The sequence below is a fragment of the Brassica napus genome, chromosome C3, assembly GCF_020379485.1.
Source record: "Brassica napus cultivar Da-Ae chromosome C3, Da-Ae, whole genome shotgun sequence".
NCBI lineage: Eukaryota > Viridiplantae > Streptophyta > Magnoliopsida > Brassicales > Brassicaceae > Brassica > Brassica napus.
Window position 1 is genome coordinate 72529540 of NC_063446.1, and position 143195 is coordinate 72672734.

General features: G+C 33.1%; 15 protein-coding genes, 2 long non-coding RNA genes, 3 other non-coding genes and 1 pseudogene across 35 annotated transcripts; 8 read left to right on the top strand and 13 right to left on the bottom strand.

Annotated features, from left to right (window-relative positions):
- The first annotated feature begins 7115 nt into the window (after positions 1-7115).
- Positions 7116-9662, top strand: LOC125583531. The gene is made up of 3 exons (XR_007320552.1): positions 7116-8155; positions 8545-8925; positions 9132-9662. It is a non-coding gene; the product is annotated as an uncharacterized LOC125583531 (long non-coding RNA).
- A 13674-nt stretch (positions 9663-23336) lies between these two features.
- On the bottom strand, positions 23337-23732 carry LOC125583378. The gene has a single exon (XM_048750227.1). It carries the CDS (start codon positions 23730-23732, stop codon positions 23337-23339), a length of 396 nt encoding a protein of 131 aa, XP_048606184.1.
- A 7361-nt stretch (positions 23733-31093) lies between these two features.
- LOC106377291 (TPR repeat-containing thioredoxin TTL1-like) lies at positions 31094-34539 on the top strand. 2 transcript variants are annotated; one of them, XM_048750596.1, is made up of 7 exons: positions 31094-31920; positions 31954-32203; positions 32418-32613; positions 32852-33036; positions 33126-33459; positions 33530-33841; positions 33917-34539. In XM_048750596.1, exons 1-7 carry the CDS (start codon positions 31380-31382, stop codon positions 34067-34069), a joined length of 1971 nt encoding a protein of 656 aa, XP_048606553.1. In that variant the 5' UTR covers positions 31094-31379; the 3' UTR covers positions 34070-34539. The 2 variants fall into 2 exon arrangements, with proteins under 2 accessions (XP_048606553.1, XP_013672944.2); XM_013817490.3 differs by having other exon boundaries at positions 31094-32203.
- Positions 34540-36142: 1603 nt separating this feature from the next.
- On the bottom strand, positions 36143-47663 carry LOC106360421 (phosphoenolpyruvate carboxylase 1). Of its 8 annotated transcripts, none has more exons than XM_048750595.1 (20): positions 47157-47663; positions 46987-47073; positions 46868-46914; positions 46606-46770; positions 46429-46505; positions 46161-46233; positions 45883-46011; positions 45730-45783; positions 45521-45620; positions 45312-45434; positions 40780-40799; positions 40485-40669; positions 39663-40057; positions 39506-39590; positions 39097-39423; positions 38928-39018; positions 38705-38859; positions 37627-38625; positions 36755-37141; positions 36143-36673 (listed from the first exon to the last, which is right to left on the bottom strand). In XM_048750595.1, exons 12-20 carry the CDS (start codon positions 40650-40652, stop codon positions 36386-36388), a joined length of 2895 nt encoding a protein of 964 aa, XP_048606552.1. In that variant the 5' UTR covers positions 40653-40669; positions 40780-40799; positions 45312-45434; positions 45521-45620; positions 45730-45783; positions 45883-46011; positions 46161-46233; positions 46429-46505; positions 46606-46770; positions 46868-46914; positions 46987-47073; positions 47157-47663; the 3' UTR covers positions 36143-36385. The 8 variants fall into 8 exon arrangements, with proteins under 8 accessions (XP_048606552.1, XP_048606545.1, XP_048606550.1 ...); XM_048750588.1 differs by having other exon boundaries at positions 46396-46505; XM_048750593.1 differs by having other exon boundaries at positions 45883-46081; positions 46396-46505.
- Positions 47664-52426: 4763 nt separating this feature from the next.
- LOC125584926 lies at positions 52427-52529 on the top strand. Its single transcript, XR_007321824.1, has one exon. It is a non-coding gene; the product is annotated as a U6 spliceosomal RNA (small nuclear RNA).
- A 333-nt stretch (positions 52530-52862) lies between these two features.
- On the bottom strand, positions 52863-55522 carry LOC106377297 (tubby-like F-box protein 7). The gene is made up of 4 exons (XM_013817500.2): positions 55097-55522; positions 54279-54366; positions 53714-53843; positions 52863-53622 (listed from the first exon to the last, which is right to left on the bottom strand). Exons 1-4 carry the CDS (start codon positions 55433-55435, stop codon positions 53019-53021), a joined length of 1161 nt encoding a protein of 386 aa, XP_013672954.2. The 5' UTR covers positions 55436-55522; the 3' UTR covers positions 52863-53018.
- A 1206-nt stretch (positions 55523-56728) lies between these two features.
- On the top strand, positions 56729-59961 carry LOC106377296 (putative pentatricopeptide repeat-containing protein At1g53330). Its single transcript, XM_048750597.1, has 2 exons — positions 56729-58530; positions 58805-59961. The coding sequence occupies exon 1, from the start codon at positions 57107-57109 to the stop codon at positions 58487-58489; it is 1383 nt and encodes a 460-aa protein (XP_048606554.1). The 5' UTR covers positions 56729-57106; the 3' UTR covers positions 58490-58530; positions 58805-59961.
- LOC106377299 lies at positions 58338-59961 on the top strand. Of its 2 annotated transcripts, none has more exons than XM_048750598.1 (2): positions 58338-58530; positions 58805-59961. In XM_048750598.1, exon 2 carries the CDS (start codon positions 58807-58809, stop codon positions 59824-59826), a length of 1020 nt encoding a protein of 339 aa, XP_048606555.1. In that variant the 5' UTR covers positions 58338-58530; positions 58805-58806; the 3' UTR covers positions 59827-59961. The 2 variants fall into 2 exon arrangements, with proteins under 2 accessions (XP_048606555.1, XP_013672956.2); XM_013817502.3 differs by lacking the exon at positions 58338-58530 and adding an exon at positions 58604-58646.
- Positions 59935-61253, bottom strand: LOC106377298 (putative F-box/kelch-repeat protein At3g17540). The gene has a single exon (XM_013817501.3). It carries the CDS (start codon positions 61217-61219, stop codon positions 60104-60106), a length of 1116 nt encoding a protein of 371 aa, XP_013672955.2. The 5' UTR covers positions 61220-61253; the 3' UTR covers positions 59935-60103.
- Positions 61254-62902: 1649 nt separating this feature from the next.
- LOC125583379 (F-box/kelch-repeat protein At3g17530-like) lies at positions 62903-63616 on the bottom strand. The gene is made up of 2 exons (XM_048750228.1): positions 63194-63616; positions 62903-63088 (listed from the first exon to the last, which is right to left on the bottom strand). Exons 1-2 carry the CDS (start codon positions 63614-63616, stop codon positions 62903-62905), a joined length of 609 nt encoding a protein of 202 aa, XP_048606185.1.
- A 2624-nt stretch (positions 63617-66240) lies between these two features.
- LOC106374045 lies at positions 66241-66834 on the bottom strand (annotated as a pseudogene).
- Positions 66835-77386: 10552 nt separating this feature from the next.
- Positions 77387-80768, bottom strand: LOC106377302 (protein GRAVITROPIC IN THE LIGHT 1). 2 transcript variants are annotated; one of them, XM_013817505.3, is made up of 3 exons: positions 80523-80768; positions 80079-80202; positions 77387-79028 (listed from the first exon to the last, which is right to left on the bottom strand). In XM_013817505.3, the coding sequence occupies exon 3, from the start codon at positions 79026-79028 to the stop codon at positions 77700-77702; it is 1329 nt and encodes a 442-aa protein (XP_013672959.2). In that variant the 5' UTR covers positions 80079-80202; positions 80523-80768; the 3' UTR covers positions 77387-77699. The 2 variants fall into 2 exon arrangements, with proteins under 2 accessions (XP_013672959.2, XP_013672960.2); XM_013817506.3 differs by having other exon boundaries at positions 80079-80195; positions 80523-80725.
- Positions 80769-89276: 8508 nt separating this feature from the next.
- On the bottom strand, positions 89277-90395 carry LOC106375192 (putative F-box protein At1g32420). The gene has a single exon (XM_013815057.2). It carries the CDS (start codon positions 90393-90395, stop codon positions 89277-89279), a length of 1119 nt encoding a protein of 372 aa, XP_013670511.2.
- A 4019-nt stretch (positions 90396-94414) lies between these two features.
- TRNAC-GCA lies at positions 94415-94486 on the bottom strand. Its single transcript has one exon. It is a non-coding gene; the product is annotated as a tRNA-Cys (tRNA).
- Positions 94487-94964: 478 nt separating this feature from the next.
- LOC125583532 lies at positions 94965-97469 on the bottom strand. The gene is made up of 4 exons (XM_048750599.1): positions 97291-97469; positions 96217-97203; positions 95434-95551; positions 94965-95345 (listed from the first exon to the last, which is right to left on the bottom strand). Exons 2-4 carry the CDS (start codon positions 96789-96791, stop codon positions 95115-95117), a joined length of 924 nt encoding a protein of 307 aa, XP_048606556.1. The 5' UTR covers positions 96792-97203; positions 97291-97469; the 3' UTR covers positions 94965-95114.
- Positions 97279-97381, bottom strand: LOC125584904. The gene has a single exon (XR_007321809.1). It is a non-coding gene; the product is annotated as a U6 spliceosomal RNA (small nuclear RNA).
- A 2561-nt stretch (positions 97470-100030) lies between the features above and the next one.
- LOC106377305 (mechanosensitive ion channel protein 4) lies at positions 100031-104120 on the top strand. The gene is made up of 5 exons (XM_013817508.3): positions 100031-102133; positions 102220-102343; positions 102680-102973; positions 103060-103262; positions 103655-104120. The coding sequence occupies exons 1-5, from the start codon at positions 100455-100457 to the stop codon at positions 103953-103955; spliced, it is 2601 nt and encodes an 866-aa protein (XP_013672962.2). The 5' UTR covers positions 100031-100454; the 3' UTR covers positions 103956-104120.
- A 150-nt stretch (positions 104121-104270) lies between these two features.
- On the top strand, positions 104271-107243 carry LOC106375003 (E3 ubiquitin-protein ligase CCNB1IP1 homolog). 6 transcript variants are annotated; one of them, XM_022698392.2, is made up of 11 exons: positions 104271-104386; positions 104563-104631; positions 104930-104973; positions 105217-105324; positions 105432-105504; positions 105586-105631; positions 105725-105755; positions 105945-106200; positions 106299-106468; positions 106609-106873; positions 106965-107243. In XM_022698392.2, the coding sequence occupies exons 4-11, from the start codon at positions 105255-105257 to the stop codon at positions 106969-106971; spliced, it is 918 nt and encodes a 305-aa protein (XP_022554113.1). In that variant the 5' UTR covers positions 104271-104386; positions 104563-104631; positions 104930-104973; positions 105217-105254; the 3' UTR covers positions 106972-107243. The 6 variants fall into 6 exon arrangements, with proteins under 6 accessions (XP_022554113.1, XP_013670356.1, XP_022554115.1 ...); XM_013814902.3 differs by lacking the exon at positions 104930-104973; XM_022698394.2 differs by lacking the exon at positions 104930-104973 and having other exon boundaries at positions 106639-106873.
- A 600-nt stretch (positions 107244-107843) lies between these two features.
- On the bottom strand, positions 107844-109544 carry LOC106376522. The gene is made up of 5 exons (XR_001275537.3): positions 109090-109544; positions 108951-109010; positions 108366-108551; positions 108105-108212; positions 107844-108018 (listed from the first exon to the last, which is right to left on the bottom strand). It is a non-coding gene; the product is annotated as an uncharacterized LOC106376522 (long non-coding RNA).
- A 14205-nt stretch (positions 109545-123749) lies between these two features.
- Positions 123750-125499, top strand: LOC125583533 (pentatricopeptide repeat-containing protein At1g63330-like). The gene has a single exon (XM_048750600.1). The coding sequence runs from the start codon at positions 123841-123843 to the stop codon at positions 124348-124350; it is 510 nt and encodes a 169-aa protein (XP_048606557.1). The 5' UTR covers positions 123750-123840; the 3' UTR covers positions 124351-125499.
- A 4370-nt stretch (positions 125500-129869) lies between these two features.
- LOC106377306 (primary amine oxidase) lies at positions 129870-133757 on the bottom strand. Its single transcript, XM_013817509.3, has 7 exons — positions 133146-133757; positions 131907-132378; positions 131270-131568; positions 131083-131196; positions 130539-130991; positions 130339-130436; positions 129870-130237 (listed from the first exon to the last, which is right to left on the bottom strand). Exons 1-7 carry the CDS (start codon positions 133635-133637, stop codon positions 130027-130029), a joined length of 2139 nt encoding a protein of 712 aa, XP_013672963.1. The 5' UTR covers positions 133638-133757; the 3' UTR covers positions 129870-130026.
- Positions 133758-143195: the final 9438 nt, after the last annotated feature.

The window sequence follows — 143195 nt, forward strand, 5'->3', positions numbered from 1 at the left end:
GTCCAATGAGTAAAGAACGATGTTAATAGCGATGAACACTTAATTACATAACGTAACAGAGGCCATGAATCGGGAACGATACGTCATGAAGGAGACCAATCTTTATTTGAGACGTACAATCTCGTACAACCTCCATTGGAGTTTGACCTAATCTTAGTTTTAGGGTACAAAGAATCCTAGATCAAGCGGAGAAGACAATGTTGAGAACGTCATATCTATTATTTTTGTTTTATGAGCCCACTTCCAAAGCTAAAGCCCGTATCAATTGCATATGCATTTAAATGAAACGGTAAGTTTCATCTTCATAGACACGTGTCACGATTATGGAACTCGAATTTGTGACATGGCATTCGAGCTGGACACTCTAGGAGGGATACAAAGCTTACTTTATATATATTATTATACTAGGGATTAACCCGGGCTACGCCCGGGATTTTTATTTTTTTCTAATTTAAGTTGTTAAATTATTTATATTTAGGTTATGATATATATTTATATAAATGTTAAGATGCATGTCATAATTAAAATTTATTTTTAAATTTTAACACGTTAAATTAACATATTTTTTATTATTTAAATATTTTTTTGTAATTTTGTTGGCTATTTAGTTATCATATTTAGCAAAACTATCTGTTGAGTGTTGGAATAAATGTTTTAGATATTTAATTAAACTACAGAGTATTTTCGGATCGACCACATGCTCAACAATCGATCGATCCGTAAAAAGATAATCAATCTCCTTGGCCAAGTAAGTACAATTTTAGCAAAAATATCTTTGATTTTCAAATATTAAGTATATAACTATTCTTTTGAATATTGTTTTTTTGAATTGTATTTTTTGATTAAATTATTGTATTATAGTGTTTATGTAATATTTTTTGTGATGTTTGAATTTGTGATGTTAGTATACTTAACCTAGATGATATTGATGTTTAACAATTTATTTTTTTCTGTAAATAGAAAATAATGATATATCAAAACGTATCAAATACTTGTTAAATGATAGTATAATGTAAATTACATCCATTATTTGAAAATAACCATTTGTTGTTTTTATTTTTTTAAATCAGAAATTATTTTTATTTAAAAACATTATTCATATATAATATAATAGTTTAAGTTTGGAAGATTAATCTATATATATAAATTATGTATATTTTTAAAAGAATAATTTAAGATATTATATATTGAGTAACTGAATAAAAGTTGAATTTCTTATCTTGAAAATGAAATATTTATATTTTTGTCTTCATGTTATACTCACCAGTCCAGCATTGATATTTATAACTCAGTATGTTTTTAAAAAAACTTAGTTTTAAGTAATAAACGAATTTAATAAATTAAATTCATCACCTATAATGTTCTGTAAACTATATTTGAAAACTCTCTAAAATTATATTTTAAGCATAATATTACTATTATTTAATTTAAGTTATTTTAAGCATAATATATGCTAAACCAACTTAAATTATATTTACAATAGGACCATCCTAAACCGGTTAATAAACCAAAAACAATACTAAACCAACATGAACCAATACATGATTCGGCGAGGAAAGAAGTGTTCGGGATAAACGCTTGAATGGTTATTAACTATAATGGTTTGATCATGAAAGAGTTATTATGAATATTAACAATAAAATTATGGATTAAATTAGTTTAAATTTGTAAGAATACCTTTGAGTCTATGAAAAGCAATTCAATTCCCATGAATAAGTTTGGCTTTTGAAAGTTGCGGGTTTCCCAACAATGAATCCACCTAACAAAAAGTTCGTTGTTATAAAAAATCTCCTTCAAGGTCATTAAAGGTTTTTGGGACGGCAAGAGTTGATGGTGGAACCATTTTTTTTGCTCGAGTGCTTTGAAGTTTTCCTTGATAGTGTGAGGTTGATGTTGATGGAATAATGAATTTTATAGGGACTTTCTTGATGTAAAACTATACATTTTTTTTAATGTGGTATTTCCATTTTTATATAATTTACTACCTTTTTAAGATAGATTTACATTTTAAGATAGATGTTCAAATCTTAATGTATTTTTTCCATTTTTAAAAATGTTTATTTCCATTTCTTATATTTTTTATTTACGTAATATCTATATTTTATATTTTAAAATAGATATTTAAATCTTAATGTACTTTTTCCATTTTTTTAAATTGTGTATTTACTTATATTATATATTTTACATTTTAAGATAGATGTTTAATGCTTAATGAACTTTTTCCATTTTTTAAAAAAAATTGTGAATTTACTTATTATTATGTATATAATTCATATATTATATATTTACATTATTTACTTATTATTTATTTTCCTCTATATGTATTTCCATTTCTTATACTTTTTATTTACTTAATATCTCTATTTTACATTTTAAGATAGATGTTTAAATCTTAATGTACATTTTCCATTTTCTTTAAATTGTATATTTCCATTTGTTATACTTTCTATTTACGTAATATCTATATTTTAAATTTTAGGATATATTTTTAAATATTAATGTAATTTTCCATTTTTAATTGCGTATTTACTTATATTATATATTTACTTATTATTTATTTTTCTTTATATTGTGTATTTCTATTTCTTAAACTTTTTATTTACTAATAATTTTATATTTTAAGATAGATTTACATTTTAAGATAGATGTTTAAATAATAATGTACTTTTTCCATTTTTTTAAATTGTGTATTTCCTTTTCTTATATTTTCTATTTGCGTAATATCTATATTTTACATTTTAAGATAGATGTTTAAATATTAATATACTTTTTCCATTGTTTTTAAGTTATGTATTTCTTTTTCTTATACTTTCTATTTACTTAATATCTATATTTTACATTTTTAGATAGATGTTTAATATTTAATGTACTCTTTCCATATTTTCAAAATTGTCCATTTACTTATTATTGTATATATAATTCATATATTTATATATTTATAATATTTACTTATTATTTATTTTTCTATATATTGAGTATTTCTCTTTCTTATACTTTATATTTAGTTAATATCTATATTTTATATTTTAAGATAGATGTTTAAATCTTAATGTTTTTTCTATTTTTAATGTAAAACAATGTTTAATAGAAGAAATTTGGACAAATAGTCAAATAGTTATATTTATGTTTTTTTTTATTTTTTTATAAAATGGTAATGTTACATTATGGAGATAAGCCTTTTTTTTAGTGAAAAATGGTAATCTTACATATGTTTAATGTAGTTTTTCCATTTTTTTTATGTTGTATGTTTACATATTATTGTTATTTTTAAATGTAAAATGGTAATCTTACATATGTTTAATGTAGTATTTCCATTTTTTATGTTGTATGTTTACATATTATTTATTATTTTCGAAATTATATATATATTTTTTTTTTTACAAAATAGTAATGTTACATTACGGAGATAAGTCCTTTTTTTATTGAAAAACAGTAATCTTACATATGTTTAACGTTGTTTTCCCATTTTTGTTGTTGTGTGTTTACATATTATTTTTAAAAATAAAAATGTAAAATGATAATCTTACATATGTTTAATGTAGTATTTCCATTTTTTATGTTGTATGTTTACGTATATATATTTTTTTTTCGAAATTATATATAATATTTTTTTTTATAAAACGGTAATGTTACATTATGGAAATACGGTAATTTTACATATGTTTAATGTAGTTTTTTCATTTTTTATGCTGTATGTTTACATATTATTTATAATTTTCGAAAATTAGTAATATTAAAATGTAAAACTATATTTTATGCCACGTGTCATCTTTCGGGAGAAGTTTTTTTCGCTGATGTGGACGCTCTATGGAGCCTCAAAAGGTTCATTTTATTAGTATATATGTTTAATGTAGTTTTCCATTTTTTTTTGTTGTATGTTTACATATTATTGTTATTTTTAAATGTAAAATGGTAATATTACAAATGTTTAATGTAGTATTTCCATTTTTTATTTTGTATGTTTACATATTATTTATTATTTTTGAAATTATATATAATCTTTTTTTTATAAAATAGTAATGTTACATTATGGAGATAAGCCCTTTTTTTTAGTGAAAAACGGTAATCTTACATATGTTTAATGTTGTTTTTCCATTTTTTTTGTGTGTTTACATATTATTTTTAAAAATAAAAATGTAAAATGGTAATCTTACATATGTTTAATGTAGTATTTTCATTTTTATGTTGTATGTTTACGTATATATATTATTTTTGAAATTATATATAATATTTTGTTTTTTTTTATAAAACGGTAATGTTACATTATGGAGATAAACCGTCATTTTTTTTAAGTGAAAAATGGTAATTTTACTTATGTTTAATGTAGTTTTTTCATTTTTTATGCTGTATGTTTACATATTATTTATCATTTTCGAAAATTAGTAATATTAAAATGTAAAACTATATTTTACGCCACGTGTCATCTTTCGAGAGAAGTTTTTTTCGCTGATGTGGAAGCTCTATGGAGCCTCAAAAGGTTGAAAAATGGTAGTTTTACATATGTTTAATGTAGTTTTTCCATTTTTTATGTTGTATGTTTACATATTATTTATAATTTTCGAAAATTAGTAATATTAAAATGTAAAAGTATATTTTATGCCACGTGTCATCTTTCGGGAGAAGTTTTTTTCGCTGATGTGGACGCTCTATGGAGCCTCAAAAGGTTCATTTTATTAGTATAGATGTTTAATGTAGTTTTTCCATTTTTGTTATGTTGTATGTTTACATATTATTGTTATTTTTAAATGTAAAATGGTAATATTACATATGTTTAATGTAGTATTTCTATTTTTTATGTTGTATGTTTACATATTATTTATTATTTTTGAAATTATATATAATGTTTTTTTACAAAATAGTAATGTTACATTATGGAGATAAGCCCTTTTTTTTTAGTGAAAAACGGTAATCTTACATATGTTTAATGTTGTTTTTCCATTTTTTTTTTGTGTGTTTACATATTATTTTTAAAAATAAAAATGTAAAATGGTAATATTACATATGTTTAATGTAGTATTTCCATTTTTTATATTGTGTATTTCTATTTCTTATACTTTCTATTTACTAATAATTTTATATTTTAAGATAGATTTACATTTTAAGATAGATGTTTAAATAATAATGTACTTTTTCCATTTTTTTAAATTGTGTATTTCCTTTTCTTATACTTTATATTTGCATGATATCTATATTTAACATTTTAAGATAGATGTTTAAATATTAATATACTTTTTCCATTGTTTTTAAGTTGTGTATTTCTTTTCCTTATACTTTCTATTTACTTAATATCTATATTTTACATTTTAAGATAGATGTTTAATATTTAATGTACTCGTTCCATATTTTAAAAATTGTGCATTTACTTATTATTGTATATATAATTCATATATTTATATATTTATAGTATTTACTTATTATTTATTTTTCTAGATATTGAGTATTTCTCTTTCTTATACTTTATATTTAGTTAATATCTATATTTTATATTTTAAGATAGATGTTTAAATCCTAATGTTTTTTTCCATTTTTAATGTAAAACGGCAATGTTTAATAGAAAAACTTGGACAAATAGTCAAATAGTTATATTTATGTTTTTTTTCTTTTTTTTATAAAATGGTAATGTTACATTATGGAGATAAGCCGTTTTTTTTAGTGAAAAATGGTAATTTTACATATGTTTAATGTAGTTTTTCCATATTTTTTTATGTTGTATGTTTACATATTATTGTTATTTTTAAATGTAAAATGGTAATCTTACATATGTTTAATGTAGTATTTCCATTTTTTATGTTGTATGTTTACATATTATTTAATATTTTCGAAATTATATATAATTTTGTTTTTACAAAATAGTAATGTTACCTTATGGAGATAAACCGTCTTTTTTTTAGTGAAAAATTGTAATCTTACATATGTTTAATGTAGTTTTTCTATTTTTATGTTGTATGTTTACATATTATTTTTTAAAAATAAAAATGTAAAATGGTAATCTTACATATGTTTAATGTAGTGTTTCCATTTTTATGTTGTATGTTTACATATATTTATTATTTTCGAAATTATATATAATGTTTTTGTTTTTTTTATAAAACGGTAATGTTACATTATGGAGATAAACCGTCTTTTTTTTTAAAGTAAAAATGGTAATTTTACATATGTTTAATGTAGTTTTTTTTCATTTTATGTTGTATGTTTACATATTATTTATAATTTTCAAAAATTAGTAATATTAAAATGAAAAACTATATTTTATGCCACGTGTCATATTTCGGGAGAAGTTTTGTTTTGCTGATGTGGACGCTCTATACGGCAATGTTTAATAGAAGAACTTGGACAAATAGTCAAATAGTTATATTTATGTTTTTTTCTTTTTTTATAAAATGGTAATGTTACATTATGGAGATAAGCCGTTTTTTTGGTGAAAAATGGTAATCTTACATATGTTTAATGTAGTTTTCCATTTTTTTATGTTGTATGTTTACATATTATTGTTATTTTTAAATGTAAAATGGTAATCTTACATATGTTTAATGTAGTATTTCCATTTTTTATGTTGTATGTTTACACATTATTTATTATTTTCGAAATTATATATAATGTTTTTTTTATAAAATAATAATGTTACATTATGGAGATAAACCGTCTTTTTTTAGTGAAAAATGGTAATCTTACGTATGTTTAATGTAGTTTTTCCATTTTTTATGTTGTATGTTTACATATTATTTTTTAAAAATAAAAATGTAAAATGGTAATCTTACATATGTTTAATGTAGTGTTTCTATTTTTTATGTTGTATGTTTACATATATTTATTATTTTCGAAATTATATATAATGTTTTTTTTTTATAAAACGGTAATGTTACATTATGGAGATAAGCCGTCTTTTTTTTAAGTGAAAAATGGTAATTTTACATATGTTTAATGTATTTTTTCCATTTTTTATACTGTATGTTTACATATTATTTATAATTTTCAAAAATTAGTAATATTAAAATGAAAAACTATATTTTATGCCACGTGTCATCTTTCGGGAGAATTTTTTTTTGCTGATGTGGACGCTCTACGGAGCCTCTAAAGGTCCCTTTTATTAGTATAGATAGATTATATATAATTTATCCTATACTAAAAGGGATATATGAGGAGTAGGGAGGCTGTCCACGTCCTCAATTAAATCAACCAATGAGGAGTTTCTGTTTTGCCACGTCAGACACGCTATCTCCTGAAGCGGGTCTCTGCTTTTTCTCTTCGTCTTCTCCGTCGTCTTTGTTTCCTTCGATCGCCGTTCTGGTTTACTAACAATCAATCCCCTCCCCTGCAATCAATCCCCTCACCATTTCTATACACTATTTGATCTCATTAATGGATCCTTTTGGCTTTCCCAATCTGAGATTCTATATAGATCTCGCACTCCACCTCTTATCTTCACCAAAACGTATTCCCTCCTCAAGATTATACTATACCAAAACCTATCACGAGTTCATACTTCATCAGAGTCTCCACGTCAGCCAGTTGCCTTTTTTCTTACTCTCACGCGCCTCCTCTAGCGAACGAGCGAGGTAATCTCCAGTCACCGGAGAAGGAATCCGAGGCGAACGCCGCTATTTGGAGAAGGATAAAGGACAGAGCTCGATTGAGAGGATCGTTCTCCGTCTATGGAACTTAGGATTAGCAGCTTCTGACGACGACGAGGAGGACGATGCGGAGGATAACGACGAGGAGGATGTGAAGAAGCCGGTGACTGGAGAAGAGAGGTTAGGCGATTTGCTGAAGAGAGAGTGGGTGAGGCCTGATGTGATACTCGCTGAGGGAGAAGAGAGTGATGATGAGGAGGACGATGATGTGTTGTTGCCGTAGGAGAAGAACGAGGAAGAACAGGTGGCGGAGAGGAATGAAGGAGATGGAGGATTGTCGGCGGTGAAGAAGAGGAGAGCTAGAGCTCCGTCGTTGGCGGAGCTTACGATTGAGGATTCTGAGCTATGGAGGCTGAGGAGAGACGGGATGTATCTGAGGGTGAGGATTAATATACCTAAAGCTGGCCTCACGCAGGCGGTGATGGAGAAGATTCATGATACTTGGAGGAAAGAGGAGCTTGTGAGGCTTAAGTTCCATGAGGTGCTTGCTCGTGATATGAAGACCGGCTCATGAGATTGTTGAGGTCTGTTTCAATTGATTCCTGGTAGAAAAAAGATCTCTTTATTGCGTGCACGTCGTTAGTTGAATTTGAGGTGTGGAATTTGAAATTAGATAGCTAATATATAGGGACAATAACCACTTAATCTCAAGTTAGTTCTGCAATAGAATGGTCTTAGTAATGATCATTCAAGTTAGTTCTCTCTTAGTTCTTGAATGATCTTGAACAATAATTACCTAATCTCATTACCTAATCTCAACTTAGTTCTGAAACTTAGCAGTTCTCTTTCTTAGTAACAATAATGCAGTTTTGTATAGGAGATGGAGCTGAGCATGGCTGTTAAGTAGTAACAAGTTGATGCAAAAAAAAAATTGTTTTGTTGGGAACTGATTGGGTTTACTCTTGATGGGCAGCGTCGAACTGGTGGAATGGTGATATGGAGAGCAGGAAGTGTAATGGTGGTTTACCGTGGACGTGACTATCAAGGACCTTCTGCAGTCTTTAATCAAATGGCCAGACCTGAAGAAACACTATCAAGGACCTTCAGCGGGAAGTGTGCTGGTGTATTCTTATGTAACAGTAGATGATTTGATGCGTTTCTTTAGTGTCATTTCATGATATCTTTAGATATGAAGATAGGTTGGTTGATGTTCTTGAAAACATGGCGTTTTAAGGTGTATTGGTTTGAGTTTTTGCAGCTGATGAGAGAAGATGAGGCAACCCTTGGTAAAATAACTAAGCCTAGGCGTCCCAGGACTGTTGTTCTGTGTCCCACCAGAGAACTCTCTAAGCAGGTTCTTCTACTTCTACTGCTTTTGTTTTCTCTCTTTACCAAGATTAGTTGCTGCTCTAGGACATTGTAAATTTGGATTCCATGTTTGAGTTGAAACAAATTTGAACTTGTGAAAAAAAAATAAAAAAATATGAACTTGTGGTTGCTGGGTAAAATGTAAAAGTTGGAATATTTATTTTCTAGAAAGTTTTGGTTGCCTTCTTATAGGATGACCATATATAACACTAGAGATCATGAGGCATATGCCTGAGCATCCCAACGTTGTTACCTTGAAGGAGACTTATGAGGATGAGCATGCTGTGCATTTGGGTATGGAGCTTTGTGAAGGTGTTGAGTTGTTTGATAGGATTGTGGCGAGAGGGCATTACACTGAGAGAGCTGCTGCTGTTGTCACTAAGACCATCATGGCAGTTGTTCAGGTTCGTCACGGTTTTGCTCTTTGTTTATCTCCAGATTGGTCTATAGATGTTCTATGTCTTAGTTTAAGCTCGTGTGCTGCTCCTTCTTCCTCTTCCCTTGCCGTAAAATCCTTCAAAGGTTTCCATTTGGACCTGTTTTTGATTGTCCTTAATGCTATGCTACACTAGGATTAGGCCACTTAATCTCTTTGCTGCAGTCAGAAAATGGAAATTGTGGGTTCATGCCATGTATATACAGAGTTTGGGTGATGTTCGCATTTGATGATTCTGATTCTGATTTGATTTGTGTTTTAATTGATAAAGACAGTTGCTTGCTCTTTTATGAATCTGTCCGTAATTGTCTTATTTACTATGCTACACTAGGGCTAGGCTACTAAATCTCTATGCTGCACTCACAAAATGGAAACCGTGGGTTCTTGCCATGAATATTGAGATTTTGGTGGTGTTTGCTCTGATTTCATTTGTATTAAGCAGTCATTTTGCATGTGATGCATAATAGACTTGCTTCTTAGAGGATTTTTTTTTAAAGTTCTTAGAGGATTTTTTTTTAAATTTCACATACGAGTTCTTGGAGCTTTGTTTTCAAAATTTTAACATGTGTGTTATATGTTTCTACGCCGTTACTTTTCTGATTTTATGATAAACAAGTTTAAGACAGACTTTTTACATAAACTTTGGTTATGATCTGGTATCTATATCTATTTATTTCAAGTGTTTATGCACCTCCCTACGGGGAATCACCAACTGTTCCAAAACAAGCAAACAAAAATTAACTATATGATTTCCCTACTTATTTCTACCCAGAACAAAACTAATATCTTAAAACATGAACGGTTGTTATTGCAAAAATCAAATAGATTTATTAGTTTGATGGGATTTATTGTTTTCAAAGTCTAGCATATCTTAATATAGAATAAATACTTTAAAAATACACTAGATCAAGATGAGATGGTCAACATTTTAAGAAAAACAAGTGAAGAAAGATGACCGAAAAGAATAAGAGAAATTCTTGGGTTGACCCCTTAGGTGAATCTATAGGTTCACCGACCAATGAAAATTGGTTATTTTATATACAGATTTTTTCAAAAAAGAAAACAAAATATTTAAAATTATTTTTTAAATAAAAGGATATAAAATAAATAAAAAAAGTATAATAACAATAAAAATAATTTTTTAATATTGTTAAAGCTGTTCATACTAAACACTAAACCCTAAACACTAAACATGAAACCTTAAACCCTTAGATAAACACTAAACCCCAACTCCTTGGGTAAATCCTAAACCCATGGATAGACTCATAACTGTTGGAATGTCTCTTTACCCAAGGGCAACTGAGAAATACTAAAAGTGTTTTTTACTAAAAATTTAAATTATTTAATATTTATAGAATGTATATATTTAATAATTATATATATATTTTAGTTTTCATCTAAATACTGAATATATTAGTTTATAATAACAAATTCAATAACTTAAGAAAAAGATGTAAAATATATGTAACAAATTAACTATAAATTGACTGTTGAATATATAGAAAAATAGATATACATTTTTATCAGGAATATCGGGTTGAGACGATAAGAAATGAATTAATAACAATCCTAATTTTTTTTTGTTCTCTTTAACTGAAATGCTTCATCTATTCCTTTTCCTCATGCGAAAGTTTTTGTTTTTTGGTATCATACATTTTAACTTACAAAATTGCTTCCTTTTTGTCTTTTAGTAGGCTTAGAAGAAGCACAAGTATGATGGTGTAAAACTGTTAATAAAAAGTGCAAGTTCACTGATTTCAAGCAAAAAATATAAATTTTTGAATATCTACTATGTTAGAATAGTGATGTAGTATGTTCTCAGATTTTACACATATAATATATGGTTCATTTTTATCGCAACCAGATGACTTTACCTATGATTAATAAAAAAAAATCATGATAATCCAATATATAAAATAAGAAATGTTTGGATCATAATTTAGATTTAACTATTCTTTATTCATTTCACATTTACTCATTTTTCTCTATATTTTTAGATAGTAAAAATGATAAATTGTTAGTTTACTCATTTCTAATTCAATATATGGTTTATACTTTATAATGTACATTATATATATTAAATATATTTTTATTACGACAAAAAAATATATTTATATTTATCTAATCCCGGGCGTAGCCCGGGAAAAATCTCTAGTATATATAACTAGTATATCTCCCCTGCTGTGCATGGCTATTATTTATTTATTTTTTGTGGGTCTACCACCAAATATAGTAAAATTAAGTTTAACAATAAATATGTTACTTTGCATTTTGATTTTTTTTTAAAGTTGATATTTATATCTTAGAATTGCATAATATAAAGAGCCCTAATATAAATCCTAGATGTAAAATATTGATCTCCTTTCAAAACCAAAGAAAAATTTATTACATATGAAAAAACAAATTGAAGAAAAACATATCTTTTGCATAAATACTACTCCATCCGTTTCAAATTATATGATATTTTAAAAAGTTTATGTTGTTTCAAAATATTTGAGGTTTTAAAGTTAATTTTAACTTTGTTTAAAACCGTTCAATCAATTAGATTTTACAGTTTTATTTATAACTGGTTGAATAATTTTAAAGTGTTTTTTTAGAAGAACGTAATTTTTTTAATCTTTGTGCACTGAGCCAAAACATTATATAGAATATTAAAATTAAATACCAACCTTACTTTGTAGAGAATTGCCGCTGGTATCTTTTGTCGTGTTTATCTTCTTCTTTTTTTCCTATGGGTGCTTTTGTTTTCTTTCACTGTAATTTTTACAGTTCTTTATTTTCAATGCTATACATGCTTTAACATTTTGTTTCCAACAAAATCGACAAATTTGGTTACAATTTAGAAGAAAAATAAAAGTAAAATTGTATATATAGATCAAAAGTAAACAAAATAAACGCAAATAATTAAATAAGGAAGACCAACCTTATCACTGATCAGATTAGGTGATATATGAGCTTTTCGTTTCTCCTATTTTGAAATGTTGTTGACTTGTTTTGTTTACATTCATCCCTTTTACCCAATATATAGCAAAAGGTTTATAAAAAGCTATCTGTAGATTATAATAGAAAAAGGTTCGTGAAAAAGAAATTTCAACATGAGGCAGTTTAGGAATTAAGCAGGAAGAGTTTGAGTGTTTTTAGAGTTACTAACCTGAAAATTAACGTTCATCAGCCAACTTTGGAGTACGATCAGCTCACCCGTTTGAAGTCTATTGTTGTGCCACCGTGGGTTTGCCAGCGATTATGTTGATATGGATCCAGCATTCGATACTATGGATACTGTCGATAGAACTTTTCAATCTATCTGCTTAATTGAAGTTTCACACTTTAGAAAGAGAGTTAGAAAAGCAAGTAGAGTGAGTTAAACCGTTGTGAGTTAAATTTTATCTAGAAAAAAAAGTTTACTGTTTCCAAAGATTGTGAGATGATGGGTGTAGTAGGCATGGGCATAAAATCCATAATCCAAAATCCGAACCGAACCCGAACCGAAAAACCCGATCCGTATCCGGTCCGAAATGTAAAAAATATTCGAATGGGTCTTGTAAGATGATACAAAACATATCCGAACTCGAAGTGTTATTAACTGAACCCGAACGGGTAACCCGAAAACCGAAAAAAATCGAAAAATCCGAAAAGATATCCGAAGAAACCGATTCGAATGTCAAAAATAATATACAATATAATTATATAAAACATGAATAATATTCCATTTCATATTTATTTTGATATAGTATCTAACAATAAGTATTTAAAATTTAAATAACTACCTTAAATACTTAATTATATATAAATAAGTATATATTTCTTATGTTTTGCTTTTAAATTTAAAATTTATTTCGGGTATATCCGAACCGATCCGATATAACCCGAATCCGAATGATATATGATTATTTTATGGGTTCTATGATGTGATACAAAACCGACCCGAACCCGAGGTGTTATATCCGAACCCGACCCATACTTGCAAATTTACTAGAATGGCACCTAGGAGGTCTTATAAAACCGACCTGAAATCCGAAAAACCCGACCCGAACGCCAACGGGTATCCGAACGCCCAAGCCTAGTGATGTGCCCCAGTCCATGGACCAGACCGATCAGAACGCTCCAGACGTCCCAATTGAGGTTCATCCTTCCGATCAGATCAAACAGACCAATTGGGCCGTGTACCGGCTCGACCCGCTAACGTCCGGATTGGAGCTTCGTCCAAATTCCCGACCAGATGATCGAACTGACCGAACTGAAGCTCGTCTTTCCCGGCCAAGTCGACAAGCCAAGACTGATGATCAAGCCAGAATCAACTTAGCTCGAACCAACTCCGATTTAGACCATGGCTTCTCTCTTTTGGCTCGTTTGGCTTGTACCGCATGTACCGGCGACCGTGCTGATGATCTCTCTACCTTGTTCGGTCCGATCATGGACTTTTCCTTTGGATATTTTTCTAAGGCAAGGATCCTTAAGCTATCAGAAGACTTGGGCTTTGTTGGAACGCAACTTGTCCGATCAGAACGTCCCGCGGCCCTTGCTGATCGTCCAGCCTATGTGCTGTTCCTTACCGTTTTGGACTTAGCCGGTTCGGATGCATCTGGACAGAAGTCGAACGGTCACTTTGACTAGTCTTCTCTCTTTATTTCCTTGTATTGACTAGATCTAGATCTAGATCTACTTTTCTATTTAATGCCTAGATCTACAAAACTCTATAAGTATGTAAACTCTTCATTTGGAAGAATTAATCGATTTTTGCATAAACCTTTTGAGTTAAACTCTTTGTTCTTTGTTTAGAACTTGTCTTGTTTCTTGGTGAGTCATATCCAAGCAAACATCTCTCAAACTCGTTGGTCTTGTGAGTCATATCAAGCAACGGTTCGAGATTTCTTCTTTTGGTGGACTTGTGAGTCATATCAAGCACCATATGAAGTCGGGAATATCGAAGGCCATTCCGCAACCTTCGTGCGACCCTTCAATCCATCTAGTTCTCCATTCGGAGTTCATATCCAGATCTGATCCATTAGAGTGAGCTGATCTTTGGGTCCTTCACCTAGGGTGTAATGTGAGAAACAATAGGAACAGTTATCATATACATGTGTTAAAGATGTCTTTGTTATGTTTCCCCAGTATCTGTGATTCCATTAGTTTTCTGACTGCAAGAAATACATTCTTGGGACAGTTAAGTACCAACTGATCGAAGTCTTTACTATAGTCACTATACTTGTGTTTTCTGCAGATTTCATCTGTTATTTGTTTTCTAGCTCATATATGGTCTCAAATATATTCCAAAATAACATTAAAGAGTATGCCTTTCATACTCACATTGGAACTGGCTTTTACCTATAGTAATGTGTAAAGGTTCCATCCGAAAATACTCAACAAAAAAAAACAATTTGAAAATCCAATATATATCACATAATTCAGTTACTATATTGAATAATCTATATTATAATGAGAGAGTTTTGTTCACTCCTTGTTGTCCACGTGGGCAGATTGTGGGTCCCATCTATAAATAAAAACTAACGGTAAAGAAAATGCATTATCATTTTGTTTTTTCACCACTAATCACTATTTAATGCTTTGAAATGTTTTTTGGGTCAATGAAAACAAAACGTTAAGATACACAAAAAAACAAACAAATCGAAGCATCTGTTAGCCTATCTCTGACCACTCTTTTTCATATGCAAAAAACCTCTAATTTTCTCAGTCTGTTTCATTCATATTTTAAAACCAATCCTCTAATTTTATATTTTTTTGTGTATTTGATGTTATATCTCAGGGAGAGTTCAGCGAACATCTAAAGTGAGGAGGAACACAAGTTATGAGATCAATGGAGAATGTTCACTCCTCTGCAAGCGATTCTTGAATGGTGGGTTTCAGTAATAGTTATCGTCATGAGCAAATAAATCTTCCACGTAATATAAATCTCAACATTCAACAAATGATCTTTCGTATATTAAATTCCTTCTTTTGATGTGGGGATTTTTTTACTGTAAATTTTAGGTTTTCGTGCTGTTTTTAATTGAGATTTAGGTCTAAAATTCTAAATTATATGTTGGATATTGCTGATATGCCAAAAACTTATAACATGGAGCTTCTAAAGAAAAGCCAGTCAATATTGAAATAATTAAACAAAAATGTAACGCTAGCTGAAAACACAATTAGGATGAAAAAGTAAGGAAACTAAATGGGAATCTGAAAAATAACCAATCCAACTTACCATTCTTCATATTCAACTTAAGACAAACTATCATCACATTATAAATCAATCCACAATTCATATGCAGTTCTTTATGATTTTAAAATAACTTAAAATCAAACGTATCTCATGTTAGTTGATGTGGCCGACTCCACGGATATAACGGACGCCATAAACATTGTCGAGGCTCCCACCGTCACCTCCACCACCACCAAGTCCGCCAACATTCCACTTCTTGTTAGCCGGCAAAACATTTCCTGTGGAGCCTTTCCAAAATTCTTGTAGCACGTAACAGATAAAAAATCAAAATCAACCTAAGGAAGGGTAAAGGATGGCCTAGCAATCAAAATTGTGATGAACAAAAATGTAATTAATTTTCATAGATTCTTAGGAAATTAACGATTAAAAATGATGCCCTTTCTCGAAAAAAAAAAAATCAATGATTAAAACGTAATTTTCAGAAACTGCAAATATCAGAGAGATCTGAAGCTTTATTACCTTATACACCACATGCCATTGCAGAAAAATTCTTGGTTTGTCTTGGTCAACAATATCCAACATATAATTTAGAATTTTAGACCTAAATCTCAATTAAAAACAGCACGAAAACCTAAAATTTACAGTAAAAAAATCCCCACATCAAAAGAAGGAATTTAACATACGAAAAATCATTTGTTGAATGTTGAGATTTATATTACGTGGAAGATTTATTTGTTCATGACGATAACTATTACTGAAACCCACCATTCAAGAATCGCTTGCAGAGGAGTGAACATTCTCCATTGATCTCACATCTTGTGTTCTTCCTCACTTTGGATGTTCGCTGAAATCTCCCTGGGCTATAACATCGAATACAAAAAAATATAAAATTAGAGGATTGGTTTTAAAATATGAATGAAACAAACTGAGAAAATTAGAGGTTTTTTGCGTATGAAAAAGAGTGATCAGAGATAGGCTAACAGATGCTTCGATTTGTTTGTTTTTTTGTGTATCTTAACGTTTTGTTTTCATTGACCCAAAAAACATTTCAAAGCATTAAATAGTGATTAGTGGTGAAAAAACAAAATGATAATGCATTTTCTTTACCGTTTCAAGTTTTTATTTGTAGATGGGACCCGCAATCTGTCCACGTGGACAACCTGAAGAGTGAGCAAAACTCTCTCATTATAATATAGATAGATAGATAGATTGTTCTATCAAAGCTATCAAATAAGAATATTAAGAAGTCGATAAGTTGATGGGTTGGTTTTATTTAATTATTTAATTTAACCAAACCTTTAATAAACCGAGCTATATATATGCATGTGCATCATATGGAAACTGCAGCCGCCTTCGACTTCCCACTCTTGTCCTCTACTTGCAGTTGCCTCAGTCTCAAGAGAAGAAGCGCAGATTCGCCGCCGCCGTTCATCATCGCAACCACCAACAACGAGTACTCGTATACAATGGATAAGAAGCCTTGCGACTAGAGATACCATTGTTATCCTTGTACTTATTGTATGCCAAATCTGAGATGTGAAGAAGAAGAGTCAACGTATCCATCGCCTTTACACCTCACATGTTGTTGATGTGAGCAAAGTCAAGAGGAAAGGAAGCCATGACTCCACATGTCGTCACCACCGATCGTTGTCAACATGATTACATGGCCCTTGCAATCATAAGTTACCATTGATGCTTTTGTTGGAGTTATACACCGGAGGCGAGAAGATAAGACGTGGAGAAGATACGAGCCACAACGGATCTATGGCGTTTGTCACCACTAACCACTGAAGACCACCGATCTGTGCCACCATGAATTGCTGGTCACTGGAGAGCGGCACCATGTCACCGGAGATCTAAGCCTTCGAACCGTAGCTATTTCCGAGAAGGTTATTTGTATCACTAGTTGTTTCTTACAAGAAACAAATTTAACGTACACTTTATCATGGCATGCGTAGGAACCAAGTATGGATGTTATGGTTGACTTGTTTGCCAAGGCATCCTCTTTAAAGCCTGAATGTTTGACGAGCCATATCAGTTCCCGAGCATTACCCTATCAAATCTCTGGTCTTGACCAAGGTGAGGGCTATTCTCGTAATTTCTCGTACACGGCTTAGGACTTCGAATAAATATAGTTTAGTTCTAATATGTTCGGTTTTGTGAATTGAGTCGGTTTGGAGTCTGTTTGCTATAGTGTTAAGTTCATTGGCTAAACCTGATTAGGGTGTTAGATGGTTCATCAGTGCTTTTTCATTTATAACTTATAATATATACGTATATAGTTTATTGAGGTAATTAGGATGTTAGCCGACCATGGAGACGTAATTTTGTGTGTCGGCCGGAGACCAGTAGATTTGGTGTGAAGATGTTGGGCACAGCTTAGTCGACATGTTGTGCACCTGGCTAGGACTTTTGTTTGTTCTGTGGGTACTTTAGATACCGTGTTTGTCACTTGTTAGGATTAAATTATATTTTCTCAGAGTGTTATGTCCGGGTCCATGGACTTCGGAGTAGCATCTCATACCTCAATGAGTGATTCCCCTGTTACTCACCCCTCTTTCTTTCCTATTTCAGGTGAGACTAATGAGTAAATGATATTTGGACGGATTGGTGCTACTACGCGTTTTTATTCGGATTTTATTTGGGTTTAGGGTGAGTGGAGATATAGTTATGAGATGTGGTGATGAGATGTTGTTGGTGGAACTCCGATCTCGAGAAAAAAGGAGACGGGTGTTACAGCCATAGTCACAGATACAAAGAAGGATCGAGAAGTTCGTCACGAAGTTGAGAAATGGAGTTTAGTTTTGGAGAAATGAGTGACACTGATTGGGTTAAAAAAGCAATGACACTCCGAGGAAGACACCATTGACAACTCCTTTTTTTTTATAACGACTACTTTATTAACTTATTTAGAAGTTACAAAGTCATAGTGAAGATCTGATGTTATAGATCTTGGAACATAATAATGAAACCAAAACAAATTATTAAAGGGAATATCTTGTTTGGCAAGCTTGTCCGCAACTTTGTTTCCTTCTCTTCCAATCCAAGTAAATTTAATTTCTTCAAATCTTTGTTTCCACCACAAAGCCTCCCTGATCCAGTTATAAGCATGAAAGTGAAGACCTCTTATGTTTAGTAAATCAATCGCCTTCTGACAATCTCCTTCTATAATCACTATCTTATATCCTCTTCCCCAACAGTGTTGCATAGCCATAATAATTGCTTGAAACTCGCTTTCCAAAGGGTTGCTGACTATTCCTCCTTTACCTTGACCTGCTCCCTGATAAACTCCATTCTCATCACGTATAATCCATCCCGCCTTACTCGGTACCTCATTATTCACAAAGGACCCGTCAACATTGCATTTAACCCATCCAGTAGGAGGTCTTTGCCAATGTTAATTCTGATGTGTAGAGCGTACTCTCGCATTCCCATGAGCCATGTGATCACTTTGTGTACTACCATGTTCTGACCATTCATTAGCATCCTTCCGAGCCTGTTGCAAAATATTTCTCCAATTGATTTGTTTCTGCTGGAAAACCAGTATATTTCTACTCTTCCACAACCTCCACAATATCCAAAAGGGATAATTCGCCAGATGTTGTAACTGAGACGATAAAGAGCATTGAAGAACAGCTTCTATCTGATCTTCAAAAGTGGCCTGAGGATTGGTTATTATAGAATTTGTGATACCTGAAGCTCTCCAGACTTGTTGTGCATACATACAATCAAACAGAATATGCTTCTCAGTCTCTTCACCTTGACAGCATCTACGGCATTGATCTGCATTAGTAATATGTCTGCGCTTCAGATTACTTCCTGTGGCCAAACTTCTTGAAAGAGCCCTCCAAAGAAAATGATGTAGCTTTGAAGGCATTTTTGTTTTCCATATTTTCTTCTTCAGAGAAACAGAGCCATAAGTCGGTTCGATGATCATTACCTCAGACATATGAGTGCTTAACCAGTATCCTGATTTAACGGAATAAATTCCATCTTCATTGTAATGCCAACCCAACAAATCTTGCTTTGCAGACGCAAAAATCTTGACAGATAAACTTTCTGAACATCCTCAGGAACTACAGCATCCCTAACCTTTTGCTCATCCCATCCTTGTCCATCTGCTCGAAACCATTGATTTACTTTGACCTGAGTTGCTTCCATCATACGTGATCTAGGTGCTCTTGGAGTATGTTCATCTAACCATGGGTATGTCCATGCGTTAACCAGAGAGCCATCACCATTAATGAATCTCATTCCTTGTTTTACAAAATCTCTACCATATAAAATAGATTTCCAAGCATAGGAAGCCTTCTTACATTGTACTGCTCCCAATATATCACCATCTTTGAAGTATCTTGCTTTCAAAACACGGGCCATTAAGCAATTTGGATTCTGCATGATTCGCCAAACTTGATTTCCTAGTAGTGCTTGATTGAATCTTTCTAGATCTCGAAATCCAAGTCCTCCTTCAGCTTTAGGCAAACTCACTCTCTTCCAAGCATACCAGTGCATTCATGTTTTGTCACCCGAGCCCCACCAGAATTGAGCTAGCACTCGATTAATCTCTTCACATACTTCTTTAGGCAATCGAAACACATTCATGGAGACGATAGGCATAACCAATGCAACAGCTTTAAGTAACACCTCTTTACCTCCATATGATAAGTATTTCCGGCTTCATCCTTGTGTTACTGCCTTAACTTTATCAATAATGTAGGCAAACATATCACTCTTACGGCTTGTAATTGTTCTGGCATACCCAAGTATTTACCTATGCCTCCTTCATTATGAATTCCCAAGATGTTCATCATTCGTGTCTTAACAGAATTAGGAACTTTATGTCCAAAAGTTATTGAGGATTTCCTTAGATTGACCGCCAGACCTAAAACAGAGTCATAATCTGTTAATATCTTATTCAGTTTGTTGCCAGCTCGAGGATTTGCCAATGAGAAAACCAAGGAGTCATCAGCGAAGAGAAGATGGTTCACAGAGGGAGCTTCATTTGAAATTTTTACTCCGAGAATAGTACGATTTGCCATGGCTTGATTCATCATGTGAGACAACACTTCAGCACATAAAATGAATAGGTACGGAGATAAAGGATCTCTCTGTCTAATCCCACGTCATGGTTCAATAAATCCTTCTTGAGATCCATTTATCAACACCGAAAAAGAAACAGTACTAACGCAAGCCATGATTCGTTTAATCCAGGTGCTACAGAATCCCATTCTCTTCATTGTTTCTTGAAGAAAACTCAATTCCAGTCTATCATATGCCTTGGTGATATCTATCTTGAGAGCCATGTAAGAAGTAGCTTGCCTCTTCCTGACTTTGAGGCTGTGGAAAACCTCATGTGCAACAATAATATTATCAGTAATAACCTTCTTGGAATAAAAGCTTGTTGGTTTTCTGTAATGAGACTATCCAAGTGTCCCTTAAGTCGATTCACCAGAATTTTTGATATTACTTTGTAAGCAACGTTACAGAGAGAAATCGGTCGAAAATCTGCCATTCCTGATGGTGGGTATATCTTAGGAATCAAGCATATGTTGGTGTGATTAAGCTTCTTATCCAACTCACCAGTGGCAAAAACTGGTTGAACCTCTTCAACAATTTCTGATTTGAGATCACTCCATCTGGTCCCGGAGTTCGGTGAGATCCAATATCAAACATAGCCTCTCTGATTTCTTCATATGTTACTCCTCTAGTAATATCTGCATTCACTTCATCTGATACTTTACTCTGAAACCCCATAAATACTATGTCATACATACCAATATCAGTCGTGGAGGAAGTAAACAGATTGTCAAAATAGTCTTGTGCCACATTCCCTATGTTAGCTTGTCCTTGCTGAACAACTCCATTAGCATCTTGAATTGAGGAAATATTATTCTGGCATCGTTTACCCTTTGTAACAGCATGGAAGTATGCAGTGTTCCTATCATCCGATCGGAGCCATGTTACTCGACTCTTTTGTTGCCAAAATACTTCCTCTTCCTTATAAGCATGATCCAAATCCTCCTTTAGTTGGAGTTTTTCTTGTTTTGTAACATTATTGTTGGTAATAGCTTGATCCAATCTTCCCCGCAAAATCTCAATATTTTCTCTTGCATTACATCTGTTACTTCTTTTCCAACGAGAGATTTGTTGACTGCAGCGTACCAATCTTTAAGCAAGAGGTAATTGAATTAGCTGAGCCTGACCCATACCCTTCCACCCTCTGCACACAGTGTCGTGAAAACCATCCTTCATACTCATTCTAGCATCAAAGCGAAACATACGTCTTGGAGCTTCCTTCTGAGAACCTATATAGGTAACAAGCGGTCTATGGTCTGTTCTCCAATCTCTAGAAACTCTGTCTCAGAAGCAGGGAAGGCTGTTAACAACTCCGAGTTGGCCATAGTTCTATCCAAACAGCACTGAACTTGGTGTTGACCCCTCTGACCAATCCAGGAAAACCGACTTCCAACAGAACTAAGATCATTAAGATCATTATTCTGAACCAAGGTCCTAAAATCTTGAAACGAAGCCTCAGGGCGAACTCTTCCTCCTATTTTCTCATGGTTACCCAAAATTTCATTAAAGTCTCCTAATAAGAGCCATGGTTGATTCCTTCTTCCTATTCCATTCCGATCAATTCTTTTCCATAATGATTGACGATATCCAGGGTTGGGGTGACCATACACAAAGGAAAAATAAAAAGAACCTTCATTGCAGTTGACAGTACAATCTACTAGATTAGGAGAATAACTTAAAATAGACAACTGAACATCTTGCTTCCAAAAGATAACCAAACCACCACTAGCACCTATCGGTGGAACATAAACATAATTTAAACAATTTATCTGTGCGCCCACATCTCTAATGTAATCATCATCTTGCTTTTTCTCTGAAAGGCACATTATGTCTGGGAGATACAACTTGTTGATCTCCTTAAGGCGTTGAACCGTCGAGTCAATGCCTAGCCCTCGACAGTTCCAACAGGTTGTCCTCATGGTGGTTGTGGTGTTTCAGGGCCCACCGCGCCTCTCAAAGTTGCAGTCGTCTCCTCTTCAGTTGTCACTGGTGTCGAGACTTCAACAAAAGCAGTACTGCTCTCTTTCTTCCTCTTAGAGCTTCTCCCTCCACTTGATTCCCCACATTCCATCCTAGAGAAGCATAGCTTGTTCTCTTCCACCTTATCCAGCCAAGCCTTCCTCTTAATAAGCTCACGACCATCATATCTTGTGCCAAAAGGATTGATTGGGTTGTACATCTCCTCAATATTGATCTCATCAGAGTACATTGTGGGCATCGCATCTGAACTCCAAAGATCATCTTCAACATCAGCCTCCTCCATCTGTTTATCATCCTCTCAAATCTGAACTTCATCATTGGCGTCTGGCGCTTCACCATTACCCCCTTCTTGCTCCTCTTCATTGATTTCTTCAATGAACACACCATGATTGATACCACCATCATTCGGTAAAGCATGATCTCCACCATCATCATTATCGCTATCATCATCAGCACCATCTGGATTGAGACCACCATTTTGAATGAGACAGGCCCCTGCATCATGAGTAAGTCTGCCACAAACATCAAAGAACCCCTGAAGCCTCTCAAAAGTAAGACGCAGTAGTGTATTGACGCCCGCCGTGAACTGGAACTGTCTCTGAAAACGAAGTGGCTCATCTACGTTCCAGTTGACTCTAACTCTTGCATAGTCACATCTTCCTGCTACATCAGCCGAGTAATCAACATCCAGATACATACCCAATGCCCTCCCAATATGCATTACAATATCTTGGCTCATGAATTAGAATGGGATTCCACGGATCTGAATCCAGAAAAGAATGAAGTTGAGCATCAGTGGATTGAAAGACGCGGTCCATCTCTCAATGATCAGCATACGATCAGCAAAAGCCCAAGGACCACGACGTAACACCATCTCCATGGACTCCTCTGAAGGAAAGACAAACTGGAACTGTCTACCCTCAATCATTCTCCCGTAAACGCCTTTATGTCCCCAGTTTCTGGGAAGAATTGCAATGATTGATCGAATGTTCTGTCTGTGAGGCATCACCGGTCTTCCAATTAGCACGAATCGATTCTCAGCCGCTGCTTCATTGACTACTTGCACCGGTAATTGAATTGGCGGATCCTCAGCCCCCAAATTGAGATTTTGCATGTCTATCTGTATATTATCCCCCATTTGGTGATTGACAAAGAGAATGAGATGATGAAAGTAGAGGAAGATGTTATGTAACCACAGGAGAACTCCAAGTTCCTTTAAATAGAGATCTTGTTGTGTCAGTTGCGCCAGATCGCCATCACGATTGAAAAGAAAAATCGTGGAGATAACCGTCAGATAATGGCTTCGTAGGGTCGCCCATGATCTACCATTAACGAGAGAATAGAAAGCCGTCGCCGGGAACGCGAGGGTTAATCGGAAAAGTCCGACTCTTTTTTTTTTTCTAAAAGAGTTTGATGAAAGAGTTTGATCAGAAAAAAAAAAAGAGAAGCAGTGAAACGAACATTATCCTGACATGTCTAATGTTCATTGGTCCAGTGTGACAATGAGGCCATTGGTTTGTTACACGTCATCCTACCGATAGGAAAAGAAAAAAAAATATTTTGGAGAAATCATTAACGGCGCGTAGTTGGTTGGCTAAATCGAGAACAATGTCCCATTTTGTAGTTTCATTGATGCGCTTTCTGTCGTTTTGATGCATATATAAAAACAGTGAAAATGGATGGATTCTTTTTGTACGTGGGTGCCTTGGCTTGACCATGTGCTGAATCTAAATAGCATTCATTATTAGTCTCTCAACTCTGAATAGATACATTTTCCATTCCAAATATAAAATTCTGTAAGTATTTAATAGTATTCGTGAAAATTATAAAAATAAATGTTCGTACGAATCAATACTTGAGGGAAGAAGATATGATGGAACAATTCTAATAGAGTGAGTGAAACCGTTTGGGATTTCTGAATTTACTTCGTGTTTTTGCATCTATATAGCTTCCTCTTTTGGATGATGTCTTAGTTTGGAACTTGCATTTTCTATTTTTGTTTTTGTTTTTGTTTTCTTTTTGCATTTCCTACTTTCGTTTTTTTATTACATTATTGTGTGGATATGTATAAATGATAATAGAAAATAATAAGAAATTTTTACAGACACATTATATCTTTGGAATAACACATTCAGACACTTGTGGCGGGAGGCACACATTATCTATGTGGAATGTCTTATCTACCCCTCAAATACACTCTTTTCTAATTACTTTATGTGTCATTAAATAATAAAAATTTATAATTTGTAAATTCATTTCTTTTTCTCTCTCTCACTATCAATTTTCAGATCTACTTTTTCTCGTCCATCTTCTATCGGTTCTCTCTTTCCTAATCTTTTTATCTCTGCAAGTTTCCAATTTTCTTTAATTTTTGTCATCCTCTGTCACCATGACGAAATCGAAGAACTCAAAAAAAAAACGAAGATTACTCTGAAGATCTTGTTGTTGTTCTTTAAGTGCTTTCTGTTATAGCTTATGGAATCAATTCTAGAATAAATAGTTTCTCATCTTACTGAACATGACGAAAGTCTCGCAAGCGAGCTGAGGATACACCTTTAAATTTTGACTATTTTCAATTTGACCCCAACAAAACTTTGGAAGATTTTGAACTTTAAATTAGATCTCCCTCTATCTTACGTTCACACAAACATGTTCAAGGTGTATTTTTAGGATTGAATATCCAAATTTATATGCCCACACAAAACTGTACATATGAATTTATCCATATAATTCACTATTCTATGTTCGGGTACTACTATCTTTTCACATTTTTCATATTTGTTTTGTCCATGTCCATATTTTTTAACGACCAAACTTTTATTATCCATGTCCACACCTATTTGTTCACCAAAGTGGCTTACACAAAATACATGTACATAAAAACTACACGGTATGCATAAAGTACTTGTCCACAGATACTAAGAAATTATGTAAGATGATTAGGAATATAAGAACTTGTCCAAGAAAACACGTCCATGAAACTTAGTTCATGAAACCACATCCACGAAAATTTTAAAGAGATTTTCTATATTTTTTATCCATCCATATCCACATCTTTTTATGTTTACGTATTTTTCTTACATGTTCACAATTTTGCATCCACACTTCTTATGTCCATACATTTTTTTATATAATTGTTGAAATATATAAAATATATATATGAAAATGGATGTTAAAATATAGAGAAAAACAAATTACAATTTATTGTAATAATTATACTTTCTTCAAATGTCTTAAACTCTGAGAAAAAAAACAAATAAAAACATAAGAACTTTGCAAAAAGAACAAAGAAAAAGTTGAGAAAAAATAAATAAAATAAAAAAATGTAGTCATCCTCTAGTTTCTCTTAACCAAGCGTGAGGGATACTGCTGTAAAACCACAAGGGGTGGAAGAAGACAATGTGTCCCTCAAATGAGAAGTGTTTTATCTTGTCAAAAAAAAGAACAATGTGTCTGATGATGTAAGGCACTATATGGTTTTCGATTTTTTATTTTTTAAGTTAATAGAATATTTTTAAAAATAATAATGAAAAAGGAGACTACAAAAACAATCATTTAATTATAAAAACTGTACGTGTTAATATTGGATTCTGGGTGGTCAATGCCAGTGTGCAGAAGCGTAATCGCATCTATCTAACCGAAATAATCCCAGTGATAATGTGGACTCTGAGTCTCTGACGCCACTTTTGAAGGACAAGCGTCATCGTTGACCAAATCTACATTTGCTTTTACTATTATATTTTTATTTTAACCGGTACAAAAACACCAACTCTCTTCTTTCTTTCTCTTTTGAGAACAAAAACATTTACAAAATGTTGAAAAAAAAACATTTACAAAATTTACTTCTCCTAGTTTTCTAGTATCATACTTGATTTTTCTTTTGAAGTTGACTATTGTTGACCAAAAAAAAAAGAAATTGACTATTGAAAAAATTAACTCAATCTAAAAATAAAACATATTAAAAAGCAAATTTAATTACAAATGAGAGCAAATGAAATTTTGAAGCATAACAGAAATGTAAAGTGATCAAAGCTTCAATAACTATCATAAAGATTACACAAGTCTAATTGCTGGGTAAGTATATCAGGGTTAAAATAATTTATCAGGATTCTCATATGCTTAAAAAACATAGTGAGAGGGTTCAGTTTTTGATTAATTTTATCAATTCTGTGGGCAAGGGAAAGAGACGAGTAACATGGCTTGTTGTGACATGTGTTATTGCGTTCACTCCATAGAAATTTAATTACAAATGAGAGCAAATGAAATTTTGAAGCATAACAGAAATGTAAAGTGATCAAAGCTTCAATAACTATCATAAAGATTACACAAGTCTAATTGCTGGGTAAGTATATCAGGGTTAAAATAATTTATCAGGATTCTCATATGCTTAAAAAACATAGTGAGAGGGTTCAGTTTTTGATTAATTTTATCAATTCTGTGGGCAAGGGAAAGAGACGAGTAACATGGCTTGTTGTGACATGTGTTATTGCGTTCACTCCATAGATAGATCACGATCTAGAAATGCAATCGGACCAGAGTAAAGTCAAATCTTGTTTCACCGAGGATGTAGCAGCGAATGGAATGTAATACTTAACATTTAGATTAAAAAAAGAATGGAATGTAATACAGTCCAGTCCAGATCAATTATGATGATATTTTGAAAATGTAAACACTCCACGTTTTATCGAAAGACAAAAAAAGAACACACCATAGGGTTTTGAATTAAGCCATATAAAACCAACAAGATGTTTATAATTTGAAATCATGGCGAATTAATATGGTTTTTTTACATGGTTGTATTAATCAAAATAAATTTACCCATATTATTTTGCTTTTCAAATTCCCTTTTTAACAATTAAAAAGAGTGTAGATTGCATATTACCACTTTTTTAGTTGTCATCAGTCATAGCCATAACAGCTATAGACAATGAACAATTCAAGATTTATAGGACAATTGCATTTAAATGAAATCTCGAAGCTGGATTCAAGATTCATAGAACACTTGCCCTGAGTACAACCAATAAAGATATATAGAAACACATTTTTCTCTATCCCTATAAAGTCGTTACTCAATAAATTCACCACCATTCCTTCAATTTTGACGACAGATTACTGTATAATACTCTATGTTAAATTAAGCCGTATGTACAGTACTAACCAAGTATGCAGCAGCAAATGAATTATTCATAATACTATAAAATTTAGTTTGACGTGTTACGCAAATGCCTCCTTTTAGTGAAAAGATGACATCAAGATTCATGTTTATCACTATTGAGGACTTTTGAGCCGGGCGAGACTAAATAACAACTATAAAAGAGAGGCTTTTGAATTAAGTTTTATTAGCTTTTCTTTCATTTTCTTTAAACAACCTAACTTGTTCCAAAAGAAACCACCATCTATTGTATACATGATGGCATATTTTCAAAGTATACGCACATAAAAACGTGTGTTTGGAAGCATATGAAGTATAACGCAAGATTTTGGTAAATTGGGCCAATATTCTCTATTATATGCTTAAACAAAATTTTAAGTAAGAAAACCCTTGTGTAAAAAAACACAAAATGTTATGTAGAAATACATAACATTGGGAATTATATGATTAAAGCATAGTTAAAAAAAAATTGTTAGTCTATGTCGAAGACATTTTTCTGGGAGAGAGGAAGATGATGACATAATATTTATACGTTTGATAATTTCTTGTTGTAAAACAATTTTTGGATAAAAACATATAAAATTATGCAAATGTCGGCATACCAAACCCCACTTTACCACGCTCATATAAAATTATAACTTGTAAGAACATTTTTTATGGAACGTTCTCAAAAAGTATCTCAAGATTAAAAGGAAAAAGAATATGAATAGAATCAAAATATATTATCATTTGACTGTTTCATGAAAAATATGAAAACATTTTGTTATTTTCTAATTGGTTCAAATTTCCTTTTAATATTATAGTTTAACTATATGACTATGTTCTACTAAAATATTATATTAACTTGTGTGTTCCAAAAATTATAATTTAATTTGTAATAAAGTATGTAACTGGCTTAAGAACAGTAGTTCAGTATATCGCTTAAAACCCTATTTTAAAAATATTATACCAAAGAAAATACTCTAACCGCTCCATTATCAACTAAGATATACTTTGGCATACATATAGTTGCTTTTGTTTATTGACATATACATATATGTTATATACACACTACACACTTTTAATGGTTCGATCTTCAATTACTTTGACATAAATGGTCGAATATAAAAAGCGGAAGCTCATATTTTTATAACAGAATCTGTTTCCAGCTGTTGAAAATTTGCAATGACTACATAGATATATATATATATATATATATATATATATATATATCTTTGTCACAACGCAATGCTATTATTTTCTGATTTTTTATCAGTGTATATATGTTATTGTTGGGCAAATCACATCTAATATTGCTGTCGTTTGGATAGTATAACTTCTAAAACTTAGTTAACTGATTTAATCTTTTAAAACTAGTTTTACTTCTTTCTCTCTTTTTTGTGCACCTAAACACTAGTTGTACAAACTGAAGCTATTAAGTTTACTTCAAATTCTGGTATACTAACATTCGGATCGACATTTGATCGTATTAATTAGATATAATGTTTACATTTGGGTGTATATGTAAACATGTAAATGTAAGCGTATAGTTGGGTATACGAAAGTGTGTTAAAAATATACTAATAAAGAATCAGAAATTACACTCTATAACCAATAGAGATGCCTTGCAAACTACGAGGTAACTTATTACACCGATGTGATTATTGATTGCTATCATACCCAAACCTATAATGCTTGTTAACTTTTTGCGGCAATATTTTTGTTAACACTATTTACAAAATAAATTGAATTAAAGAGTAAGTATAGTCTATACTTATTATATACTCCATCGTTTTATAAAATTACATATTATAGAGAAAAATTTTGTTTCAAAAAATCTATTTTTTTATTTTCAATAAATGTTTTATTAACTAATTGCAAACTTAAAAAAACTTAATTGTACTTATTGAATTTTTTATTGACTTAAAATTATGGAAAAAAAGATAATCACAAAAATTATGTAAATTTAATGTGTTTTATTAAAATACGTGAAAAATCTAAAATATGTAACATTTTGAAATGGAGAGAGCATGCGTGTGTGATTATCAGTGGCCAACATTTTGTTCAGAGTTGGTTAATTTTCTTTTTATAATGTGAGAATTCTAAACACTTTTTCTGTATCCGTCGGTAATGAGCGTTAATGTATTGGATGTATCAACTTCATATAAGCTTTCATTTTCGTGCTCTTATTCACCACTTTAATGTACTGGGAGGTTTTTTTGCCAGCAAGTAATAATCTTAAGTGGATTTTTCTGTGCGAAAGACTGGTATGATATGGAAGGCTCTGTTTTTTTATTTAATTTAATTGCTAATACAATGAACTTATGTAAACTAGTCAATAAAAACTTGTTTAAGTTGACTGACTTTCAACATTAAAACATGTTATCGGATTTTGTGTTAGTAGTATTAACTTCTTACAAGTAACCTTAAAGTGTCTTTATGTGCGTGTGACTGGTATGACATACTCTATTTTCATTTAGTTGCCATTGCTAATACATTGAACTTATTCATCCAATATACAAATGTACAAAAAGTGTTTTTATTGTAAAGAAAACAAGAAGCAGTTAAGAAGCTTAACTACGAGAAAATACGCAGTAGTATATAACACATATTTTTCTACTTCTATAATCAACTTCAAATTCACTTTACAAGAAGTAAACAAAAGCGTTTACGCGAAAATATATAAAACAATACTGTATCACATGCCTGCTCTCTACAATTGTCTTTTTAGGACAGAACACAATAGGTTGATCAAAAAAAAAAAAGGACACAACGCAATAGATTGTCTAAGAGCGTAGGCGTCACTTCCTATAAGCCGCGAGTTGGCTTTCTGGAATGTAAGCGTCAAAGTACAAAGAAAAATGAACAGTATCGAAGTAAGCAGATTTTGTAAGTATACTCATCTACAATATACATAGTTATATACTTAACTATCTTATAAAAATATTTTTTCTGATTAAACGATAAGGCGAAAAATTGGAAAGACTAAAGCAAAAATAAACACGTCTCGTGAAGCAGCAGGTGAAGAAGAAGTGTTATTTTGTACATTTAATATATAGTTATTTCCGAAATTTCTTATTCATCTTAATATCTTAAATAAAAAAAGCTAGCAGAGGAAGTTACTTTACTCAAACAAATATTAAAAAGGTTATAAAATTTAGATTATTATTAATTAAAGATGATTTAATATATATATATATATATATGCTATTTCTGCTTATCCATAATTTAAAGGGTTCGTTAATTCAAGGTCCTGCCAAATTTAAATTTAGTAATACCTTTGCTTTCCGATTTTTAGTACAAAAATTAATTTCTTTTCCTTGTCAAATGAAATAAATTAATATATAATATTCGGTCTGCATCTCCATCTTCACTCTTCTTCTTCTGTGAAGCTTCTCTCTTCTCTCTCTCTAGACACTCACATTCATTCTTTGCTTCACCCTTTTAAATCACGAGATCCCCATCTCTTTCACTTTCCCTTCCATGCCTTTGTTCATAGTATCTAATCCTCCTCCCTTCGTCTCCTTCTCCACTCTTCGCCGTCTCCATTAACGGCCATTTGAAACCTTACCGAGAAACGTCCGTTAGAGTTTCCTTCCATCATTCACTGATCTCGTTTTGATTTTTTTCTTAACCGGAAAATAAAATAAAAAAATGTCACCGTCAGGTAAACCGGTCCCTCCCCGTGATTCATTAACCTCCGAGATTAATAAACCGGATTTTCGCGAGCTAGATCTCGGTTCACCGGTTTCTCCGCTCCGTTCTCAGCCACGTGGACTCACCACAACCACAACAACAACAAGCAGCAGCAGCTCTAGCTCCTCCGGATCTGTAACTAGACATCCCCCGGTTATCGGAAGATCCGGTTCGGTTCGCGTTAGTCAATCCGGTTCGAGTAGTGGCAACCTGAGAACGAGTCAAGCCAGATCCGACTCGGTTACTTCCAACTCACAACCACTCGTCTCCTCTTCCACTCAAAGCTCCGCCACTTCTCCAGCTACGGCGGCGAATGTGCTTCCCACCGGAAACATCTGCCCCTCCGGGAAGATCCAACTCACCGGAATGACGCAGAGCCGCTCGAGAAGCGACGTTCTCGGATCCGGCACGGGAACGTACGGACACGGCAGCATAATGCGAGGCGGAGGAGGAAGCGGCGTATCTCCGGCGAAGCCTGTTGCTCCGGTGACCGTCGGTGGTTCCATCAGAAGCAGTCCCGCCGCGATGTTAGGTTCGGACGCAGAGGAAGTGAAGAGAGTAGGAAACGAGATGTATAGGAAAGGTTTGTTCGGCGAGGCTTTGAGGTTGTACGATAGGGCGATAGCTTTGTCGCCGGCCAACGCGGCTTACCGGAGCAACCGAGCCGCTGCGTTGACGGGTTTGGGTCGAGTCGGTGAAGCTGTGAAGGAGTGTGAAGAGGCTTTGAGATTGGATCCCAACTATGGAAGAGCTCATCAACGTTTGGCTTCATTGCTTATTAGGTAGTTTCTCGATGCTGTGAGGAGACAAATCTTTTACTTTTTTTATATGTTGTCTGAATATTGGTCTAGGCGGCGACTAAGCGAGTTTTATTAAATGATTTTCTAAAAAAAATTGGTCTAGACATTGAAAAAATCAGTCTAGGCTTCAATGTTTGTTAGACAAAAGCTCTTGCCTTTCTGAAAAACTTCATGTGTCTTGTTTGATTGGTTGCAGATTAGGACAGGCTGATAGTGCAAGGAAGCATCTTTGTTTTCTTGGGAAACCATCTGATCCTATGGAACTGCAGAAGCTTGAAGCTGTTGAGAAACATATGAGCAAGTGCGCAGATGCGAGAAGGCTTGGTGATTGGAAAGCTGCTTTGATGGAAGTAGATGCAGCTATTGTCTCTGGAGCAGACTTTTCTCCACAGGTAATTACTCAACTTATCTCGGATAATAGTCAGAACCGGAATCAAATGTTGTGTCTTAAACAGTGTTTTAAAAATCGGTCTAGATGGTGCGGCTATTCGGCTAATTGGATCTAAAACAAAATGATTTTTTAGATGATTTTCTTAGATTAATCGATCTAAGCACTAAAAAAGTTGGTCTAAACGTCCACCTAATCAATAACCTCATATAAAGCGCAAACATTGTGTCTTAAAAATGCAGCTAGTTATGTGTAAAGTAGAAGCACTCTTGAAACTTCACCGGCTTGATGCTGCCCATTCAAAGCTATTAGAAGTTCCCAAAGTAGAGCCGTTTCCAGCATCTTGTTCTCAGTCTCGGTTCTCTGGTATGGCCTGTGAAGCTTATACGCATTTCGTCAAAGCTCAAGTCGAGATGGCTTTAGGAAGGTAAGATTCAAGAAAACCAATGTTAAATAAAACTATTAATATCAGTTTTTTTAGAAAAAGGTTAAAGAGCAGATGATGACTTCTTGCAGGTTTGAAAATGCAGTGATGGCTGCTGAGAAAGCTAGCAAATTAGATCCACGAAGCAACGAAGTTGCCATGTTACACAATACCGTTACATTGGTCGCTAGGGCTCGTGTTCGCGGTAACGATCTCTACAAATCAGAAAGATACACCGAAGCAAGCTCAGCTTACGCAGAAGGCCTTAGGCTTGACCCTTGCAACGCTATTCTATATTGTAACCGAGCAGCTTGTTGGTTCAAACTTGGAATGTGGGAACGCTCTATCGAAGATTGTAACCACGCACTGCGGTTCCAGCCACGTTACACAAAGCCTCTTCTCCGTAGAGCTGCCTCAAATAGCAAGGTACACTAATCAAACTTTTAAATTTTGTTGTAAGCTTAAGGGATTGAGATTTTCTCTGTTTGAACTGTAGATGGAGAGATGGGCGGCTGCAGTGAGTGATTACGAAGCGTTGAGAAAGGAACTGCCTCATGATAAGGAAGTTGCTGAATCTTTGTTTCATGCTCAAGTCGCGTTGAAGAAGTCTCGTGGAGAGGAAGTTTTGAATATGGAGTTCGGTGGTGAAGTTGAGGAAGTTTACAGCCGTGAACAGTTTAAAGCTGCCATGAATCTACCAGGAGTTTCGGTTATCCACTTCTCGACGGCCTCTGATCATCAATGCAAGCAGTTATCTCCGTTTGTGGACTCGTTATGTACTCGCTATCCTTCTATACACTTCCTCAAGGTAAAGTTACATGAACAAGTCATAATAACATAGGAAGACATTGACTCTAATGTCTTACCTTGTTTTATTGGTTAGGTGGACATAGATAAATGTCAGTCTATAGGTAATGCAGAGAACGTGAGGGTTGTGCCGACAGTGAAGATATACAAGAACGGTACTCGTGTAAAGGAGATTGTCTGTCCAAACAAAGAAGTATTGGAGTACTCAGTGAGACACTATAGCAGTTAGTTAATACACTTTTAAATCCACTCTTTTTCACTCATTACCCTCAATAATCCCACTTAACATCATTACCAGGGAACCTCATTAGTGTAGAGTTTTCAGCTCTTTATGATTTGTTCATTCATTCCCCCCCCCCCCCCCCCCCCCCCCCCCCCCCCCCCTCTTCATTGCCCTGTGATATGTTCTTCTTCCATTCATTTTTCTCAGATTGAGATTTGCATTCGCTCCTCTTCGTCAGCCTTCACTTGTTTAGGTATTGACAAGTGTTTACTGGTTGGAGATTACTCTTGTGTACATAAGAGAAGTTTGTATGTGAGTGAAGCAGGGGGGGCTTTACTAAAATGGGCAAAAGAGGAAGATTTGGATTCTTCATTTTTTTTTCTCTTTGTTATTCTTTAGAGCGTAGTGAACCATCTTGTCATTCCATTTCTCCTCTTTGTCACAACATTTTCATCAATAAAAAGATACTATTCTCATTTTCCTACAAAGTTGATGTTTTTTTTATGTTTTGTACATTCTATACAAATTCATGTACAACTAACTAAATCTAAAAATATTCTAGGAAAATATGAGTTTACTGAAATATGTATACCTTTATGATATAAAAAATGAATTTAGATATAGTTTTATATTTATCATTAATTACTATTTCTTCTGTTTAAGTGTCGTTTTGGGTTTCTGCACACAGACTAAAAAACAATTAATTTTGTACATTTTCTATATAAAAACACAATTACCTATACATTTAACTATATTTCAACCCATATAAAAATAAATTGTTGAATATTTTGGATTGAAAATCGAAATTTCTCTACAACATAAAACAGAATGAATATTTGACTGTTATTATAAACTTTCAACCAAAGAAAAAGGGAGATAGGTGACTGATTTAAAAGTTCATTTTTAAAAATACTTTAGTCGTTACCAACTACAAAAAGGAGATACGGATTTATTAGAGAATGATTTAGTTTGTTAATGCAAGCAACTTTAGCTAATGCTTTTGTTCTTAATGTGTTAGTTGCCCTCTCTCCAAGGGATTGAAAAAAAAAAGAGAATACAATATGCGCCATACAAATTTACAAAGCTCCTTTTAACTAATTTTTAACTGATAAGTTGTTGTAAAGGGAAGATAATTATGAACATAACGCCCAACAATAAAGATAACTAGAAACCCAAAATTATTTTAAAAATAAAAAAAAGTAGTAAGGTTATGGACTTTACGGTTGTTGGCCGGTGCTATACTGCGCTGGCTATAGTCGGTGCCTTGTATTCGTCGTCCACTGACACTATTTATCCTCTTTTGTTTTTTGTTTTCTTTAGTGGATAATATTTTTGGTCGTCTTTGTAAAATATCAGAAAAGCCTATTCATAAAATTTTTCATTTTCTTAGAGGATGATTATTGGAAGGTTCTTAGGATGAGTTTCTTAGCGTAATACAAGAACTCGTCTCTTAATTTTTAACTAAAAAAAGTAAGAACCTCTCTTAAAACTCTTATTTAAGAACCGATTTTTAGTTTTATTAGTTAAAAATTTAGAGACGGGTTGTTATATTGCGATAATAACTCCATTTTAGAAATTCTCCCATAATCATGCTATTATTTTTCCACCTTCAAAACCAGTGGAGGCGCGTGGGTTTACGTACACCGACTTTTCGAGTGTGGACTTTTTTACATTTGAGAGTAAAATCAAAAACGTACTTAATTACTTAACAGTTAATTACGCATAAAGTACGCTTTACTAAAAAACAGACACGTACAGTGTACACTATAATAAATTCCCCACAATAAATACAACCGTTGAGGCGTAACAGAATCAATAAAATGCAAGGCGTGTCTATAGAAAAGACCCAAACACCATGTCGTTTTCTTGCACCACTATTCTCCTTCTTCAACGGCTTCTTTTCTCAAACATGTCTGTCGTTTCTCGGGACCACATACACATACTCAGCCGACATGTATGTTATTGAGTCGAGACAAACGAAAGCATACGAGGCAAAAAAAAACTAAACCAAAATCTATTTATTATTATCCGGTTTAGAACAAACCAAACCGAAATCAAATACTAAAGAGGAAGGTTAAGTAAAAGACAAACAAACAAGAATGAGATTCCCTTGCTCTGTTTTGTTACATTCGATGAAAAAAAAAAACAGAGCATGTGTTCATAATCTCGAAAGAGTAATTCGTACTCAAAGATCAACACTTTGACGGTGGATTCACATAAACAAACCAATAAACCCAACCGCATAATTTATTATTTTTGAATCCGTAGATAAAAAAAGCAGAGTGTGGAGAAACAGAGAGACTCATCTCTGTTTTTTTTTACTCAACCAGTGTTCTGTAGACCAGCAGCGACACCCTTCATGGTCAAGATGAGTGTATCTTCAAGTCCAGGCGCGTACTCGCTCGTCGGGTTAAGCTCGATGAGTTCTTTGCTCGATTCAGCGATCTCCTTAGAGATGTGAGGCCGTAGAGTCACATTGTAGCTCGGGTCACGGATCCTCTTCAGTGTGTAAGCTTGACAGACATTGAGTGTGGTGATGTAAGAGTTACGAAGTCTCAGTCTCTGCTTCAAGTAAGGATCGCCTTCAAGCAGATCCTTGTGCCCAGCAGTCTGCAAAACAAACAAAAGCGATTAGTTCTGAGTTTTATCACCAATCAAGAAAATCAAGAAAGCTCTGTTTTTGGTATTAACCTGGAGGACGAGTTTCTTGGTCTCTTCGAAGTTAGCTCTGAGTTTGTCACCAAAAGGCCAAAGCTCCTCTGAAACAAGAAGCTTATCGTACAAGGCAGCGATACCTGGATCTCCTTTAGCGAACACCATTTCGATTAGATCAATGGTGACTCTAAAGAAAGGCCAGTGTTGGTACATGTCCTGAAGCATGTGTAGGTTCTTGACGTCTTTCTCAACCACGTGCCTGATCGCTGCTCCGAATCCAAGCCACACAGGGAGATGGAATCTCGTTTGAGTCCAAGCAAAGATCCATGGAATGGCGCGGAGAGACTCGATGCCGCCGCTTGGCTTCCTCTTCGAAGGCCTGCTTCCTATGTTCATACGACCATACTCTAGCTCCGGTGTAGCCTGCGTAGAGACAAGATTATGAGTGAGGTGAAAGTGAACATGAAATATAGCCCTGCTGAACTGAACTGAACCAAAATCGAAACTTTCGGTTTTGTTCCGGTTTAGTTTCAAAAGCTTTTGAAAATACTTTTGTTTTTGGTTAGCTTGGTTTTCAAAATTAATTTCTTTTAAAAATATAAAATAAGCTAGTAATCCGAAACAATAATAAATAACTAAAATAATCAAGCCCTTTTACAAAAAGAAAAAAAAAACTAAAATAATCGAACCAAATTTAACCGAAAATTTCCAAGTTTTTTTAAATTTTTTGTAAATCCCAAAATCTAACCGTAACAAAAGAAAAATTACTTTCTGTAAATTGTAAAATTAACCGATAACCAAACCAAACTTTCGGTGGGATTGTGGCCGAACCGAACTAACCGAAACCAAAAATAACCGACCCAAATAAACCGAATAAACCGAAACCACATGGCTAATGGAATACTTACAAGGCGGAAGTACTCGACAAAGCGAGGCTCTTGGAACACAACAGACCGGTACTCTTCGGTCGCAACAACCGCCATTTCATCTAGCAACGCACGCCATTCCGGTTTAGGCGAAACCGGAGGACGCATCCCATGCTCAAGCGTTGCAGCAGTAAAACGCTGAAGCGTTCTAAAGCACAGATGCTCCTCTCCAAAAGACTGCTCAATGACTTCACCTTGAACCGTGACACGGAGCGAGCCGTTGATAGTATCCGGCGGCTGAGACAATATAGCAAGATGAGTCGGTCCGCCTCCTCTTCCGACAGTCCCACCACGACCGTGAAACATCGTCAGCTTCACACCGTACTCTTTAGCAACCTTCACAAGCTCCTCTTGAGCTTTGTACAGCTGCCAAGCAGCAGAGAGACGACCAGCGTCTTTACCTGAGTCTGAATAACCGATCATGACCTCTTGCTTACCGTTGATCCGGTTCTTGTACCAATCAACGGAGAAGAGCCTCGCAACCGCCGCAGGAGCCGCTTCCAGATCAGCTAGCTTCTCAAAGAGGGGGACAACTCTCAAAGGCCGTTTCACGTGGCACTCGCGCTGCAAAAGCTCAACGGCTAACACATCAGAAGGAGCCGTCGCCATGGAGATGATGTAGGCGCCGAAGCTGTCTGAAGGAAGCTCGGCTATGACATGGAAAGTGTCGAGAACGTCAGCGATCTCTTCGGTTTTAGGAAGGTCAGAACCGAAGAGAGGACGTTTGCCACTTAGCTCAGACAAAAGCCATTCCTGGCGGCGCTCTTCGGACCAATCTCTGTACGATCCGATCTCTAGATGCGTTGTGATAGCGTCCAGTACATCGGTGTGGCGGTCTGATTCTTGCCTTATGTCAAGGCGCACAAGAGAGAGTCCAAAGGTTGAGACTTGTCTCAAGAAATCAAGAAGGCTTCCGTCAGCTATTGGACGGTCACCACATGAGCATAGTGATCGGTAACAAAGCTCAAGCGGTTCCAAGAACTACACAACAACAAAAAAAAATCGGTTTAGATACTAAACCGGGAATTGAAGGATTCTAAATTGCAATTAATTAGATTACCTCTTCCAAGTTGTTGAAGGTAGCTTCCTCGGGGACATCAGAGGTTCCATTGCTGAGCAGTTGACGAGCTCGTTCACGTGTGTGGTAAAGCTTGTCCCTTACGTCACCAAGAACCACACGGTATGGTTCGGTTGGTGGAATTGACTTCCAGAACTCTGCAAGACATGAATGATCAGTTCCATAAGACATAAACAGCTTCTCTAAGACAGGTTCCTTCTCGTACCTATGTAATGTTTTGCAGCGTCTTTCCTCCTGTTTACATGAAGTTCATCAGCACGCACGCGCAGCTCATCATTGCAACGCCACATAGACAACTACAAAAGAAGCAGGACAGAATGAATCAATGGGATACATACTGGACTAAACCGGAAAAGAAAGAACCGAAAGCAAACCTCAAACATAAGATCTTCGATTTGGTTAAAGTACATAGTAGCAGCCATCATTCTAGCCAGCAAACACACATCTCTAGTGACTTCAGGTGTAACCCTTGGGTTACCATCACGGTCACCACCCATCCAAGAAGAGAACTGAATCAGTGGAGCGTTGTATGGGACACGCTCTTCGATACCGATGTTTTTGAGAGCAGTGTCTACACGGCGAAGAAACTTAGGAACACCTTTCCATATAGTTTCATGGAAGTAACTCATCCCAGCTCTCATCTCATCCTGAGGCGTTGGTGGTGTTCTTTTGATTTCATCTGTTCTGAATGCAGCTTGAATCTGACCAAAGAACCCAAATCAATACATTACATTTTGAGGATTGAATTAAAAAACAAAGTCATTATATGACAAAGCTTTTTACCTCTCTCTGTAGAGCCTCATCAAGCTCTTGCTTGTCATCAGGAGTGATATCCTTAGCATAAAGCTGAGCCAGACAGTCTCTTATCCTGAAATAACACACAAAGAAGATTAGTTTAACAGCAAAAGATCGATAGTTCAGTAAAAAAATCATTACTAACCTCCCATGTTTCTGAAGCAAAGATCTTCTCACGGACTGAGTAGGATGCGCAGTCAAAACCAAATCAACAGTCTGATTCTTGAGAGCATCAAAGATCTCTTCAGGAGACTTGTTGAGATCACCAACAAGCTTCTTGAAAGTCTCCTCGAGATCAGACTCGGTAGTAGCAGAGCTCTCATCAACGAAGTCACCTTTCTTCAGCTTCTTGATCCTACGACGGTAGGCAATCTGCACTTCCTCAGCCAGATTAGCCAAGTTGAGCATGTGGGAGAAGGCTTTAGCGATAACAATGGAGTCTCCTGGATCTAAGCTCGTGAGAACATTGCCTAGCTCCTCTAGCTTCTTTGGCTCATGCTTCCCTTCGTACTCTGCAGAGTGCTCGTACAGCTCTTGAACCTATACAAACAATAAAAATATCACATCTTTAGCTAACCCATGATCGAGAAAATTGAAAAGTCAAAACCTTTATTCATAAAATCATCATAGATGTAACTTTCATGATCTTTAGCCAAATGGGTTTAATTCAAACCCCAAAAGTTCAAACCTTTCTTCGTTTAAAACACTAATCTAACCCATGATCGAGATAATTGAAAAGTCAAACCTTTATTCATAAAATCAACATAGATGTAACTTTAATGATCTTTAGCCAAATGGGTTTATACTTTATAGTAACTCAACCCCCAAAAGTTTAAATCTTTGATCGTTTAAAACCCTAATCTAACCCATGACCGAGAGAAAATAAAGTCAAAACCTTTATTCATAAAAATCATCATAGATTTAACTTATATGATCTTTAGCCAAATGGGTTATACATAAAACGTACAGTTTCACGAAGATCCTCGCCGTGCAACTCCTGGAGGATATCGAGGAACCGATCTAGAAGCAGAGCATCGTACTCGACAAGTTTGTCGTCTTCACTAACTTTGCCAGGAACCAACTGACGGAGATGAACATCCATCGATGCCATCTTCTCTAACTTCCCATGAGGCATGTTCGCTGTACTTCTCTCTGATTGAAACAACAAACAAAAAGCAAAATCAAATCGGGAATTTGATGGGACACAAGAGCAAAAGGAAGAGACTGCAAGAGTAGATCTAGGGAGGGAATTAGACACTAACCAGTTTGGAACAAAAGACAGCTGTTGAGATCAGATCAGATTCCGTGAGATGAGTATGAGTAAACGAGATAGTACAAGGCTTACGTATATATAGAGGGAGATTCTCTGTGATGATGGCTTTAATATTTTTTTATATTTTAACTATTATTTCACTGAATAGTTTCTACAGAATATTCTAATCACAACCAGTGAAAGAAGTCAAAAACTGATTTACTTACCAAAACATTCGTATGGAAACAATTGACTCTGGAAATTACAGATTTTCTCGCTTTGTTTTTCTTTTTATGTCGGATTCGCGAATTTTTCTGTTTTGACTTTTGGCTAAAGAAAAATGAGATTTTAGGAGTGACTAAAATAAAGTAGTTGAGATGAAAAATAAAAAAAAAGATAGAGGGAAAAGGAAAAAGTATTTATAATATTATTTTTTATCGTCCAAATTTGATTATGAATCGTTATCAAAATTTACAAGCAAGAGAGGCTTTTTTTACCTTTACTTTCTTCTATCTACAATCATATAAATTACCAATCATGATTTAACGAGTTTTTAAAGTTAAAACCAAAAAAAAATAAACATAAAAAATCTTATTTTCTAAAACATTAAATATATTGTTGCATAAATTTATTTATTTATTCATTTAGTTCCTACAGTTACAGTGTTACATTATTAGATACAACTAAATCAAATTATTCTACAAACTAAATTCTATAGCAAATTTTTATAATTACATCCTAATCAATCACTCTTAGTTATGTGTTACTTTCAATTCTTCTACAAAGGATACGAGGTTAAAATATTATTGTCGAGGAAAAAAAATTATTCATGTTTTTCGGTTTAAAAAAAACATTATTCACAGTGATTTCTTACTCAATTATATATCTCCAGCTAATTGACAAAAAATAACTAAAACTGTAGTAACTATGATTTCTTACTCAAAAAATGCCGACCAAGAACAAAACTTAGGTGAACTTTTAGGATGATCCTTTAAATTCATATTCCTTCTTAATACTAATCAAAATCTCACTTAGATTAATAATAAAATCGATTAAATTTTATTAAAAAATCTAAAATAATTGAACAAAAATAATGACGCCAATATTAATGACGCTAACACCACTACCTAAACTTTAAATCTTAAATTCTAAACTATATTTCTAAACCCAAAACCCAAACTCTATATTTTAAACCCAAATCCTAAACCCTAAACCCAAACCGTAAACCCTAAATCTAAAACCTAGACCCTAAACTCAAACCTTAGATCTTAAACCCAAACATAGACTTTAAACACAAATCTTAAACCCTAAAAGAACATCAACAATAAGCCAAACTTTTAGGGTATAGAATTTGGGCTTAGGGTCTAGAGTTCATGATTTGAATTTAGGGTCTAGAGATAGAGTTTGGATAAATGGTTTGAGTTTAGAGACTAGGGTTTGGGTTAAGGATTTAGAGTCTAGGATTTGGGTTTAGGATTTGGATTTAGAGTTTACGGTTTGGGTTTAGGGTCTAGAATTTGGGTTAGAATATAGGGTTTAGGTTTAGGGTTTACGGTTTAGGTTTAGGGTTTAGGGTTTAGTATTTAGGATTGGGGTTTAAGGTATAGGGTTTGCGTTTAGGATCTAGAGTTTGAGTTTAAAATTTAGGATTTAGGGTTTAGATTTAGGGTTTAGTTGGTGACGTTAACATCATTAAAATTACCGTTATTTTTTTTCCAATTATTTCAGTTTTTTTTTTAAAAAAAAATATTTTATTATTATTTTATGTAGTATTTTGATTGATAATAAGCGATGGTTTCCCCTACGGTGAACCTAATTTTTGTTCAAGCAAATAACGGGTAAATAGCATGCGTGCGCGAAGATTGATGATGAATCTCCAAAGTGTGAACCTAACTTCAACTTTAAGCGATTAGGTTGATAATTTTTTTATTTTATCTTATATTACCAGGATTTAATATTTAACCGACCGTCGACAACTTTTGGTTTTATTTAACAGTCTAATTTTCCACTATACTTAAATTAGCACTAATATGAACAGTAATAACAATGTAGACAATATTAGATACTAATTTCCCACAAGAAAATATCTGAGATAACTTACAAAAGATATAGAAACATATACTGATTTTGAATTTAAAATTGTTCCAGCTTAATATGATTTTATATTTTGATCTATAGTGTCAAAATCACTTTATAGTTAACCTAACTCAAATATTGATCAACTGATGTTTGTCCAAATGTACCAATGTCAACTTTTTTTTGTTTTTTGGTAAAATGTTAAATGTACCAATGTCAACTATTAAAGAATCATCACTTTGAAAGCCTATTAAAATTCTAAATATTGTATAAAAACATGGACAAATGCGTTTAGTATCAGTTAGTTTTATTTTAATTTTTTTCTAATTTAATTCAAAATTTTAATATAATATATAAATATATTAAATAGTATTTAAACTAAAAACTATTTTAGTTAATGATTTTAGTTTAAATCGATTTATGTAAACTACAAACTAGTTTTAAACAATATATCTGTTTAAACCAAAATACTTAATCAGATATGTTTTTATATACAAAAAATTCAAACTCAAAACATATTGAAACATAAATAATTTATCTGATATCAATATTCATTTTGACTAAATAATGTATTTAACTAAAATTTGAAATAAAAAATCATATTAAACTATAGTAAATTATATTTGCATATTATCATTATTAATTCATTAAAATTCATCTTCTCTATTAAAAGAGAAGTGCAATTTTTATTTACCATAAAATGTCATACTAGATCCATTTCATCAGTTATATATACTTGATTATTTAATTTAATTGGTTAAGTATATAAAGTTATAAAAAATGTTAAGCTTTTATATCAAAAACTAAATATTATCTATTTATTTATTTTAAAATCACAATAATATATTATTTAAAATGATTATATATAAAATAAAAAAGTATATAAATTAATTTTAGTTTAATTGTTATTTACAAAATATGCTATTTGAAAACTTTGAAATTTTAATAATTCATTAAAGATACTAATAATAATTAATCTTCTACTTGATTATTTTATATTATGAATTTATTATACTAAACTTGAAAATATATTAGTATATAATAACAAATAATAATAAATCAAAATGTATAAAAATTACTCTATCTGTTTCAATATAGATGATGTTTTAGGTGATTGTTTCGTTTCACAATAGATGATGTTTTCATATATCTAGGTAACTTTAACTTTATCAAAAACTGTGTAGTCAATTGTGCATTTATTATTTTTGTTTATAATTAAATAAATTAGTTTTAAATTATATTTTAATGATTTTTGTTTACAAAATATAATTTTCTTAATATGTGTGCAAAGAACCAAAACTTCATCTATTATGAAAGGGAGAGAGTATTATATATTAATAATGTAGAATAAAAAATCTAACTAATAAGATTATAGATTACATAATATATGCCAATAAATTGTAAATGATATATTTAAAAAAAAATTGATAATATCAAAATTATATATTTATAAAATGAAAAATTACTCGAATTGGAATACTCGACTAGTGTTCATCAACGAATGATTTTGAATTTATTGTATAAATCGAAAATTTAATATTAAATAAGAATACTTTACTATATATATTTGCATACATTCGTGTCATCTAATGAGGCAAGTGTACAACCTATATATAGTCTACGATAAATTGATAATTTAAACATATTACTTCGTGCTGAACGAAAAATGGCATACATAAAATACAGTAGAGCATTTATATGACGCTAAGCAGATCATGTCATGCTATTATTCTTATTATACTATTCTTTGGTAAAGTAGCAAAGTCATACATACATCTGTTGTGATGTCACATTACGAATATTTTAGGCTGGTATGCTCCAATTATTAGAAAATTTTAGGTATTTCTTCGCTATGCATCACCTATGTATCTATGGAATATTCGGATAATGTGGAATGTCCTTATCTACCGAAAAAATTAGTGGTTGTCTCTCAGTAAGTTACTTGGAAAAAACAAACTTACTTGGAATATTCAACGGTGTTTTTTTCTTTGTAATCTTTTGCAAAACCTATTAGTTTCATCAAATTATTTCTTAGCTCATACTGTGCGCTTGACATGTTTTAGGAATGAATACATTTTTACGGAAGTTAAGAAATCAAATAAGATGGAAAAATGGAATATGAATTTCGTTTACAGTTAGAGATGCATATTCTCAACAATTTCTATTTTCATATAATTTTCTTAGGGTTTATAAGTTTAGATTATTTAAAATATATCAACCACAAGGACATATATAAGTTTATAACAACTTTTTACAACAACAGAAGATTAATTACATAAAAGTTCATATATTCTGTAGCAATTTCCCTAGGATATATACTTTCTTCTTTAGGAAATTCAGAATTCTGATTAGACAGAAATTAAGTAATCTCTTGAAGTTATGAAACTGACATGTTCTGTTTGTCGTGTTTGTATTTAACTACATGTCCTGAAATACTATTATGAAAGAAAGTTTTTAGAAATGTACCTTAGGGTTTTATGCGGTTAGAGCTTTCTCGTCTACCGTTGTATAAGCGCTGTACGTATCAAACCGCCTACCACTGCTGAGATCATGCCACAATACATAAACTTCGTTGGTGTATGCATCTGCCTGCAAATTCAGACACAAATCTATAGTTAGCTGAAATTTAAAGATTCAGAAACCAAACTTGTTACTAAACGAAAACGAGAGAAGACCCGATCATCTTGCTGAGGGACTGTCAGAACTGTTACAGCATAAGATGAGACGGCAAGTGTGCTTCTCGTGAGAGCTTCTCAGCTTCATTTAGTACCAACACTGACAGAACCAGAAAGAAACAAACACACAGCATTACCTTGAGGACTGAAGAACAACAGTATCAGTACACGAATATGAGTCAATGAAAAGAGTGAAATGTTAACATTACCTTGAGAAAAGTCTTACTAGAGAATCACTTCAGTATCTTCTCCAGGTGCTCGTCCTGTACTCGAACCATCATAAGAAATGGGATAAAAAACATAGGCCACACCACTCATTGACAAATCACGTCTATGAAAAAATTACGGGTTATATACCATACCAGATGTACTCAGCAGTGATCCGGTCAGTAAAAGGTTTGGTGTCTTTTGAGAAGACTCTCAACTCTATTGATTGTGATGTTATCAGATTGGAGAGCCATCACTTTGAAGTTTCTGACTTTGCTGCTGCTCTGAAAGTAGTCCTTAACATGTTCAATTAACATAAACTCTTGATTTAATCATTGAAAGACAGAGACATACCTGCAAACAGAAATGTACAAGGCACAGTCAGTAATAAAATCATTTTACACAAACCAAGGAGCAAAAGACAGTAGAAAACCATAGAATAAAAGGTACTTCCTCGCCAACTTCTTCACTCGCCATTCCACCAGCAGCGCATGCATTCTTACTTCCTAACATATGAGAGAACACAGTCAACACTAAGCTCAGAATCTAGCCCTTGAACACGAGGACTTAGTGAAATAATTTTTGCCGAAAAATATTCTCTAAATCATAAAATACGAGTCCTATAACATATTGGTTTGTGTGGACAAGAGCAGGAAGTAAGCAAGGACCTGGTGAAGAAGAGATGAGATGTCAGAATGTACAATGTAGAGTAGAATCAGTTCAACATCATCTCCATGTTTGTCTTCTTCTTCTTCTACGTTATGTTTCACTTCTTTAACTGCAAAAAAAAATCAAACACTACTAAACCGCAAACAAGAAGGCAAGAAGATTATTGAAGATTAATATATGCAAAGAAGAATGAGATGACCACTACTTACTAGAGAAGAAGAAGATGGTAGTTAGTAACAGAGAACCAACAGCAGCATAAAGCTGATTCTTTAAAGCAATTGAACGAACAGGTCTTGAGAAATCAACAAAGATTCCTTATAAGAATCAAGATCTTGTGTATATTCATAACTTCTCGCAGACACACGCCTCTAGATCTTAAGACAAAAGACAGTGAATCAATGAACAAGATATCGAACTTGTTAAGTTTTACAAAAAGGAAGAGTTTTTGTTCAAGACAGACTCTCTAAGTACCTGAGTTCCTCGCCTACAGCCACTCTGTCATTCTCATCTTCTTCTTCCTGAAAAAATGGAGAAACCCTTATAATCCTAGTGACAATGGTATACGATTATATAAGAAGATCGAGATATACCTTGCTCTTGTGTTTTCTCTCGTTTTGAATCTGAAACCCCACCTCTGTTTTCTCCGGCTCTTCTTCTTCTCCCCGTCTCCATCTCCTCTGTATCTTGCAAACACATACCACAAATCCGCCGTCAAGCTCACTTCTCTATATCAAGAACACGAGAGTGGAGACAAACGTACCTTAGATTGCCAACTCGAGTGGCAGGGTGTCTCTTCCCTTGTCTCCATCTTCTGCCTTCTCTTATCGCTTGACTCAAACTCTTCTCTCGAGACAAGTGCTGAAAAAGGTACAAGCAGCGGCGGAACTTGAACACGGCGGATCTATGAAGCTGAGGCAAAAACGGCGGAGACAAAGCAAGACCCCACCCAACCCAAGCTCTGGTTATCGGAGACGAAGCAAGACACGTCCGGAGCCCTCTCTCTCCTCTCTATCTCCATTTCGTCTCGTCTCTCTTTTCTTTTGTCTCTCGTGTTTTAGACCCTAGGAAAGAAAGGGAATTAGAAACCCTAGATTTATTGAAACACAGAGAGAACACAATACCCCAAAACGATTTTTGAAAGAAGAGGAGAAATGAGAATCATTTAAGAAGAGAAGTAAGATCTGGAGAAAGTGAGAGGGAGATATACATCGGAGAAGATAAGAAGTGAGATTTTTCGAGAGAGAGAAGTTTTTTTTTTGGTGACTCTATTTTTTTTTGTCAAAACTAAATTTTGCATCTTTAAGTAGAGAATTTATTATAGTAAAGAGGGAAAAGTTTGGTATTTCGCAGTTTTGTCTCAATTTCATGTAAGTATGGGCGGTATGCGTCATTTTTTATTCCCGCTTACTAATTTTTCACGATAACTTTACTTAACTGATATTAATGTATACCAAAATCGAAAAATTTATCTTTGATAGCAGTTTGAAAAACAAAGCTATCACAATGTGCTATCAATACGCATTTTTCTTGTAGTGGCTCGAGAGGCATGCATGAAACTGATCTATGCATCTGACTTCCTTCGATACATTTCATGTGTGATGTATTGTGGCGTCTTTAGTTTTTCTTAGAAATATATACGGCTAGGTGCTGAATTATAGTAAATATATATATTATATATACACACAATGTTGCATAAACTAGAGAAGGGATGCATTAATATTTTGTTGTTACTTGTAAGTCACCAAAAATAATATATATATCGAGAAGTGGTTAGCTGATAACTTGGTTGACGTATAAGAGATGATAACTAAAGTCCATTATCAATAAGAGTTTTGGAAAAAAAGAAAAGCTAGGCGTGAAACATCTTTTGCTCCTTTAAACACCTTTTTCCTTTTTATACGGCATCGATCCTTTTGAAAACCTTTTCTTCGTGGGATGCTGCATGTTAAGCAATACGGTCGTGGTTCCAAGTCACCAAAAGATGTAGAGCAGAGTCGTGTGATTAATGCCGTTAAAAACGGCCAAATACACAGTTGAACACAAGATATACCTTTAACTACAAAGCATCTTGCACGGAATGATCCGTGAAGCGGGGAACCCTGGATTATCAAAAAACTACAAAGCATCTAACAAAATTTGACAGAATGAGTCAGCTCTACTGGTTAGAGCCTTGGGGACCAATTGTCATGCTTCCGGGTTCAACGCCAGCCGGAGGCGAACTGCTCTTCCATGTCACCAAAAGCGGGTACTAGGCCTTCGGGCCCAGGACATACCCTCCCGGATGAAGCCGGCCCGTTGCCTGATCGGACCCAGGGAATGACCCGCGAAGCGGGGAACCCTGGATTATCAAAAAAAAAAAAACTACAAAGCATCTAACAAATTTTGAAATGTTAAAGTTGTATAGTTTGTTTAATCGCTTTTTAGCTATAATTACAGTTAAATCTTACTAAAAAGCTATATATCTCAGTATATATCATACAAAAATCAAAACAGTCTCAAATTATTTGAAACCCTGGTGGATTTTTATGTATCAAGTGTAGATTTGATCGATGTATTAACATGTTTGATGTCCAAGTGACCTATTAGCAGATTACACAATTATTTGAATTGATGGTGCCAGTTTTCATATCAACATCATGGCTTACGTATCGGCACCTCTACTTTCATTTATCATTGAAATGTTACTTAAGGTGACTTCACTGTGATTCCACTACAAGAAAACAGCGGCATACTGAGGGAAAAAATCGTCGGTATGTCGTCAGAATAACGCTATTCCGACGACATACCGACGAAAAAAGTCCTCGGAAATAACTCCTCGGAAATAACTCCTCGGAAATTCATCTTTCCTCGGAAATCCCTCGGAAATTTCCGACGGAATTCCGAGGAAATGAATTTCCTCGGAATATTCCGAGGACTTTTTTCGTCGGAAATTCCTCGGAATATTCTGAGGAATATGTCGTCGGAATATTCCGAGGGATACACTTCCTCGGAATATTTCCAAAATTCAAAAAAAAAATTAAAAATTTATTTTCTTAAATTGAAATTCAAAAATATAAAATTAAAATTGAAATAGAAAACATATTTAAAATACAAAAAATAATAAAATAGTTTTTATAAATAAAAAAATGTTTTATAAATACAAAATTAGTTTTAATAAATATAAATATTTTTATAAATATGAAATCATCTTTTTATAAATACAAAATAGTTTTTATAAATACAAAAAATAATAAAATAGTGTTTATAAATAAAAAAAATGTTTTATAAATACAAAATTAGTTTTAATAAATATAAATATTTTTATAGATGTGAAATCATCTTTTTATAAATACAAAATAGTATTTATAAATACAAAAAATAATAAAATAGTGTTTATAAATCAAAAAATGTTTTATAAATACAAAATTAATTTTAAAATATGAAATCATCTTTTACAAATCCAAAAAACGAATTTATATACAAAAAACGTTTTGTATATTTAAAAATAGTTTTTATAAATACAAAAATAAAAAAATAGTGTTTATAAATCAAAAAATGTTTTATAAATACAAAATTAGTTTTAATAAATATAAATATTTTTATAAATATGAAATCATCTTTTATAAATCCAAAAATCGAATTTATATACAAAAACGTTTTGTAAAATCGAATTTATATAAACGTTTTGTAAATACAAAAATAATAAACAATTTATAAAAAAATCTCTAAATCAATTCAACACAACCAAATCACAATTCTAAACCTATTACACAACAAATCACAATCCTACCCAATCAACCTAACAAAAATCTATCAAAAAACTTCTAAAATCATCAAATCTACTTAAAAACCTAACAAATAGGACCTAAGAGAGTGGGATAAGGTCCTTACATGATTTGTAAAGGAATGGAAAGGATTCGCCGGAGAGATCGTCGCGAGAGAAGGTGGAGAACGCCGGAAGGAGAGAGAGATCGCCGGAGAGGAAGAAGAGAGAAATGGGGAAGAAGAGAGAAATGGGGAAGAAGATGCGGTTCGAGTTTATAAAACCTTGGGTCTGACGGATATTTTCCGTCGGAATTCTCTCAGTATTTTCAATTTCAATTTTCGCGAAATATTTGGCGGCTTGTTTGCCCGGTTAAATGAAAATATTCCGAGGAAATTCCGACGGCCACTTAAATATCCGTCGGAATTTCCTCGGAATATTTTCATTAATTCGAGGAAAAAGAATATCATGTGCATGTATTTCTATTAATTTATATTGTTCCTCGGAATTTCCTCGGAATATTCTGAGGAAATACCGAGGAACTAGTGTTTGGGGTTTCAAAACATCAATTTTTTTTGCCGTATTTCATTTCTTATACAATTGTAATGCATACCATTGAAGATTCTTTGTATAGATGAGCATAAACCATGAAATAACAAATTTCAAAACAAATTGTAAGTATTCCCTTTACCGTTCATTAAAGTGTATAAGTGTTTCTCTTATGTTGTGGGGATTTCGTTCATACAATCGGAAAAGTGTTTATTATAGGGTAATGAACAAATTTTTGACTTCATAATGAACGTAAGACACTTAATAAGGGTTATATAGGTGTTATTCAAACCGCAAAATGTTGTTTTCGGTTTAAAAACCCTATTTCCTCGGAATTTCCTCGGAATATTCCGAGGGAATTCCGAGGAAACCCTTTTCTTCCTCAGAATTTCCTCGGAATATTCCGAGGGAATTCCGAGGAAACCCTTTTCTTCCTCAGAATTCCGTCGAAATATTCCGAGGAACTAGTGTTTGGGGTTTCAAAACGTCAATTTTTTTTTAAACGGATCGATCGATGTATTTTTGTCCAAAAACGCATCGATCGATCACTAAGATGGACCAAAGCGTAACAATGTGATCGATCGATGAGATTATCCCATCGATCGATCAAGGATATCAAGTGTTCCTCGGAATTTCCTCGGAATATTCCGAGGAAATTCTGAGGAACTAGTGTTTGGGGTTTCAAAATCTCGAGTGTTTTTTTTATAAACGGATCGATCGATGTATTTATGTCCAAAAACGCATCGATCGATCACTATAATGGACCAAAGCGTAACAATGTGATCGATCGATGGGTATATGTCCAAAAACGCATCGATCGATCACTAGTTCGTCGGAATTTCCTCGGAATATTCCGACGGATTGATGTTTCCTCGGAATTCCGTCGGTATATTCCGAGGAAATTCCGAGGATTTCATTTTCCGTCGGAATGTCCGTCAGAATACCGATGTATATCAATGATCAAACAATTGGTATGAATTTCGACCATGTATAAATATTTGAAGTTTTTGGAATATATATTGCATAATATAAAATTGAATGTGAAATAAGGTGGAACCTTAAACCTATGTTGCATAAGAATTTGATGGAATAAAAAAAACCGTTCATTATAATAGATCCAATAATAAAGAATCAGAAAGAGAGGCATTGTTATAAGATGCCTTTTATACTGCAACAACATCATAATTCATAACCGTTCATGTAAAGCTGCGTTTATATATTAACTAGAATCTTGTTCCATGGTCGGAAAGAAGCCATAAAAATCTATAAAATTTCGCTTACGTTTAAACAAGTGGAGGCAGAGAGTTTAATATAATCATAATAACAAGCAACTGTTTGAAACAATCTCTCTAGAGTTTTGTAAAAGACAACTACATGATACAAGTTTGCATTTCCACAAAATTCAATGTTAAATCGCAGAATGGTTTTGATGGCTCCAAAATAAAATTGGTATAAATCAAACTGAACCGGATTGTATTTGATGAAGAAGTATTCTGGTTTGGAAAATCATTTTCAATCGAAGAAGGACAAGACAGTGATAAATTTTGGGCCTAGTAAAACCGAAGAAAGATTTAGATCTTTTAATATCTAACCGGGCCGGGCCTAGCTAAGTTATTCTATGGGTTTAATCATTTATCATACAGGCCCAACATTTAGTCATCATCTTCGCTTGCCTCCCACATCGTTTATCGGAGAAGCATAAACTCTGTTTATATATCATCGGAGTCACGAAGATGATTGTCCCTTCGGGGACATCCGATAAAATTGGAACGATACAGAGAAGATTAGCATGGCCCCTGCGCAAGGATGACGCACACAAATCGAGAAATGGTCCAAATTTTTTTTTCTCTTTTTTTCTTTCAAATCGATCCCTTGTTCTTCATCATCTGCTCAACCGTTTTTCGTTTTCTCGAGTCACAGTTCAAGTCTTACATGAATTTCCGTGTGAAATATATTCCGTAAAAGGTCAAAGCCCTAATCTCTGCAGTTTTCTTTAATTTTGACGGTGTTCATTGTTGGAACTCCGATGATCGGAAACCTAATTCCCAGTTCTTGGTTCGGCTAATTTGATTTTGTTCCGGTACAAATTCAAGTAAACCGGATACTCATTTGGTTTACATTTGTTCGAGGCTATTCAGTAAACCATAATTCATCAACTGTCAGTACAGAAGCTGAGATTAAAAAGAATTTAAATAAAATACACTCAAATACATATTTGACTTTGGGTCATTAAAATTACAATTTTGTTTTCATACTTAGATATTATTATGTGCTTCTCCTTCCACAAACCTTTGAACACATGATTTTACATCAAAACATTACACTTTTCTTTCACTCGCAGGCAAGTTTAGTGCCGAAACTCGTGAGACAGATAGCAAACGCCTGAAAAGCAGACAGAGGCTGTCTATAATCCATGGTGAACGTGTCATCTCCAACTTTACCAAACTGAAGCAGCACCGTCTCTTCATCCCCTTTACCGCCCGGTTGACTCTGGTCAACGGTCGCAGCCAGCTGGAAGTTCTTGACCGAAGCAACGGTCACTCTCCCATGGAAGTTCAGACACCAGCATTGTAAGTGCTCGTGCCATCTCGGAGCTTTGTTCTTTAGTATCGTCATCCCTGAACTGTCTTTGTTCGGTTTCTTCATGATCTTGGTGACAACATCACACGGGTTTTGGTGGTCAGTGGATGATGATGATGGTGGTGGCGGTGATGAGGATGGACAACGGAGTGTGCTTATCATTCTTCTTGGACCTCTTGATTTCAATAGGTTGAATTTATAAGAGACGTGGCCCACTTCGAAGTTGCCTGCTGGAACTTGTGGGCTTATCTGCTTTGATGCGAATCTGCGGCTGGCTTTGCCGTTTGAAGGCTTTGCTCCGTTGTGTGGTGGTTGGCTATCGTATACTGTAAAGTTGGTCCCAAGAAAATCCGATCTGCAGAGGTTTCAAATAAAAAAAAAAAGATGAGTCTCAGTTTTAAAGACACTCATCTCTAAGAGACTAAATGTCTGCATAAGAACAATACCTTAGTTTACCAACGTAGGCATTACTTCCTTGTGAGAAGTCATCAGCGTCGAGTGATATAATGTACTCAGTGTAAGCTCCGGTCCTGAACCTTCGTGCCGCCAGAAGAAACTTGCCCTTATCAGTGAATGCTGGTGAATGACAAATACAAAATTAATAAGCATATAAAGATGAATTTAACCGGATATAAATAACCATATGATTAATGAAAAGTTTGCGTTCAACTTTGGCAATACACAAGTTGATTGTTTCCTATATTATTAGGAGGACTAGAGAGCAGAAGCTTCTTTGTTATTACCCAAGTCAACAACATAGTCAACTCACTTATTAATGACAATGGGTGGGTGAGTGTCCCTTTCAGTGACCCACTCAAGGCATCATTTTGGTGACAAATTAAATTACACGCCTAGAAAGTCACTAACTCAACTCAATCGTTTTCACACCAACGTAGACAGACTTTTAAATAAAGTCATATCTTTCCCCCACCAAGATTGACAGAATCAAACCCAACTCTGGTTTCAAAGGCAGCCAAATAAGACAAAAAAAATCATTTGGAATTTGCTTACATGGTGTGAGGGCGAGGTACAAGTAAAAGGTTGATGTCTTCTTGTTCCTCTTTATCAGGCACTGATTTGAAAACTCTCTTGGACCTGGCTGCATCCATCTCATCGAAAACTCACAACTTTCAGTAACCCATTTTCAATTGAAAGCGAGAAACCACGGTAAATACACTCAAACAGCACCCTTGTAACAAGGCAACGAGTAAAAATCATTAATGCCTTAATTGTAAACTCAAGAATAGCATCCTTGTTGAGATTATTGGCTTAGAAAGGAATAAAGTTCGACCACTCACCACCCCAACTTTCAATTACAGTAACAAATATTCTATCAAACATGTATCAGATAAATCAAAATCTACAGAAGACTATATCATCTTATGAAAAAGTCTGCACTTTTCAGAAACCAAGAAAGTGTAAGAACAACATCCTTGTTGCCAAAGCAAAGAACAATATTCACCACCACTAACGACCACAACTTTCAATTACAGTAACAACTATTCATTCAAACATGATCAAAAATCAATCAAAAAATCTAGAGAAAATCAAAAAGTCTTGCACTTTTCAGAAATCAAGAAAGTGTAATCCAAATACAAAGCAAAGAATAAAGTTCAGCACTCACCACTACAAAAAAAGTCTACACCTTTTCTATTAAAAGTAGCAAGTAAACATGATCCTCACAATCAAAATCAACATAATACCAATCAAAGAACTTGCATTTGATCAATGACCTAATTGAAAACTCAATTCAATTGCCCAAGATTGAAAACTCAATTCAATTGCCCAAGATTGATTCTTTCAATCGAAATCGAAGGAAACAGCCATACCAATTTGAGGCAAGAAGGGAAAGTGATTTTGCCGGAGTTAACCGGAGATCTAACCATCTCCTGCGCGATCTCCCTCCACTTCTTCGACACGCAGGCGCAACTCACCACGTCGCGGCGATGGGGCCATTGGTCCTCGCTGCCCTCCACGCGGCGTATGATTTCCCCCAGCAGCTCAGGGAGCATCGCCGACCACGACGACCCCGCGGCCGGCGGAGGAAGCATCATCTTCGTCGTCGGTGGCGGTGGTTGGTGAGAATCGGCTTCGGGGGCCGTCTTCCCTCCTTGGTCTCTGAAGGAAATCGAGAACCTCCGCGAAAGGAGGGAACGTGACAAAGGCATTTGTGGGGAGAGGCGAGTTCGATCTGGAAATAGAGATGAGGGTAGAGAGAGAAAGTGGAGAGATGTGTTTATTTTTGGGGGAATCTGATTAAATTAAATATATATACCAACGTGCGAAATCTAGAAAGAGGTGTGGTATTTTAGGGTAAATGTGACAGCGCTGTGAGATGTTGAATAGGTTACAGGTCTGTCAAGTTGAAGTCTAATTGGGATGGGGCACGTCTGTCTCTCTCTACCTATGAGTTGGTGTAAAGTGATTTTTATATGACAGACTGCTAATTTTCCCTTTTTAATTAGATCAAAGGAAAAAGATAAACTGACATTCATCCGCAATTTAAACATTCTTGTCCGGTTACGAAGTCTCGAGGTTGTTGGACGTTATCCTTTTGGCGGGCGTGTGCAGCAACGATAGGTTTTGGTGTATTGGGTTCTAGAGGTGGATGTTGTCGGGTGGCAATCTTTGATATGCGGCGATAATTTCCGGTCATTGGCTTCCTTGATTTTTAAAATCTGCCGAGTCGATTGCTTAATATTCTAGTGTAGTTGTTAATCGCTTTCTTTTGCTTAGTTGTGGGATCGAGTTCTCATGTCTTATGTCTGTTAGTCGTCCTTGTGTGGGGCTCTAGCTGTCGTCTCCTGTGGGTTCTTGTGTTTTGGGAATGTTTGATTTTCCGTCAGTTATTGACTTCTTGTACTACAACTAGTATATTCTCGTGTAATGAATTTCAATTTTAGAAAGAAAAAAACTATTTAGATGTTCAAAAAAACTAAAAAAATCTATTAAGCTGTAAATGATAGACAAAAAAATAGAATTAACTTAATAAAATTGGATGGAATAACATGAATTGAAGACATGAAAAATGTAAGAAATTTGTTCCTTATCAAAATTGTAGATGAATGTATATGAATATTTTTCTTTGTATTTTTGTGAACATGATTTAGAATGTATAGAATGATATTTCTTTCTTATTTTTTTTTAAGTTGTGAAATTAGTGGAATAGTCCATTTCAAAATAATTTATTCCATAAACTTGTGATCCAGTTGGAGCCTCGGCCAATAACTACAATGATATGATCTCAGGTTTTAAAAATCTCCAATGATAGGTAAGATTTAAAGGTTTTTGAAGATATGTATAATATTAAAGGGAAATGAATTCTTTTTCTTTTTGATCAAAAGGGAAATGAAAATTCATACTATAAAGCTGAAGTATTATAGTCCTGTGTAATATTTAATTTGAAAAGATAATTCCATTGATTGGAGATGGAAAATGTATAATTGCGAGTATTTTAGGAACATGTCAAAAAAATTGTAAACTATAAAACTAATGCAATAGTTTGAGCAAAATTTGAATTGTCTTTTTTTTTTTTTGGTTTCTGCACGTAGTCGTTGTTTCTTGGTTCTATAAGAAAACAAGAGTGACGACCCAAAAAAACATTGTTTAATTTTCTGAACAATCATAGGAATAGAAGAAATAGGTTCAGACCTTAGTGATATTTTGGGATTAATTATGATGATTTTTAACCATTAAAGTCTAATTTTTGAATTAATACAAAGTAGATATACATCTTCTAATTAATTAAGACTTGAACAGAATGAGGTAACAACAAATGTTTGTTCTTCAGTTGTAAACTAACGATACAAGAGCAAGGACATTCATCACCAGCCAAAACCATGTCCACCGTAAAAAAAGTAACCTCCTTCAAGCTCGCCTCTCTCCTCCGCCGCGAGAACGATCCCTCCGCCGCCATCAAGCTTTTCCGAAACCCTGATCCAGAATCAACAAACCCACAAAAACCCTTCAGATACTCGCTTCTCTGCTACGATCTCATCATCACGAAACTCGGCAGTTCCAAAATGTTCGACGAGCTAGACCAGATCCTCCTCCAGCTCAAGTCCGATACTCGCATCGTCCCAACCGAGATCATATTCTGCAACGTGGTCAAATACTTTGCCCGCGGAAGATTACCAACACGTGCCCTCCATGTGTTCGACGAAATGCCTCAGTACCGATGCCAAAGAACTATAAAATCCTTCAACTCTCTGTTGAACGCGCTCTTAAAGTGCGGAGCTTTCGATGAAATGAAGAAAGTCCTCACGAGGGTTGATGAGTACGGTGAGCCAGACGCTTGTACTTACAATATACTGATCAATGGATTCTCTCAGAGCGGGCGTTTCGATGAGGCCCTGAAGCTATTCGATGAAATGGTCAAGAAGAAGGTGAAACCCACCGGTGTAACCTTTGGAACGATCATTCGTATGTTGTGTAATGATTTGAAAGTGAATGAAGCGTTGAAGATGAAGCACGATATGCTAAAAGTGTATGGAGTGTTTCCCACGGTACACATCTATGCATCGTTGATCAAAGCGTTGTGTCAAGTTGGTGAATTGGGTTTGGCGTTTAAGCTAAAGGATGAGGTTAAAGCAGACTCAGCTATCTACTCTACGTTGATCAGCTCGCTTATAAAAGCTGGAAGGTCAGACGAGGTGTCAGGGATCCTGGAAGAGATGAGAGAAAAGGGATGCGAACCGGATACAGTTACTTACAATGTACTGATTAATGGGTTTTGTCTTGAGAATGATTTCGAATCAGCTTATAAAGTTTTGGATGATATGGTTGAGAAGGGTTTGAAACCGGATGTTATAAGCTACAACATGATACTTGGTGCCTTGTTTAGAATCCAAAACTGGAAAGAAGGAGCTTACTTGTTTGAAGATATGCCCAGAAGAGGATGCGTCCCTGATGTCTTATCTTACAGGATAGTTTTCGATGGGCTTTGTGAAGGTTTAAAGTTCGAAGAAGCAGCGGTTATCTTGGATGAAATGATGTTCAAAGGCTACAAGCCGAGGAGGGATAGGCTAGAGAGGTTTCTGCAAAGGCTATGTGAGAGTGAAAAGATGGAGATTCTTGGTGATGTTATCAGTAGCTTGAATAAAGGGAATGCTTATGATGCTGACTTTTGGTCGGTTACTGTGCCTGAAGTGTGCAAAGAACCTGTTCTATCAGATTCTATTGATTTGTTGTTGTTGAACAAATTGAAGGAAGAGTGTCCTTAAAGGTGTTGGAAGACTGGATTTTCCAGCAAAACAAGCTTGAGGTACGTAAGGTTACTTTGGTCATTTACACTTAAAAAAAACCTACTTAGGTTTCTGGTAGTTTTCTTTGATTAGTTCGTTTTTTTTTGGTCTGAGAGGTCTCTTCCTCAACCACTCGGTACTTTTCTCTAGTCCTGGTGAAATCTTTTTTTCTTCATGTAACTGTTTGGCGATTGCTTCTGCATATATGGATCTGTTCCAAACTCATCTCAGATCAGCTCTTTGACATGAGCGTCGCTTTCTGTGTATATGATTCTGTTTTATTTGGTTTTTCAGGAATGAATCTCGGAGTGAAGATGGTGCAGAAGAAGGTGGCGGTTCTCTACCATTACCCTTGCCACGACGGTGTCTTCGCCGCCTTGGCAGCTCATCTCTACTTCTCAGCGAACTCAATCCCTTCCCTCTTCTTCCCAAACACAGTCTACTCTCCAATCACAATCAGCAAGCTTCCTCTCCAAGACATCAGCCATCTCTATCTTCTCGATTTCACAGGACCTCCCGGTTTTGTCCAACAAGTCTCTCCCAAAGTCAACAACGTAGTCATCCTCGACCACCACAAAACCGCTATTGAGAGCTTGGGCGATGTCTCTTCCACTTGCAAGAACGTTACCAAAGTTTTGGATATAGGGAGAAGCGGAGCCACCATTGCGTTTGACTATTTTACTCAGAAGCTGAAGGAAGAGTCTCGAGGAAACTGCAGAGAGATGGATGAGTTCAAGAGAATGAGACGTGTTTTCGAGTACATTGAAGATGCGGATATCTGGAAGTGGAACTTACCGGAGAGCAAAGCGTTCAACAGTGGGATCATAGACTTAGGGATCGAATACAATTTCAATCAGAACAGTTCGCTGTTTCAGCAGCTGCTCTCGCTGGATCATGACACTGTGATCAACAGAGGGAGAGAGAGTTTGTCTAGGAAACATAAACTGATTCAAGAGGCGCTGGAACAGTCTTATGAGATTGTTCTTGGAGGTGGTGCTGAAGAGTTTGGTCGGTGTTTGGCTGTAAATGGAGACGAGATTGCCGAGCTTAGAAGCGAGCTAGGGAATCAACTGGCGGATAAGAGCAAGAATCTGAAACTCAGAGGTGTTGGAGCTGTTGTTTACAGAGTTCCAGAGCTTGGGGATGAGACAAAACTGAAAATAAGCCTGAGGAGTGTGGAAGAAGAAGACACAACGGTGGTTTCTCAGAGATTCGGAGGTGGTGGTCATAAAAAAGCAAGCTCCTTCCTGTTAAGCTCAACAGAGTTCGAGCAATGGAAAGTGAAAAGAAACTCTTGTTCTTATACATTAAACTAGAGATGTTTTTTTCATTTTAACTCTACATGGAATGCTAACTTGAACCGGTTTGGTTTACGCATTGACATTGATAATACATCTGGTTTTGTATTGTTTCTTTACTCTCAGTTCATGAATCAGATTCTTCTTATGTGATGATAATCTCTCCAAGATCAAACACTGGCTACAAGCAGAACAATGTAAATGAACAAACGATCCAATACACAAAAGCACAAGAAAACCATAACCAAGTAGCAACACCTAAACCGAAACACACCAGAAGAACATCTGTCTCTTCTTAGTGAATGTGAACCAAGCTTGGAACATAGGTGAGAACAAGTGGACAGTTGAGAAGATATGCATTTACAATATCATCGTCATAAACCTGTTTATACATATCCTCACCAACAATGTAGATTCTGTTCTTCTCTTCCCCCTTCATCTCTTCGTCACAAACGTCACAACACACTGCCACTTTCTTCTCCTCGTCCAACAAGAAGCTCGCCACATTCACCACACACGGGAGCTGAAACTTATCGAAATCCACAGTCAAAACAAAGTCTTTCCTCCAAGACAACACTTTCCCCTCTTCCTCAACCTTATTGCTCACCCAAATCCTCATCACATTGGACCAAGCAAGAATCTCCTGATGACACACAGAGAGCTTCTCATCCCTAACAACAGAGAGAACCGCGGTGTCCTCAGGATCAAAGCTCTGAAACGGGAGAGGGAGACGCACGAACCTCTCCTCCGTGAAATCAAACTTCATCAAGAAGAAACCCATTTCTTTACCTCCAGCAGCAAAGTAAGTATCTCCTCTCAAAGACACGCCACTGCAGTACATTCCGTAGTCATGAGTGAAGGAATCAACAACCCTCCAAGAATCAGAGCTAAGCTCATACATCTCACACTCAACAAACCACACTTTCCCCTCGTTTTGATAATAGCGACACCTCAAGATCTTGTAGCCACGGCGAGAATCATTATATCCTAAGGCGAATCTATCTCTAATCTGGTAACGAGTCCTTGGTTTGATCATCTTCGTTTCACCAGTACACGGATTCCAAACCACAACGCTAGAGTTATTCTTCGCTTGGCATAGCATCAAACCGTCGCAGTGAGACATCGTATACAAGTCCAAATCTTTCGAGAGTTTACCGGTGAACTCGAGAGGCTGTGCGATGTCGCCGCTGCTGTGGAGATCTCCGGCGATTGAGTAAACCTCGTGATTGCTCAGTAAAATCGACTCTCTTGCAGGCTTGCTCATCTCCTTGTTCTTCTCCACGAACTTGGGATCTTTGAATAGAGCGTACCATCGTTTGCAGGTCGTTTTCAGTTCCGAAAGAGACTTGGCCGGAACCCTAGCGAGTATCTCCGATTCCAAATCGTTCGGAAGATCGCTTATCATCATCATCTTCGTTTCTCGTCTCTCGATGATGATGAAAGTTGCTGCGTATATAAATGAGGTTTCTTTTTATTTAAAGCCCATTAACGTTGTTTAAAGCCCATTCGTTTTATTAACGAGAGCCCATTAGTTATGGAAGAACCACAAAGTTAGTCTACGTATTGAAACTTAATACTCCACAAAATTACTAAACTATAATAATTAAATAATATTTTGTTTTTACTTATTTATAAATTTATAATTGATACATATAATAAAAATATTGTATGATTTAATATTTTTTTTTAACTGTACATGTAATTTTATCTATGATATCATGTTTTTTTTTATTGCGCTTATTCTCCTAAGTTAAAATACAACAATTTTATTAAAATACAACTATTTTAAATTTTAAATAAGTAAATAAAAATATTTTTGTTAATTAAATTTTGTTCAGTTTGTCTTTTTAGTTTTGTAAATGTGTAATCTGTTATATCTTGTTTGAACATAAGAAAATTTAGGGGGGCAATAGGGGTTCCAATCGTGTTTCAAATCGAGTTCATTCAAGTTTCGGGTTCATGAATTTCACCCCTATTGAGATATTATAAAATTTTGGGCCGGACTCGGTTCGGGTTTAGTCGAATTCGGTTCGGGTTTAGTTACATATCCAAGATCCAATTGAACCGGAATAGTTTCAGTTTCGAATATTAATCGGGTTATTGGTTCCAAAATATTGATATGTACTTGATTAAATTCAATATATTTCTAATAATTTCAATAAATTTGTTTACGTAGCTTCCTCAAACCATACTGTTTTTCTTAAAAATAAGTTTAAGAAACTTGTCTATCAACCATACCAGACTCTACTTTAAACTATACGTAACAACATTAGATATATCATGAAAAATCAAAGCCTTGTACGAAGTATTTCGGTATGAAATGTAAACAAATTAACTTTATAAACCTAAAAACACTATTTAAACCTGAGAAGCAAAACTTATTCATAACTGAATTTCCAATGCAATTGTCAAATATAAAATATTAATATTAACCAAATATCAAAATATATATTAAACTAAGTGTTTGAGTTAATTATTCATGTAATAGATAATTATTTTAGATGTTCAAAAAACTTTAGTGTATTTTGAATACATATTAGGAATTTAGATCATGTTTCTACAAGTTCTTTTTTGGGATTTTAAATTTTACGGATTCTATCGGATATCCATTTAGGTTCGGGTTTGGTTCGGATAATACTCATAACTCAAAATATCATAAAACAAGATTTCTTCGGTATTAATGACGGGTTCAGATCGGTTTAGATTCAATTTTACCGGATCGGGATCGGTTTATTTGATCGGCCCTATGAAAATTTAAGAAAATGATACCAATTTAGCTAAGTTTATCTTTGATCAATTTGAGTTTTAATGCTTGATTATTTATTATAGAGTCATAACTTCAAAAAAATATGATTGAAATGAGATAGTTATCCCTTTTGTTTTTTTTAACACAAAATATCAATCAGAACAGTTCATTGTTTCAGCAACTGCTCTCGTTGGATCATGACACTGTGATCAACAGAGGGAAAGAGATTTTGTCTAGGAAACGTAAACTGATTCAGCAGGCGCTGGAACAGTCCTATAAGATTGTTCTTAGAGGGTGATAAAGAGTTTGGTCGGTGTTTGGCTGTAAATGGAGACGAGATTGCAGAGCTTAGAAGCGAGCTAGGGAATCAATTGGCGGAGAAGAGCAACAGGTGTTGGAGCTGTTGTTTACAGAGTCCCCGAGCTTGGGGATGAGACTAAACTGAAGATAAGCTTGAGGAGTGTTGCAGAAGAAGACACAGCAATGGTTTCTCAGAGATTCGGAGGTGGTGGTCATAAAAACGCAAGCTCGTTCCTGTTAAGCTCAATGGAGTTAGAGCAATGTAAGGTGAAAAGAAACTCTGCTTCTGATACATTAAACTAGAGATGTTTTTTTCTGATTTTAACTCTTTAAAAGAACCCTCCAAGAATCAGAGCAAAGATCATACATCTCACACTCAACAGCCAATACTTTCACCTCGTTTAGATAATAGTGACACCTCAAGATCTTGTAGCTACGGCTGATGCTGTATCCTAAAGCGAATCTATCGCTTTGACGGTAACAAGTTCTAGGTTCGATCATCTTCCTTTCACCAGTACATGGATTCCAAACCACAACGCTAGAGTTTTTCTTCCCTTGGCATACGATTAAACCGTCGCTGTGAGAGATCGTATACAAGTCCTTTGAAAGTTTACCGGTGAACTCGAGCGATGGTTTGATGTCGCCGCCGCTGTGGAGATCTCCGGCGATTGAGTAAACCTCCTGATTGCTCAGTAGATTCGTCTCTCTTGCAGCTTCACTACTCATCATCTTCTTGTTCTTCTTCACGAACTTAAAGCCCATTAGCGTTATTTAAAAGCCCATTCGTTTTATTTACAAGAGCCCATTAGTTTTTGGAAGAAACACAAAGTTAGTTTTTACGTATTGAATGTCATTATAGTTAGGCCTGGGTAAAATAAATCACCTAAACGGATAAAATAATCCGGAACTTTGATTACGTATTGTTCGAGTTTATCTAGTTTACATTTCTCAACCGTATAACCTTCGGCCCAAGATTAAACAAAACCATAATGGGGATATCAACAAAAAAAATTTAAAGAATCATATCCGATAGAATTATATAACTTTTATTAAATTTTGGTAAAACTACCAAAATTCGTATAGAATAAAATCGTAGTCATATCTATTTAGAAGCTATATATATATATTAAGAATGGTTTGATGGATTTTAGATACAGTGGGAGTGGGATTTAAGGAGAGTTTAAGTAAATATAGGAGATTCAGGTAAGATTTTTAAAAAGTACGAGAAACTAGCGATGATTTGGTAAGATAATATTATGTACAAATAAACAAATTATTATCAAACATCTATATTATAAAATAATATGTTTTACTCTATATGTAAATACATGAGAGTATATGTAAATACTCTATATTATAAAATTATTACAAAACATAAAAAATATACATGAGAGTTTTTTATAAAACCAGCGATTTATGAATTTAAGTTGAATACAATTTAAGTTCTAGTTTAGATTAAAGTCGTCACTTTTCAAAGTCTAACTTCTTCTTCTTTTCTTTTGGTCTAATCAAAGTCCAACTTCTTGTTTACGATGTTGTAAGAGTTGTTGACAATTAGGTCTGGGCAGGGATTGGATATCCGGATTTTTAAAGGTATTTGTGATTTGCTTCGTATATCACGGATATTTAATTTTTCGATTTTCTTTGCTTCAAAAAAATACGGATATTCGGAAAACAGATATCCGGAAAATAAATAGATATTTGCAGATTTTTGCGAATACTTACGGATATCTCATATGTTTTGATTAATACAAATAATCTTAAAAATTTGATACAAATTTGATTTGTAAAATATTTTTTTGCATGATATATATGATAAAAAATTAAAAGAAGTAGGGAGAACGAGGTCATAACCTTACCTTCTATACCGGACAGATGGTGTTTTGTTGATGGCTCATGGAAGGATAAGGATATACATTCAGGACAAAGTTGGTATAACACCTTATGAGGTTTTGATGGTTTATTGGGGGCAGGAAATACTCAACCTAGTCTTTCACCCCTACACTCGGAAATAGAGGCGTTCATTTGGGCAATGAAATGTATGAAGAATTTACGTTAGTTTCAAGTCACATTTGCAACAGATTGTCTTCAATTGGTGAAGATGGTTTCAAAACTAGAAGAATAGCCAACTTTTGCAAGTTATTTAGAAGATATCGAGATCATGAAAATAAGTTTTAACTCCTTCGAGATCCTCCATATACCAAGAACGATGAATTCAAGGCGGATAGCCCCGTACGCAGTGCTAGGAAACAACTGTCTTTTTCGTCCATATGAATGCAGAGTTACCAGCTTGTTTGCAGAGTCTTCGTGAGTCTGTGTGGTTGATGATAAATAAAAAAAAACTTTTTACTTGAAAAATTACTAGGGAGAAATTCGCTAATTGATATGTATAATAAAAAAATATTTGGAGGTGGTGATGAAGAGTTTGGTTGGTGTTTGGCTGTAAATGGAGACGAGATTGCCGAGGTTAGAAGCGAGCTAGGAATCAATTTGCGGAGAAGAGCAATGGTATGAGACTCAGAGGTGTTGGAGCTGTTGTTTACAGAGTCCCCGAGCTTGAGGATTAGACTAAACTGAAAATAAGTTTGAGGAGTGTTGCAGAAGAAGGCACAACAGCTGTTTCACAGAGATTCAGAGGTGGTAGTCATAAAAACGCAAGCTCCTTCCTGTTAAGCTCCATGGAGTTCAAGCAATGGAAAGTGAAAAGGAACTCTTCTTCTGTTACAGTAAATTAGAGATGGTTTCTCAGTCCACCATTTTAGCTCAGCTCAATGGAACAAGTTTGGTTTAAGCATTGACAAAATTTTAGTCCAACATTAAGATACGAACTGAATCTCGTTTTGTATTTGTCCTCTTTACTCTTACGTGATGATGTTCTCTCCTAGATCAAATATTTGAAGTGAAAAGTGGCTACAAGCAATAACAATGTATTTGAACAAAAGGATCCAATATACACAACAAGCAAAAGAAGAAGCACAAGAAAATCATAATCAAGTACAGCTTAAACCGAAACAAACCAGAAGAAGATCACCAAGACCCAAAGAAAAAAGAGAGTAGTTCACTTAAGGGCTACCCTCCGTTTCTTTTGCCTGGGAATGCGAACCAAGCTTGGAACCTAGGTGATGAGAGAGGCCAGTTATGAAGATTAGAACATAATTCATAAACTTGCTTATACATATCCTCTCCAACAATGTAGATCATGGTCACGTATCCATTCTTGTGGTACTTGCCACAACACACTGCCACTTTGTTCTCCTCGTCCAACAAGAAATTTTCCATACTCACGTTATATTTAGCACAATCCACTTGCAAGACGAAGTCCGTCCTCCATGACAAGTCTTTGGCTTCCTTGTCATCATCAATCTTATTGGTTATCCATATCCTCATCACATCTGACCCGGCAACAGTGCATGACACGGCGAGCTTCTCATCCAAGAATCAGAGCTAATCTCATATATCTCAGACTCAACAACCTTGACTCTCTTGTCGTTTCGATAAGAACAACACCTCAAGATTTTGTAGCTACGGCGAGAAGATGTGCTGCTGTATCCTAGAGCACATCTATCATAATTAGAGTAAAAAGTTCTGGGTTCGATCAACCTCGTTTGACCAGTACATGGGTTCCAAACCACAAGTCTAGGGTTATCTTCTGTTTGGCATAACATTAAACCGTCACAGTGATATATAGCATACATGTATAAATCTACCCAAAGTTTACCGGTGAACTCGATATCTGGTTCTACTACGCCGCTGTTGTAAAGTTCATGGAGATCTCCGGGGATTGAATAAACCTCGTAGTTGCTCAGTAGCATCGACTCTCTTGCAGCTTTACTCATCTTATTGTTCTTCTCCACGAAGTTGGGATCTCTGAATAGAGAGTACCATCGTTTGCAAGTCGTTTTCAGTTCCTGTAGAGACTTGACCGGAACCCTAGCGAGTATCTCTCACTCCAAATCGTTCGGAAGATTAGCTATCGTCATCAGCGTTTCTCGTCTCTCTCGATGAAAAAAGAAAGCTGCTTCGTATATAAATTAGGTTTAAAATTCCAATCACTTGTCATAAAGCGTTTTTTTTTGTCAACTTAGTTGTTGATTGATAGGCCATTAGCATTAGCAGCAGCAGTATATTACTGGAGCTGTATGCTTTTGGTAAAATGTTTAATATGATGATTGGTAGAGCAGTATGAATACGCTATTTAAAATTATTATAAAAATTAGAATATAATATATATTATATAATATATTTATTTTTAATGAATGTATTTCTAATATATATATATATATTGACATATAAACTAAAAAGATATATAATTAATTTATTTTATTTAATAATTTATAAAATATGTTTTTATCTAAAAATATTACTTAAAAATAAATTTTATAATTAAAAAATCTATTTTTAAAAATAATTTTTCAAATTTAAATTATAGAAATTAAATTATATTTTAAATGTGAAATACTATTTAAAAAAAATATTTTTATTGTAAATTAATTTTAGAAATCAATATTTTATTTTCTGGATATAAAAATAATTTTATGATATTATTAAATTAAAAAAAACGAATAAATTATATATTTTCTTTAATTTTATAAATTATAAATGCAAATGCTCTTCTAAAAACTTCATACAAGAGCATTGGCCAGAGAGCATTTGGAGAGCATTAACATTTAGTAAATACTTCTCTAAATGCTTTTCTAACAATTGTTGATTGGATAATATACAACATAATGATAATGTTAATGCTCTACCAACTAAAGTTACTCGAAAGCAAAGTTTATGGGAATTTTAGCTCATTGGTTTTATTTACAAAAATCCCTTTAGTTTTAACAATTCAGTCTTGGGAGAGCAAAGTTTATGGAGTTTATCCCGTTTACGTTCCTCAACCAGTCAACCGTATCAAGACCGCAATGGGAAATACCATACAAAAAACTATAGCATCATCTCCCGTACTCTATAAGGACATCTCCAATCCTATTTCATTTTTAACTCTATACTCAATTTTAAAGTAAAATCTTTTCAAACCCTACTTCATATTCAACGCCAAAATAGAGTAATGACTAGAGTTACTCTATTTATGGAGTAATCTTACTCATTACTCCATTTTGGAGTAGAACTTTTTATATTTATGAAATAATTTTTTTAATCTTTAATCTTTTTATTTCATACATAAAATAATATAATAACATGAAAAAATATAATACTCCGCAAAAGATTATTTAATTTAATCAGACGTTAAAAAAAGATTATTTAATAGTTTACATAAAATATGCATAAACTCATAAAAGTCAAAACTAAGAATAAATAATATAAAATAAATATAATATAATATAAATAAGTAATTTAATAAATTGGTAAATTGTTTTCGAAACTACCAAAATCGGTGAAGTATTATTCAAACGGAATAAATGAGTTTTTTAATCTTGTGGGTCAAAATTTTGAATGATAATATTTGTACTTGTTTAACTTGATATATGCACAAATAAAGGGACCCAATGCATAATTCAAATTACAAAACAAAACTTGTTTTTTTCTTTATGTTCTTTTAATGCATATACATATTTTTGAATTAGAAAAAATTGCATATGGTAAAAACTGCACGAATTGAAATTGGAAGATAATATCTAGTTGTATTTTTAATGATAAATATTTAATTTAAATAAAATATATTATTATGGAAATTTTGTAAACATAAAATAGTTGGGTTAATTGTTATATTTTTATAAGTCGAAGGTACTAGTAACAATTATTAACTAAATAAAAAAGGAATATCTTTTTTTGAGTAAAACCCAACCCCATTTTGGAGTTACACCATTTTGGAGTTAAATTTAGAGTAATACTGTTGCTCAGTTTCTTGTCCTGTCATTTTGTGCAAGGGCGTAAGCCCGTAACTAACCCTGGATTCTAAATTGTAACCAAGCATCCCCGATCGGTTCTATACCTGATTCATAACTAGAAAGTTTCTCCGGCCCCTTCATAATTGGAGATAAAACCCCGGAAACGAAAATTGGAGACTGACGGAAGGAAATGGGTTCCTCCTCTGAGAGAAGAGAAGTTGGGTTCCTCCTTCTCCAAAACGGCTCCAACCGCGTAGTCACTTGTATCGCACATGACCTCAAATGGTAAATTCCAATCCGGTGGTTGAAGTTGAGGTATTGATGAATGAAAATCTAATGTCTTATTAAACCTTTAGGAGCGATCCGTTCATCCAACTCGAAATATCGTAAGAGGAGCTATCTGCCTCGTCGAGTGGCAAAGTGATTCATTTATTCTGTAAGTGGAAACTGAGGACTGGGCTGAGTCTTTCCGGTGAAATTCAAGAGAGCTAGCTTCGGTGCTCACCAAAGGACGGAGCTGTCGAGTAAGGATTATTGGAGATGGACTAAGTCGCTCCAAATTTGGAGAAACTTTTCGAGTTTTTTTATTTTTCAGAAAACTTATGCTTAAATAAAATTGATTATATCAAAAATTAAAATGCAACAATAATTTATATTAAAATATAGAGAAATGGCCTCAGATAGCCGTAATCCAACTTTATCTTCTCAATTTAGACTTCAGGCTCAAATATCACAAAATGTTTCATTTAAGATGACATTTGACTATATTACCCTCATTGTTATATGACCTAAATTTAATATTAAGAAAATTTAAAAACATTTCGAAAATTTTCCTAGTCGTCGTCTCCACCATCGTCCGTCGTCTTCTCCACCATCGTCCGTCGTCATCTCCACCATCGTCGTCGTCGACACCATTCTCCACCATCGTCGTCGTTGTCTCTGTCATCGTCGTCGTCTCCGATTCGTCACAGCATCTCATCGTCCTTCAGTTTCGTTTCTCAGCATCTCTGCATCTTCAAGGTATCATCATTTCTTATCGATGATTAGTTAGTTCTGATTCAGTGTATAATTGGATGATTTATCGGATCTCTGTGATTTTGTGTATCAATTTGATCTGACATGTTGTTGTGAATGGATTTTTCGAGTTGTTCTGTGATTTGTGGATCACTGATATGTTGTAGTTATTGTATTTTCGATTTGTTCTTTGATTTTGTGGATCACTGATATGTTGTTGTTATTGGACTCGCAATTTTTATGAGTTTTTTGGAATTTTTAGTTCAAATGTCTCCGATATACAGTTGGTTGATCTTTTTAACAGGTTTTCGTAATATGGTTGAAGTGCTTTGTGCTTATAGAGAATGGAGTTCAAAAGAAACTTTCAAGTGGGAGTTTGTTGTGGATAAGAACAAAATTGCATCGTTTATTAACTTCGAAGGAAATCTTCAATATGAAGATTTGCTGAAGATTGTTTCTGAAAATTTCCTTATTCAAGTGGAAGACATAACCTTGAGTTATAGGGTTTCTTTGGAGTTGAAAAGCACAGTTGAAGATGCTCCTCCAATCTCCATTGGAAACACTTGCCAACTAAGAAGTTTCATCGGTAAAATTAGAGTATTTGAAGGAATTTGTCGGTTGTATATAATAGTTTATTGCTCTATATCAACAAATATCAACATAGTACTATTATGGATAGCTTTCCTAATTATGTACTATATCTTCTAAAACATTTGAATCCTGCAGGTTCTTCCTGATTCAGCTAGCTCTAACAAACAAACTAGAGATACATGTGCTTCTCCAGTTCCTTTGAATTCTATTCCAAATTTTGGTTCTACTGTGCAGATAGAACATATACAGGGTTTCAAATCTCTTTTTGTGTTTGTATGATTTTCTTCTTCCTTAGACTATTCATGATGGGCTTCCTGATCATGTACTAAACATTCCAAACAAATTGAATTATGCAGGTTATTACTGATTCATCTAGCTGTAACAAGCAAACTACTGATACATTTGCTTTACCTACTCCTTTAGATGCTATTTCAGTTTTTGGTTTTATTGTGTAGAGAGAAAAACATGTATATCATTTCTAATTTTTTTTTTTTGTGTTTTTATGATTTTGTTCTTTCTTAGACTATTCTGGATAGACTTCCTTATCTTGTACTGAACCTTTCAAACAAATTGAATCATGCAGGTATTAGTGATTCAACTAGAAGTAACAAGCAAACTACTGATATATTTTCTTCTCCTACAATATGATGAAGTTTCCTATTTTTCTGTGTTCTATTCCTTTTCATTTTAATGGTTTGTTGATGATTTACATTTTTATTGATTATTTTCTGTATGTTGTTTATTTAATGGTTACGTGATATGCACTGGCCGCATATATATTTAATGGTTATGCTTTCCAACTTATGTAATATACAATTTAGGTTTAAATGCATTTTTCTTCCAAAATTTCAAATCAAAATTTGAAATTTTCCAGATATGCATGTATCAATCTTTAGTTTTTAATCAGATTTTATTTTGTTTTTAGTTTAAACTTCTTTGTTAAAAAGAAACACACTAATATTCAACTATTCTGGAAACCCATCCAGAAATTCCAAAGTTCTTTCCAACGTTTATAATATAAAATTTACGGTTAAATACATTTATGTTTTAGCTTCTACCAGATGATTCTCCTCAGCCTAGCGGCTAAACCCCCTCTCTTATGAAACTGAAACACTTGCCTCATCCCGCGTACGATTCCCTTTGGAATAAGATCGCTTTTTAATTTTTAATTGAATAAAAATCAATGAATTATATTCATTTACTTACATGAACAAAAAACTGAAACACACTTAGCCTAGTGGCAACACTTTACTCCCCCTTTCCCCCAAGATCTCGTGTTCAAATCCTGGTAGATGTAAATTTTCTCTTTTTTTCTCCAAAATTCAAAATTACAATTTGAAATTTTCCAAAAATGAAGATATCAATCCTTAGTTTTTGTTCTCATTTCATTTTTTTTTAGGTTAAACTTTTTTGCTAGCAAGAAACACATTTATATTATAGTATTCTGGAAACTTATCCAGAAATTCCAAAGTTCTTTCCAACGTTTATAATATAAAATTTATGGTTAACAAAGAGAAAAAGGAAACCGATGAGCATTACAGGTCAATTCTCCGCTTGGTCAAGGAACAAACGCAATCTGAATCTGAATGGAATGAGACTTCGAGCAAAGTAAAATCTATTTCTTCGCAAATTGATTTGCTTGATGTCATTATCTAGGCTGAAAACTTTGACTTCGTTCCTGAGTTGGAAAAAACTAACAGCATAGCACATTGAAGCCGAATGTAACTTGGCTAATGTCAAGGTTACAGTAATTGACTGGCCAAAGCTTGGGGAAAGTTGGATGGATGATTAATCTGATGTTATCAACTTCGCTCTTATGTTTTAAGACTAATATTTATGTATTATGAAACTCACATCACGTTTTATGGTCACTTTTTCCTTAATGGAATCAGAACATTTTTTAATTTTTGCATGAATCAGCAAGAAAAGTGCTTATATCTATTCTATTAAAACAGCAGTATGACCAATTAATAAAAGTAGGGTCCAACTAATTTTAAGAAACTGATTATTTTATAACTGCATCAATAATATTCATTTTTATTTAAAACAACTTACCGTAACTCCCTATATAACTCACAAGAATCAAACGAAAATAATGGGTCCACTTCTCTCAACTACATTGATTAACCGACGTGTAAGATGAGAATAATTATACCATTTTTGTTGTCTCCAAATGTGGTTATGCCTATTTATATTACCTCAAATATAACCATCTTATATATTATGCATAATGTAATACCCTTTATAATCCCTAATATAAACGTTTAATATTTGACCTAACATCAGTTAATATAATATGTTCAAAAATATATAAATATTTAAATGTTTTTAAAATCTATTCTATTAAATTATGAACATGACCTATTAATAAAGGTTAATCCAATTATTATTTTCTCCATATAACCTACTTAAAAAATAAATTAAATATTTTATAACTGCATTTTAAATAAAGCAAAATAAACAAATTATACAACACATAATTTGTAACTTCCATCCCAAAATTCTCGGTACCCACATATATATCACCGACAATTTTGTTTTTTGAAAAAATATATCAGTGACAGTCTGACAGTTATATATATATATTAACAAATATTCTTTCTTTTTTGGTTTATATCAAACGTTAATTGTATATTACTTACAGTTATATATATATATATAATAACAAATATCCTTCTTTTTTGGATTTATATCAAATGTGAATTGTTAACCTATATTAGATTAAAATTAACTTTGATATATTTTAAAAAATCATTTTTACACCACAATAACATAATTTACATCTCAACCCAAGAAGTTATGATTTATTCATCGAGACATTAATTTATTCAAATTCTGGATGTTTTACAAAATAGGTTTTAACGGGTTTAAACCTATATAATCTTAGATTAAAATGATGTTAAAATAGGTTTTAACGGGCTTTAAATGAACTTTTAATAGAAATAAATATTCATTTAAACTCATTTATTTTAACAGATTGTAAATAGGTTATTCTGTTAAAAATCATTTATTAAATGTGAATTTACTAAAAATTAGTGAAGACTATAGTAACCATTTACGTAAATATATTTATCTGAATATATTAAATTCGTGATTTTTGGTGCGGGTTGGGTTTGATATTAGTTTTCGGATATAACATTTTAAGAATCTTTCGAGTATATATGCCATGTCTAATAGAACATGAGACTTTAATTTTCAGGTCGATTTCAAATCGATTTTTTTTGTACGATTATTCTTGACTAATTATGTTAGGTAACTACGAAAAAATATAATATGTCACAAATTTTAGGAATAAAATTAAAAAATAATTTCCGAAATGCATAAATCACAAGTGTATAGTTATGCAACTTGACATACTTAGTATAGTTACCAACAATTAAATTAAATTAAATTAATATTAATTAAAAAAAACAAAAAACATAGAAATTAAAAATTTTAAAATTTTTTTTAAAAAATTAAACAAAAATATACCTGCCCTTTTAAGGGCGGGTCAATATCTAGTTGCTTTTAAAGCTTACTCCTTTTGAGATAAAAACACCTTGGCTTAGTGGTCTTGTATCTTGGTAATCTCATTTTCATATTCGATTTTTGGAAACACATCCTGAATATCACAAATGGTATCCTAGATAAGATACATTTATCTTTGTGAATAAATAAGTCCACATTTCTTTACAAAACGAATATCCACCGTAGCCTAGCGGCTAGCCCTCTACTCTTACACAACTTGTATCGCACATTAAACGTGACTTCGATTCCCTTTGGAAAAAAAAGCTTTGTTCTGTTTTTTATTAATATAAATATATTGTTTATATTGATTTAATTATAACACTTGACATGTATAACACCCTTGGCATAACGGCTGCACACTAGGATTCCCTTTACGAGAGTTCTCGGATTCAATCATGGTACTTTCACAATTAATTCTTTTTTGAAATAAAGATAACTTACTCATTTTATTTTCTGGAAAACCATTCTAAAAGTACCATAAGCTATCCTAGATAAGATATCTGCTTTACAATGATAACAAATTTTAACACTTTCTTGATAGAATTACTGAAAATGCTTCAAAACATCCTAAAATTTCTTTAATAACAACCTCAGTAAAAAAAAACGTCGCCATCATTCATTTCAAACTTCTTACTTGTCCAAGAAAACATCAAAGTTCAAAAACATAGTCTTAGCATAACATGTATTGAATCTCCCATCGCGTTGCTGTCCTACGTAACGAAGCCAAAAAAAAAATTCAAACTTTCTAGTATCCTGAAAATTTGAAACACCTTCCTAGAATTAAAAAAAAAACTCCAACAAATTTTCACAAAAAAACTCATCTCAGTCACACTCGGGAACACTGAGATTTTTTGGAAAGCTTTGCTGAAACTACACAAATCATTCCTGAAATTCTAAAAACCACACATTTTCACAAACACAAGAAAGAAAGTAGCAATGAGCCTACCAAACATATCAACATGTGTAAGTCAAACAAGACACCAAGCAAAAAAAAAATCAAATTTGTTAATATTGGATTTTCTGGAAAGTTTTTCTGAAACTACCCAAATCCTTCCTGAAATTTAAAAAACTACAAAGTTTCACAAGCACAAAAGAGACTAACAATGTCATAAGAAAATTCACGAGCCTACCAAACATATCAACATGCGTAAGCCAAACGAGACACCAAGCAAAAAGTTTTTCAAATATGTGAACATCAAATATTCTGGAAAGCTTTCCTAAAACTACACAACTCCTTCCTGAAATTTAAAAAACTACAAAGATTCACAAGCACGAGAAAGAGACTAACAATGTCATAAAAAAATTCACGAGCCTACCAAACATATCAACATGCGTTAGTCAAACACGACACCAAGAAAAAAGTTTTTCAAATTTGTTAACATCGAATTTTCTGGAAAGCTTTCCTGAATCTACCCAAATTCTTCCTGAAATTTAAAAAAACTACACAGCTTCACAAGCACAAGAAATAAACTAACAGTGCCATAAGAAAATTCACGAGCCTGGTAAACATATCAACATGCGTAAGCCAAACAAGTAAAATAAAAACATTCTTACCAAAATTTATATGTGTCATTGGATGTTCAAAATTTCTTACCGAATTTTGTAGATGGTCATGAGATTTTTGTAGGTGGTTTAAACTCTGATACTTGTTTTTAGGTCCTTCTTGAAATCAAACAAGTAAAATAAAAAACAATTTTATCAGAGAAATGAATAAACACTTATCTCAAAGAGATTAGTAGGATCTTGCCTTGTTAGATAGACCTTTCACCATAAGGTTGCAGCTACTATGACAAGGGTGCAATTTTCAAATGCCAAAAGTTAACATCAAATTGTATCAAATGCTTAGGCGTGAGACCAAGCAGGATTAAGACCTTGCAGATAAGCTGCTATCATTGGTACTAAACTAGCCTTTCATAGACATATCCCACAAACAAGCTTAGCCTAAAACTACTAGACAAGATCAAATACAATACATAAACACACAAAAAGGAAAATCCTTTGTGAGACTGGGAAGAAAGCAAGTACCTTGGAGAGAAATGAAAGCTTAGGCTTGGCGGAGAGACGGAAAAAAACTCTTCGAGTGAGATGAGAGTTGCTTAGTTACTAATCTATTTGAGATATGTGTTTATCTGTTCGAAAATTCAAAGTAAACAAGTTAATATTAAACATCCATTTGTGAAACATCTAATTTTTCAATTAAGAACTCTAATTTTGATTTTGAATTGGAAATGTTTAATACTTACATGGCTTAGTTTGATTTTCGACAGATAGAGTGTCGAGGGCTGTAGATTCGGCGTGATTTATCTCCGTCGTCATCGAGAGAAGAAGGCGATGATGGTGGAGACGTCGAAGACGTTGAATCTCTTCGTCGTCCTAGTCCTTCGTGACTAGCTTTGTTTCTATTTTTTAAGATTTATTAGTGAAAGGTAGTTTAGACTTTTGATCTATTAACAAAGGTTACTAATCTGATTTTTAGTTTGAGATTCTATTTTTGAAACATAAACTTAAATATGTCTATTTAGGAGAATTGCCCTAAAATTTATATAATGACAATAATTTTAATTCAGTGTTAAACTAGTTTTAATATTTTCGGTGGTTTTTGCTTTCACAAAACAAATGGATAAATTTTGTATATTTTATAATAAAAGTTTTCTAAGAACAATAAAATATAATATATTTGTTTTTTAAGTAAAAATAAAAATGACTATGGGACAAACATATTCTCTATTTTTTTTTCAATTTCAATTAAAAAAAAATCCTCTATTTCAAAAAAATCAAGAGCAAATCATGGGATATAAGATTAGAAACAAATTCAACATGCATTTTCGAATTTGTAAAAAAATATAATTACTAAATAAGCATATATAAACATTTATCCCCACCAAAATGTTTTCAAGAAAAGTAGATGAGGACTTTCCGACAAACATTAAAACCATTTTTAATATTTATGTACAGTCATTTGGCTAGATACGAACCCTACCATAATATTTGGTCAATTCATCTTTTAGATTTCGTGTCATAGGGGAAGCATCGTTCTCATTAAATATAATATAGACTGAATTTGAAAATAAACTATACATGATAAATGCACACCAATATACATATAAATCATGAGATAACAAAAATTTAATTCTTTCAATGAACTTTTCATCGTAGCACCGTCTTTGTGGTATCCCACAATATTTTGACGTCTTTGTCCAAATTATTATTCTGGTCAACAATTATTTACTAATAGCATAAACTTATCTAAACTTTAAAATGAACAAAAGACCCCCCAAAACAATCTTCAAACAACGCGTCAATTTTTCTTCGTGTATACTTAATTTTGTAATAATGATTTAGTAGAAATATTTTTAAAAAATCAAACCTAAAAATGAACAAGGTCTCAAAAATCTTAGCAGATAAGAATTTTAATGTGCATGTGAGTGGTGACAACACAAGACAGGGAGACACAATGCTGGATGGTTCATAAAGCAGCAATATATTTAGAAACGGATCCAATGCTTTTGTAAATGTGATTATGTACTATAAATAACAAATATGCATCAGACAAATCAAATAGTAACGCATTTTCAGTCTTTTCATCATCCCAATATTACGCTCCTTGGCATTTATTTATAATATTTTTCACTACCTATATTATTAGTACATATCGCAAATCATAAAATATTTACATATTATATAGAAAAAAGGAGATAAATATTCAATGGACAACAGCTAGAGATGCCTCTGATTTTCTCTGCACCAATATCGACAAAACTCAAAAGCCAGAGAAAAACATTAGCAAAACACCACACTACTTCCCATTCTCCAAGAATCAACCCCACAACTTCGTAAATTACCAAAACGTCCTTAAGGACTCACCACCGTCCATTTTCAGATCTTTGATCGGACGGCTATCACGAACCCGAGAGATAAACCTCGCACTGTATCAAACTGTTCCCGACCCTAAACCCCGGAACCACCGTGAACGCGACACGTGGCTGCTCTGTTTCCTCCAACGCTTCCTCCGCAACGCTTTTCATGTACACTTCGGAGAATCTACAACCTCTGTGCACTCTAAAGATCTCAGCTTCATGCTCAAAAGAGAGAGCCAAGCAATGCAGAAGCCAAACCCGTTTCGCCATTTCAAGAAACCCAGAGCACAAGCTTGTCTCCGGGAACACACCAGCAGAGACCTGGTTTCTCAAATGCGTGTGTCCGAAGAAAGCTTCCTCCATCTTCGGATGTATAAGCCGCAAGAACTTGGCTCTGCAGAACCTAGCGAATCTTGATTTTGGCCGTGCGTTTAAGTAATCTCTAGCTTTCATCGACCTGAGCTCTGTAAACCTCTCAAAGAACGCTTCCCTCTCTGTTTTGCTCTGTTTCTTGAAGCTTCTTGAATCGGTTGAGAAGTGTGGTAGATGGAAAGCTTCGAACATTACGTTGGAGACAAAGTGTTCGAACGCGAAACACTTGTGGTCTTGCTTGTAATAAAACACGCCGGGCTGGATCGAGTTAGCAGCCATTGAAAGATCCCATCCCGCGAGTTTCATCTGTTGGACCATTAGCTTGACGAACCCTCTGATGGATTTGACTGTTTGGTTCAGATAAGCGACGAAGTGGGTCTGATTCAGCGCAGAGAGGTGAAGATTGTCTAAAGGGTTGCAGAGCTGTCCGCTTTGGTTAAGTCTCTTCTCTGTTAACTTGTTCTGTTTTGTAGTTTCTTCGAGCTTCTCTCTTAGAAACAGAATCTCTGAGTCTTTGAGCTTACACTGAGACTCAAGCTTCCTCCCCATTATCTCATACGTTTTCAGTAAACTCCTCAGCTCTTGAATCTCTGCGAGAACCAGAGTTCTTTCGGGGTTTGGATCCATCTGTTTCGTCGAGAAACATTGTTTCAGCTCAGACAAAGTCTTCAGCTCGGAGACCACCAAGTTGTCTGCTTTCTGAATCCCTATTGCGTCGTACGGAGACTGAGAGTGCTGTAGCTGCGCATAACCCGCTTTTATTGTAGAAACAGTAGCAAACAGCTTCGCAAGAAGAGCTTCTAAGGATAGACGTCTCTCATACTCTTCCTCAAGCTTGTAGAAAGACTCAGAGATATTGGCATTCTTGGAATCCAACTTTAACTTCTTCACATCTTCCTCTGGAGCAACACCGGTTAACTTATGAATGTTGAGAACTTTAGCAAACGCGCGTCTGAATTTACCCTTGGGAGCAACAACCCTTGGTTTCACTGTCTCCATCTGCAGATCCAATCACAAAGAAGCTTGAAAGTATCAAGAACACAGTAACAAATAGGACAAAGAAAAAACACCAGAAAAGGAATTCAAAAGCAGAGAAGAGGAGAGGAGAGGACTTGTAATGATGAATATAAAGAAAAAGAGCTAGAAGCTTTAATTCTAGGATCAAGGAGCGTTAATGGAGGGCCACAAGGTTTCTTTATGTAATATTCTCCAAATAGGACTCGCTTTATGCAAAGAATTATATGGAAAAAGCTCAATGTAAAAGAATGTTTCCCTGATAAAAAAATATATATCAACAACATAAGAGAGGATCCATACAATGGATACTGCTATAAAATATTCAACAAGAGTTGTGAAAACTTCATGGTTCATGCTTAAAATATTAATCAACAAAGAGTTGTGAAGACTTAATGGTCAAATCTACTTTTATTTTTCTTCCTTAAATTTATTTATGTGGGGATATTTAGTCAAAAAGTGCTGCTACAAAACAAAGAATAATTAAAGATTTGCAAAAGATTTCACCCATGCAGAATAATCCACCTCTCTCAAAAGAACATTGGAAAAAAAACAGATCAAATATGCATTTACCATGTAACATAACCTTAATGTAAAACCAGTAATATTATTATACTGTAGTGCCTCAAAAATCCCTTAGAAAAAACAGTACAAACCTTTTAAAAAATGGTAAAAAAAATGGTTTGATAATCATGTGAAACAACAAGACAACCTCAAAGCCTGACAAACCCACCAAACACATTCAGTACAAGACCCACAACCTATGTCTCATTCTAGACTCAAAACGCACTAGCAGCAGCGGTCTAAACGCTATGTCACTAACCAAACAAAACCTTAAGACACTCTCATCTGCATACGCTTAAGCAGATGTCTTGGGTCTAATAAACCTAAGAGAACTTCACAAAACAAGTGGAATGTTATAATGAGACTGAATATTTCAACACAAACCATAGAAACCCAGATTTAAAAATTCAAAGTTTGAAAATTTCAGAAGCAAGTTTCTTACAAGTAAACCAATAAAGTCAAAGGTTGTACCTTGCGAAAGTTGCAAGCTTCTCTCTTTGTTTAATGTTGGAGGTGTCTCACTTCATCATAGAGTAAATCTGAAGAAAGAAACTTGAGAATCTGACAAACCAACCTCTGCTTTAAACCCTGCAGACTAAATCAATTCAAAACGACATTACAAATCTCAAACATAGAACCCAGTTGAGAAAAAAAAAAGATAAAAGAAAAAAGATATTAAAAATCCAAACTTTTGTGTGTGTTTTTTCCTTTTTGCTGTAAAGGATGAAAGTCCTAAAACCCTTATTGTGATTAGCTAACAACAATGGGGATTAGGCCCACGAGACCAGCGACATGAACCTTCCATTGCATTAAATAAATAAAGACGAGAAAGAAAAAAACGCAATAATGGAATCGAATCATTCACCAGAAACCCACATGAAAGCTAACAACAACAGTAGAAATATAAACACTCACCAGGTTAGATCCTGCTTGAAAAAACTACAAGTAACAGAGAGAGAGAGAGGGATGTTAAATGAGAGCTAGAGCTGAAACGGGCAAGAGGGATAGGAGATGAAAGGATTTTAAGAAGAAGAATAATGTGAAATGACGGAAAAAGGCAACCACAGAGACCAAAGTTTAGCACAGCAAAGCGGCAGCGTTGGGTGTTTCAATGTGTTTCAATGTGTTTCAGGTTGCAGGGGTGGGGAAAAAACCCAAACCAAACCAATCCAAACTAAACTGTGCTCTTTACATAATCCAATTGTTTCATGTTTTACTCAACCCGAATAGTTTAGTTTGGTTTGGGTTCAAATTGAACCAAACCGATGATCCAATATATTTTTATCTATAAATATATATATATATATATATATATATATGTTAACATATTGTAAATTTTAGTTAAAGTTTCGTTTTTAATTTTTTCTTAATTTCCATATATTTTTTTAAAAAAATCTAAATATGATTCAAATAATCATAATAACTAAAGATTGTACTGAAAACAAAACTTAAAAACTATAAGCATCTAAATCGTAGCCATCTCGTTTCGTTCATCTTCTCCAATTTTCATTCTCTAAATTATGTAACAAAGTTATTATAAGATCAATAAAAACAAAAAAGTAGATGCAAATAGTCTTTTGGTTAATAGGTTTTGGAATGCTTACAAGTCTTTGTTACGCTAATTAGATTACAAATAATATACTCTTTCCTTATTATGTATTTCTTCCTTCGACGTGGTTAAAAGTTTTGTCATCGAGTTTTAAATTGTTTTTTGTTTCATAGATTTTTAAAGAAAACCAAACTAAATCTAAACCGAACCAAACTAAACCGAACCAAACTAAACTCAAACCGAACTCAAACCAAAGCTACTTTGGTTTTAATTAGGTTGAGTTTTATAAAACTCAAATTAACCAAACCAAACCGAACTCAAACCGAACCTGAAACTAAACCGATATGTCCATCCCTAGTATCTGCACCTCGTTTACGGTGAGATCTCGAGACGTGCGAAGGGTGTTTTTGGTAAATTGTAAACACTGTTGAATGTTATTTGTAGTCAATATGAACTCTGCTGGGCTCGTAAATTTGTAGTCAATATGAACTCTGCTGGGCTCATAATCAGGTTAATTATTTCAAAAATAATTGTTTAATGTTTGTTAAGAGTTATATTTACAAAGTAGAAAAACATATGAATAATAAGATTTATGAATTACGATTTCTTGAAGTTGTTAGATATAACTCCTTAGAGGAGATTCTTCATGTCGTGATAACCTCTACGTGGTATTAAGAATTAAGTAAGTCAGAAGCCGTAACATTCTTGAATGGCATATCTATTAGTTTTGTGGTATTTGCAGTACTTCTTGGAGGTGGTATTTGAAGATGGTCCTCAAATATTACATGATCGTAACATTCAAAAAATATAGTTTTTCAAATCGAGATTATAATTAGGAAAAGTTTTATAAAAATATTCCAACTAAATTTCATTAATTTTTTTAATATCCAAACTTTTTCTCTACCCAGTTTAATACCCAACTAATTATTTTGTTCATTTTAATACACAAACTCTTAAAATTATCTCTTTTAACCTAAATATTGTTTATTTTAATTAAAAATACTAATAAGTTTCAAACAAACTAGATTTAAAATATTAAAAATCTCCAAAATCTAAAATTTTTTTTTTGTAGTTTTGTTTTAAGGTTTAGGAAAGAAGACAAATAAATTAGGAATAAAATTTAAAAATTAAAAAAATAATAATTTTGAAGAAAAAATAAATAAATTTATTTTCTACTTCAGAAAACAAACTAAATTCAATATTTAAAAATTAAAATTTTTATTACAAAATTTAAGATTATACACAGTTTAGTTACTTTTATTTCTCAAATAGAAAATAAAATAAGAATTTTCTGAGATTTTATGTAAATTTTAGATATTTTGTAAATTTCTTTTGAAATTTATTAGTATTTTTAATTAAAATAAACAAAGTTTAGATATTAAAATGGGCATAGTTTTAAAATTTTGTATATTAAAATGAGCAAAATAATTAGGTTTGGTTTTAAATTAGTTAACAAAAAGATTGGTATTAAAAAACTTAATGAAATTTAGTTGGGCTATTTTATGGAATGATCCTCTTTTAATAATATCGATATTATTTTCAATCATCTTAATTAATTAAAGCGTGTAATAATTTATTCGTTTTAAATTAAATATCGTTGTAGCATTTTTTTTTGTTGCAAATAAATGTCGTTTTATGATTCTAATGCAATTTTTTCATTAATTTATCTATTTTGCCTCAAATTAAAATAAAATAAATAATAAATATTTTGTTGCAAACAAATTTGAGCATTTAACTAGTTTCTTAATTTGCTTACAAAATTTTAAAACAACAACTAATCTGAAATAGAGGAAGTGGTTATTACTAATCCCTTTAATATTATACGATGACATGATTCCAATCGCAAGTTTTTTACTTGGTTCCAAAATAGTTGATCATTCATCTACAATTTGCTACTTTCTAATACCCTATATCGGTTTTATAATGCTTTTGTTAATTAAATTATTTTAATGAACTTGTTATTATAACTTTTCCATTTTGTCATCATCATTCTATACGTGTTAGAATTTAAGGATTTTGTTTTAGAATTTTATGACTTTTTAAGCCAAATAACATATATTTATTAGATCTAACTCGACCATAACTTATACATATTCCAAAATTTATTTTTCTATAACAGAGTTCAATTTTGATTTGAATATTAACATGTGATATGTGTTATTGTCGATGTTACGTTCTTCAAAACTTTTCAATTTTTATATTTATGCGACGTTGAAGTTATTTAAATGGGGTCAATCAAAGTCTCTGTTGCAACTATTACACTTGGAGAATCAATTGAAGCTTATGTGTTTCGAGAATGCACACATAAAAAAACAAAAAACAAAAGTGAGTAAAAAAGATAATAGATTGAAAAGATAAAGTTGACAAAAAAAAGATTGAAAAGACAAAGATTCAAAGACTAAAAATTTAAATTACATGTGTAGACGCAACCGAAATAACTCAACCGATAACTTAATCTCCTTTTCTCTTTTGTCAATACTTTCGATGTTCTCTTTCGGATAGTAGTATTTGTCGGCTGATAGTAGCGGGGCCGGATCTGAAAATTTAGGAGCTTGAAACGTTTCCTAAGAACTCTAAAAATTTTGGGGGTTGGAGTTAATTTTTGGAGGTTTAAACCTATGCAAAAAACCTCTAAAAATTTTGGGGGCCGAGGCCAATGTTTCATTCGGCTGTCCCCAGATCCGGCTCCGAAAAGTAGACTGAGTACTGCTCTGTTATTTAAGCCCAACGTAAATTAAAACGGCTTTACTTAAAACAAAACATCAACAAACATGGCCCGGTACGCAGCAACCTTTTTTTGACATCACTCGCAACTTTGAATTAAAGTTCCATGACTCTATAATCTATACATTTGTGGGCTTATAACACGATATAACTATGGTTGAACGATCAAATTAGTATTTAATAATTATTAGTATATACATTTCATTTCGTGCATGTGCACGGATGATCACCGGTCCAGTAATATTTTAAAAGTACAATCGGTTTTGTATCGGTATCTCTTCATTAACATTAACATGAATGACGTATAAAGAGCTGAGAGAATATTTCATGTAAGTAACACTTTTTAAAAAAGCATATAATACTCTATTTTTAATTTATATTTTTGACAAACATATAATACTATTTTTTTTGATGAAATTTCAAATTTATTGATTATCCCAAAAGAATATACGTACAAAGTAAATGTTTATAGTGTAAATAATAAGGTAGAGACAAAACGTTAATCCAAATGAGTTTCAAACCATCTTTTCATCAAACCTTGCAGCTTTCCCTGCAGTGAGTAACCAGTGGAGGTGATACAATCCGTTTTGTCCACCATCCTAGCAATGATCAACCAGCTTTTAGATGTTATTATGCTGAGTCAAATGTAGTATATCGTAACCTGCAGTGCAAGCCTCAAGAGAATAAACGTATGCCTATTGTTGGTGCCCATAAGAAAGCAAGTCATGGTGGTATCTCAGTCAGGATCTGGATCTGTTCCAACGAGGTTCCCAGCCAGGGGCAGACTTTATAATTTTGTTTTTAACACAATTTTAAGTATGTTAATCTAGAATATTTGGTTAAATTATTTCAGTGGTGCCAAGGGCTCCAATGTTTGACCATAATCTTTTTTTTTTTGCCAATCTTAACACATATATAATTACTCTTTGTTCTCATATTTATTTGTGTCATTTCTTGTTTCCTTAAACTTCATTAAATTAGTTATAGTTATTTGTTCAGTTTTGTTGCGTAGTTTAAATTTCGTTTTTTCCTCATTCTATTTCTGAAAAGATAAATATTTTATGTTTTATATGTATTAAAATATATTAAATCTGATAATAAAAGATTAACTATGGTAGTTAAGTAAATGTACTTATCATTTTAAGATTACAATCTGATTATTAACTCATATAAAAATGTATTGAAAACATAAAATATATCTTTTTAGAAAAACATTTGTAAAACAGTATTTTCATAAACAAAGAGGATATTTATTTAGTCGGAAACAATATTTATATAAACTATATATATAAATTTATTGTGCTCCATATATAATATTTTTCTAGATCCGTCCATGTTCCCAGCAACACGGAGCCAAAGCTGAATGCAAAGAATGAGTGGTTTGTGTTATTAATTGTAGTGGCCGATTTAATTTATTGTGTTCATTATACAACGTGAAATATGATAGACGAAGGATTGAGAGGATATTTGATGTGTTTTGCAATTTTTTGGTTAGTGTAATTAAATGTAGTGGTAGACAGACATAAATGGAGTCGGCATAGTATAGTGAGATATTAAAAATTAAAATATTTTAAGTTTCTAACATCAATTAGATAATCATAGCAAATAATAATTAATGCAAATATCTTCTTACTATTTGAGAAAAACTTTTTAAAATAAACTTTGGCTTTGTGTGTCATTCACAAGTTTGCCATTACTTATATGTCAACACCACATTTCACTTCACATCCCTCTTTTAATAACATTTTTAGCTTAGAATAAATACATATTATGCCATTAACACAAACATATAGTATAAGTTTCATTTATGCATCTTTATTGTGAACATAAGTATATTTCATGCTTGCAGGCTTTTGGCACATACATTTTAGAATATACAACCTTAATACGTGCGATTTTTCAAAAACATAAGTATATTTCTTGTCTTTTATTTCATATTTTAGATTTGTCGACCATAAAACTATTAGTTATCTATAAATTTGAATCTGAATGTGCTAACAATGCATATAACATAATCTCGATCATGAATCTGAATGGGCTAGCAATTTGAATTATGAATACATTTGACCATGAAGATAACATAATCAAATAAATATAACTTTGTATATTTGATCATGTAAAAAAATATAAGAATTTGACCATATAGTTAACATAATCAAAAATATTATATGATTGTGGAAAATCGCACGTATAAAGTGATAAAATCACGTTCATCTAGCAACAACATCACAATCACGTTTAAATATAGAAAGTCACATAAAAAGTCAAAAATTAGGATCAAATATCACAATCACTGTTCATCACGTTTCTAAATATGGAAAGTTAAATCTTAATGGTTATAGAAGAGATGCCATATTTGATCCCAATTTCCGAATGATTATGGATGTTGACCAATCAACGACTTAATTATATTTACTTCATTTTAGGCATGAAAATATTTTTTTACGAATATATATTCCTACCTCGCTGTAAATATAAAATAATCAAGACACAAAATCTTAGTTTAACATATCTGAAGCCATATTATCTCTAATTTTTTTTTGAATTATGCGTATAATTACGGGTTTTTTTTGCATTGTTTGTATGCGTTAGAATAATGAGTTTGAATTTCCTTAAAAACTTTTGCTTATAAATTTTGCTTTTCATATTTTATTATTGTATTATCGATGTTTCTTTTAATCTTATGAAAGTAATAATTTGATTTTCTATTTTTATTTTTATTTTTATCTTAATACCATAACTAAATTTAAATAGTTATTTACTTCAACGGACTAAACTTCGATTACACCTAACCAATAACACAAGTTTGTAACGGTTCAATTAATTAACCTTATATAAACATAATCAATTTAGTCCAATTTGTCATTGTATAACATGTAATATATGAGACCCGAACTTTTACCTTCTAAATATGTATAGACTAAAATTTACAAACTCTTTTAGTCTATTCACTCCGGACAGAGCGCGGATCATCACCTGGTTAACATAATAAGCCTTTAGTTCCTTTCTGGCAGACCTAGTTTTGATCTCTTCTCCTCTCCAACAACCATCATGGTCGTGGTCTATCCTGCAAACAATCAAACTGATCAAAAGCATATGCATCTTCGTACAGATTTTTCTCTTCTTTCTAGAGCTACTTTTGTTACTGAGTTAAAATGGCTATAGACTAATTCCTTGGCACGACGTCTCCTCCTGTCTGACCCATATATCTTGCTTGCTACCTGAAAAATACTTAAACAAACTGATTACAGAAAATAGTTACTCAAGTTTTCTTGTTCTTCCTTAAGAGTCCAGCCTTGAGCAAGATTCCAATCACTTTAGACCTAGAAATCACCCAAAACAGAAAGAAGATAGGTAGACCGAAGTTTTTTTGGTGTCAAACCGATTGACCTATCATTTTCTTTGTTCTTCTTTTTGGATCGTTTGATCTCTGTTCTCCTTTTTATGATCTTTATTTTCTTTCTATTTTCGTTCAAATGATGTCTTGGTTTCACTTACGAAATATAGACAGAGAAGAAAGTGTTTAAGATAGATAGATAGATGATTTTTTGAAACAAGAATAAGAATACAAACCCTAACCTTCAAGTGGCTCTGATACCATTTTGTGCCACCTTTGATAGGCTTCTTTCCCAGGAACACTTGAGTAGGGCGTGGGTGAAGGGATCAAGAGGATACTATCAATCTTGGATGGATTGTGAACTTCACCATAGAGCTATGAGATGCTCTCAAAACGATTTGCTACTCTTATGACATACGATCACACTGCTTAGTTAGGCCATGGATGGTTCATGAGAAATCACTCTCTTTAATGTGAAGGTAATGTTCAAGGCTGAACAAAGGTAACGTGTCTCCGAAGGAGAATTTTTGACTGGAAGTAGTTTATTGCTTGATTCAGGTCGCCGGTACACTTTAGTTTAAGCACCAAAAAAACTGAAACCCTAATCCTACACCAACGTGATTAGTGAAAACAAAACCCTAATTCTATTTTAGTTGGTTTAGGAATACAAATCTAATCCTAAGTGGTTTACACGTTAATAAAATGAATTATATACAATTAAAACAATTTCGGCCAAGAGTTGAGCCATGGTTGTCGATCTTTTGTCTTCATGGGCTGATAAGCCCCTTGTTCGAGCAAGTCCTTATTAGGTCCACCCCATTGTCATTCTGATCCAACCACATCGTTCCCCAAGCGCATTTAGTCGATAAAGTGTTATTGTTGGTCCATTTCCAGCTCCGGACCTTCATCATCCATTTCAAACTTATTTCTTGCTCATTTCCATTCGCCCATCTCATTTCTTGATCATACCGGAGCGCCCTGGCCATTTCCTGATCATTTCTACATGTTCAGTCCATTTTCTGTCCAAACACGTTTGTCTATAACATTTCATGATCAATTATTGTTGCTCCACACTCTATGAAGGATTTTATCTTCTCTCGGTCTAAAATTTCATGGAACAAGCCTATTTGATTACCTTTCATCCCATTAGACCCTTCTTGAATTCATTTTAGTCCATTAAATTGTGCCTTAGACCAATGTCTAGCTGATTCTTTTATTCAAGTCCTTGAAGTTGAGGCTTATCTAAATCACACCAGTAACTGAATGGACAATGACGTCCAATGCCAAATTGGATATTCCTTAACTGCTTTGCAGATTCCACAAATGTGAAAATAGGAATTATGAAATTACACAATGCCCTTGCACCTCTCTATGATAGAAACGCCTCCCCCCCTCCACACACACACACACACACTAATTACACGTCATATGATCAGGGGCGAATCTATATGGAGTGTGGATGAGGCAGCTGCACACTATGAATTTGTAATTTTAGTGTAGTTTTATGCAGATTTTAATATTACTCCTGTTAAAAATTCAAAGCTATAAAGGTATAGATAGTGTTTCATAGTTTTGCCCCTGATCAATTCTAGATCAAGATCCGCCACTGGCTAAGATCCCAACTATGACTGCTTTTCTAGTCACTTCTGGTTGTGTCCTAATACCAAAGAAATGAACAATACAAAATATTTTTCCCAACAATCTCGCATTTTCCTATATCATACATCTTGTTTAAACGTTATTCAATAAAAAATGCTAACATTTGGTGACTAACGCAATTAATAAACAAGAATGCAAACCGTAGGATTTATAACGAACAAAAAAAGTAGTTTATTACTAATAAGACAATATATTATCTTCTATGTTATTTATGTCTCTATTTCTGCTCTATTCCGATCATCATTAATTCATTATATAGATAACCTTATTAACGAGAAAAAAGAACCCGACAACATATATACCCTCAATAGAGGAATTATATTTAACTTGTGTTTAAGTCATTATAACTCGACCACAATGCTATTATTAATATTGAAGAACTCTAAACCGAAGCAAGGAATTACATCAAAGACATAATATTCTCAACAGGATCCGTGACAGGCCAGATCCTAACGAGATCAGTGCCTCCTAACCTTGGTGACTGGATTACAAAACTTCTACGACTATTTATGTTTGGATTATAGTAATAACCCTCTGATCCTAAGTAATAATAAAAATAAGGGACTATAACGATTTCACCACCAGGATGTGTCACACCAAATCTGCACATAGAACTTGGTATTCCTTGAAGCACAGCCATGTGTGTAATCTTCGACCACTCTTGCTTCTCCGCATTCTCCATAACCCACACATCCATATCCTCATTGTTGAGGTAGTTGTAACATATGCATCCTAACTTCCCTAGATAGTTTACAAGAGATGATTTTCCATACCTTCCATTTAATTTTTCCGGAACCTGAAATACATGACTAAACATTTCAGACACAACATTGAAGCTAATGATAACATTTCTCTGATTCTCCGCCGTTGCTGTGTAATAGATTGTCCCGCCGATGCAAACTGCAGTTCCAAATGGACTGTGACGTTCGATGCAGCATTTGATATTCCTCCACTCCTTTCCGAGATCTCCCAACGTGAAAACTTTACAAGACTGCTCCGGCTCACTTGTTGGCCTTGCTATGCACGCTACTTTGTACTGATTCCTCAACGGGTCGTACCCGAATAAGTAGAACCGCCTTGGGGGTATACCTGTATCGGGTAAGGGAACAGAACGCCTTGTGGTAGGGTTGTGCAACGTGAACTGACCACGAGTACATGACCAAAACCCGATCAAGCCGCGAACGTATTGAAACTCTCTCGCTGTTGCGGTCATGGCAAACATTTTCTCTACGATTTGGTTTCTTTCGCTTCTAATTTGACGAGAGTAAGTGTACGAGAAGACCACACCACCGTCTAACAAAGTATCCAATATGAAGTGTGGAGCATCAGGTGAGGGTTGACTCAAAGACCGAGTCACGACGGAGTTTTTGACTATGTAGTCGTCGATAATAGTTCTCCATTGCTTAGAGACGTATCGGGTCCTCGCCAGGTACTTTGCTGGAAGTCTGTGGAGGATCTCTACGGTTAGATCCAGAGGTATGTTGATACCCTCACCGGATCTTTTTCTTTTTCTGGCCATAAGATGTCAGAAGTTGCGAATTAGAGAGGCCTTGTTTGTGGTTGTTTGTTCTATTCATTATCTTCTAACACAAACCCTAACATATATATACGTACACCCTTTTGTTGTTGGTCAACTAGTGCATGAACCAAATCTAGCCAACAAATGGAGAAACAAACAAATGCATGAACGAAAGATATCATATCATTTCTTCCTTTTTTTTGGGTCAAATCATATCATTTCTTTCTATTTTGGAAAATTTAGAGTATCATTAAAAACTCAGAGCTTATCATAATTTTTTTTAATAAAACTAAAAATAAAATTGAGTCTATGAGATACAAACAACCAATAAAAAAATATTTAGTTGTGGCTCCAAAAGAAAAAAGAATTCCTTAGAACTCCCTCCGTTCTTTAATGATAGTTTTTTTTAGAAAAAAAGTATGTTTCAAAAAAATGTATTTTTTGTGTTTTGAAAAAATTGTAAACTTCAAGAAAATTAATTGACTTTATTGAATTACTATTGGTTAAAAGTTATTGAAAATTGAAAATTACAGAAAATGATACATTTATTATGGTAATTTAATGTGTTTTCTTAATATGCGTGAAAATACTAAAAAGTCTATCTTTTAGGAACGGAGGGAGTATGTGTTTATATTTTCTCTATTTTTCTTCCTCATTTCATTTTCCAATTATTTAATAAATAGAGACTCAGTTGGAAATCCACGTTGTGGATACTTTTACGTGTTTGATTTTTGCTCCTTTTTACAGGCTAATATTAACTTATCTATTAACAAGATTAAATTATTATTTAGCAAAACTACCTATATTACTCGAGATATTTATTCCACGCAATAAATCTGCCTCCCTAAAGCACGACGTCGATCTTCTTCTTCTGTCTTTAGACTTTCGAGTTATGTTTTTTTCCTACCTTAGAGAAAAAAATTAGATTAAACATTTCCATATTTGTGGATAGAGAAAGATTTAGCCTAATTTTTTATAATAATAGCCAACAAAAGGAACTCAAACCCTAGAAAAAAGAGATTGCTGACTCTCAAGTTAGAACATAACTAGTGTTACTCCTGTGCTCATAAAAGTTATTGTGTTTTAAATTATTTTATCATAACGTTTAATAAAAAAAAATTAGTATTTTAATCAAATATTGTAACATGAGAGTTGTTGCATTGAAACAAAGCGGTTAGAAACTGTAAAACAAAATTTCTGTGTTGTTTTCAAAATAAATGATGGTTATTTATCTATCTTATTCTACTCATTTGAAAATTGTCTCGGTTAACTTATACCAAGAATAACGGGTGAAATTCTAATATCGGAGAGGTACTGGGTGTATAGATGGAAACATGAAGCCATTAAGGTACAATTATTTTTATGAATTAATCAAGTTTTGTTACAGAAGCATGTGATCAGTAGATAAATTATAAACATAGTATATGATCTTTTGTTTTACAGAGGAAGTAGTATGAAATCTACAGCCTGTATCCATTAATTAAAACCTCTATTAACACTACATTTTATCCTCTAACAATTCAACTTATGTTTTTCTTCATTGATATCCCGAGTCACACATGTTTTGTGTTAAATGTAGTGGTAATTGTCCATAAGATTTTGACTTTATAATGTGGTGTTAATACACCATTCCTGATGTGTAGCAATTTATATGGTTGGAATCAGATACTTGTATTTTTCATGTTTTCAAATACTCTATTTTTCTCTTACTTAAATGGAAATATAAAAAGTAAACATTTATATCAACACAGAAAAACATAGTTCAAATAAAAAGTATAATAAGCATTTTGAAAGATAGGAAATAAAATATCACTAACCTAGTATATTTTTAGTTGATTAAACCTTGTCCACTCTAAAAAAATATGAAGTTTGATTTGCCTTTTTTTCTAAAACATTGTGAAAATTATCATCCTCATCTGTAGTTTCCTATATTCATATTAAAAACTGAATGGATTCGTGACAATATGGTTATAGTATAAGAAAAGTTTTTATTGTTACCTTAATTTTGGATATAAATTGCTGCAACTTTTTCCCTGATGCTTACTGAAAATGAATTGATGGTTTGTTTCTTCAGATTTTCTTCGTTGTTAGCAACTTCCCCTTCTATCATATTTGATGTTGCTTCAAGTTTGTTGATGATTCATGAAATCTTTTTACTGGCAAACATAGTAGAAATCCCTTGTCATCTTCTTTCAAATATGTGTTCTCCATCTATAAAAAATAGGTAACATAATTTTTTAAAATATAATTGACAAAAACAGACATGAAACTTAACTTAGGAGACTTGGATTTGCAAGAACATGTGGGATTGATTGCTCATATTTTTCCATCTCTATATAATAACAATGAAGCACTTACCGCATCATTTTTGATAACGTGAACTGGCTCCTGCTTTTGATAAATCAATTACAAATTACACAATCTTTGGTGATAGATAAAGCGTAGAGAAGAAAACAGTAAGTTTTTAAATTTTATAGAGAAGAAAATAGTTGGATAACGAAGAAGTTAACTAAAACGTGAGATGAAAATTTTGAGAAAAATCAGGAATTTAGGTAGTTGAAGATTTGGATTGCACAAAAATAGAAGATGAAGAAAATACAATTTTAATTGTTTTTTTAAAAGCTTTTCCATGTGTCAAAATTTTAGTGGCCATGTGATTTGTGCTTTAGTATATAAGGGATAATTAAATAGTACTAAATATAAAATAATTAAATAGTACTAAATATAACTATTTTGGTCATTTAAATCCCATATTTTGCAAATGAGAAACTCATTACTCTTCTGTTTTTTTTTTTTTTACATTTTTGGCATCAATTAGAACATAATAATTAAATAGTACTAAATATAACTATGTTTTAACTGAGACAAACTAAAGTAAACGTAGACAAAAAAAAATTGAAGTCATAATCAAGTACTTACTGATGGTGAATGGCTTGCAGCCTTTTCTAAACACATTTAACACTTGTTTTAAATGCTCATGCAATATAATCTTCCATGGTTCGGCTATAGATGAGGATATCATCAACATATACTACCACAAAAAACTCTATGTAAGTCTTTAGAAAATGGTTCATCAACCTCATGAAAATGTTAGACGCATTAGTCAACCCAAATGGCATTACTAATCTTTAATACAACCATAATTTAGTATTAAATGCAGTTTTTCATTCATCACATTCTTTCATTTTGATATGCTGGTAACACTCTTTAAGTCTTATCATAGAAATGATATGAATTCCCAAAATTGAACATTGGACATCATATATGTTTATGAATTAACTAATTTGAATGTTTGTGAATTCACTTACATTAAACAAACTTTTAATTCATCTTTTCTCAGTTCACGTTTATAACGAAACAAACATATTTTTTGACTGAAATAATGAAACAAATATTAATTTTGTATATATATCATTTTTAATATAGTTTGGGAAGATATTATAGTAAAACTGGAATCTTTTTTTTAAAACAGTAATATATTATTAACTAAAAATAAAAACTGAAAATATAAATTTTTATCAATGGAATTATACATAATATTTTTAGTTCATTGAAAATTTTATTATAGTTGACCATTCAAAGAATTAACATAATATTAACATGTATGAAATTGACTTCTCAAATAATATTATAAAGATGAAATGAAGATATTTTCAAAAAATATTTTCTTCATCGATCTTTGTTTTCATTCATTCTCTTTCTAGCACTTTTACTAGTCACACCTTCTAACATTCAATATCTATAAGGATATAAAATTCTTAAGAATATATTTTTTTTTTCTCATTGGTCCTTGACATTTATGTTAAGAGAAAGAGTTTTGGGACACTACTCCTCACTATGGCAGTATGAAAGGTAACTGAATACTTGTGTTCTTTGGCTTGGCTTGTTTGGGGTTTTGAATGGTGAATTTCATTTTATACAAAAGAAATGAAGGAGTTGTAGAGAAGGTGTAGTAGTGATTAAAAAAGGGAGGAGAATTAAAAATAAATAAAAACAGAGTTAAGAAAAAATTGATTTTGAGGGCCCTACCGGGTTCGAACCGGTGACCTATTGATCTGCAGTCAATTGCTCTACCACTGAGCTAAGGACCCTTTTGTTATTTAGTGATGAATGGGTACAGTTTATAGGATAACCATTGATTGAAGGAGTGGTTAGAAGCAATGGGATGATATTAGTATTACATGTTGGAAAGGAGTGAAAGAAAGATTATAGAATGATCTCACTATCTACTATGATGAGAGAGATCATAAGTTAAACTCGTTTTCGCTTGCCTCTGTGATTGGTTACATACTCCAAACTTGTACCTACTCTTACTCCCCCCAGGTGCTAAGCAAAACAAAAGGGAGAAGTGAAATGTAAATCTAGTTACATTGGGATCCTCTGCTTTTGTCTATTCAACAATTTGAAAAAGGTTCACCCTTTTCTCTCTCTGACTTGTACCTGAGATCTTAAATTGTTACTGAAATTCTAAGACAGTTTTTTGGGTTTCATCTTGATCTATATATACAATTGCTATATGTATGTCTTAATGCTCTGATGAGGTAGTTTGTTCAGTTATGGTCACACTCATGCTTCTAATCTTCTTCAAGCTAAAGATTAAAACTAAGCATTCCGATCAGTAACATAAGAGTTTCAGTTGTTGCAAACTAACATTAGAAGTAGGTGAGAATGCTCAGTTGATGATGTCTACTGGAAGCAATCTTCCTTATAAGGTTTAACTCATGAGAGAGGAGTACAGATAGTTCGGCTTAGGTTCTGAATCTCAGTCAGCAACCTTGAGACTGAGTCTTGGACCTCTTGAGGAACTTTAAGCTTTGGATGAGTCAAGTCCAATGGATATAGTGTGATGACTTTCATCACAACAGACAAATGTAAGTTCTGTGACTTGCCATCCCATACACTCTGGTTTGGAAACTTGCACTTCTCTTTTAAAACACATTTCTCACACACCTATTATGCCAAAAAAGACTTGTTAGATACGGCTGAAGAGAAAATGTAAATGAAATCAAGACAGTGTAGAGTGTAAAGCTAAAGTTACATTGTTCTCATGGATGTCGAAAAACTTGCGCAGTGTTTTAGCAGCGAATATCGCCCTTTTCTCCAAGCTTGGGCAGCCAAATAGCACAATGTTCTTCAGGTCACTACCTGATAACCACCTATAAGTTGAATCAGAGGTTATGAAAAGTCCCTAGCTGCTGAAACAACATCTAAGTGTAGATAAAATGCTGCAGGGTATGGCAATCAAGACCATACAAGAGAACTCCTGAAAACTCAAGACAGTCGACAAATAATTCCATTTGAAGCATCTACAAAGTTTTAGCCACTTCTTCTTACATCAGAGCTTCTCTATCAATGCTAGAACTAGTCAATGATCTAACCACAAGAACTAAATTCATCACAAAAGATTCATCATTCTAGCATAACTAACACCTTCACCAACTCCAGCTTTTATTTAAAGCAACAGAAAATCTCAGAAGTGAGGCACTTTACAGAAATGATTAATATACGAAAGCCTTAGCCGCTTCTTACATCAGAGTTTCTCTATCTATACTACAAATAGTCTATGATCCAGCCACAAGAACTGTATTCATCATAAAAAACTCGTCATTCCAATAGAACTAACACATTTATCAACTTCATTTCTCATAAAACATTACATATAATAAAATGCAACCTCTAAGAAGTGTGGCACTTTATAGAAATGAATATGTGCACTGACAAGTTTTGACCTGAACATGCCAGAGTAAGCCATCAAAATAAGCAAAAACCTAACGAGCAAACACACAAGAAATGATCAAATGTACAAGTCAAAGATTCTTACTTTGCTATCTCCTGGTAGTCTTTTCCGAATCTCTCAGCAGCAAACTTAACAAAAGTTCTAGCGTACTCTTCATCGAGACTCCCCAGCTCCAGCTTCTCACCACTGATGAAATTAGCCTTGTTCAAATACCCTTTTTTATGCAGAAGCTTCACAAACGAAACCATCTCCAAAGGAAGCTCCTTGTAAACTCTAACCACATCGTGTCCCTCCTCTTGCTTCTTCTCTTCGTTGACTTTAAACAACGTGTAAAGGTTGCGACTTTTCTCTGTTTGCAGCTCTGGGACTGTCCCGACAACCTTCTTCAGCTTCTTCTTCATCACTGGTTCTGTGTTCTTCAGTTCTATGAGTTTCTTCTCTAACTCCCAAAGCTTTCTCTTCAACTCGTCGCCCCCTTCTTCTTGGGTTTCGCTCGTTTCGGATTTGGGTCTCAGTCCCACGGCCTCTTCGAATACAACAGAGAGTGGCTTCTTGTGAGGTTCCGATGAAGAAGCTATGTTTCTGCAAATGGTCGAAGGCTTGAGGAGAGTCTTTGAAAAGGACTGGTTTTGGAGAAATGATTTGAGCAGGATCGCCATGGAAATTAACAAAGAGAGATGAGATTTGGCGGATTCAGTGATTAGTATTGTGAGATCTGATCAATAAGAAAGAAAGCCATTGAAGCACCTGAACCTTCCTCTAATTTTACTTAGATGGATACGCCCAAGGGGTTTAGAGAGGGTCTTAGAAGGAGGAAGCGGTTCTCCTAAACCAGAATAACCAAACTGGGAGATTCCGGTTTACTTTGATTTGAACCGGAAAATTGGCTTAATCGGCGAGTCGAACCAAGATTTGGGAATTAGGGCTTTGAACTTTTACAGCACTGAGCTCGACATTCGATTAACTTCTGCTAAAATTAGGATTTAAATATTTTAGAACTGAGTCGTTTCAAATTCGAATTACGATTAATTTGCGGAGCTATTACGAACGGATACTCATCCAGAACTTGAACTGCGAGTCGACAAAACGAAAAACGGTTGAACAGATGAAGAAGAAGGAATCGATTTGAAAAAATAAAAGAGAAAAAAAAATTTGGACCATTTCTCGATTTGTGCGTGTCATCCTTGCGCAGGGGCCATGCTAATCTTCTCTGTATCGTTCCAATTTTATCGGATGTCCCCGAAGGGACAATCACCTTCGTGACTACGATGGTATATAAACAGAGTTTATACTTCTCCGATAAACGATGTGGGAGGCAAGCGAAGATGATGACTAAATGTTGGGCCTGTATTTTACACTAAAAGGTCCATTAAATAACTAAACCACGCTCCCGGTTAGATATTACAAGACCAATCAGGTATCCGGTTCAATTGATTTATAACAATTTCAATTTTAGAGCAATCAAAACTTCTTTTTCTTCTTTGGCGAAGGATTTAGCAATCAAAACTTTTTACCACTTAAATGAAGTTTGTAGCATGCAACCGTGTATCCTGCGGTCATATCACATGCATCAAACAGCTTTCTTTTTTTGTTTTCTTCACAATTCACATGTATCAAACTGTTTTCTTCTGATCATGCATTTATAATTCAAAAGATCGAAATAATATTGATAATACTAGTATACTACTAGCTGTTTGATATTCTTTTTCTGGCCAGTTATAATCATGCAATATTCTTTTATATATTAGACAATTATAACTCAGAACCTCTGAATCGTAAGATGAAATAATATTGATGATAATACTAACTTGATATATTCCTTTTCTGGCCAGTAGTAATTATGTTATATTTTTTTAATATATCAGACCATTATAAGATGATAAAAACAAATTCTTCTCTGACCAATCTAGTTGAACCATGTCGGTTCGGTTCACGTTAGCTAGCTCGACTAGTGGTGGACGGTTCGGGTATCCGTCCGGGTTCGAATCGGGTATTCGGATTTTTGGGTATTTCGGTATATATGTATAGAACCCGTTCGGGTATTTTTGTACTTCGGATCGAGTTTGGGTATTTTTAGTTCGGATTCGATTATTTCGGATCGTGTTCGGATATTTAAATTTTGAAAAGAAAAAAAATTCATTACTCAAATTTCTTGTATTTAAAAATATAACTTTCACTTAACTAATTTTTTATTTTAATAGATTGAATGGTTAATAGATTTGGACATAACATTTTGAAACTAAAAAAAACATTAATTTGGTTATAGTTTTTAAATTTTGGATGTAACTTTTTGTTAATTTTTGAAATAAAAAGTTTGACATGTATTTTAAGTGAGTAACAAATCATTTTCTCTGTAATTCTATTTGAACTTAAAGTATGTGTATTATCAATATAAATATTTTATATAAAATGAGAGATGTAAACTAGAAATATATGGTTAACGGGGTATTTTCCTACACCATGTGCAGTAATAAATTTTTTAAATAATAAATTTTATTAAATATTATAGATTTTACTATTTTCTTAGTAATATTTAATATAGATTTGATATATATTAAAATACAATTCTCTTAAATAGACATTTTTTAGTTTTTGTCACAACAATAGATCTTAAAAACTAAAATGACCAAAATAGTATTTTTTTATTTTGAAAATTTTAAGTTTATTTTTTATTTTTAAACCCTAAACCCCATCCCCTTAACTCTTAACCCTTATGTCTAGATTAATTAACCCTAGGTGTATAAATGTATATTTAATTCTTTAGATAAAACATTTAAGTATATTTTGGTCATTTTATTTTTAAAGTCTATATTTGTGACAAAAACTTTTTTTAAGTCTATCCTAGGGAATTTCTCTATATTAAATTAATTTGTATAAAACTAATAAAAATGATATAAAATTGTATAATTATCAAAAATTTAGCCTAAACAATATTTATAAAATTTACAGATATTTAAGAAACTAATGATCTTACGATTAGATATTTATTTTTTTTTTAAAATATAGAAATTTATGAAAGCTTTAGTAATACAAATTGTATAATTATACAAAAATAATAATATTTCGAAATTTGAAATGTTGATGTATGAGCTATTACCGTATTTAAAAAAAAATTTACTAAAAAGAAATATCAATATTGAATGTAATATATGAATTATTATCATATTCTAATAAGTTTGCCAAAAATATAAATCAACATTAAATGAAATTATCCATGTCATATTTTTCTGGAAGCCATGTCATCAATTTCAGTAGCCATGTCATATTTATTTTGTGAAATTGATTCTAGAAAGGACATGTGGCAAAATCACTTCGAAAATATAGTCTAGGGGATTATACATATGTTTGGTTATCTTCGGATATCCATTCAGATTCGGATATTATCTGTTCGGGTTCGGATATCCAATCTGTTCTAATTCAATACCAATTCAGATATTTTGCTATTTCGGTTCGGATTTCGATTTGGATTTTTCGGAACGGGTTCGGGTGCGGCTTCGGATACCGGGTAAAGTGCCCACCCAAAAGCTCAACTTTATAGTTTGTAACCTAATCGTCGTGCCGTTTTCATCAACAACGTGTCATTGTCCTGTCGTTTTCTATTTTGTTTCGCGTTAGGTCCCCTTCCTCTACTCGTATACGCCTCACAAAAATACATAAACTATTAAGCAGACCAAACATTAGCCAACCACGTGTCTGACTCCTCGTCTGTATCACATCTGTCCCGTTAGATCTCACCACGTCACAAAAGCAGAGAGATTTATTATTACTGGTACAACAATTTTTATTACGTTTTCAACTGCTTCGTTCCTGACCAGTCGAACATGGCCTCCACTTTTATTGAGCAGTGTGTGTAACTTTTGACTTTTAATACTGCATTTTCTTACACTTTGGTTAGCCAGAGCAAGACACGAGTCAATGTACTGAATAAGAAAAAGAGTTGGTATTAGTGAGATGTTTTAAAATGATTCAGAAGCGGAAAAAGAAAAACGAAATGATAGTAACTAGCACCTGGTCCATTAATTACTCCATGTTTATTACAAAATTGCAAAAAAAAATACTAATATTGTTTTCTTATCTTGTCTTTTAGCCACAGCAAGATCATAGCATTTCACATGGTCCAAGATTATCAGAAAACCTAACCAAAAGGATTTAAACAACAACGACCCTTTACATGTTGAAATCAAGAATCAACTCTTCTTCCTCCTCTTTCTCAAAAAAAAAAAAAAAAAAAAAACTATTTCTTCATCTCAGAAAAGACCCCAAACTTTTCTTCTTTACTAGAAAGTCCAAACCCAACCAAAAGGTTTTGTCTATCCCCACCCATGGCTGCTGATTCAAATGATACTCGGCGTGATGTCGTCGTCAAGATCGACGGCGAAGACAATGAGTCAAGCAACAATGGCGAAGGAGGAAAGTTCTGGAGAGAATCAAGTTACAACTTCTGGCACGGTGATCAGAAAGACAAGAACGGTAAACCCCACGGCGGTCAAGACGACGGAAGCTTTGACTTCATGCACCGGAGAAACGAGAAAACGGCGGAGACAGATCCGCCGTCGAAGCTCATAAACCAGTTTCTCGACAAACAAAAAGCCGCCGGCGACGAAATCTCTCTCGACATGGAACCGAACATGCCCGAGCTTCAAAGCAACACGGTCTCTCCCTCGCCTGTTACCGGTTCCGCTTCACCGGGGGGTTACCGTAACGAAACGGTTGACGCCGTTAGACGGAGACATAACAGAGTGACGTTATCTCCGTCTGTTAAAGAGAGTGACAGCAGCGAAGAAGACGAAAACAGAGTGGATGAGTCAGAGGTTGTGAAGTGCAGCTCGAACAGATCCTTGAGGACCAAGACTCTGATGAAGATGAAGACGAGATCCAGACTCATGGATCCTCCGACGCCGTCGTACCCGGAGATGGTTTCGGGTCGGACTCCAAAGTCCGGGCTTTTGAAAACCGGAAAAAACACTAAACCGGGAACTCCGGTTCAAGATTTGGAAGAAGAGGAGGATCCGTTCTCGGAGGAGGACTTTCCAGAAGGTTACAAGAAGGATAAGCTCAATCTTGGGATCGTCGTGGAATGGATTTTTCTGATTCTGATCATAGCCGGTTTGATTTGTAGCCTTGTGATACCTTTCTTGCGCGGCAAGAAACTGTGGAACCTAGCTTTGTGGAAATGGGAAGTGATGGTTCTCGTCTTGATATGCGGGAGGCTGGTGTCTAGCTGGATAGTGAAGATATTCGTCTTCTTCGTCGAAAGCAACTTCATGCTGAGGAAGAGGGTTTTGTACTTCGTCTACGGGATTCGAAAGCCGGTACAGAACTGTCTCTGGCTAGGGCTTGTGTTGATCGCGTGGCATTTCTTGTTCGACAAGAAAGTAGAAAGAGAGACGAATACCACGGTGCTTAAGTACGTGACTAAAGTTTTGGTCTGCTTACTAGTTGCTGTTATCATCTGGCTCATAAAGACGTTACTAGTTAAAGTCTTAGCTTCGTCTTTCCATATGAGTACTTACTTCGATAGGATTCAGGAGTCTTTGTTTACTCAGTACGTGATTGAGACTCTCTCTGGACCTCCTCGTGTCGTGATTCATATAGAAGAGGAGAAAGCAGCCAACGGTATGGGTGGTGCTAAGCAATCTCCTCCTGGTCCTAAGACGGTTTCTTCTGCTTCACCACAAGTGACCATTGGAAGTGGGAGGCTGCAGAGGAGCCCGACAAGAGTCGGGAAAAGTCCCGCGCTTTCGCGGAGTGGTTCCAAGAAAGAAGGAGAGGACGATGGGATACGGATTGATCATTTGCAGAGGATGAATACTAAAAACGTATCGGCTTGGAAGATGAAGAGACTGATGAATGTAATAAGGAAAGGAGCACTTTCTACTTTGGATGAACAAATAGACACGAGCACTCACGAAGATGACAAAGCTACGCAGATAAGAAGTGAGTTCGAAGCTAAACTTGCAGCAAGGAAGATCTTTCAGAATGTTGCTGAGCCTGGTTCCAGGTATATATATAGTATTATGACCACACAACTTTGATTTGATGTTTATTGAGTTCAAGGTCTAAAACAGAGGATTTTTCGGGTTTTAGGTACATATATATCGAAGACTTTATGCGTTTTCTCACTGAAGATGAGTCTGAAAGAGCCATGGATCTCTTTGAAGGAGCTTCTGAGAGTCAAAAAATCAGCAAATCTTGTCTGAAGAACTGGGTGGTAAGAGTTTGTCTTAAATTAATACTCCATGTTTCAAAGCCTATGTTTTAAAATGATGCATGATTTAAAATTTCTACACATATTAATAAATCATATTAAATTTAATAATAAACATATAATTTTGTGATTATTTATTTTTCATAATTTCAAATTAATAATGCAATTTACTTTTTGAAATTTACAATTGATTATAGTCGATAAAAATATATTGAAAATACAAAAAATGTATTTTTTCAGTTTTTTTTTTTTTGTCAAAAATGGATTTTTGTGAAACTGATGAAGTATCTCTTTTGTATTGTAACACAACTATGCTGAATTCTCATGATATTTCTATAGGTTAATGCCTTTAGAGAAAGAAGAGCACTAGCATTAACTCTAAACGATACAAAAACAGCCGTGAACAGGCTACACCGAATCATCAATGTGTTGGTCAGCATTGTGATTGTAATCATTTGGCTACTCATTCTCGGAATCGCTACAACCAAGTTCTTGCTTGTCATAAGCTCTCAGCTTCTTCTTGTAGTCTTTGTGTTTGGAAACTCATGCAAAACCATCTTTGAAGCTGTCATCTTCGTCTTTGTCATGCATCCATTTGATGTCGGTGACAGGTGTGAAATAGACGGTGTCCAGGTTTGTTCCCTTGAAACTCTCATCATGCATTTTCATAACTCAATACTTAGATAAAGAGCTAACCCTCTGTGCTTTTGTATGTGTAGATGATTGTGGAAGAGATGAACATTTTGACTACTGTCTTTCTTCGATATGATAATCAGAAGATTGTATACCCAAACAGTCTTCTTGGCACAAAACCTATCGCAAACTATTACCGAAGTCCTGATATGCAAGATGCTATTGAGTTCTTTGTGCACATAGCAACTCCACATGAAAAGATAACAGCCTTGAAACAGAGGATACTCAGGTTAGATTCTAAACCTCTTAAACTTTTGAAAAACATACCTAACCAATATTCAAGAAATCGGTAAACGATAATTACACGTGTTAGAAATCGGTAAACTAAGCACTGCTTAAATTGTTAAAAAAAAATCATTTCTGATCGATTTTGCCATCTATGGGGACGCCTAAGCATTCATTTAAATTCTTTTTAGGATTTGTTTATTGATTGTGCAAATGAATTAATTACAACCTTTAAAACCATATTTATACTCGTAACCTCTTAAAATTACCTTATCTATAAAATCGGGTTTTCTAAAAAAAAATGTGTGTTTTTTATTAATGCACCTAGATTTAAACCACTTATGATTCTGATAGGCTAATACAAATTGTATTCTATGGTTTTTTTGTTTTATGCAGCTATGTAGATAACAAGAAGGACCATTGGCATCCATCACCCATGATGGTGTTTAGAGATATGTGCGGACTAAACAGTGTGAAGATTGCGATGTGGCCAACACATAAGATGAATCACCAAGACATGGGAGAGAGGTTTGTGAGGAGAGGTCAGTTACTTGAAGAGATTGGTAGATCTTGCAGAGAATTGGATATCGAGTATCGGTTATATCCTCTTAACATCAACGTCAAAAGCATCCCTCCTGCTGCTCCCATCACTTCTGATCGGATTCCTCTGAGCTGGATTCAACAACGCAACGCTTAAAGATATGGAAAATTTTGAGTTTGTATTTGTAGAGAGTGAGTGAAATAGAGATTTTTCTTCTTGTTGCGTTTTACTCACTCTTTATTGCTTTGACACCTCGAGGATTCTTGTGTTTGAGTGGGGTTATAGTCGTCTTGAAATAAAAGCTTACATCGTTTGAATAAATGTATTAGTAGTCATCATATACATAACCTTGATATTTTGCGCGACGTCGTTAATATCCCTAACCACGGCGACGTCGTTTCGTAGTAAATCTAGCGACGTCGTTTTTGTAATGATAACTAACCGTATAGACGTCGTTTTGGAAAATTTTCAAATCTTCGTTTCTCGCGCCGCCATTGAAATCGGCGAGAGGTGGTGACGATCGTTTGTAATTCGTCATTCTTCCTCACTCTCCGCGACGCGTTCTCCTCCCTCTCTCGAAATCGCAGGTAAGTTTCTTCAATTTCCTTCTAAGTTTTTCAAATTAGTAAACCTATTCGTGTTCGTTCTCGTAGAAACTTTGCGGATTGCACTCGGCATCGATGTAGGAACCCTAATTTTGGGATCTGTGTTCACATCCTTCTCAATCAGCGCCGTAATCTGTAATTCGCGATGCTTTTTGCAGATCTCTGGAGTCCTTCCCTGAAAATAACTCTTATCTCGTCTTCATCGGTAGAGATTATCACAAGTGATCGTAAGTTTTGTACCTTTCCGATTACTTTTGACAGATTTGATTGCTTATTTCCAGTAACCTGTTGTGAAAATTCGTATATGCATTTTAACAATTTGCCGGTAGTTAGAATGAATGTTGGTTAATCAAAATCTGTGTTGCTAGCACTCTTTGATTGGTGATCTCAAGTTTAGTTCTTAATCCATAGCTTGACTTTGCCTTCTGACTGTTGGTGTGCATATATTGAGCTCTACATCAAGATAATGGAAATTTTTATTAGAGCATGATTCTTCCTCTAGTTTGAGATGAGTTTAATTTGCAGGTGCGTAGCGGCTTGATATACTTTATATTAGAGGTTGACAAAAGGTACAAGTTCGTGTTTGTATTTAAACAGCTTTTCTGCAGTTAGAATGAATGTTTGTAAATCAAAATCTGTGCTCTTAGTACTCTTTGAGTGGTGAATGTTTGTAAATCAAAATCTGTGCTCTTAGTACTCTTTGTGTTTAGTTCTTAATCCATAGTTTTCTAAAACGCTTGTCTTTGCCTTCTCGGGGTGTAGAGATATTGAACATGATTCTTCATCTAGTTTGATAAAATTGTAATTTGCAGGTGCGTAGCAGCTTGAGATACTTATATTAGAAGTTGAAATGAGGTGCAACGCCTGCTGGAGGGAATTGGAAGGCCGTGCCATTTCCACCACTTGTGGTCACTTATTATGTATCCATTTTATACTTGTGTTTTGTACTCTGTCCACGTTCTTTAGCCTCTTCTTGACGAATAAGATAATTGTGAGCTTGATACGATGACCTTAACCTCATGAGAAGGTACTGAAGATGCCAACAAGATTCTCAGTAATGATGGTGCATGCCCCATTTGTGAACAAGTTCTCTCCAAGAGGTAAAAAACTTCCCCAAGCAACTTTCCTATCTTTAGTTTAGCCGTAGTTGCTTGACACTTTATCTTTGTTTTCCATCTTAGTCTAATGAAACCTGTGGATATCAATCCAAATGAAGAATGGATAAATGTAAGTGGTTGAGCTGAAGTACACACAAAGATACCTTTCCAGCTTTGTTGTATTCCCATATTGCATCTCCTCATTCCGTACCTTTGTTATCAGATGGCGATGGCTGGAATTTCTCCACAAATACGTATCCTTTTGTACACTCTTGGTATCAGTTGCAATTATGTTCTTGAACACTGTCCCTTTTTGTTTGAAATCTAAATTCAAATGCTATAACGTTTCTTTTCCAATCACCTGACATTGTCTTTTATAGTTGTTGGTAAAACAACAGTTTAAGGTTCAAGAACTTCCTTCTGTTTTCCTTAACTGAATCTAGTGATGAAGAGTGCATACCGAAGTGTAATGTTTTACATTTCGCAAAGGGACTTAGAGATGCAGTGCAAAATGAATAGAGTTGTTGCGCAGTGCCGTCAGAAATGGGAGGGTATGCAAGCAAAGTTCAGCGAGAAAATGGAGCAGGTGCATACAGCGTACCAGAAGATGGGCAAGAGGTGTCAGATGATGGAGCAAGAGGTAGCAAACTTGACCAAGGATAAACAAGAGCTCCAAGAGAAGTTCTCAGAGAAATCAAGGTCAGTAAAATTGAACATACGTTTTGTTTCCCTGGTTCTGTTCCTAATAGTAAACGCAGCTCTAGTAACGAACTACATTTATTTTGTTTAAACACCAGACAGAAGAGGAAGCTTGATGAGATGTATGACCAGCTAAGAAGTGAATATGAGTCAGTCAAACGCACAGCCATACAGCCAGCAAATAACTTCTATCCACGACACCAGGAGCCTGACTTTTTCTCAAACCCACGACTTAATATGATGGAGAACAGAGAGGCCACTCGCAAAGGTTAATTAACAACACCACTTTTTGTGTGCCTTGAGCTTAGTGCTTTCATGATTTTAAGCCTATTCTTGAGCTTTAGTGCTTATGATTCCAAGTCTATTTTTGGTTAACATCTCCAAATCGAGTTGACTTATTTGGTGCAGACCGGTCGTTTTACTCTCCTGGAACACCAGGACCTAGAGATGAGATATGGCCAGCAAGACCGAACAGTTCAAACTCGGGTCCATTCGACATCACTAACGACTCACCCGCAGTTCCAGCTGACCTTGGAAACAGAAGAGCTGGAGGAGGTAATCCTGTATTTGGTGGTGTCGGTGGCAGTTCTAATCCCCAGTCTACTCTACGAAACCTTATTCTCTCCCCTATTAAACGCTCTCAGCTCTCTCGTTCCCGCCCTCAACTGTTCACGTAAGCAAAATCTAACCTTATAAATTGAGCAAATTCACATCAGATTCTTGGGTTGTAAGAAGAAACGATTGTTGTCTGCTTCTCTTCTCAGGTTATGACTTATACCTTAAGGGACAAGCTCAAGTGCTCTGAACCTGCCTTGGTGGAAGTGGGAGGCATAAGTTGTCACGACCAAGATGTGACTCTTCTTTTTTATAATCTTACTGTCTTAGTAAGTAAAATCTGAGAGAGTGTTGGATCTGAGAAAAAGAAAAACTCTCGTCTAATAAATAATACTGATGAATCATGCTTTAGTAGAATCAATGTAGTGAAACTACCTACGAGGATGTAAGATACAGAGCAAACATAAAAAGACATTTTGTAAAAACAAAGAAACAGTTATAGGTAAGAACAACACCTGTGGCAAAGAATGTATTGTTCATTATAGGCTCAGGTTCTCTTCTTTGGTTCAAATACGTATTTGATCAGTGCCTCTGTAATGGGTAGCATCTCTGGGAACTCCTTGCTTAGTTTAGACCCATCCATTTCATTGTAGCTTCGAGGGGCAACAATGACCTTTGCTTGTTCTTCAACTGTGAAGTTGGACCATTTAAAACCTGGCTCGATGTGACTCTTGTACATCTCCAATATCTCGTTGTGACCCTTATGTTTCTCTAGAAGCTTTCCCAGTATGGTCATGCTGTTCGGGATGTTCACTACTTTGTTGTAATGCGAGATCTTCGTGCTGTGATGAAGTTTCTCTGGTTGTAGGGATGTTAAAACGGGCTTACCGGCCCATTTACGTCCAAGCCCGTATACGTCCAAACCCGTTTAATAGATGTCCATTTAAAGCCCGTTTAAATCAGACCCATTTAGAACCCATTTATGTGAAGCCCATTTAACACTAAATTCGTTTCAAACTCGTTTCAAGCCCGTTTACTTAAAAAAAAATGAACATGATCTATTTATATCATAGCATTTCTTTTCGATGAAACCTGTTAAATACCTGTCAAATAAAATATGAATCCAGAACCTTACATTGTTTTGCTTCAACTAAAAATTCAAAGTTTACAAATCACAGTCACAACATAATTGAAAAATAAAGTTCACACTTCACACTAAGTGTCCATAAGTTACTCTTTTCCTTCTTGAACGTCTACCAGGATCTGTCCATGTTCAAAACATAACATATTATATATTTTCATCAAAAAAATTATAAACTGATGTAAAACAGAACCAGAAAACTATGTACTTTTGTTCCAGCAAACATATCAATCTTTTGATGCTGAAGACTCCACTCCATAATTACTTGCTTTCTTTCCAACATCTTCATTTTCATCAAAGAGATCTTCAATGGCACCTACAAAGTATAATATGAATTAGTTATAAGAAAAATATAGTCATAAAATAAAACGGTCTTCACAATGAATGCACTTAGCCCTTTCTTTTCCATCCTCTTCTACCCCCACTAGTACAAAATCTTTCCAAACAAGTGAGGTTTTTCGACGCTTACGTTGAGGTTTCGCTGCTTGTGTTGATGCAGTGGCTTGTGGTTCACACTGAACTTCTGCTTCTGCTTCTGTTTCTGTTTCTGCCATTTCTTCATCTATATCAAATTCAGCATCTTCATCATTCATGTCCATGTATTCACGTTGAGCTTCAAGAAGCGCCATTGTGTGCACAGTATCATAGTCCATCTCTGCAAAAAAAGAAAGAAACATATTTAATTATTAGTGGCTGCAAGGGACTATCAAAATTTGAGAGAAGATGGTAAGTTGGCAACCATTCAAAAACAGGAACAAATAAAGCATAGCGTATGGATACAAAGTAAAAAAACTTCACTAGTCTTGGATTAACGAAAGTATATGTCTACAATACGAGTCTTCTGTCCAAATACATCTTTATAGTATTTGTCTACACAATGACTCTTTAGCTAACGAAAAACTTGACAAAACCCATAGAAGCTAACTCACACGGTCACAGCGAAGAAGATGTTCATACAAAACATAGTTAATCATGTTGGTTATCGGTTATGTTCTTGTTTCCATACACATATTGTAGTCAAATGATCACTCAGTGAAAAAAAAGAATCACATACCACTTTTAATCTCAGCTTTGGTTGCAATTTTTGAGACTCCTTTGCATATGTCCGTGAAACCTGTTCACAAATCAAACCATTTTTAAACAAACCCACAAATTAATTGAAAGAACACTTATGAAATCAGTTTGAAACGAACCTTGATTGTATGATACGAGGAAACACGAGCTGGAGAGAGTGAAGAAGAAGAAGTAGAAGACACGGGAATCTCGGGAATCTCGTGACGAGATGAAAGGAGGCAAGGAGGTGAAGAACAACGACTCTAGAAGACAAATCGAAACCCTAGAAGCTTCATGATTCGAATCAGAAACTCATTTGGAGCAGTTTGATCTTTCGTAAGGAGGCAAAGAGCCAAGGAGGTGAAGAAGGAGGAAGAACGACGACGATAGATTAGGTTGAAGAGAAAAAAAAATTAAATGAACTTAATGGGCTGTCCAGTTATTTTTATCAAAACCCGTTTATTAAATGGACACAAGTGGACAAACCCGACGAAGCCCGTTTAATATTGTTAAGTAAATGGACTTTATATGGACACGAAAATTAAACGGGCTTGGACGTAAATGGGTAGGACAAGCCCATTTTAACATCCCTGTCTGGTTGGTTAGGTATGATGAGATGGGCATCCGCGCTCTCGAGGTACATACATTGTAAAACTCACTCAAAAGCTCCTCAACCTGGTGACAAGAGGAAGAAAAAAACAGAGGAAAGAACAAAGACACTTGTTGGTTTGGAGATGATTATGAATTAGATATGTAATATTACCATGGCTTTGAGTAGAAAGAGCCGGTGAAGTTAGGCTTATCTTCTTCCTTGAAACATATACCCAAAGATGCAACCAGTGGCGAAGTTCATCAATCACTCTTTTTTCTCTCTTTGTCCCTCTATTGTAGACGTGACCAACCTCACCTTTGTGAAGAACATTCTCAAAGGCTTCAGCAACATCTTCGCAGTGCAAGTAATAGCAGGCAATCCATACGATATACCATAAGCCATGACAAGCATCTCAGCACCAGCCTTAGTAGCTGAGTATCCGTGGGTAAAAGCTGAGAAGCTTCATCATCGGTACTCACATGGATAAACCTCCTGATCTGTCCTGTTACTTTGCAGGCTTCTAAACGAATAAATATTGTTTTTGGTGAACTCAAAGCTATTACCATATTTTTTCCCTAAAGATTTCTACTTAGTTAAGTTGCTAAAAAGAATAAGTAAACGTATTTATTTTGCGTTCTTTTTTGTAGTTTATTATATTACTAAATGGCAATTGTTATGTAAATCGTTTATTCAAAAATAAATTTTGATTTTCTTTAATTTATAAGGTTAGTATTGGGATTTAATTAAAATACTTGATTTGTTTGGGAGTCGAGTATGACGCACACATGTGACATGTCCCTTTAAAATAACGTTCGTTATCCAATTCAACAAAGAAACCTGAGAAACATAACGGATCATTCCATGCTGATGTTTAGTGTCACACGTAACGGGATAATTAACTTCATTCCACTTTTTTTTTTTGATAAAAGATTTAACTTCATTCCACTTTGATTAATAAAATTAAATAAACGAAAATACAGTCATGCTTATTCATGAGCATTTTTTTCTAAACCATTGAATAAAATGACTAATTATGTAATTTGCAGAAGATTGATTTACGGAGGATAAAGATCCTAGGACCATTGACATTAGTTGACTTCCACATTTCTCGGCTTAATGATTCTCTATATTAGTCAATGTTTCCCATAAGCAAAAAACATTTCTCACTGTTGAAGAAACAACCCATAAGAAAGTAATGAATCCGATCTTGAAGTTTAAGAAGTATATAATCACCACGGTCTTCTTCTCTTCAATGAACTACGCTTATAACAAATTCAAAGACTATGGAGCCAACAAGATAACCGAAACCATCACCGGTCACAACCCTGAATCAGACTGATCTAACCAAAACCTGTTCTTGTGAGTCACAACTAAAAGTCTTCATTATATCATTGCAAAGTCGTTCAAAATCAGAGCCTGGCCAATAATACTCTACACAAAAACTAAGACGGGAGCCCCCTGGTCTCATGTTGTCTGGATCTGGAGGATGATTGTGGTTAAAAAATGTTGTTTGATGAGTCTACTCTCTACGATGCTGTGCCGTAACTACTGCTGTGTGCTGCTACGGCAACTGCATGCTGAAGATCCAGCTGGACCAAACTGTGATTGTGCTTGCAACAGCTTAGCGTCAAGGGCCACGTGTGTTGTTTCTTAATTGATATATCTTGGGGGAGATGTGACTTGAATTAAGGGTTTTAGCTAGGGTGGTTCATGATCTGACGTCTGTTTCAACTTTTTTTTTTCATTTCAGTCGAGTATTTTCTAGCTATATCATTTCGAACCTGTAACAAAGAAACATAATTTATTAGTTATACAACTGGTATAAAACGGACACCAATTACACCTGGTACATAAAGTACGCAAGTCCATAGTAACACGTACCTTAGTGAAGAATGATCCATTGAGCTCAGGTGCTCTGTACCATCTTGTAGCTACATACTCCTGCATCATCAGAAAAAACGAAGCCAAAGGAAAGAGTCAAACACACAAAGTTGGAGGACACAGTTACATAAACAGAACATAACAGTTAAACAAACAAAAGGTGGGTACAAACCGTCCAAAATATCTTTGTAGGATCTTATATATTAAAACAAAACTCACAACTTTGATTCATGTGTGATTTTTTTAAAAAATGAACCTATTCCTAGAAAGCCATGTTACATTTAATTTCTAATCTTATCATTTAAATTTTGGGCCTACCAAAATTTTTTATTGAGCTATTAATAATTGGATTTAAACAATAGATGATCTATTGAATTTATAGATAGTATAAATTAAATAAATATAATTTAATGTTGTAATACTATACCCCCATATGTTAAATATTTAAATATTTATCGATGTTAACTTTTAAAATTATAAAAAAAAAAATTTAAATAACAAAAATCATATTATCTAACAATGATTAATCTTTACTACTTTAAACCAATGAAAACAAATTTTAAACTATATAGTTTATTTTAAAAATTAAACAAAACTAAATGTCTAATTATTTACTCGATAATATAAATCTATGAAGCAAAAAGTTTCATTTTTTTAAATTTTTCTAAATTTGTGAAATGTTACAATATCTTTGAATATGACAATAAAACAATATTTTACTAATCTTTTTATATATATAGTTACGATTTTAATAATGAAATAATAATCCGAAAATATATATGTAGAAGAAGATACAAATACATGTGAAAGTTTGAAACAATCAATTCAATAAAAAAATATACCGTAAACTTATTATGTTTTAAAAATTGATAGACACATATATATTATAATATATACCAATTTAGAATTGAAAACAAAATATTTATAAAAAATAAATGAAAACAAAAACCCGCGATAATATAAATCTATGAAACAAAAAATTTAATTTTTTAAAAACTTTCTAATTTGTGAAATGTTACAATATCTTTGAATATGACAACAAAAAAATATTTTACTAATCTTTTTATATATATAGTTACGATTTTAATAATGAAATAATAATCCGAAAATATATATATATAAGAAGATACAAATACATGTGAAAGTGTGAAACAATCTATTCAATAAAAAAATATACCGTAAACTTATTATATTTTAAAAATTGATAGAAACATATATATTATAATGTATACCAATTTAGAATTGAAAACAAAATATTTATATAAAAATAAATAAAAACAAAAACCCGCGTGGTTGCGCGGATCGAGATCTAGTTTTCATTAAACGACACTCTAATTGAAAGTCACGAACTTCCAACTTGCATTAGCCAGTATATTATTATTACCTTTAACCCCTCATGCTGAGTATGAGCGAGAGTCTCTATTTATCTACCATTGCTGTTGCTAAGCAGTTTGCATGCTAAAGCTAAATGAAGGTAGTGACAAGCTAACAAATGGTTGACAAATATTGCATTTTCATTTGCTGTTGAAAATATAAACAGTTTAGAAAGACGCAAGAACCAACTAGTAGCTGTTGGAGATAAACTTGATAATAACTTGGTTGACAAGTTATCTAATTCCTAGTTTAATTATAAGAGTGTTAAATATATTATTTAGGAGTTATCTAAATAATATATAAGTCCTAGTGAATTTAGGATATTTAGATTTCTATATCAGAAGATGTCAATGTGTAACATAACTTGTTTTTGAGTTGTTTGTTCCTTAAGATAATAAGATAGTTATTCATGATTGAGTTCTTGAGGTTTCTAAACTATATGTTGTATCAGAGCAACATGTTCCAGAGATATAAGCAAAAAGCATTTCTCACTGTTGAAGAAACAACCCATAAGAAAGTAATGAATCTGATCTTGAAGTTTAAGAAGTATATAATCACCACGGTCTTTTTCACTTCAATGAACTACGCTTATAACAAATTCAAAGACTATGGAGCCAAAAAGATAACCGAGACCATGACCGGTCACAACCCTGGATCAGACTTATCTAACCAAAACATGTTCTTGTGAGTTACAACTAAAAGTCTTCATTATATCATTGCAATCATGTATAACTATCTTATTATCTTAAGGAGACAACTATGTCACAAGATTCATGAGGAATGTTGACTGTCTTAGATACTTACTTTATACAACCAGACCGGACATATCTTTCTATGTGGAAAGATCCAAAGAGTCTTGAGAAGCTACAATACGTACAACTTCTAGGATACCAATTGGTGGAGATAATGATAGTAATCATAGAGTTGACCCGGATGATGGCGAGAGTGCGACAGGAAAAATTTATTATGTTGATAAAAGTCCAATTACGTGGTGTTCGAGCAAACAAAAGACTGTTGAGTTATCGTCATGTGAAGCGGAAAACATGGCAGGGATGGAAGCCATGAAACATGCCTTATATCACCTCATACCAGAGTGTGATGAGTATGATTTGATCGAGGTACAACGTATACTCGAGAGTGAACGGAGAATAGACATCTTGACAAAAGCACTTAGGAGACTGAAATACAAAGATATGACATACTTGGTGGGAGTTCAAGAGGTCACTCAAGTTAACATCAAGTTTAAAGGGGAGATACACTTAATAATAACTAGGTTGACAAGTTATCTAATGCCTAGTTTGCTTATAAGAGTGTTAAATATATAACTTAGGAGTTATCTACATAATATATAAGTCCTAATGAGTTTAGGATATTTAGATCTCTATATAAGAAGATGTCAATGTGTGATATAACTTATGGTTTAGAGATTGAGAGATTGTGAGCTTAAGGTTTTTAAGTTATTTTTCCTTAAGATAATAAGAGAGTTATTCTTATTCATGATTGAGTTCTAAAGGTTTCTAAACTATAGTAGACAAATCCGCAACACACGATAAATAATGTTGTAAAGAAAACATCTGTAATCAAAAGGAAGAGGTACTGAAAGGTTAAACAAAATGGATACAAGACCATCTCCCAATTCTAAGCACTATCTTGGGTGGCCTTCTATGTCTTCATTGGTTTTGTAATTAACACGAAATAATTAGTTTGTTGGATAGTTGATGAACCATTTAAGTTTGTGGGCTACAGAAAAATCCTAAAATTTCAAGAAATTTAATTGTGGACAATCACTATTTTATACATGTTTTCAATTCCTAATCGCAATTACTCTAATTCAAACAAATCGTGTAATTATATCAAATGATTAATTTGAGTGGATATTTTATAAATCACGTGTGTTCGTAGAGTTACCTTAAGAGAGATTGATCTTGTTTTTAGGTTTGTGCCCAGTTGAAATACATTACAAGGAGTCACTGGAAAGAGGGTCGGTCATAGATGAGCTTGTTCACTATGTAAAAAAAAAGTGTTTGAAAATAGTGATTATCATATTGGTTTGTTTTAACCTAGTGATTTGTTAGTGACTTACCCTCACACAGTCACACTACCCAAAAAATGTTTCTCTTTCATCTGGTGATGAAACACATTTTCAATTTTACCTAAAACAAATTAATTTTGATTTTCACTCTCCAAAACCATGATCAAACAGCGATTTTGATTCTCCAAACCTCACAATATGGTTTTGATGATGAATCTTAAACCCCCAATTTTTTTTAAGTTGAAAATTTAGTATAAGATTTTTTATTAATGTGTCAAGCTTTTTTGTGCATCATAAATCAATTTCTTTTATTGGATCAGATATAGGATAATCATTATTTTAAAAAGGCAGTTTCAACTGCTAATCGGTGAAACCACACACAAAAGAAAAACACACGTCTTGTCTTCTCTGTGAGTCAAAGAACATAGGACAACATATCCCTCATACATTCTGCAGGATTCATTCTGTTGATTGCCATATAGAATGTTAAAAACGTTTTTAACCTTATTTTCACTATTTACTAAATTTATGCTATGTGTTTTTATTTACTCAAATTCGTTAAGCTTATCAGTATATGAGGAGGTGGAGAAGATCACTCTTTCACTTTCTATCAATATCGACTCAACACTTTTCTTTCAAGATGAAACGGTTTTTCAAAGTGCCATTTTTCCACTCTCAAAGTGCCATTTTGGTTTGAGAAGAAGAGGTTCAGCAGGATTCTCTCAATTGAGAATGGTTAAGAAACCATTCTCATTTTCAGCTCAACCTCTTGTCCTCTCCAAAGAAGAGAAACTCTGATGAAGAAGAATCTGCGAAAGAATAAGATGCTGAACTTGAGGCGTGGGCATCAAAAAATGGTTAGTTTTAATCCTTCTCTGGACAGCAGCTGAGATGATAAGAGAAGAAGTTGCAAAGAAGAAGAATGAAGCAGATATAGGATAATTTAGCATAAATTTTTTTATTAATGTGTCGAGCTTTTTTGTGCATCATAAATCAATTTATCTTATTGGATCAGATATATGATAATCATTATTTTTAAAAAAGGCAGTTCCAATTGCTAATCGCAATTGTTCTGATTTAAGAAAAGTTGTCTTATTAACTTGAAATAATTAGTTTGGGAAAATATTTGATGAATCACATAATTTTGTGGACTTATGGGAAAAAAAAAATGACTAAGTAAAAGTAGTTTGGAAGGGGTCTAGAAGTCAACCCTCTAATTCTGAGTGTTTTGGTCTCCTTTAATTTCTAATCAACCAGACATTCCTTGGCATTAAATGTCAAAATTTTATTTTTTGTGTTCAAACAAATAAAATGCTTCACTAACTTCTCATCAGGTCAGAATAAGTTAGTTTTAAATATGCTTGTGTATTTTGGTTTATAATGTGCATTTCTTATGGTTCTATTGAGTTTATGAAAGCCACTACTGTTAGACTTAAACCCTTCTTTTGGTCTCATGATCTTAGAATGTGTCATATCTTTTCATTAGTCTATATTTGATTGTGTAACCTCATTAGAATGGTATGTGATATGTAGTTTCTTTTTCATGTTTTCATATTTTGAAAATGTGATTCTCTCGAATATATTATTGTGATAGTAAATACACAAAATGATAAATATGGATACTAACGTCTGTATTGTTTAATTAAATTACGTAAGAAGTTTTAATTTCATAGCTTGTTATAATCATAATTTCGTTGTTGTTTAGTTTCTCTTACAATTTCAGTTTTAGTTGATTCAGTTTATACATTTTATCATTCTAATTATTTCCATATCTTGCAATACTAAAAGTTCCAAAAGCTCCAAAGAGAAGCATGTCACATCAGCATGGAAATTCAGGTAAATTATATGCTTTCATTTTACCACATCAGCTATATCATTTTGTTTTTATATCTCCTTTTAATAATTGAGATACATATGCCTTCTCCATTTCTTCTCTTGCTGTTAATGTAAACGGTAAACCAAACGTCAATTAATTTACGGAACTATGTATTAACTTACTCTCTAAATCTCTCCAATGGTTTATTTTCATACTCCATTCATTTTGTTTTCTTCCTCACTCTATTCGCCTTCATAAAAAATCACACAATCCTCTTCACACCTCCCTCATCAACTCCTGGGAAGCCACGGTTACCGGTCCTCCGTAGCAGATACCTTCTGCTATAACCTAGAGATTGGCCGCAGATACCAACGACGCTGGAAACAGAGATGTCATTCCGTCCATTTGCGCAGACTCTATCGCGGATTATGTTATGACAGGGTGAGTAATACCAAACGGGCCAAACCAATCTTTACTAGCTGTTATATTTTCAGTAGGTTATATGATATTTGCGAAGGATGATGACTTTCACAATCTGGCACAGACAATTGAAGATTTTGCTAGAAGTTTTAAATCTCAATTTCAATCGCTTAAGGAAAACAATTTCCAAGCTTTACTCGATTTTCTCTTTTAGGCTTCAACGAAATCAGGTTTCTAGCAACAATGGCAATCGAGAATCAAGAGAAGACAATCCGCGTAATCCAGCCTAAAAAGACTGTAAACATGGTATTTCAAACAACACCCTTTACCTAGCATGATCTGTTTCTATGTGCTATGTTTGGTTTTAGCTTGAAGAATCAAAACAATGCACTTTTAAAAATGTTTTCATCTTGGATTGACTCCGCAAGTAATTTACTTTATTTTGTGTCACGAATTGGTTCATTATGCTTTTCTATTACATACCAATCATATACTTTTAAACCCTCAGTATTCCGGAGAAATAGTGAGCGGTAATTAGAACATTTATGGGGTTTAATATGAAAGCAAGAACAACAAAGCATAAGAGATAATCTGGAATATTAGTTGGTGACTTTTCTGTGCACTAATTATGTCAGATTTTCAACTACTAAGCTGAGATCTCTTATGCAGAGAAAAGTTGGAAGGACTATTTGGAATCTCTTGGTCATGGTCTTATGTATTTTCTTCTAGGAAGTTATATATATGCTTACAGCCTTACTTTACCCAATATTTATAATTTACCTCCATTTGATACATTTACCTCCTATCCGTAGATTTCTCTTCGTAATCTGTCTTGGCAAGGCCTTCGTGCACGTACCATAAAGGAAAATTATGACAATATCAGTGAAAAGAGAAAGCTTACACCTGTTGAGGTAATAGTTGCTGATATATTTACAGTTGTATTGAAAAATACAGATTATACTCGGATATTTTCTCATTAAGAACTATTGGTTTACCTATATATTTGAAGGTTATTAATTTACCAATGCATTTGATTGGAAAATTTCGAATTATTGATTGTTTGACTCTAACTCCACCTCTAAACCAAGAGTAAGTAACATATGTTTTAAGAGTTTGCCATCTGGCAAGAGACCAAGAGACAAAAAAAAGAATAAAATTGTTTACATAACTCTAGTGCTTTCTACGATCGTGGAACAGTAGCACATTAAATGCCAAATCGTGGTTAAATTATGTTGAACATGGCAAACACTATGATTGGATCTATGATGTGTGGACCTTGCAACAGAATATATGTTTTGTTAACATTTCTTTGTAGATATTCTAGTTAATGAATACATTTTTATTAAGTGTTGTGAGAAGGGTTGTACTGCTGACATCAACAATTAGTTTTTTGTTAGTTATAGAGTGTGTGAGTGAATGGTATTTATAGAGTAAAATTTTACTCTGAATTTTAATTTACTCCATATTCAACTATAAATTTATCAATTAAAAATAAACAGTCATCGTGTCATGTTTACTCTGTGTCCTGTAGAAAAGGTGAAAAACCACTCTACAATTTTACTCTTGGATTTGTCAGAGAAAATGTTTTATTCTACTTTTCTATTCTCTTTTCACTTCTTTTGTTTTACTCCAAAGTTGTATATTAAAAATGGTATTCATTATATCTATGGAAGGGAACAGAGGTCGATGCATTTATTATCATAGAACCCGATGCATTTGTTATCATAGAGCTGCATTTATGGGTCTTCATTCAAATATTATAATTTTAATTAATTGAAAAATTAGGTCCCATTGAGATAGTTGACAAAAAAAGGTCCCATTGAGAAATTATAAATTAGATCAGAATCTAGTCGTGTATATGAAACGAGAAATAACCAATATTGATAAGGTACATATGTTTTATTCTCTTTTCTATTTCTCTTTCCACTTCTTTTGTTTTACTCCAAAGTTGTTTATTAAAAATGGTATTCGGTATATGTATGGAAGGGAACAGAGGTCGATGCATTTATTATCATAGAACTCTTATTATCGTAGAGCTGCATTTATGGCTCTTCGTTCAAATATTATAAACTTTAATTAATTTTGAATTTAGGTCCCATTGAGATAGTTGACAAATAAAAAGGTCCCACTGAGATATTATAAATTAGATCAGAGTCTAGTCATGTATATGAACCGAGAAATAACCAATATTGATAAGGTACATATATTTATATAACCAAAAATAATCATTAATATAATTCAAGTCAGTTACTTTCATCTGAAAGTAATCATGTATACAATTTACTTTCAATATTTCATATTCCAACTATCTAATTATATATAAATTTATACTCAAAATAATTAATATATTTAATTTATGATTACTACAAATACAATTATAAATAATATTTTAAGATATATATATATGTATATACTTATATATTTATATTTGAGATATTTTTGGATATTCATTAGTTCTTGGGTTGATAAGGTTTGATACCGGTACATGTTCTTAGGATGATATATCAATTTAAGACTAGTTTATTTATGTTGGGTCAAATCAGATTCAGAACCTTAATTGGATTAGTTCCAACTCAATTATTTTTACATAAAAAATCAATTCATTTAAAATGCATATATAATTTATTATATATGTATATGTAAGTAACACTTTGTGATTCTGGCTCTACCAGCTGTGATTTTGGTACTAGGCTAAAAGCTAAGAATGTGTGATTTTGGAGTGATATTAAAGACTGAGGCTAAAATGTTAAGTGGATGGATATCCAAAAAGAGTAAGACTTCATTGGGTTGAAAAAAAAAAAGAGTAATAAATTTTTGTTCTTTTCCCCTTCTAAGCCAAAGCATATAGTATATCTCAATGTGCCTCTGATTATGTGACTTTATTTGACACATGCATTTTCCACACTAAGCAATTGTATGTTACTTTTATATTTTGGATATTACGGACCAAATAATAGAAAATATGTCAAAAAAAATAATTGATCAACATTCAATAGCTTCTAAAATTATGAATATTTTTATTGAACATTTTACTTATTAATCAGCTAAAAATTGTATATAATATCAAGTTAAAAATGTAGCATCAAAATAAAATGACACGGCATGCAATCCAAGATTAATACAAAAGCAAACTAAAGATTAGGAATGATCAACCTAATAACTCCATCCTTGGCAATCGTTTTTATCCAACGGCGACGAAATGTAACAAGAGTCTCGAACAAGGCTACGTCACCGTATTATATGCTAGGTGATAATATATAGTTTAAACGTTTGTAGAGTAATAGTTTCAATAAACTAATTTTCCTTTTATATAGTTTTTTCCCACCCTATTCAACTTTCTTATATTATTTTATACTAAAAACCAGAATAAATCAGGAAATTTTGGAGGTATGAATGTCTAAGCTGTTGACAGAAGAAAAGAGAGTATGGTCGATGTTCTGAAGAATCTTATCATATTGTTGGTCTGACCAAGTTGTATCTACTTGTCTAATCAAATACGACATTTCAGTATCTCATGATATGAACCATCAATTTTTTTTTTTTGACTTCGAAAATGAAAAAACTTAACAACTAGATTGCTCTGTTTTGGCCAGCATAGTTAGCAAGCCAGTAAGAGGCAGAGCTGTCGACATACTGTGGTTGATACTTCGTGATCTTCCACCTTTAGCAAGGCAGTCTACACGGACGTTCAAAGATCTTGGAATATGAATGATGGATATTTCCAGAAATGCCAGCAACAGAGCTTTGACTCATCAATTTCAGCTGCCATGGAGGGCCAATCTTCTTCACTTTGTATCAGCTTTACGAGTTGCTCGCAGTCCAGCTCAAATTGTACGCTTCTGTTCCTTGTTTTTAAAACTTCTTGCATTGCTCATATAAGACCTTCGGCTTCTGCATGAAGGGAGGAGGTCGCTCTGGTTAGTTCTCTTGCTCCATACAGCATCGGGTTACCTGCATTCATAACCACAAAACCCAGGCCTGCTCTCTCGTCTTTGTTTATCCATGATGTGTAGGTTTGACAGCTCCAAAGTGGAGGGCAGCTTGTATGTGGCTGAGCCTGTTCTTCGGTTTGCAGCTCCTCTTCCATCGGGTCTTCCAAGAGTTCCGGGATTCGTTGGGCCAATCTCCATCTTTCGGCTTATTTTACCACGAATTGTATGGTCTCTAAAGGCGATACGTCTTTGTTGGTAAATATTTTCTCGTTTCTAGCCTTCCATATGTACCATATTATCCACATAATAGAATCCATCACATCAGCGTGTATCCCTTGTTCCTTGATACGTAGGAGAAGGTAGTCGATATTCGCGTATAGTGATGTACACGGGAATCGTCCCGGACAGGTTGGGATAAGGGATAGAGCCCAAGTTTGGAAAGTCGGAGGGCATTCAAACAGCGTATGGTTTATAGACTCCGTCTCTGCGCTGCATCTCATACAGGTGCTCTCTCTGGCGCAATGTCTCTCTTTTAATTTATCTGCTGTGGCTAAGTAACCAGCCGTAGCTTGCCAGAGGAAGTGTTTGAGTTTTCGTGGGGCTTTGATCTTTCAAATTATTTTCTTCAGCTCTATCGTACTCGGCTCCGAAACCAGTGTGCTATGGACAGTAGTTCGTAGGTTCCGTGCAATGGAGTAGCCGGACTTTACGGAGTATAACCCGGACTTGGTAAAGTCCCAACTGCAGAAATCCTGTCGACATGTTCTACTGACCCTGATTGAGGTAATATGAGGAATGTCCTCCGGCACAACCATCTCGTTCAAAAGATCAAGGTTCCATTCCTGGCTCTCAAGATCGATCAGATGATGCACCCGGAGGTCCTCATCTCTAGGTGTTTCCCTATGTAATGGTGATCCAGCATGGTTTGTTTGAAGCCAAGGTTTCTCCCAAACTCTTTTGTCGTGTCCGTTCCGATCTTCTTCCTAAGACCTTGCTGTAGAATCTGTCGCGTAGCGACTATGCTGCGCCAGCCGTAGGATGGGTTGTTCGCTCGTTTTATAAATAGAATAAAAACTACTTTGTCGCTTCAATTAGTTTGTCCATTTTTATCAACGAGCTTGTCGATTGTCATTAATAAGTAACATCAAACGATATCAGAGTTGCTTTTACACGAAAATCAAGAAAACCATGTTTATGTTTATCCCATTGTTTTAAAAATACTCACTAGACGTACTAATGACAAACTATTTGATTAGTTGCTGCTTATACGTGTAGGTACCATGTACATTGGCTGGAAACAAGGAAAACAGTATACACAGCATTCTCCTTGAAAGTTCTTTACTTTCCTATACAAATGAATAATCTAATTTAGATTGTTTATACCACTTGTCGATAAGGACCACATGATAGGGTGCTTAGCACAAATTGGAAGTCTAGTGATTAGTAGATAGAGTTAAGTTATCTAACAGTTGTGAATAACACAAAAATCTGATAAAATAATAAGATAATATTTTTTTTAAAATATTCTATGTAAATATATGATACCATTAAAATTACAAATTAATAATTTATATATATACATATTTTATATAAGTAAGAATCTATTATTATATTGTTTTTTATATTAACAATAGAATTATCTTTATATTTTATTTTCAATTAATATTTTTGATGAGTTTTAGTAATATTATATGTAAATACAATATATATTATATACACCAAATAATATAATAAATTAATATAAATGTCAAATTTGAAATTACAGACATTGACTCATCTGCGTTTTTAATTAAGTGCAGTTGATTGTCTGGTGGATATTTTTGCAAAACTTTTCATGTCATTGCTTCAAAGCTTTCGCGAGCCTATATAATGACTTCACCCAAGTCGACAGACTTTGTGTTCTTAACCCTGGATCTCAAATCCTTCGGGTTATTTAGAAAAGCAGTTTTAACATCCATCTGATGGATTTCCAAGTCTCTTAAGGCTGCAATTGCAATCAGAAGTCTTATTGAAGTTATTCTCGTAACTGGAGAATAAGTGTCGAAGAAATCCATACCTTCCCTTTGTCTGAATCCTTGCACCACAAGTCTGGCCTTGCACTTATGAATTGAGCCATCAAGTTTCAACTTGGTTTTAAGTAGTCATCTATATACACCCTAGTGCTTTGAACCCTTGAGATAACTCTGTTATTTCGTAGGTATGGTTCTACATTATAGAATCCATTTTACTATTGACTGCTTCTTTCAAAGAAGGTGCGTCAGGTGTAGACATGGTTTCAGTGAAAGATTTTTGGCTCATTCTTAGTGAGAATTACCATTAAAAAACCTTCACCATATGAATTTTCCTGACAAGCTCTTTTGCTTCATGTAGGTTCGTCTTTCATTTTGAAAGGTGTATCGATCGATATCCGCAAAGAATTATTGATCGACACTTTCTCGTGATTAACATACGAGAGTTGAAATCCGAGATCAAGATTAGATAATCAGATTGATTATATCTTAGTTTGAATTCAAGAACAATTAATATAAATAAATCCCTAAAAATCACTTTAAGTATTACTTATCATACCTGAGAACATACCTGAATCTAGCTATTTCTCCCAACTGATAACAACCTCAAAACAAATCAATCAAGCAATAAACTTGCTCACCAATCCATTTACTGCTTTAAAACTTATAAACAAATTAATCTAGATTTATTTCAAGACCATAATCTACTGTGTAATCCTAGAGTCTCTGTGGATTGGATTCCTAAGTACTATATCTGAACCTCTTATTTGAAAGAGTAATTCACTCCTTAGGATAATTTGAGTGATATAATAACGCTCAAGAAATTTTCAAACGAATGGTTTTTTGCGGTGTGCCTCCTGATATTTGGACCTACAGTATTTTGCTAGATGGATTTTGCAAAAACGGGAAGCTAGATAAAGCATTGGTCATATTTGAGGATCTTCAAAAGAGTGCAACAGAACTCAATATCGTCACATATAATATTGTCATTGAAGGGGTGTTTAAGGCTGGCAAAGTGGAAGCTGAGTGGGATTTGTTTTGTAGCCTCGGACTCAAAGGAGTGAAGCCTGACGTTGTAACCTACAATACAATGATCTCAGGCTTGTGTAATAATAAATTAAAGCATGAAGCATATGCCTTGTTGAGAAAAATGAAACAAGACGGGTCTCTCCCAGATGATCGTACCTCTAATGCGCTAATCAGGGCACATCTTGAAGATGGTGACAAAGCTGCATCAGCTGAATTCATCAAGGAAATGAGGAACCGCGGGTCAACATTTGGCTTAGTCACTAATATGTTACATGATGGGAGATTGGACAAAAGCTTCCTCGACATGCTTTTTTAAACATGTCGAGCAACTATGTTTCCGCTGAAAGCAGGCATCTTAAAACTGTTTTATCCTGGAGAGAAGAGGAGTGGTAGATCAATTCTCTTTCCTTTAAAGTAACTGTGAGGTAAATCAAGTTATTTAAATTCTGATGTTGCATTGAGTTAGATTTTGTGTATTGGTGGAACTTTGTGTTGTGATGAGCATTACAAGAAGATTTTCCGTACAAGAAGATCTCAGACTTGGTTTGGTATGATTACTGTTTTACTTTAGATTTGGTTCTTAGCCAGACTTTTTGTTTTTCAAGTTTTATTTTGAGTGATTGTTTTAGACAGATTTATAGTTCTGTTACTCGATAGGATTAAACTTATTAGAACTTGGTTGTTTGCTCTGCCCTGTCTGTGGTATGTTTGAATAATGATACGGTGGTAACGTAGCTTAGATACAAGACATTACGTTTTAGGGGTCCAGTCTAGTATCTCATCCTGAAGAAGCTTGAGCTTGTTTCTGTACGAGTAATAAGTTACTGGTATGCATTCTGTCTAAAGGCCACAATCCTCATTTCGTTCGGTTCAACAGTCCATCAGGAAAAATAAATTATATATAATATAGTGTGCTTCCTTGTTTTCGCTTATGAACTGTAAATCAAGAACTCTGTTTTTTAACCAAATTATTTATGAAACAACAAAGAACATAATCATTAGATTAGGCAATGCGGGTAACTGCAGCATGTATGAACAAGTGACACTTGTGTATGTAATAAGAATAATATGGTCTCAACTCAATTGTTTGTTTTTCTTTTGCTGTTAAGCCTGTTATGTTTGAAATCAGTTTGTAGTTTTTTAAAACAAATTGTTAGCTTGCGTTTGTACTTGGAAAACTAAGTATAAAAGAGTGAAATATTTTATAAATGTGAATTTTCCTGATTTTTTTCTCTTGATCTAATAATTATCTGTGATATAAACATTTGAAGAGAAGAATTATATCACGTAAACGGAAATAATCTACACATAAACCCGCCAATGTGAAAATAAAGGGATGGTTCCCCCAAGTTGGATTTGGAACGAAAACGACTCGCTGAAAGCAATGATAAACGCAATTATGATGATGAAAATATTACAAGAATTCCTGATAAAATATGTTACAATTTACATAGAAATTTTTTCAAGAATAAAATTGTCGCAAATTTTGTTAATTGTTCGTTTTACATTTCCTTCTGAAATGTTCATTTACAAAATTCTTTTGGTCACTAACAAAACTAAATAAATTAGTGAGGAACATTTACTTGTTGGTGGTGTTTTGTTAGAAACTCAGCTCCGATTCTCAAAGAACCAGTACCAGACAAACACTGGATAGTAACAACTCTATTCTCTCCCACTGCATGACTGCCTAAAAAACGAAAACAATCTTTATAGTAGGGCTGGGCACTAATACTCGCTACTTGCCTTATACCCGCTACTTGACCCGTACTCGCCTCGTTTTTTCAAGTACTCGTCGTTGCCAAGTCAAGTATCAAGTCGTTGAGTTTTGCTACTTGCAAGTACAAGGCAAGTAACAAGTATCACAAAAAAAGTTACGACTCGCCTTGATATTACTCGTTACTTGTTTTACGACTAAAAAAATGATAACTAAATCATAAAAACCAAAGCCCTAAACAAAATTTTCTTTGTTGTAAGAAGTAAACAATACTTTCTTATTGAATTCCATTTTTTTTAGGTGCAAATATTGTATTTAAAATAACTTTTGTGTTTTCACCAAGTCGAGTAAATAAAACAAACTTCATAACTTTCTATCGTAAGATATTATCTATCAAGTAATTTTTAAAAACTTGAAAATATATACAAGTACTTGAACAAGGCAAGTAACTTGCAAGTAACATATTTTGGACAAGTACTCGAAATAACAAGTACTCGTTTTCGACAAGTCAAGTACAAGTCGAAAAATTCATTACTCGTTCAAGGCAAGTCAAGTATCAAGTATACGTAAAAAAGCAAGTAACCGCCTTGTGCCCACCCCTACTTTATAGTAAAATGAAAATAACCTAAAGGATTTAGAGAAGTTGAAAAAAGCCAATCAAACCTCGGATTAAACATTTAATCACTTGAGGGAAAATAATAGTATCTAATATATTACCTATCATCACCTAAGATCAGCTTGGCGCTCAATTTGTTAAAATCAGCAAGTCCATCAATTGGGAGATAACCCTTGTCACAAGACCTTGAGGCAAAAACAAAATCATAAACTTTTTTTTTTTTTTTGAAAATTAGCTAATCAGTTACTATCAGAAAGTTATAGGGGAAATTCTAACTTTATAGGCTTTGATTGTTTGTTTACAAATGTGTTCACAAATGAACCCACAGTCATCACATTTTAACTGAAATGTTAATTGTACAGAAAAACACAAAAATACTTTATGAAAAATGTAAGATTAAATATTTTAAGAACGTCACTTTTTTTTCCTGAAACAATCGAAGTCTTTCTATATTACTAATGAGTATCTAACTTACAGGTCATTTGCTAACTGTTGCTCTGCTTTTCTCACCACCTCAAGAACAAGAGGCTTTCCCTCCTTTAGACAATAAAATAAATATAATAACCCCAGTGAGGACTAATACAATAACTCTATCATAGAGACTGTGAAGATCCATAAAACTTAGACAGAAAAGGAACCAAAGTTACCTCGGTTCAATAGGCACCGGCACTCAAATTCAACTTAACTGGACAAGGATCATCTCTACAAGCAAAAATAACATGTTTTGTGACCATACAAATAAGATTAAAAGCCTGCAATAAAAAATGATCTACTCTTTCATAAAATAGCAGAATGGATCCAATAACAAAAAAAGTAAGATGAATGTAGATCCTTAAATTGAAATATATGTACACTGAGAACAGGATCTTCCGGAGTAGGAAGGACGTTTGACAAGATGGAAGTCATCACAAAATGATTAATCAATCGACAGTGAATTTGGAAGAAAAATAGAACAGTCATCAATTATTTAAGCATGATTACGCTCACAAACCAAGAGAATCCAATTTTCTATATAACTGTACTTTTTATAATGGCTAAAATCCAATTTAAATTAAAATTTTAAATTATTTACTATATAAATGTTCCTTTATAAATGCTGGTTATTTTGTCCTGATATCTATATATAAATATATACATATATGATTAGTTTTGAAAGGAGATATTAACATATGTTTTAGTTATAAAGTGGGGCCATTTGCATTAATATCTCCATTCACAACTTCAACGTGTAACCAAAAATTAATATTCCTTCACCTCCATTAAAATAAACTTTTTAGAAAAAAAAAAAAATTTCACAGCGATGTATTTTTTGTGTTTTCTATGAAAAAATTGTAAACTTCGAGAAAATTATTTAATTTTATTGAATTACTATTAGTTAAAAGTTATTGAAAATTACAGAAAATATACATTTATTATAGTAGTTTAACGTGTTTTCTTAATATGTGTAAAAATATCAAAAAATCTATCTTTGCGAAACGGAGAGAGTACTAATAAACAAGTAATTAGTTTGCATGTTGAAGAAAAATCTTATATATTAAAACAGAAGTCACAGCTTTGATTCATGTGTGATTTTTTTAAAAAATGGATCTAATGGACATATTCATAGAAAATTATGTTACATTTAATATCTAATCATATCATTTAAATTTTAGGCATACCAGAAATTTTTATTGGGCTATCAATAAATGGATTTAAACAATAGATGATTCATTGGATTTATAGATAGTATAAATTAAATAGATATAATTTAATGTTGTAATACTATACCTCTATACGGTAAATATTTAAATATTAGTCTATGTGAACTTTTAAAATTATAAAGATTATTTTTAAATAACAAAAAAAATTATATTATCTAACAATGATTAATCTTTACTAGCTTAAACCAATGAAAACAACATTTAAACTATATAGTTTATTTTAAAAATTAAACAAAAACTAAATGTTTAATTATTTGCTCGATAATATAAATCTATGAAGCGAAAAGTTTAATTTTTTTAAAAACTTTTTAAATTTGTGAAATGTTACAATATCTTTGATATAACAATAAAATAATATTTATATATATATAGTTACAATTTTAATAATGAAATAATAATCCGAAAATATATATAGAAGAAGATACAAATACATGTGAAAGTTTGAAACAATCTATTCAATGAAAAAATATACAGTAAACTTATTATGTTTTAAAAATTGATAGACACCTATATATTATAATATATACTAATTTAGAATTGAAAACAAAATATTTATATAAAAATAAATGAAAACAAAAATCTGCGCGGTTGCACGGATCGAGATCTAAATGTCTTTTAACAACTCAGATCAGCGATACAAATTACAAATTACAAATGGTTAGAAACGTTTTATCTGCCACTTTTGCATTGTAGTTCTAAATTGTTTATTGATATTTTTTTTAATTAAAAAATTACTTATAATTGTTGAGTAACGCTTAATTCATTACCGGTTCTATACTTTACAAGTGAAATCTACAGATTCTAGAAACTCTCAACTTTAACGTATGCTTTTTAATTGTTTTCTCTGTCGGTCGCTTCCAGTTCTCTGTTTGTAGTGAGTTTTTTTTCTTACTTGACTAGATTGAGGTTTCATGGATCTTCTCATTTTCATATTAATTTTGCTTCAAATCTTTACGACACTCTACGCTAGGGCAGGCAAATAAACCGAACCCAAAAATCCAAATCGAACCCGATCCGATAAAAATGAATCCGAACCGATCTGAATCCGACATAAATACCGATGGATCTTGTTTTATGGTATTTCGGGTTATGGGTATTAACCGAACCGAATCCAAACTTAAATAGATATTCGATAGGACCCGAAACATTCAAAATCCCAAAAAGAACTTGTACCAAACATGATCTCAATTCTTAATATGTATGCAATATACACTAAGATATTATTGAACATCTAAAATAATTATCTATTAAATGAAGGTCGAAGGTTAAATGGTTTTTAGATTTTGGTTTTGTTTTCATTAAATAATGTTTCTCATTTTATGAGAAATTTGTTTTCGTTTTATACTTTTATTATTTGGTTTTCTTTCTATCAATAACTATGTTTACTTTTCGTTTGATTTTGAATGATCATGTTTGATGTCATTTCTTATTTTTGAATTGATTTTACTTATGTTTTGATTACAAAATAGGTACAAATCATGTATTTTAAAACCGAAGAGGTGATTTTACTTATGTTTTGGTTATAAAGTAGTTATACATCAGATATTTGTAAACCGAAGAACCGGTTGGGACCCGAACCCGAAAGTACATCGGATTGTACCGGTTCTTTGAAGATTTACTAACTCCAACCCGAACCCGATAGAATCTAAACCGGTCCCGAACCGAAATTTCATATAATACGAATGAGGCTGATTTTGATAACCCGAAAAATCGAGATCCGATTGGACAAAACCGAAATCCGACTGTGAACCCGAATTCCCATGCCTAATATAGAATCTACACTTAGAAAGTGAGTGCTCATCTAATTTCAATACAAAGAAACTAACGGCTCTAATATAGATTTTCTCTAAGCATTATTTATTGGACGTGTTGGTTTTATTACAAAACTGTATACAAACTTCAACAACGTGTGGCTAAACCGGGCATTTGATCTAGTCAAAATTCTATATGAGAAAAAACCAATCAAGATGAAGCAAACGGTCTACAGACCGGTAGATCTTTCTCAAAGATGGGCGCGACACCGATAACCGGATTGGATTCAAAGAAATTAGCCGGTTTAAGCTCAAAGCTAGCAGCTACCGTTGGCATAACCGGATAATCTTCTTGGCAAGGTATGTGATGGAATCCCAGTGTGTACCACAACACTATGTCATTGTTTTCGATCGAGCGATCCCTGTTACACCACAAAACAAGCAATATTGGAGAGATATTTAAACCAAAAATCTTTAGGAATAGATAGTATGACTCAATTGGTATGGTCCGCTGGTTTCATACCGATCTGACCAAACTTGTAGTGTGTCATCGCCATGGCTCTGGTACACTAGAACTCCTCCAGCAAATTGCTCTGATCGGTTATACCGAGTTACCCATATCTAAACCAATAAAACCAATTGCATTGAACAAACTGAGTCCTAAAACGAAATGTCAACTAATTAAATATCTCATATAGAAAAACAAAGCTTAAAATTAAGTACCTGATTATTGCTGAATGCACCGCGAATCTGAAGAGGATCATCGTGATCGAGCAAACTCACCGCATTCCCACCCGGTATGATTCTGTAACCGGCCGGGTTCCCTAACCGAGACTTACGGTTTGGGTTCACAATATGGAATTCATATGGGTCATAGAGGCTCAATTTGATCTGGGCATCTTTCTCAGTCTTGGCTACATATTTCTTGACCTTCAAGTAACTCTTTCTTGGTGATTTTCCGGTTGGAACTCTTTGCTTCTCTAGATGAACCTTAACGAACGAATTATTCATCGGTCCATCAATGTCCATGTCTAGATGAAACGTTATGAAATGATCATGGACGACTCCAATCACATTCTCAGAGATCAACGGTCCAGACTCATCATGTTTATCACCTAAGTCATCTACATTCTCGTAAGGTGTCCCTTTCACCATCAACATACCTGAAGCCGCGACCTAGTAAGAATAACATTTAAGTGCGAGGAAACTTGAAAAAAAATAACCGTATACAAAACAAACAAAAAACAAAAACCATTTACTGACATACCGTAACGCGAATCAAACCATCAGTCTGAAACTCCCAATCAAAAGTATAGTCGTAGTTTCCGACCGAAGTAGCCATCCGAGCGACCAATGTAACTTTTGGCCTTGACTCTCTTATCTGTTAAGTTGACAAATCGGGAATCGATTCTAATTCAAAGCAAAATAAAAAATCATGACAGTAAGGGACATACATCAGCACTGGGGATAAGAATCTCAGAATGTCGCCAGCTGACATCGCCTGCGTAGCGTTCAAACAAGCATATCATGTTAGGTTGGACAATGGCTTTTCCATCCGGCGAGGCAAAAACGCCATCTATATAGTAAGCATTTCGAGGGCAGTCGTTGAGGGGCACAAGAGGCATTGCCGCAGGACCTAAACCGATCTCGCCTGCATCCAGATAACTTTTGTAGTACCATAGTTCTCCAGGGTCCATGTATGGTACGAACAACTCTGATGGAAATCCTTTGTACATCACACTTCTTGGTTCACCTGTTCTCTCCACATTAGTAAACATCAAGATTCGAGAATTTGGCTTCTCTTTTAACCATCACAGTTGTTATGTATATAATATTTTTTCTGCGTTTGAAAAATATATTTTGTGCTTCCAAAAATATTAAGAAAACACATTAAAATTTGATTATATACATCATTTTTGTGAATACCTATTTCTCATAATTTAAACTAGTACTAATTCAAACTAAATACATTTTATCTTTTTTAATCAGTTTGTTATTTTAACTAAAAAGTATAGAAAACATCAAAAATATATTTTAATATCATTTTCAAACAAGTGAATATTTGAGACTTTGAGTTAAGGTGTTAAATACCTGTCTCGGAGTCACGAACCGTGGCCTGAGAGATGATCATACCGGCTCGGTGGTCAGCTTTAACATGAAAAACCCAATTAGCCCACTTAACCAAATGTCCATCTTCGACCAGGAAACTAGGACCCTCCGGCTGCTCAATCGAAATGGGGTTGATTCGATCCATGTGTACCGGCTTATTCTGAACATTATACCGGTATTCTGTACCGGCAGCTTTGGGAATAGGAACCATGCCTTTATCGACGATCTTGATAACCTCTAGTTTGTCCATATCGACCGTTGCATAAAGACCTTCAATGGGTCTCATGAAATAATTAGGAGTGTCTTGTGACGTGAAACATTGGACTTTTAGGATTCGACGTCCTTCTTCCTCCGGTCCAAACCATCCGGTGAACGTTGGTAGAGCTACCAAATCGGAAAGCTTAACCCCACGAGCTTCGACTGAGCGGGTGAACTCGATGCTCTTCAAAGCAACCTGCATTTTGTGTTGACAAAGAAAAAAGTAAATTATTGCTCATTTTTGTGTATGGGCATATATCATCATGATCTCATAAAACACAATATTACATGTAATACAAAAATTCCAAAAATATAGTTTAATTAAGTCTTGTATACCTTATTTTATTTAAAAATATTTAACTAATTTCAAACAGTTTTATACATTTATAACGACAGTAACTTTGAATATAAAATAAGTAATTCAAGAAAACTGAATTTAACGGCAGTATACTTTGTAAATATCCTAAGAACTAAAAAGATATATAAAAACGAAATATTCAAAAATGATTAAAAAAAAATGGATCTAAATAGTATGTCAGATTAAAATATCCTAAAAGTCAAAGCTTTCTAAAGAGAGATACAGAAGAATATTAAACCGGTTAAGAGTGGAATTTCTAGGTTTGGGTCTTCATTTTTCGTGTTTATTAGTATTGGGTAACGACAGTGTGGAAAAATAACAACTTCAGAATTAAACCCAAAAAAGACAAAACAAAAGCTATATATTCATTTGAAACTAGAAATGTAACTGGCTACCTGAGCCAAGCCGTTTTAATTAGAGTAATCCTATCTGAAACCACAAACCGTACTGTACCAAAAAAACTGGAATGGAAATCTAGTAGACCGTATTGGTCAGAAATTGAACCGAAAATTAACCGGTAAGCTAAACCGGTTTACTGGTGACAAAGTAAGTCTAAACACCAAATCAGTAACATGTCGTTTACCAATAAAACTATTCTGCGATACCTGAGAAGCCACGATGAGGTCGTCCATGGTGAGAATCGGATACCCAGAAGTCGGGTTGACCACATCGGAAACGACCCGACCCGAATCAAGATCCACAATAATCACGTGGGACTGACCACTCGACAACGCGAGGACCTCGGCTCTTCGCGACGGTAGCCGATTTCCTTTCTTCCACTTGACGACACGTTTCTTATCCGGCTCGTCAAGAGCCATGGAGTGAATCGTGGCCGACCCGGAACCAAAACCCGGTTCATGATCCAAGAGGATGGCTCGGACTCTCTCGATTTCTTGCACCGTTAGTGGGTCAAGTGGGTGATGAGGCTTTGCGGAAGAGTGGTCAACGCGGAGTTTAGGATCCGGTCCGAGAGTTTTCCGGACCCCGGTACCGGATAAGTAGCCTGAGTGGAGTCCAGGGACCCAAGAGTAAGTTGCCAAGAGGAGGAGAAAGCCGAAGAACAAGGCAGAGAGACGAGCTAGAGATGGTTCCGCCATACTTGACTTTTAAGGTCTGAGTGTACAAGTCTACGTATAAAAGCTGAGGGGATATAAGAGCATTATTCAAAGAAAATAAAAAGATAGAAAACATGTGAAAACTACTCAAACCACTTCTTAAACCTACCATGTAAGAGATATTTTCAAGTTGGAATAGATCTTGAAAAATTGGTATGCCCCACTTCTTCCTGTCATGACAAGTGTAGTGACAAGAAGGATATGATCGCTATATTGGAGACTGTAAATGGAAAAATACACATTATCATCAGTACTTTCTAATTTGTTTACATAGAAACATAAAACCGGAGAATTACAAATCAAAAAGAACATGAAAAAAAAGTTGACGATCCTTTGCATTAAAACGACCTGAATCAATGTATGATGTAGCACGTTTGGTGCTAAGGGATATTGAAGGAGCTTCTCTGTACTATATAGTAATAGTATATACGAAGCTACACTGTTTTTTCGTGTGGACAGTATCTTAGTGTAAATGAGAAGAGAGTACTATCAGTTAGATCTGAGACGTATTGTGTGGTCTGCTATAAAATAATCGAAATCCATCGAATAAGCATTCTTTCACGCCGAAACTAAATTTTATTTATAGCCTTAGAGATTAATTTGATGATTTTAACTTTGTTCTTATTTATTGTAGTTTAAAAGCAGGGAGTTTTCTAAAATGACCTGAAATTTAAAGTTATCGTCAACTATATTTTGCTATTATTTTCAATATAATCATTAATTTTAAGTAATTTTTTTATAAAATATCATTATTGTTTAATTTTATTTTTTTGAAAAGTGCATTTGTGAATGTTTTGAAAACCGGACAGACTGGTTCAACCATGAACCGTTTATCAAATCAAGTCTGGATTGAACTAAAACTCGGATTTGAATTAAACTGCCAAAACCGTCGAAAAGGCAAAACCGGCTACTTGGGTTAGTCACCAAACCCGGTTCGGCCAAATTCAAAGCATAATTTAATTGATTTTGATTCTTAGCGTTTACATAAATGACATTTCATGATTAATTCCAAACTTTTAGTTGTCTGTTTGGAAACCAAAATCATTATACTTTTTGTTTGCATTTTATTTTGTTTCCATTATACATATTTTCTATATGTTATTATAAAATTTATATAAATAACTTGAAAAAAAAAACAATTTTGGTCATTCATATTATTTCTTTTCATATATATTATTCCACATTCACTTATTATGAATACTGATTTGGTATTAATATGCCATGTTTTATATTTTGTGCCTTAATACTTAATTTGTTTATATATTAACATTGGTCAATTGGCAATAACAATAGTAGTCCCAAATATTTTTGATTTGGTAATTATTTTTAATTATGTTTTTATTTAACGTTATGGAATATTAAATATTTTCTAGTTTTATTTTTGTTTCACTTTCATCATATCTTCACATACACATACACACACATAGAAGTGAGTTTGATATATATTTGTGTATTACAATCATGGTGGATTCAATATTTTGGTTGATTAAAGTATGCTGTGATAATTTTGATAGCTAACAAAAAATAATAATATCATACAATTGAAACACAACTAAAATGAATATTATGTTTAAGGAAAATGCATCGAAATGTTAATTTACAAAAAAATACTCTATGATGATAATTTATTACAAAGAATTTTATAAAACTCTTCAAGATTTTATTTGATTATTCATAATCTTGATGGCTCAAGTGAAGTCTACTAATGAAGTCTTCTAATGATGTCAACAAATAAGATCTGAAAAACAATAAAATTATGTTAATAAAATATTAAAATTATAAAAAAGATATGAGATTTAAAATCACATTTTGTAAATTTCATTTGAAGTCTGCTTAAAATTTATGGTTTAATATACTTCATTTTCAAAAACCACATCTATGCCTTAACTTTTAAGTAGACTTGATCAAAAGTTTATTATATGAATCATTTTCATATTTTTAAAATATGTACATTTTTTTTAAAAAAAATGTGAAAATAGCTTTAAATCTTAAACAAACTTTTAAAAAATATATTTTGAACTAAAATATTAGCGAAGAAAACAAAAGAGTTTTAATATAACATTATTTAAGTATAAACAGAAAAAAACACATCTAAAATCTGTAGATCTAAAAACTACATTTTTGGGAGGGAGAGATGAAAGCCAAGGAAGAGTATACCATCAAAATAAGATAAACTTATGAAAGTACATAAGACAAAGAATTCAAAATTATATTTTGTAGACTTCTGATGAAGTCAGCTTAAAATTATGGTTTAGTATGAATTATACTAGCCTTAATTTTGAAGTAGAAGTCTATTCTATAAAATAATTTTCAAATCTGGAAAATCTGTACATTTTAAAAACGTGAAAATAGCTTCAATCTGAAAAAAAAAACTTTAAAAATAGAATTTATAAGATAACATAATAGCAAATCAAACACATAGAGTTTGAATCTATCACTTTATTTGAATAGAAACATAAAATTACATATTTAATAACTAATAGATTTAAATCTTATATTTTTAGGAGGGGTAGTTAAAATCATGGATGAAAATGCCTACAAAATAAAGATAAAATCATGAATAACATAAAAAAATATAATTTAACATCATATTTTAATAGTCTAATAAACATCGAAGTCTATTAAACAATTAATTTTAAGCATACTTCATCAGAATTCTAATGTATTGGCTAATTTTCATATTTAAGAATATGTACATTTAGAAAACATGAAAATAGCTTAAAATCAGAAAATATAAACTTTAAGTTAAAATAGTATATATATATATATATATGTGTGTGTGTGTGTGTGTGTGGGGTTAATTGTGTTAACGTTCTTTTTTTGCTTAAATCTGAATCGAATTATATAACGAACACTCGATTTACCAATTTAACAGTGTGTCCATGCCAGATATGAAGACATTGACATGCACGTAATGTGAGTCGTGTTTGTAATTGAAAGGCGTAGCCATTTACATTTTGCAGTGTTCACACATACATTCACATCTTAGGAATGTGTATTTAACTAAGAATTGAGTTGATTTGTATTAAAACAATAAATTTACTGTTATTCAAACTTGAATGTTAAAACTCATTTTAAATCTAATGTTATTGAATTTGTTATTTCATAAAGCACTTTTATATCCGATGTTACTGAAAATATTTTAAGTTTAGAGCTTAAAAAAATTTCTAGAAATTATAGAGCGTTTTGGTAAAATCTTAATGAAAGGAAAAAAAAATCAAATCTCACCATTTTAGGTGATATTTATAGAATAGTTTACTAAAATCATGTTAATTTATAGAATAATTTACTAAAAAAATAAATTAAGCCTTAGGCTCAACAACGACATGGATAACATCTTGTACGACAGACTTAAACAACATCGCTTACACCGCACAAGCCGTTTCCCATACTTGGCCATGCAGTGTTCTTGCTTCAGCTCTGATCAAGTACTCAGACCCAATAAAGCCAATTTTCGATGAAACGACTTTTTCTTTGTTGGAGGACACTGTCCTTAGTTTGGTATGTTTACATGAACACACACGTAAACAGAAATAGTAGAATATGTCTTTGAATGTTATTAGTGGAACGCAAACACATACCTAAACAAACTGGGGAACAGAAATTTGTCACCATTCAACTAATTTTTTTGTTGCTTTTACTTTTATTATAACTAAGTAAACAAAAGAAGATAAAAATGAAGTGCAAGACTGATTTCTTCTTGAACCACATCTATTATTTAAAATAAAGTAAATTGATGTGGTTAGAATTGTGGATAAAATTATTTTATTCATTTTGATTATTAAAAATGTAGAAAAGAGAACAAATATATCCACTTATATATCTATATAATATATAGAATTAAGGTTTAAATGAGTTTTTTTATATTAAAACTAATTATGCTAAAATACATTTATTTATCAAATAATTTATAAATTTTATTTTTGAATTATGATAAATATTATAATTTATTTAATTTTGTTTAAACGACAAGTACCAAAAAAAAATTGTACTCTTTTGCGCCAACAAACATACAAGATAATTTGCAGAATTTTTCAAATATATAATTTTATAATAAATGGAATACTTTTTTAGATTATATTAGCATAACTAATTTTAATTTGTAAAATATAAATATATTATTTGTATTTCACACTTGTATTATACATGCCTTTATTCAAACATCTGTTCTTTAATGGTTACTATATATGTTACCATTCTCATATTGTTTTCAACTGCTTGTATTGTTGCCGGTTTCATTCATTGTGATAAACTAAATGCAACTGCATAATAAATTATGCAGTAGAAATGAGGGATATAATCCATAAGGAACATATACACACTTCAATTCTTAGTTTGAATCAAGATAGAATACACAATGATATAGGTTTTAGAATGCAACTATATTAAGCAGTAAATCAAGACGATGTAAACTATAAGAGAATAAGCTAGGCGTTAGAAATTTCTCTGGAAATCAGATCATGAATTCAAATATCTTATCATGAAATTAATGAAAACCCATTGTTGACTAAAATTGGTTGTAGGTTTCTAAATTGGTGTCTTTTTCTAGTTAATTTAACTGTTGGCAAAAAAAAAAATTGAACTTGGTTAAAGTTGAAGTATAATTTTGCATAGTTGAAGTGCTATATATTAATCTGAATTACTCGACTCTTAATGTTAGACTAGGTGATTCTTCCGTGCTCGTGCACGAATATAAATATTTACATAATAATCAAAGTATAATTAGTGATTGTGTTGTTTCCATTTTAGATCATTTTCTTATATATATATATATATATATATATATATATATTAAAATTAAATATACTATTATATTTAAAAAAATTAGTTATTATCACAATTAAATATTTGATTCAATACAGTTTATAAAATTTCAATTTTTCTTTTCGATATATTAAATTATATATATTTTTCAACTAAATCATTATTTAATTTGTTTTAAATGTAGGAAACACTATGATATTTAATTATATTTAGTTTTATTCATTATAGTAATTCTTAAATATATTTTATAACAATCTTTATAATTTAATATATATGTTATTTTAAGAATAAGTAGAAAAATAAAAAGTGTTAATTTAATTAGAATTTCACTAACCAATATAATCAGGGATATTCTAAATATATACACACACACACACACATACATATATATATATATATATATATATATATATATATTATATGTATAAATAACTAAATAATAATAATTGTTTAACTTTTTACTTTCACTGATTTTAAAAACTTAAAATGGTTTATAATTTATATATGTGAAAGTTAAAAATAATTTTTAATTATATTGTTAACTTAGTTTGACATATAATTTTAGCATTTTAGGTATAAAATTTGAGACCAATTTATTATTCACTTTAAAACATATTCAATTAAATTGAACTAACTGTTTTTCTTAGTTCTAATTATGCTAAAATGTCAATAATTTGTTATTTATATTAGTTTTGTTAATATTTGATAAAATTATATGTAATTTGAGATATGATGTCTAAAACAAACATTAGAAGAAAAATTAAGAAATTAAAAATATTGATTCTCTCAATTTAAAATTAAATAATTAGTAACTTTTATTTTGAAAATGAAATAGTAAATATTTTTGATCCGTAAATATTTTGTAAATAAAAATACCTTAATTGTTATAAATATAAATTAAAAATATATTTGTTTATGCATAATTGATTATATACATATATATATATATATATATATATATATATAAAAATTGACAATACTTGTAATAGTAATTATTTATTAAACTAATCTCTATTAATCCAGTAATCATATATTAATGACCTTTTGAAAAATAATATTGTAAGAATGGCTCATAAAGAACATTCCAAGTAGCTTTTAGAAAGAAATATACATATCTTCATTTTTTGTTATTTTTAGAAAAAAAATATTTATAGAAACTAAATTAGAAATTTTGATAATGGCAATGACATAATAAGTTTAGTTTATTAAGACTATCAACATAATTGACCATCATGAGAATTAACGTGAGTGCGATACGTAAAAAAATGATTTTGCAAATATTATTATAGAGATATTGATCAATTAATATACGTCAGAAAATATCAAAAATGAAAAAATCCACCGAACAAAAACACATTAACACCGCCTTTAGTGAGAAAGCAACATCTTACATCAACACTGTATGACCAAGCAAAACAGCTGCTTTTAGTTTACCTGTGTGTTTGTAATATGAGCACGTATATCACATAATACTATATTATAACACCACGTTGCTTATATATTTTGAAGGCTAACTTATATATTTCTTATTTTAAGATATCTTCTCTACTTTGATCAGAATTTCATATTCGTAGCTTTTTATGTAAATCTTAAACTGGCTGTTAACGTTATTTTTTGTTAAATTCGTTAATTGATTGTTGATAATGCATACAACGACAGGAAGCTATTGTATTCCAATATTTGATTCTGATCCAACCGATTTTTTTCTTTTAATGAACTTACTAAGATAAGATACGCATGATAAATTTATATAAAAATTATTTAAAAAATATTATACAGAAAAATAAATTTATATTCTTGATTGAATTAATATTTTGGTTTTTAAATAATTTTTTTTAAATTTTTTGTTAATTACATAATTTGTTTACTGATGAGCTGATCCCTTTTTTAAAAAAAAATAGGTCAAAAAATCACTTACCGCATAAGAACCTAACGTTTATGTCGAAAAATCTCGGGTCTATTTGATTACAATGAAACTATGTTAGCTCGGTATTATATCATGATTTAGTAATTTAAAAATTAATTATGGTTATGAGAAGTTTACGTTCATGTGCCAATCTATCTTCAATATTTTTCTTTTTTTCATTTTGGTTATTGTTCGATATAAATATTGATTTTGAAATTTATCCTCATTTCGTTTGTTTGTTTTGACATGAGATTTAGAAAATGCATATGATTTAAAATAATTAAAGAGATACATACTTAGGTTAAGATCTGCACTTTTTGCAGAATAAATATTTTATATTTATTATTTATTTTATGTTTCTCTGCATATTATGAAATAATAAAATAATAATTATATATATTAAATAACTAAGAAATCAGTTTCTATTATGTAATAAATTGGCGTGTGCATATAAATCAAACTATCACTCTTGTTTATTCGCAATCATTTTAGGATAAATAAATCAAAACAATCAATCTTTTCTATTGTATATGATATATAATTAAATTTAAATGATATTAACATATATATAGTACACTTTTAATATGGATATTTATTAAATAAAGTTTCTACTCATATGATTTTATGATTATTTGCATATTTGTATAACAAAAGTTTACACCAACGATTTTTTTTTAATGTGGGAGAATTTCAATAATTTATAATCATTTTAAAAAACAATGAAGATTTCAAAATTAAAATATTAGCTTTTCAATATATGTTCAATACAAATATCAAAATATAAGTACACATTTTCATACGATGTATAGTTTAATTTAAACGATATGAAATATATATATATGTATATATATTAACATAAAAACCTATTAAAATAAATTTATTTCTTCATATGGTCTTATAATCATTGTATCTTAATATAGAAAAAAAATTAAACCTTGATTATAAAAGTTTATGTGAGACTTTTAACAGTTTTAATAATTTATTCTCGTTTTGAAAAATTCAAAATACAACATATACAAAACAAATCTCACTAGTAGAAAAAATTGCTATAGCTACGAATTTGCTACGTTATTTTCGTAGCAAAATGTAAAAAACTACGAATTTGTTACGAATTTGGCACGAAACGTAAAACGTAGCAAACTGTATCAATTTCGTAGCTAAATTAGCTACGATTTTGCTACGAATATAAACATAGCAACAAACTGGTACGATTTTGCTACGAATATTACGTGGCTAATGTACAAAATGTCTTTTAGCTACGATTTGCAACAAAAAATTTCGTGGCTATTTGAAACCCTATACCCTAAACATGTTTCCAACCCATAAACTCTAAAAATAAACTTTAAACTCTAATATTTTCATATTATAACCTCAAAATCTTAAGGTTAAACTCAAATTTAATCACTTTTAAAATAACTTTTCAAATTCTAAATCTAAACTCAAACACTATATTTCAAACTCTAAACTCTATATATAAATTCTATATCCAAAATCATAAATCTAAACATTAACTCTAATATTTTCAAAGTTTAACAACAAATATCAACTTAAACTCAAAATGTAATATTTTTTAAAAATTATTTCCAAAACTACTAAACTTCAAACACTATATTCCAAACCATATACTATAACTCTAAATCTTATACCCCAAATCATAAAATCCAAACATCAAATTTAACCTTTTCAAATTTAAACACCAAAACTTAAACATAGATACTAATCAAAAAAATTCAAAATGTATTCTCAAATTTTACTCGGTGAGGAGGCGGCAGACGGCGGAGAATATACATTAGGTTTAGATTAGGGTTAGGTATATTTTTAATTTGGTTTAGTATGCTAAACCGATTTTATTTCTTAAAAGTTTGATAAATCGTTTTAAATTTTGTAAGCCAATTTGATATATAAAATATACTTTTCTAATAATTTTTTATTTCGTAAATTATTATTGAATATTTTGTAATTTATTTTTTTTTTAATAATTTTTTAAAAATAGATACGTTTTAGCAACATTCATCTCCGTTGCAAAATAGCTACGAAACCATCGTTGCAAAAACGTAGCACCTTACTTCGATTTTGCTACGCATTATTTTTTGCTACGATGCTATAGCTATGATCCAATTTTCATAGCATTTCGTAGCAAATCGGTCATATAGCTACGAAAATCTGTTCATAGCTACGAAAACCCACCGTAGCTATAGCGATTTTTTTACTACTGTCTAGATTTTTATTATATGATTAATGTAATTATGTAATTTATTTTAATAATAAAAAATAAACAAAAATAATAAAAAGTATACAAATTGTTATCAAATCTTTATTGTTTAAAATCATTAATTGCTATATACATATTTTAATCACATTAGGTAATTCCGTAGGTTTTATTTAAGGAAAGCATGCGAAACAATAAAGATTTGATATATGCGACAAACTATAGCCTGCGAAATATTATTTTGCTAGAGAGTATAATTTTTAGACTATAGTTTATAGGGAAAATTCCTTAAAAATACACAGACTAATTTTTATTTGCTAATAAAATACACGAACTATTTTGGATTCTCATTTAATACACGAACTAATTTTCGTTGCCTATTAAATACACAAACTTTTGAAATTCGTAGGTTTTACACATAGTTTTAGACGGCGTTAACTATATTTAACGATAGTGATGACGGTGTTATTGTTTAATTGACACGTGTTTAAATTTTGAAAATATTTTATTTTTTTTAAATACATAAACTATTTTTTATTTGCTAATAAATACACAAACTATTTTTGGATCTCCGTTTAATACACAAACTAATTTTTGTTTTCTATTAAATACACAAACTTTCGAAATTTGCAGATTTTACAAATTGATTTAGACGATGTCA

Bases quoted from the DNA above. Each gene is read 5' to 3' on its own strand.
- LOC125583378 (XM_048750227.1), bottom strand. From the start codon at position 23,732: ATGGGGGATAATATACAGATAGACATGCAAAATCTCAATTTGGGGGCT.
- LOC106377291 (XM_013817490.3), top strand. From the start codon at position 31,380: ATGTCACCGTCAGGTAAACCGGTCCCTCCCCGTGATTCATTAACCTCC. The intron at 33,037-33,125 runs GTAAGATTCAAG...GACTTCTTGCAG, and splicing joins GTCGAGATGGCTTTAGGAAG to GTTTGAAAATGCAGTGATGG. The intron at 33,460-33,529 runs GTACACTAATCA...TTTGAACTGTAG, and splicing joins GAGCTGCCTCAAATAGCAAG to ATGGAGAGATGGGCGGCTGC.
- LOC106360421 (XM_048750595.1), bottom strand. From the start codon at position 40,652: ATGCCTCATGGGAAGTTAGAGAAGATGGCATCGATGGATGTTCATCTC. The intron at 37,142-37,626 runs GTAAGTATTCCA...GTCTCTACGCAG, and splicing joins TTGTCGAGTACTTCCGCCTT to GCTACACCGGAGCTAGAGTA. The intron at 36,674-36,754 runs GTTAATACCAAA...TTTGTTTTGCAG, and splicing joins CCAAGAAACTCGTCCTCCAG to ACTGCTGGGCACAAGGATCT.
- LOC106377297 (XM_013817500.2), bottom strand. From the start codon at position 55,435: ATGCCTTTGTCACGTTCCCTCCTTTCGCGGAGGTTCTCGATTTCCTTC. The intron at 54,367-55,096 runs GTATGGCTGTTT...AGATGGATGCAG, and splicing joins TCCCTTCTTGCCTCAAATTG to CCAGGTCCAAGAGAGTTTTC. The intron at 53,623-53,713 runs GTATTGTTCTTA...AAACCTCTGCAG, and splicing joins GCCTACGTTGGTAAACTAAG to ATCGGATTTTCTTGGGACCA.
- LOC106377296 (XM_048750597.1), top strand. From the start codon at position 57,107: ATGTCCACCGTAAAAAAAGTAACCTCCTTCAAGCTCGCCTCTCTCCTC.
- LOC106377299 (XM_048750598.1), top strand. From the start codon at position 58,807: ATGAATCTCGGAGTGAAGATGGTGCAGAAGAAGGTGGCGGTTCTCTAC.
- LOC106377298 (XM_013817501.3), bottom strand. From the start codon at position 61,219: ATGATGATGATAAGCGATCTTCCGAACGATTTGGAATCGGAGATACTC.
- LOC125583379 (XM_048750228.1), bottom strand. From the start codon at position 63,616: ATGGGCTTTAAGTTCGTGAAGAAGAACAAGAAGATGATGAGTAGTGAA. The intron at 63,089-63,193 runs GTTCTTTTAAAG...TGAGCTTAACAG, and splicing joins TTTGCTCTGATTCTTGGAGG to GAACGAGCTTGCGTTTTTAT.
- LOC106377302 (XM_013817505.3), bottom strand. From the start codon at position 79,028: ATGGAGACAGTGAAACCAAGGGTTGTTGCTCCCAAGGGTAAATTCAGA.
- LOC106375192 (XM_013815057.2), bottom strand. From the start codon at position 90,395: ATGGCCAGAAAAAGAAAAAGATCCGGTGAGGGTATCAACATACCTCTG.
- LOC125583532 (XM_048750599.1), bottom strand. From the start codon at position 96,791: ATGGCGATCCTGCTCAAATCATTTCTCCAAAACCAGTCCTTTTCAAAG. The intron at 95,552-96,216 runs GTAAGAATCTTT...TTCAACTTATAG, and splicing joins GACTACCAGGAGATAGCAAA to GTGGTTATCAGGTAGTGACC. The intron at 95,346-95,433 runs GTAACTTTAGCT...TTGGCATAATAG, and splicing joins TCGACATCCATGAGAACAAT to GTGTGTGAGAAATGTGTTTT.
- LOC106377305 (XM_013817508.3), top strand. From the start codon at position 100,455: ATGGCTGCTGATTCAAATGATACTCGGCGTGATGTCGTCGTCAAGATC. The intron at 102,134-102,219 runs GTATATATATAG...TTCGGGTTTTAG, and splicing joins GTTGCTGAGCCTGGTTCCAG to GTACATATATATCGAAGACT. The intron at 103,263-103,654 runs GTTAGATTCTAA...TGTTTTATGCAG, and splicing joins TTGAAACAGAGGATACTCAG to CTATGTAGATAACAAGAAGG.
- LOC106375003 (XM_022698392.2), top strand. From the start codon at position 105,255: ATGAGGTGCAACGCCTGCTGGAGGGAATTGGAAGGCCGTGCCATTTCC. The intron at 105,505-105,585 runs GTAAAAAACTTC...TTTCCATCTTAG, and splicing joins GAACAAGTTCTCTCCAAGAG to TCTAATGAAACCTGTGGATA. The intron at 105,632-105,724 runs GTAAGTGGTTGA...CTTTGTTATCAG, and splicing joins CAAATGAAGAATGGATAAAT to ATGGCGATGGCTGGAATTTC.
- LOC125583533 (XM_048750600.1), top strand. From the start codon at position 123,841: ATGGTTTTTTGCGGTGTGCCTCCTGATATTTGGACCTACAGTATTTTG.
- LOC106377306 (XM_013817509.3), bottom strand. From the start codon at position 133,637: ATGGCGGAACCATCTCTAGCTCGTCTCTCTGCCTTGTTCTTCGGCTTT. The intron at 130,992-131,082 runs GTATGTCAGTAA...TATTCTTACTAG, and splicing joins ATGGTTTGATTCGCGTTACG to GTCGCGGCTTCAGGTATGTT. The intron at 130,437-130,538 runs GTACTTAATTTT...TTATTGGTTTAG, and splicing joins GTGCATTCAGCAATAATCAG to ATATGGGTAACTCGGTATAA.